The sequence below is a fragment of the Cyprinus carpio genome, chromosome B7 (genome assembly GCF_018340385.1).
Source record: "Cyprinus carpio isolate SPL01 chromosome B7, ASM1834038v1, whole genome shotgun sequence".
NCBI classification, from domain to species: Eukaryota; Metazoa; Chordata; class Actinopteri; order Cypriniformes; family Cyprinidae; genus Cyprinus; species Cyprinus carpio.
The window spans coordinates 31635693-31779871 of NC_056603.1; the positions used below are offsets into that span (position 1 = coordinate 31635693).

At 36.5% G+C, this 144179-nt stretch overlaps 5 protein-coding genes across 9 annotated transcripts in view; 2 read left to right on the forward strand and 3 right to left on the reverse strand.

The window, feature by feature from the left end:
• Positions 1 to 353: 353 nt before the first annotated feature.
• Positions 354 to 78001, reverse strand: adam19a (ADAM metallopeptidase domain 19a). Of its 3 annotated transcripts, none has more exons than XM_042728338.1 (23): positions 77574 to 78001; positions 68440 to 68513; positions 53387 to 53463; positions 36471 to 36546; positions 32475 to 32551; positions 28620 to 28803; positions 26008 to 26073; positions 25348 to 25419; positions 25023 to 25189; positions 24594 to 24678; positions 22847 to 22989; positions 21000 to 21177; positions 19440 to 19529; positions 17949 to 18144; positions 15703 to 15811; positions 13339 to 13543; positions 13101 to 13178; positions 11547 to 11655; positions 10292 to 10433; positions 6607 to 6702; positions 5760 to 6012; positions 5387 to 5568; positions 354 to 1262 (listed from the first exon to the last, which is right to left on the reverse strand). In XM_042728338.1, exons 1-23 carry the CDS (start codon positions 77695 to 77697, stop codon positions 1211 to 1213), a joined length of 2835 nt encoding a protein of 944 aa, XP_042584272.1. In that variant the 5' UTR covers positions 77698 to 78001; the 3' UTR covers positions 354 to 1210. The 3 variants fall into 3 exon arrangements, with proteins under 3 accessions (XP_042584272.1, XP_042584271.1, XP_042584270.1); XM_042728337.1 differs by having other exon boundaries at positions 68440 to 68518; positions 77574 to 77999; XM_042728336.1 differs by lacking the exons at positions 68440 to 68513; positions 77574 to 78001 and adding an exon at positions 62992 to 63569.
• Positions 78002 to 82101: 4100 nt separating this feature from the next.
• rwdd (RWD domain containing 4) lies at positions 82102 to 86063 on the forward strand. Of its 2 annotated transcripts, XM_042728341.1 has the most exons (8): positions 82103 to 82318; positions 82612 to 82692; positions 83214 to 83323; positions 83813 to 83963; positions 84205 to 84316; positions 84412 to 84461; positions 84619 to 84621; positions 85392 to 86063. In XM_042728341.1, the coding sequence occupies exons 1-8, from the start codon at positions 82295 to 82297 to the stop codon at positions 85422 to 85424; spliced, it is 564 nt and encodes a 187-aa protein (XP_042584275.1). In that variant the 5' UTR covers positions 82103 to 82294; the 3' UTR covers positions 85425 to 86063. The 2 variants fall into 2 exon arrangements, with proteins under 2 accessions (XP_042584276.1, XP_042584275.1); XM_042728342.1 differs by lacking the exon at positions 84619 to 84621 and having other exon boundaries at positions 82102 to 82318.
• A 2424-nt stretch (positions 86064 to 88487) lies between these two features.
• Positions 88488 to 110961, forward strand: rell1 (RELT like 1). 2 transcript variants are annotated; one of them, XM_042728339.1, is made up of 7 exons: positions 88488 to 88840; positions 95463 to 95651; positions 97910 to 97984; positions 102893 to 102944; positions 107843 to 108088; positions 109244 to 109379; positions 109479 to 110961. In XM_042728339.1, the coding sequence occupies exons 1-7, from the start codon at positions 88807 to 88809 to the stop codon at positions 109500 to 109502; spliced, it is 756 nt and encodes a 251-aa protein (XP_042584273.1). In that variant the 5' UTR covers positions 88488 to 88806; the 3' UTR covers positions 109503 to 110961. The 2 variants fall into 2 exon arrangements, with proteins under 2 accessions (XP_042584273.1, XP_042584274.1); XM_042728340.1 differs by having other exon boundaries at positions 88491 to 88840; positions 95463 to 95648.
• Positions 110962 to 112946: 1985 nt separating this feature from the next.
• zgc:194930 (uncharacterized protein LOC557813 homolog) lies at positions 112947 to 130973 on the reverse strand. Its single transcript, XM_019079163.2, has 3 exons — positions 130604 to 130973; positions 120292 to 120344; positions 112947 to 115136 (listed from the first exon to the last, which is right to left on the reverse strand). Exons 2-3 carry the CDS (start codon positions 120321 to 120323, stop codon positions 114419 to 114421), a joined length of 750 nt encoding a protein of 249 aa, XP_018934708.1. The 5' UTR covers positions 120324 to 120344; positions 130604 to 130973; the 3' UTR covers positions 112947 to 114418.
• A 3491-nt stretch (positions 130974 to 134464) lies between these two features.
• Positions 134465 to 144179, reverse strand: part of LOC109046288 (NACHT and WD repeat domain-containing protein 2-like) — a 60949-nt gene continuing 51234 nt past the window's right edge. The window contains 3 exon segments of the mRNA XM_042728343.1: positions 134465 to 138210; positions 138213 to 139962; positions 141527 to 142116. Coding sequence (XP_042584277.1) covers positions 136055 to 138210; positions 138213 to 139962; positions 141527 to 142116 — 4496 coding nt within the window. The 3' untranslated portion in view covers positions 134465 to 136054.

Consider the following 144179-nt stretch of genomic DNA (forward strand, 5'->3'; position numbering starts at 1 on the left):
ATTGGTGAGATACACAAGTAGGTCATTCGAGACATTATCACTTTTCAAATGCAATTTTAATTACTAATTTGTATGTTTTATGAGGCAGCTCCTACGAATTCACCACCTCCTAAAATATGTAAATGTTTTCACAAATCACACGAATTTGTACGTATTCATACAAATTTGTATGATTTGTGAAAAATCATACGAGATGGCAAATTCGTAGGAATTTGTACGACTGTCCACCCCTAAACCTACCACTCACAGAATTCGTACAAAATCGTAAAAGTGAGGTCGTCTGAATTAGCCACCTCGTAAAATATGTACAAATTGCCATGAGATTGGGCTAACTTATTTTTTTTATTTATTTCTTTTAATAAGCCAGTTTCAAAATTTGAACAAAAAGACACGTTTATGGTCTAAATCTAAATACTAAATTAGTCTTTAGTGACAGGTTTTCATAGTAGTCTAACGTAAGACTAAACCTAGTCCTAGTCTTTGTTCAGGAAACCAGTTTAAAATTATAAACAATTTTAAAATACCACAACTATTTAGATAACTTATTTGTCATTGTTTTTGCATCAATTTTGCACAGAAATTACACACTTAATCTTCCGTTTTTTTTTTTAATTACAACATTATTCCTTTTTACAACCATTATTCTCATATAGAATTCACTGTTCACTGCAAATCTCTGATTTTAACCTGATGTGAAGAATTAGACCTGATGTAAAGTCTGCCATAAAGTGAGGACAACCACAACAACATGGTGTCTTTACTAAAAAGGTATAACATATTTTATGTACCAAACGCAAAATCACATACAGCACAGTACAACAAATTCAACAATCGAGGCCTAAACGAAACAACATCTTTGGCACTTGACAAATAGATGATAGTCAAACAAAAAATGTAAACAAGACGGAGGCATAACACTAAAACGCAACAACGATTAAGTACAAAAAATTGCAAGGTGATAAAAAGTCAAGGTTTTGGCAATGTGATGGTCCATCCGAAACGTTCTCAGTCTGCATGTTTTCATGCGAAACCGCGTCATCTCTGCTGTGTCCGGCTGTATTTGGGCGCCGGTTTGCGAGGCCTCATCCAGGGCCCTAGCACCATGCTCTTCCATCCCTTGTGAGACAGCTCACTATAGTACCAGTCGCCAAGGGTCTTTATTTAGTGCAAATAGGCTGGCTGCAGTCTTTAAAAATGAATCCTGCAAGCGTCATTTTCGGAAAGCAGATGGAACTATGAGTGGTTTGGGTCCTGAAACAGGTCTGAAAGAAAAAAATAAAGTATTGGTTAGATATACACTAGAACTTTTAAGCAAGTTGTCTGCTGTACTGTTATAACAATCTCACTGATTTACAGAAATATCAGAAATTTGTCTTACTTTCTGCTGGTCATATAAAACATCAACCTTGAGTTCCTCCTAAAGTGTGTGAGTTCCATTTTCTTCCTATATTCATATTATATAAGATGTAAAAAAAAATAAAAATAAAAAGATTTCTGACTATTAGTTTATCCGTCAGGTTTTGCAGGGTTAAAACTGTTTTAAAAGCAGAAAGATCTCACAAGATCCTTCAATTTAAAGACTTTACTGTTAAATGAATGTTTTTCCAAGGTTGACCATCACTTCAAATGAACCGCTTATACCTTTCTTTTTGTGTGAAAAAGCACAATATAAACATGATATCCTGCTGAGCCTGTCAAAATGAAATGCAGTTTTCAGCATATACAGTCGATTCCTCTGAGTCTCACTGTTATGTGTTGAAAATGAATGTGTCTTTTTATCACAACATAATACTAAGCTGCTGCCGCCACTGGGAAGCTATGGACAGATTTATCTTCACAAGCTGTGATTCGGTTGTTCTTAGATTGGAGGAGCATGTAGTGCTGGAGACAAGCAGAAATGAGGCCTGGATGTACAGTATGTAGGTGCAGTTATTTCTTAAAGTAAGTGCTAGACGGCTGCATTTGAGAACTGATAGCGGACTAGCATTGGTGTGAAGATTGAAGAAAAATTCACTTCATACAAGATTCCACTGGGGCATGTGTAATTCCCCAGGAAACCTACTACTGTATAGACCTTTTTCCTGAGTTAACGATGAGTGCCACCATTACGAATTCTAACTTCTGATTGGATGCTCTTCTTTTCTGGTCTCCATAGGAACCCATTCAAAAAGTGCCCATCTGTTAACGTCAGCAGCTTCGTGTCATCTATACACGCATTAAACTTTGAGGAGTGAGGCACTGACAAATGACAGTCATTGCGACACTGTAAAGTGATGGCGCTATGGAGCCATGTGCTTTTTAAATAAATTTTAATAGGTTTAACATTGGATTATCAGCTCGGAATATACGCTCATTTGACTAGAAACACTGGAGACCTGAAATGCAAAGCATCCTTCCAGTTCAGAGTCAGGCGTGACTTCCGCGTTCAGGAAAAACATCTATATGAATGAGCAAAACCCAGTCCAAATGTTTGATGTGTTGTAAAAATTCAATCCTATATTTACTGCATTCAAGAATAGGTGGTGAGGTGAAAAGAATCCCAAAAAATATCCAAACCTCACGCTTCACCACCCACTGTTTGGCATGCTTATTTGTATCTAACATTGCCTCTGATCCGTTTGGTCTGGCAAAGAAAAACAAAGCATCAAATAATTAGAGCAGACAGACTCTCACTCATTAGGACTGGCTTTCTTATTGGGGAGTAACTGTTCAGTCAACTGCTACAGTTAGTATGCTAATCAGCTAATGATTTCACAATTTACATATTTTGGTGGGAGAATAAGCCACAAATAGTGAGTGGAAAAGACAATTCAGAAAATTCTAAAAAATATCAGTACATAATACATACTGTTGTCACCAACCTGGACAACTTTAACCCTGACATTCATTAGCTCCACCCAACAGGAAGTCAGCCATTTTGGATTTTGTGACAAGGGCATGCAGTGAACTTCTAAATACTCCTCCTTGGGGATTTGTGTGATTGTCATTAAACTTGGTAAACATGATGCCAAGACAATAGGTATGTTTACATTCACTAATTTTGTTAATCCAAATCAATCCAATCTGATTTTAGATTCTAAAATTCTGTTTACATTAACTGTAAACATTGCAATTAAATTAAAGTGCTCCTATTATAGGTAATGGAAATTTCATATTTTGGTTATGGGAGTCCCCAACAACAAGTTGACATGCATGCAAGGTCAAAGAACACTTTCATTGTCTTTTAATATGCATTTATTTTTACCTATTTGCTCAACTACTCCCAAACGAGTTGTTTAACGATTCATTTTTCCAAACTCCTCCTTTGCGTTATGCTGATCTGCTGTGATTGGACGGTTGTTCTCATTTTCATTTCATCATGAGCCTGTAATGCCTGATAAAGCAGCATTTGTGAGCGCAGTGCTGCTTTGTGTACCGCAATTTTATCGCTATTTGACCAACGCGAAAAGACCAACAAGTGGGCAGGCAGTATGCTAATGTTTCATGTTGACGTCAATATGAAACGGCTTGGGATTGTTTTAAAAACTACTCGTTTCAATGATTCAGAGTCGACTTTTTCTGTCGAGAGACAATAACTCTATACACCGTGCACTTTTAGATTTAAAACTTGCCAGGATGTTTTCATTCATTTAAAGCTGCCGTGTTACACACTAATTTTCAAAAATCCATAATAGGGGCACTTTAACATTTCAGTCTCTTCCACTGACCAGTTTGTAGGATGTAAATAGTCTTCAGACTTATGTGCCCTCTAGAAGCTTGCATTCTGCAAGTGAACGGTGCATTATTGTGTCATCCCAAATAGGCACAAAATCACTTTCACAGACGTTTAAATTAAATGTTCCCTCCTGGACCTGCCCAACTCAATCCGAGCAGCTGAGTCCTTAGCCATCTTCAAGAATCGGCTAAAAACACATCTCTTCCAATATTTATTTGACCCACTAACTCTAGCACTCTTTATTCTAATTCTATCCTTGGAAAAAAAAAACTTGCCAATTTTAGAATTGCACTTGTTTCATTTACTAACGGCTTGTTTTCTTAAAAAAGAACACCTGGTATTAAGATGAGATTTGGTCAATCTGATCACAAGTAGACAATGCTAAAATACAGGCATAAATGGAGTATGAAATGTTTTGAGCTTGTCCATTTTCAACCACTTCCAGAGGTAGTCGAAAACACATTACTCTCATAATGTGAACGCTCATGTGGTCAAAACAGCCACAAAAGACTACCTCCTGGACTGCAAAAAGCTCACTGGATCAGAAAACACCAGTGAAGAAGAAAAGACACATGGTAACTGCAGAAGAATTAAGAATTAAGGTGAAGAATTTGATGTGAAACCATCAGGAACAATTCAGTCTCCACTTCCACCATTTTCCAAAACTGCAACCTGAGTCTCCAGAAGTTAAAGGTGTCAGGTTCTAAGAGACTTTGCTTGGGTAAAAAATCCTAAAAATGACCCTCACTTAATAAGAATAACATGTTGAAGTTTTGTAAAATGATGTACATGAATACTGATTTTTATAGGCTTTATAGACAGATATCCTTAAAAGTCTGTAAAATCTGAGAATCTGACACCTTTAAGAGACTCCAGGTAGGCAGCAGTTTTGGAAAATGGTTGAACTGGAGACTAAACGGTTCCTGATGGTTTCACACCTAATTCTTCACCTTAATTCTTTTACAGTTGCCATGTGTCTTTTCTTCCCTGCTTGTTTTTTCTGACTGTGCTGACCCAATGAGCATTTCGCTGTCTGTTTGTTTTGTTTTAAATTTGTTTTTTTTTTTTTTTATTTAGTATTGCATCCTTCTCATGGGCATTAAAGAGTTTAATCTCTTTGTTGGCTCATTTTATCTGTACAAGAAAACCTTTTTTATAACTACGCACACCTGAACATGAGTTTTTTATTTTTTGTATTAACTTCCAGCCTTCATGGACAATTATATATCACTTATAAACAATTAAATACAAAATTAATAGTAGTTATTAAAACTGATGTGGTTTGGAATTGGTAAAATGTAGTTGGAACAAAAATATGATCAGAATATCAGTTTGGTCTGTAAATTGTGTAAGCTTATTTTGCAATATTATAACATAAAATCAGAAAAAGCCAATACATGCACTCACCCAAACACCCTCCCCTCAAAATCACGACAGTGATTTAAAGCGGACTAAAAGGGATGGATTAAAACAGCAGGTGTAAATGAGAATGTGTCTCCCTTGTCTACTTCTGATCCGATCGACCAAAACACATCGTAATACCAGGTGTAAACAGGGCCTAAGTGTTTTATCTGATTTAAATCAAATTAGTGTTGTATGTTTGATTATGGGGGCTCATCACATGGATGTGGATATCATCTCTTCTGTGGAACTCATTATATGTTTACTCACCGGAATGCCTTTAAAGGGGGAACAGCGGTCACTTTTCCAACAGGCTTGGGGCCAACGGAAGGGGGCGTCATCACCATGAGCCCTCCACCAGAGGGTTTGGGCTGTGCTCCACGAGCAGGGCTAAAAGGAAGAGGCCTCTGGGGGGGTGTGGACGGGGGTCTAGTCCGTTGTTCTGATACCATCTGTGTGAAGACAGGAAAAAGAAGAGAATAAGAATTTGTTCAGGCTTTCTGGCAGCATGTTCACAGATTCTTTCAATACAGATTAAAACAGGTAATTCAAGCAGCATTTCATTTGATGAGCTTGTGACCTACTTTGGCTCCCACAGTGATTTTGATTAAACCAAAAGAATATGAGTACACAGAATTCTCACCAGTGGTGAGCGTGATGGGTTGAGGGGGAGAGGCTTCTTGGGAGGACTGAGTTTCTGAGGTGATGCTACAGATTTGGGTGTGCTGGGTGAGTTGGGCGTTTTGCTGATAGGTGGAGGAGGTCGAGGTCCTTCGATGTTGCTCAGTGATGGCGATGGAGCTGGTCGGAGGGGACGGACGATATTGACAGGCTGAGTACCGTTGGAAGCTGGGTTTGGCCTCAGAGGAAGCACCTCTTTGCTGGTGTGAGGTAGCGAGAGGGAAAAAAAGGAAAGGGATGGGATATTGGTGATGCTACATGACTGGAAATTTCAAGTACACATTAAGTCAAACTAAACACATACTAAACAAACCCCAGTATAGATATCTAACTGAAAAAAAGCCCTTCAAAGGACTAATGTCTTGACAGAAGTGATGGGGATCATAAAACTAATGAATGCCAGTGAAAAATCTAAATATACAGAGACGTTTTTCACACCTGAGTCACACCTGAGGATGCTTTGCATTTCAGGTCTCCAGTGTTTCTAGTCAAATTAGTGTATATACCGAACTGATAATCTAATTTTAAACCTATTAAAATGTTTTTAAAAAGCACATGGCTCCGTAGCGGCATCACTTTACAGCGTCGCAATGACCGTCATTTTCAGTGCCTCACTCCTCAAAGTTTAATGAGTGTGTAGATGACACAAAGCTGCATTAAAAACAGATGGGCGCTATTTGAATGGGTTCCTATGGAGACCGGAACAGAACAGTGTCCAGTCGGAAGTTAGAATTCGTAATGGCTAGGTTTGTATGTTACTATGTTATTCGTAGTGTTCTCTCTGTATTTTGATATGACTAAAGCATACCTTGGGATTACCACTTCTGTTGGAGGGTCCCACCACCTTCAGATGGAAAGCATGGTTTAGGTGGCCATTCTTCCCCTTTTCAACAGAGCCCTCATTTCTGAAAACATATGAAAACACATAGACAATCATTGTGTTTTTTTATCAGTTTGTAAAAGCACAAGATTGACTTCAGTTTCACTATGTACCATAATAATACCATAATTTACTAAGCATGCTATTCAAAAGTAGACTGAATAATGAACATTTTAAAAGCATGTGTGTCTGTTTATACAGTGACATCAGAAAGCATTCAGACCGCTCGGAGAGTGATCATAGTTCAGTACAGACTGAAATATTTATTGTATTTGACAATATACCAAAAAGACAAAAGTGAACATGTGATTTAATATGTATGTATGAAAAAATCAGAAATCTATTATTTGCATTAGTATTCAGACCCTGTGTAGCTGTGCACGCTGTGTGGCAGTGATGACAGCAGGAGGTCTTCTTGGGTGTGATTTGCACACCTGGATTTTTCCCCCCTCTGTCCTTGCAGATCCCTTCAAACTTTGTCAGCTTGGTTGTGAATAGTTTGTCGACAGTATTTCTATGGGGTCATTTTAGCTGGAACACTCAAGGCCAATCCAGGATCATCTTGGCTTTGTGCTCCAGGTCATTCTGACACTGAATGAAGAATCTTTTCTCTTGATAGAGGTTGTGTGCAGGTTTTCTGCAAGGATCACTCTATATCTAAAGCCTGTTGCTGAGAATAACGCATCACTGAAGCTGTGCTTAGTAGTCAAATAAAATGAATACAAGCAGATCTTTATCAGGTGCAGATATTTTAATAAAAAAGATAGAATTTGTCTATTAATTTTTTTTGTCTAATATTGAGCGTGCACAAAGATTATTTTCTAAATTTAATTTAGTTGTTAGCCCATATAAGTTTTCCCAAATACATGGGAAATACTCTGAATTGCAACCATGCCTGTCATATGCCGTCATCGCTACTTGGTTTGGAAGTGGTTTTTTGGCTTTTTATTCTACACAGATTTTTCCTAACCGACACTGATGCAAAACAGATTTAAGCATGTCCATTTGAAGCTGCAGGAGATATTCTGGGATTTAAAGTCTTACATGAATTGCCTTAAGGGGATTGTTCTCCAATTTTTTTTATTATTTTTTTATATCATTTATTCACCCTCACCCTTCCAAGCCTGTAAGACTTTTTTCTTTCTTTTGTGGAACATAAAATACAATATTTTATAGAATGATGGGAAGCAAATGGTTTTGGTGACTATTGATTTCTATTGTATAAGCAAAAAACAAAGCCACTTCTTAAAACATCTTCTTTTATGTTACACAGAAGAAAAAGAAAGTCATGCATGTTTGGAGTGACAGAAGAGTTAGAAAATTACTACAGAATCTTCATTTTTGGGTAAATCAAGTGCAAGAGTTGTTAAGTGGAAACCTTGCTGTTAGCAGATGTATATCAGTAATTGTGGTGCATTAGGTTGCGTTTAATTAAGTGATTTTACTGGAACTAAAAGAGTTCAAATGTGACAGCCTACGTGCCGGGAATCGCTCTGTGCCAAAAGCGACCTGATTTGCCACTGACTAGAAGAAAGGATAATACTGTACCTAATCTGACTAACTTTTAATGTTTTAATGATTGGGGAGGATTCAGAGTGAAGTAACCTCAGTTATCTCACAGCAGCTGCTGTTTTCAGCAAATGTGAAGAGAGATCACATAATTAGATTTCAAAGGAAACTGACAGCTGAACTAATTGCATATTTTTAGAGGGCCTCAGATGAAAGACAGGGGGCTCTTGCACTCTGTAGAACAGCTACTATCATTTCTTATAAAAGTCCTTTATAAAGCAGGTCACAAAACAATTGTTTTAAACTATTTGACAAAGCAAAATGTGTCTCTGAAAAAAAATAAAAAATTAAAAACAACTCAGCTATAGAAAAAGGCGGGGGTGGGGGGGATGGGGGTCACTGAGTTAATATTATCTAAGGGGTTAGATAATATCCATAATTGTGTATTTGAAAAGAAGGGGTTCTTGTCTTTAAGAGATAAGAGTATGTCATATGGCGAAACACATAAGGAAAGAAATTCTCTTCAAAGTGTAGATTTGGTATCTTGGATTCAAATCAAGTAGAAAAGCATTATGGATCAAAGAAGGATTGACCAGTTTTTTGAAAATGTATAATCTAGCAAGTCAGTGGTATGAGCAGCTCCTTGAGCAGAGGAATTCACATATTAGATATAGGAACGATGAAGACATTATCTAAGAAACCAATATCTGCTGAAGAAATACGGCTTCTATTATAATGGCATTAATCAGCTGAAAATTGGCAAAGTCTCGGGAATGGATGGTTTTCCAACTGAATTTTGTACTGCAGTTCCATAAAAGTACTCCACTCACAAAAGCCATGACATCTATATTGCTTAAAAAGAAAATTCCCATAAGTATGACTTCTATCAGCCAGTTGTGATAGGACGGAACCCATTTCTCATCAACCTTGGCTTGAAAGAGCCCATTTATACTGACCCCAAAGTCAACAGCAAGTAAAATTCTTCTTTTTTTGTGGTTAAAATCAATGTGTTTATTATATAAATATTCTATCAACAGTCTTTTCCTGTCAAATGTAAGGTTGATGTCCTTTTATCAATGTAGAGTAATGTACTGTATGTTTTTTTTTTTACTTATAAGTTATAGGCATAACATAAATAGTCATTCTAAAGAAAGCAATTCAAGTCCTGCTTCAAACAAAGCCAAACAGGATTTAAATGTGTCCAAGGTGTGTGCTTCCTCACCTACTGTGAGTTAAAAGCCATCAAAAATGTTGATATTAGCTATAAAATCACAGGCTCCAGCGACAGAGACAGTTTGTTATCCTTGAGAAATATCCTTGAGTAAGACGGATGGGCTTGAGGACACAAAGAATATGCTGTTGTTACTTTTATTTCTAGAAATCTAAGAAATAAAAACTCTAGGAATCAGTCACACCACAAATTTGCATGAAGAAGATAATATTGTGCTGAATCACTCAGCATGCCACAGGTGGTACTTCTCAATGCGGTTGAAATTGCTCACTTCAGTTCAGTTATTCTCTCACTCACGGCATGAATTCAATGGGTCCCTCCTGGAACCAAACACCCAATTTCCCTAAACAGCCAGTTTTAGGATGAATGGCTCAAAATGTCTTCCATCTGACAACACCGAAGGCCACTTCACCTTTAGCAGCCTTGACTGGCCAGACATGTTTTTTTTTTTTTTTTTTTTTTAATGGATACAATCTCAATAATAAACTAATAAAGTCCTTTTATAACTTCAAAAACCTTTTTTTTTTTTAGGTTTTTGCTCTGCTCTGCAAATACATACAGGTGTTCCTTTCTAAAATCACGTCCAATCAAATGAATTTGCATAATTGGACTTAAATAAATTCTGGAGATGATCAAAAGAAACAGGACACATCTGCGCTCAATACATGGTCTGAGATTTTAGCTTTCTGCTATTAATCCATTCAGACTTCTATGAACCCATTTTCACATTGCAACTGTGGTGGTTTGTGTGTAAATGGATATGCATACAATTTTTAACAAAACAGTGAAAGGGTCTGAACACTTTGTAAAGGCACTGCGTAAGTGTGTGTGTGTGTGTGTGTGTGTGTGTGTGTGTGTGTTGCTACAGTAATACCTGCTGGCTTTGCTCTTCTCTCTCTGTGTTCTCCACTTGTGATAGTAGGAGCTTTTTATCTTGATGCAGTAGAAGGCAATAAGTACAGCAGGGAGAAGCACTAGAAAAGCAAAGAGCAGCCCAACAACCAATCCCACCTGACCTGAGGACAGATATAGAACATACAGCGACTGTTAGACAAGGGTCAACAGCAAACACAAAGAGAAGTGCTTGCCAAATATCTGCCACTCTGAATAATAGATCTTGTGTGCTCTGCATTTACTCTGTACTATAATAATGTCTATGGCTATGTTCAGAATAGCAAACTACCATGCTTTTTTTCTTTAGCATACCACTTTAAAGCAGCATCTAGCGAATGAATAGATCGCCTGAATGACCCACTACATGTCTAAAACGTGCAACACAAAACCAGCGGACACTCTCACTCGTAATCCAATACAACTTGAAATTCTATTTCCAGTGTGACTCGTGAATGGGAAGGGATATTAACTGTCTTTTAATTTTAAGTTCTTTTCATGAGTTTTTTTGTTTGTTTGTTTTGTTTTTTAAATCTGTATGCTCACCAAGGCTAATTTTAATTGAGCAAAAAATACAGTAAAATTACATAAATACTAGGCAGAATACTCAGTATGCATTAAGAAGTATTCTAGTATTCCATGTAGAACAAAAGGTTTTGCAGATACAGTCATACAAAAATGAAATGAGTGAATAATAAATGCAGGTAACACTTGAGATTAGGGAACACCTATTATTATTAACTACAAGTTTTCCCTAAATAAACTCCTAATATGCTGCTTATTGTTAGTAAGTAAGGTACAGAAGGGTTGAGAAAGGTTAAGAGATCAAAAATCTGGTCATGCAGAATAAAGCATTAATATGTGCTTTTAAAAGTAAATAAACAGGTAATATGTTAGTAATTCTCACACAAATAAGAAACTAGTTCATAGGGAATAGTGTTCCCTTATCTTAAGTGTTACCTAAAATCATAAATTCTTAGATTTGCTCTTGAAAAGTTTCAACAAGCATAGATATCGCTGGCTTTAGTCCTGGAAAGAAAAGCTGGACGGTAGAGATTAATGGTCAAGGTGACATCTGATAAAAGGTGTGAGGAAGAAAGGGAAAGCGAGGAAGAGGGAGAGAGAGCACACGAGTGATAAAATCTCAGATAAATCTATCTATAAGATGGATTAAAGAATAGGAGAGAAATAAGTGAGAGCAGAGGCACATGTGCACTGAAAGCTGAAGGTGAACTCACTGTCATACTGCACAGGTCCACTGTCCAGACTTCCCCCAAGTCCTGGTTTCTCACAGAAGGGGGGGGCCCACCCACGGTTACAGTGGCAGTTCCCATTACTGTTACACACCTGCATGCAAAACATCACCACACACAGGAATTAGTGCGGATGAGAATTTCCATCTGGAAGGTTGGGGTGTAACTTTAACACGCCTTTTGCACTGCAAGTGTTTGACCTTAAAATGATAGTTCATCCGACATGAACGGAAAACCTGTCAGCATTCACTTTTCCTCATGACTTTTCGGTTGAAGTACACCACAAACAACTGCTCACAATTGTTTGGTTTCAATCACATGTAGCCATTTACCTATCCTCACTTTCATTGCTACCATTGCAGGGAACGTTTTCCGTCACGTCTTTTAGAGTATAGGGCAAATACAGAATATACCGCCTTTCATCTTAATGGAATTTCTTTTAACAGAATATTTTACACGCTTCAGTCTAACCCAGAGGCAAGACAGGAACAGTGGAAAGGAGAGAAAATGTGCTGTGTGCAAATAGCACGATCACTCACTTTATTCTCCATCCACACTTGCCTTAACCATACAATCAATATGAATCAAATGATAATGCAAATGAATAATAAAAAGGCAGTTTCTGAATCTCTAATCTCCCCTCGAAGACCTGTCGTATTTGGCTGCCCTTTTGAAAAGCGACTGGGTAAATAAGCAAGAAATAAAGAAATAAAAGAAAAGCTGACAAAAGAGAGAGACAGAGGGAGGGCAAAGGGATTAGGAAAGACAGAATTTGAGTTTATACGGCTTGGAGGCTGTTTATGACTATTTGACCAGAAAATACACAAATCAAATGCTATAGCTCTGCTAATATAAGAAAAGTGTTGGTTTTTATTAGAGGCGGTATGTGTCGGGAAATGAGCGACCCAGAGGGTGGTTTTAAAGGATTTAGAGGTGTGAAATCCACAATGAGTCAGTCTGGGTTAAAGATGAACTCAAAGGGAGAAGGAATCCTAAAACATAGCCTTTATTTAGCGTTAATTTAGGAGAAGAGCTTGCATGAATCATTAAAAAGCAGTAGCTGCAGCACTGACAATGTTAAATAACAAATATCATCAGCACCAAATATTAAGCAAATTTTCATTTTCTTAATCAGTTTTTTTCCAGTACAATATCTAAATACCCTTAAAACAAACTAAGCAAATGAAGCTAAACTGCATAAATTTTAAGACATCTTTTTAAATATAAATATATCATTTGATTTATTTTTTATTTCAAGAGCAACACTTTTTTAAGAATAAACTTCACTACACTGAAAAGATGTACTGATAGTAAATTTCACAAATAATTACAAAGATATGGCAAGTGACACTGAATGAACAAAATTCGAAAAGTTCCACATTTTTGCAATATGTTTTCTTATCTATAGTTAAAGTTTAATTAATAATATAGTTAAAATTATAGTTATTAATATAATATAGTTAATTATATAATATAGTTAATATAATAAAAAATATAGTTAACGTTTATCAGTTGTTTTTTTTTTTAATGACTGCTTACCCCATGCCCATGGCAACGAGCGATGCAGGTGTGTAACTCAGTAAAAGATGCATTTTGACATCGTCGATCTTTGCACACCTGAAGGCAAGTAACAACAGAATAAATCACTCTTCAATGCAAAACATAAAATACATGCTTTTATTGAGATACTTATTTTTGAGACTCCGCTTGATTAGTACAGATACTGTTTAATAAATATCTCATCTTAAATAAAAAAAAAAAAAAAAAAAAAACTTGCCTTCCCCTCTCCACACTTGGTGCCTGTCATGACCAGTCCAGGGTCTGGAAGATCGCCCTGCCCATCTTGGGTGCTGTAAACATATGTGCCCCGGCACTTCACCTCAATGCCGTCTGTGCGGATAGTGGTGTCTATGGACACAGCATTGGTGCCCTTTGGTTTCTTGGCAGCACTGTGGCACTGTATCTTACCACATTTGGCATCACTGTTGGGATATTTGATATGAGAGATGGAAAGTCATGAGGGATCACTAGTCATCATTGCTCACAGCCATTTAGCATAAATACATCTATGAAGAAAGCAAATTAAATAAAAATATGATGAAAAAAAATATCATCTAAAAATCATATTTGTTTTGAGAATGATGAATAAGCAGAAAAAAATAATCTAACTTTGGAAAAGTTTGAAAAAGTACTGAGTCTGCAGTGCTGTCCTTATAAACTTCTTTGAACTAGTTTGTTCATTTTCTTATTTTTCAATATATTGGCTTGTTCTTTATATTGTATTAGTTTGTTCTTTTTAAAGGTGCCATAGAATGCAAAAATCACTTTTATAAGGTGTTTGAACACAGTTGTGTGGCCGCAGTGTGTGAAAACAACCAGCCTATAATGGTAAAAATTCAGTTGTGTGGCCGCTTATTGTAAAAATAAATCATTAATGGTATCTTCAAACAAGCGGTTCCAGATTTCCATACATGGGGAAAGTCCCGCCCGTTTGTGACGCTCTCTGTCCTATTAGCATAGACACTGCCCTGAGTGAGAAGCAGCAGTCCACCATTTCTGTTTTATTGCTATAGCTGGAGATACAATGTCAGTGCCAAAGAGGCATTACAAGTGTTGTGTTTCGGGATGCACCAACGAAGATAGTAGTCTCCATAGACCGCTGAGGACACAGTGGTTACATTTAATTTTCAAAGGTAATGTCCTGGGGAAAAATGAAAAAGCTCTATATGTTTATGCTAATCATTTTACACCAGACTGCCTCACAAACGAGGGTCAGGTCAGGGCTGGAGATGTGCAAAGGTTGTTTCTGAAAGAGGGATCGATACCAATGCTTTTTGCTCAAATGTCCAGACAAAGTAAGCATCACGTGTCATATTTTGTTTGTTTGTTTGTCTGTAAGGCTAATGTTGCTAAAGCTACCATTGTTTCTGCCTGTTTTCACTGATGCTGCCTTCACGTGCTACCAGAATGATCACAAATAAGAATGTGGTAGTTAAAAGTTGCATTTGGAAGTAATGTGTAATTGTCGGTAACAGTAGGGCCGTCGCTATAACTGCAATATCGCGCTATTGACGAACAAACCACAGAGGAATGCAACAACAACAGCAACCGCAATTTTTGCGTGTTTTCTTTTTTCATAGGGTTATCCCCTTCTCTTTTTACACTTAGTGCATGTGTACTGAACAAGTTAGTAATGATAACATAATGTGTATACCATTCTGATTTGTACAGAGGCTCCATAGATTTGCACTAAACAAGCCTTAACAGACAACGAATGAGATAGAGATCAACTGAGCGTGTGCGATTACTTGCGAGTCATATATATTTGTGAAAATAGGTTGTCATGTCCAAGGAAAGCCAAATCTCTTGTCTTAGCATCGACGCATTGCTGGTCAGCTGAGCCTTCTAACGTGGCGCTCAAAGTTAAAATGATTTCAACGGCGTGTTTCATCACGTCTCTCTTTGATTGAATCGCGTTTTTGAACGTGTAAGTTAACTGAATGAACGGTTTAAAGACTGACCGACAGCCCGTCTAGGACGCACAGGTGGAAATATCAATAGAAAGTCTCTTGTCCAGTCAGATTCGAGGATCAGAACGAACTGTTATACATATAGCCTAATAATCGCCTAACGATCTTATTGTCAGGTTTATGTTCTGTTATGTGGATTGTTATTTTGTCAATCTTTTCTATTTACTTCACTTCCTGATTCAACGCTATGTGGTTTCGGTTTCATTGGTTTCTGAATATGACCTTGCATACTGCGCTATTGAGCCACTCAAAATTACCGCAAGGGAAATTACTTCACCGCGACAGCCCTAGGTAACAGTCACCATCAGTTAAACCGTAACACTGGTATGCCGGAGCATGAGCTCTTGAAGCACCGCCTTCTTCTGAAAAGGGTGGCGGAAGCACCAGCTCATTTGCAAACACACAAAAAATACACACTCTGGGGACATCAGAGACTTATTGTACATCTTCTAAAAATGGACATAATAGGTGCTGTAACAGTTTTAAAGAAATCCAAGACCAAATTGCTAATTGCAGAAATTTCAGATTTCACTTCAGGTCAGCAAATTCTTTGACAGAGACCACATACTATTGCTTATATGGCTGGTTGAAATAACAAAATACCACCTTACATTTTCTCACACTTTACGTAGTTTCCATGACTGTCCTTGCCACAGTTTCCAAAGGCATTCCCTGCTGCGTTCACATCCTGAAAACAGGCGTCATGTGCCGGCTGCGCACCTGGACAAATTTAGTTATTCAGTTAAACCTACATTACCTCTGAGAAATGTCAATTACAGTTGGGGGCTCAAACAGACTCAAAGTGTGAACATGGATCTGCTGGCTTCACGCCACCAGCTAATATTTGGCTAGAGATAATTTTATTAAATTGAAGCTGTAGTGTTGGTTTTAAGTGACTAAATGTTTTTAAAATGTGTTTATAATACATTATACCTAAATTTTATTTTATTAGAACATGCCATGTTAGAAATAATCCATTGATTTAAAAAATCCAGTCCAGTGAAACATTAGATGCTCAATTAAAATTAGTGATTATGATAATATCTCTTACACATAGTGAACATCAAACATGTCAACACCCCCTCACCCCTCAAATGACAAAGTACATCTGCTGTGATCTGTGTCTGTTTGACAGCCAAAGAGCCTGACTGGACATGAGCCCAGAACACACTGGAGGTGTACAGCCAAATGCCATGAGCTCTCACTACATAATCCACATCAAGTATTTGATCATTAGTGCTGACTAAACACTGAAAGGGTCAAATAGCAAAGAAGTACCATAATATTACCATGTTTTTTAACATGGTACCATGATAGTACCATACACACATACAAAAAAAAAAAAACATATTCTTTAAATTAGCTTGGAATACAATGTAATTACAATGGTATATGATGAACTTAATATAGGTAATGCAGCATGTAATATAGTACATGCAGATATACAGTACTATTGTTCAAAATATTTTTTCATGTTATTGAAATAAGTCTCTTGTGCTGCATTTATTTGATCAAAAATACAGAAACACAATAATTGTAAAACTATTTTCTATTTTAATATATTTAAAATGTAATTTATTCATGTGATAACAAAGCTGAATTTTCAGCAGTCATTTCTCCAATCTTCAGTGTCACATGATCCTTCAGAAATAATTCTCAAATCATTCATATGTTGATTTGGTGCTTAAGAAACATTTGTTATTATTATCAATGTTAAAGGGGTCATATGATGCGATTTCAAGTTTTCCTTTCTCTTTGGAGTGTTACAAGCCCTTGGTGCATAAAGAAGATCTGTAAAGTTGCAAAGACTAAAGTCATCACAAAATATTCCGCAATGATTCCAGTTCGAGGCAAACGTATAAGTTCCATTTAAAGTGCATTGAAGTGTGTGAGACTTGAATTAAAATTGTATTTATTTACAGAGGTATATGATGTCACACTTGTCAGTGTGTCAAGACGTTGGTCAGACGCAAATCTGTGAATGAATGTTCCACAGTGAGGTAAACTTCAACAGATTTCCCCTGCTCAGGGAGTAGGGAGCAATGAACACTGTTTAGGGACCATGTCAATGGGAACACAGTTCATGCACGGAGCTCACTTCTAACGAGCTGATTATCTGAATCAGGTGTGTTAACAAAGAGACGTGCTAAATATGCAGAGCTGGGGGGTGAGAGGACTGGAACTGAGAACCGCTGGTGTAAAGCAGTGATTGTTGTTTGTCGTTTCTCCGATCACAAATGCAGACATGGTTTTATGTTTACGCAGCGCGATGCAACGCAACGCATAAAAAGACAGTATAAGTCATTATAATCCGTAATTATGTCCACATTGGATGCAACAAATGGCTCGTTTGTAATGGCTTTTATTGTTTTTGTCTTTTCTCACGGTGTTATATCCGGGACATGCATCACAGTATGACTAGGGGCGTAACATTTCCGTCACACGCTTGAGGCATTCGGCCAATCACAAGCTTTGTAAAATACAATGCGTTTCAGAAAGGCAGGGCATAGAGGAGAAAAAATTATGTACAGTATGTGGAAAATAATGTGTTTTTTTAACCTTACACCTTAAACAAAATAAATTATTTTTGGCAACATCATTTGACCCCTTTAAAACAGTTGTGTTGCTTTATATTTTTTCAGGATTCTGTGATAAATAGAAAGCTGTTCAAAAGACATTTATTTGAAATAGAAATCTTCCAAACATTTTAAATGTCTTCACTGTCACTTTTGATCAATTTAATGTATTCTTGCTAAATAAAATAACTTATCATAGTAACACAATAACCTCTGAACTGCATCCTACAAATGTAACTTCCCTGCAAACTAAAGACACAGCCAGACAGCACACATCTTACCATAACCCCACAGCTGCAGGCACTGCTGTTCATGGGTCAGACACATGCCATTATAGCAGTAGGCACGGCCATGCTGACACAATGACCCATCCAGGAGGTAAACATTAGAGGGGCAGTAGGGAGAACCTCCCGTGCAGTATTCCGGTAGATCACAAGCACCGGCTGCTCCTCGGCACATGGTGCCGGCCTGCTTCAGCTGTGGGCAGAGGGCACGGTAAGGAGACTGGAGGACTTTGATGAAAGAAAAAGAGAGCAGATGGTGGGCAAACTACAGAGAAACAGTGGATATGACAGTGGATATTGTGACACCTGGTACTTCTCTAAAATGTACAGTAGATACACAGACAAGGCCTTCACTATTTTGAGCAACACATAAAATAAATAAATTTATACTATGGGCCGTTGAATGCTTGAATCTGATTGGCTGACGAATGTTCTGAGGTGTGCAATTATTTTCAGGGAAACGCACGGCGAACGTAGTTCCAGGCAGCTCTCTTGACTGCATTACAATTCCATATCACTTCACATAGTTAACTGTAATAATGGAAATTAGCATACAGTACCTATACAGCACACCGAGCTAACAAAAACAACAACATGACAGAGGATTTTCCAAATAAATACACATGACATTTCTCACTAGCAAGGTAATAACAGCGCTATTTAGAGACGCTGCTGCAGAACACTGTTGAGGGATGCTGTTGGGTGGTGCACAGAGGTAGCCTAATTTGCTCTAGTTTTTTTTTTTTTTTTTTTTTTTGTGTCTCTGTCTCTCTCGCTCGCTTTCAAATAACTTCATTAATAACTGCATTAGAACGCTTAAGCCTCCATTACCATCTTTAAAATGACGTTTTGGAACTAGCAAAAAAGGCATTGGATGAGATGCGGAAGAAATAATCCTAATCCTACTAGCGATTCAAAACCCTTTAAATATATCATCTGATCGATGTCTTGAGGTGTGGTAACTGTAGTATAAGCAGAATAATTGATGACGGGTCGTTGAATTATTAGAAAAATAATGCACGCCTGATAGAAAAATAATTATTTTTCTAATAATTCAGCGGCCCGTCGTCAATTCTTTACATACACTTTACAATAAGGTCATGTTAGATAGCATTAGTTAATGCATTAACTAACACTAATTAACAATGAGTAATATATTTGTTACGGTATTTATTCATCTTTGTTCATGTAAGTGAATAATTAGTAAAATATCTACTGTAATAAAATGAAATATGTTCATTACAAAAATGCAATTTCTTCAGAATACACAGCTAATTTGCAATGGTTTCAATAGGGAAAGATGCTTTTTGCGGCCAGGTGGTGTTATGACTCCTACCAGCAGGGGTTAACAGGGACAGGCTAACTCTCTAAGCCTTGACCACTTGTATGAAACATTCTAAGTGAGAGTCAGAACAGAGTGAGAGAGGGAAGCAGTGGGAGAGATATAAATAAATAAATAGATAAATAGACAGATAAATAGTTAGGCACCTTGCAGTCCTCACAGCAGACCCCGTGGGCACACTGTGCATCCACCTTCAAAGTGCAATTGCTGGGGTGGCAGCAATCATTGGTGCACTCCTGCGGGAGACAGAAAACACACACACACACACACACACACACACACACACACACACACACACACACACACACACAAACACACAAATAAGGTACTTCAGATAAAGGCTACCAAAGCAAATCAACATATGGGCCTCAACTTACATTGCCAGCCACTTTTAGAGCAAGTTGTGAAAACACAATAAATACAGTATATATATATATATATATATATATATATATATATATATATATATATATATATATAATGTATGTACTGTATACACACACTCACAGTGTCTGTTTGCACACTATGATTATAATGTGGAAAATAATAAATCGAGAAGAGAAATTGCACAGGACGTTATATGCATATAAAAATGTTTGACATGTATGACACTGATATATACAGCGTGGAGGCGTCTGACGGCCAATAATTATACCGTACAGCTGAAAATGAATAAGGGAAGGGGAGGAAGTGTGTGTGTGGTGTTTTAGGGTGTTTAATGAGGAGGAAACAGCCACGACACACATATACGCTCTGTCATACACACACAGACACACACAGTCTCTCTCGGTCTCACATAAACACACATGGCAACCTCTATTCTGCTTGATATGGTTTCAGAGCATCAAGTGCTACTGACAGCTATGATTATTGCACTAGAAATAAATAAATGGTGTGATTCAGTGACTATAATGAAAAAAGACATGCGTACATGACAGGCTTACACTGTCAAATCTATTTTTGTGTATTCATGGAAGTAAAGAGGGCCGGCAGATAATGGTTTGGATTAAAGGTTAGAACAAAAGTGTATGATAACAGCTCAGTTCAGTGCCGCAACCTAGCTTTTTCTGTCAGGTGATAGTTGAGGTATTGTTTCATTGAATATGGTATTGGCTGCAGGTAAAATCCAGAACAGTTGTCCAGGTGTTTATGTATTGACTAGGAGTTACAGACACTACTTCAGTCTACCTGCACCAGATGGCAAATCACCCAGCCATTATATGCGCACTGACAGCCTGTCAAACACGGATTTGCAGCAAGGTGGGATGCTCCTCTTTCTCTCTCTCTCTACACACATACAGGCATGCAAGCAAACATAAAAATGTATACGCTTTCATCTGTCATGCCTTGTTACAGCACAATTTTTCTGCTGTAGTTCAACTATTTATGTTCTAACATTAGTGTTTGGACCTCCCATGTGACAAAAACAAAACTTTTTGCTGGTTAGGCAAAGCTCTTCACAGTAATAATAATAATAAAAAAATACATTGCATAAATATATCAAGTATTCCATGAATGAATAACAAACGCATAAAAATGAGGCATAATCAATGGCAATCCATATTAACTATCAAATTTTTATTTATTACATGTATTTCATACCCACCACTGTTCTCAGAAAAATGACTAATTCATGATTGGTCTGATTCAATATTCTCTAAATCAATAAATAATTCCATTCAATAATTAATTTAGGCACAAATCACCTCTGGTTCTCCACAGTCACACTCCTCCCCTTCCTCTACAAAGCCGTTTCCACACCTCTTGCCACCGACCAGATCCTTCATGTTGGGCATGTTGAACAGGCACATTCCTCCTCCCTTCTGGAAGTAGTTGTCCAAGTCTTTTTTGCTACAGCGGCTGAAAACTTTTGGAAAGGGGTGCCTGTAGACCATTTTAGAAAGGGATATATGTCATTTTTATGCATCAAAATGATTGAAAACAAAAGAGGCACTAGTAGAAATAAGATGGAAAACTTACAATTTGTTAAACAACAACAGCTAGCCATAGACACTGAGGCAGATGCAGCTGAACATCGGTTTATAATGAATCCAGTAACATGATTATCATGAAAATAAGGTCTTAATTTAAAATGAAAAGAGTAGTGAAGTTTCCCAAACTGTTTTTCACAAGTAAAAAACACTTTCCTCCTCTCTATACCAAGTGATCTCTTCTGAACTTCTTTATTACCTTTCCTCTACTGTACCAGAAGCAAGAGGTCACTTGACCCACTTTATTTCAATTAAGCTTCAAACCAATTCACTCTACTAAAACTACTATCCTTGCCATAAATGATGTGCTTATGTCAGCCACTTTTGATCTCATGCTAGCAGCTGTATTTTTATCCAGAAAAAGTTCTTTCTGGCTTTTTTTCTGGTTTATGTCTTACTTAGTTCTTACCCAGTTAGCTGAAAAACTGCTGCACCCTTAACACTGAGGTTCCACAGGGCTCAGTGTTGGGCACCCTGCTGTTCTCCATTTATACCAGATCTCTCAGAACCTTTTTACCAAACGGCAAGGCACTACTGGTGTGCTGACAACATCTGACACATCATGTTTCCCCTTCTGTCCGTAAATCAGTGTTCTCAGAATGGATCTGAGTGTGTCTCTGTGACATGCTTCTCTCTTCAAGAGAATTTTTATATATATACATGTGATATTTGCTCCTGAGACTACCATGCAATACCATCATGGCACCATATCAAAATTGATGCACAGGATATTCATGGTATCTTTTTTTACTTGCCACCTTCTCAGGTATCACACAAACAATTTTTTCCTAGAAGATTTTCTACAAGCTAGATTTCAACTGGTGATTTCAGCCAGCTTAAGGCAGTTTTGTGTGTAATATACAATAGTGTGCAATTATTTGATAAAAATACAGTACAAATATTTAGTTTTCTATTTCAGTATATATTTTTATATTTTATTGCAAAGCTGTCTTCAGTGTAACATGATCCTTCAGAAATAATTTTAATATGCTCATTTGGTTCTGAAGAAACTTATTATTATCAGTGTTGAAAACAGTTGTGATGCTTAATATTTTTGTGGAAACTGATATATTTGTTTCAGCATTAATTTAGGTCAAAAGAATTGCATTTAATTAAAAAATAAATATTTTGAAACATTTTAAATGTCTTTACTGTAACTTTTGATGAATTATAATGTGTCCTTGCTGAATAAAAGTACTAATTTCATTCAAGAAAAAATAAAACAATCTTACTGACCCCAAACATTTGAATGGTAGTGCACATCAGATGGTCAGTGAATGATCTGTAGGCGTACGATCTGAAGTGGAGACTAAAACGCTTGACTAATCCTTTGGGACGTATCATTAGCAACTAAGTATGTACTTGTACAGTAGCATCCTGTCTATATATTAGTTTAATAGTGACAAAATTAGAAGTTAAAATGATTTGCAAGTGCTCCAGGGTTCTTTGCGTAATTAGCATGCTTTTGTAATTTCCTTGATTTATGTTTTGCATTGTTGGTTATAAATAAAAGGAAGCCTCTGCTAAAGGCATCAATGCAATGCAAATGTAGAAGTCTTTACCCTGTAGCTGCCGCCATGACACATCCACCCTGATCTGCAGTGGCCTCCACACAACAGCCCTCATGGTCATGGCCCATGCCAAAGTTATGGCCAATCTCATGTGCCATGGTGGCAGCCGCCCCAATGGGCAATTCAGAGTGGTCCTGGAAGAGAAGATCATTTAATCTACCAGCCATAACAAACAACACAATAAATGAAACAGAAGCACTGCTTTTAGAGTCTGTCTAAAATGATGAATTCAATATACAGGATTAGAGTATTTGCCGCTCTCACTGCCATGCAATAAATTACTTACATTTTATGCTTTAAATTGGACATAAAGGCTATTTGTAGCCCACAGGCTTCTGTCGTTGGTTTGCCATATTGCCACGGTTCCAACACTATGGTAAGTAAATGGCAGTAGGAGCCCAGAGGACATCTCTGATCTCCAAAGGCATCTTTGTTATGTTACAATGAAGCCATAAATTGTAGAGGATGTTGTTTTTTTGACCTGCAGGTGGTAATTTAAGTACCTTGGCTGGGGCAAACAGAATGGCCTTTCTTTTATCTTCATACCATGACAAAAACATAAAAGCGCACACACTCACATATTTCCAGAGAAAGGAGCACAAACGGATATCTCTGCAAAGGGCATGCAGTGTTGATTTTTACAGGCGGCACTGATAATATCTCCACCATAACAAAAATGTTGAAATATGACATGAAGTTGTATTACAAATGATTTCTCTTTATGGATTTTCTATCTCCTAAATTTCTCCCTAGGAACCACATTGTCCTTGTCATACACTGGTTCTAAAGCATTTGAGGAATTTGAAGGAGCCTGTTTATGATAGGGAATGCTTTCTCAAACCATAGACCAGGACGAGACCACACTTCCAACAGTGAGTCTATATTCACCAACTGTAAAAATGTTTGTATTATGTCCAAAAAAAAAAAAAGAATACAATTAAAAATAAATAAATAAATGCTACAGTAAACTGTTATTGGTTAACTTTATTTAAAAAATACAAAATATGAATGTTAACATTATGTGTAATTTTATTGTAAATTTATGGTTACTGTGATTGGTTAACATACTCAAAAGGAAAATGGTAAAATTACATTACTTTTAGTCCCTGTGTAACACTCATTATATTTTATTTAAATATAATTTAAATAATATGTTATATAATTTTCATCATCTAAGATTGTCATAAATCTGAATAAAATTAAATTATAAAAATATATATATAAAATAAAAATTTTCCTTCTCACCAAAATCAATTTACAAGCACACAATATCGCTATTTTCAACCCTAGATGATTTATAACAAACAAACAACAACAACAAAACTTATAAATATCTCAATATCTTGATAAATAGCTGTCGACTGCAGTTCCAGTCACACAGCACATACTAAACAAATTCACACTCATAATAAGTTATGGTAGTACTTCTACCAATGTAATCATTGTTGACATGCATAAAAAACGTTTTCCCTGTACCACACTGATCTCAGTAGGGCTAAGCCAGTTAAATTGATGTAATGTAAAATGACCCCATCCATGTGTAATATCCAGAAGAAATGCTTCACCACTCATTAGTATGCTGCAAAGTGATCTTCCCCTGCCACAAAGTAATAGAACCAATAAAAGGCTAATCAGGTGTGTGGGAGCTATTGATCACTTTATCAAATCCCTGCATAGCTGTACACAAACACACACTGTTTACAGACTATTCCAGATACAAGTCTGTATGCTTTCTTACCACATTGATGCCGCCCGAGTTCTCGTGACTGCACATGCCCTCCAGCGGAGCCATGCCAATGGTGGTGCCCTTGAAAATCACACCACTGCAAGGAAAATAATATATACTTATAGCTATGATATCAATAAAAATGTATGAGCCATTCTTTATCCCTTTAAAGGGATAGTTCGGACAAAAATGAAATTTCTGCTATCATTATTCATCATTTATGTGTTTTGTTTTTTTCATACAATTTTGGATTAACTAGAAGGTGAGTAAACGATGTAAGATTTTCAGTTTTTGGGTGAAATATCCCTTTAAATAAAACAAAAAGTGTAACTAATCTTTTTTTTTTTAAACTTATGATGATCCAGCATCATTAAGAATACGTACAGTAACAGGACAGTCTTGTTCTATATGTGCAGAAGGTGGGTGTGTATTGTGACTAACGTGAGTAGTTGTGCATTGTCATGTTTCTTGCGGGATTTGAGTTTCTGTCTCCACTGTAGGAAGGACCAAAGAGTCGAATTTGGCTCCTCATTGATGATGCACTGATCATGTTCAGTCCAAACCTCTAGACCAATCAGAGGTACGCGGATGTTCAGTTCTCTGTAGAACTGATCAGACCAAAACAAACAATTAGGATCATTGCAAAGGGATTTATTGTATTAAATATAATTATAATACAGACATCCAGGAATTCTGCATTCAGAGAACAAATCTAAACAGTCAACAAAACCTTTGAACCAAAGAAATTCACCCAGGCTTGACATACCTTATCTACATAATTTGCAATTTCCATTATCCTCATTTTAGTTTTGTCAAGGTCCTTGTTTTGCTTTCTGTACTGTAGAGACATGAAGAAACGCCAAGAGGCAATTAGATCAAGACGAACATACAAATGCATAGACCCTACTTGAGAAAATGCAAAAATTCGATTAACTAAATCCACCCATAATGAAATCTTACATAACCTTCTGCCTATTTCGGCTTTTGGTGGATATTATACAGATTTGATGTAAATGTATGAAAGAACTCAATCAGAAAACTCAACAGAATGTAACACTGAAAGATCGTCTGCATGCCTCTCACGTAATGCATCCCTCAAACCCGAGGACTTAAAATTAAACTATTAAATTCACTGATAACTTCTCGATAACTCCTCATACATGTAAGATATCGGCAATGGGAGTGATAGAAAAGAGAGGGAGAGAGCAAAATGACTCTTCCGAAGCTCTATATTTAAGCAGCAACTGCTCAGTGGCCACATTTGAACGAGAAAGTAAGATTAGGCTTAAAGTACCGGTTCTAAAATACAGTTTATATAACTCGGCCTGTATTTGAAGCTTAACAGCCTTAATTCCTGTGGTGAACTTCACTGTGTGGAAGTGTCTAATTAGTGGAAGTGAGCATGACACAGGCATCATCAGCTTACCAGTGTGTTGTCAGCTACTATATACAGTTCCATGTACTTTGTAGTTCCCCAGGCATTTCGTCTAACCTAGGGGTGGGGATAAATACAGAAACAAACAAACGGCAAGCAAAATGAAACGTTAATTGCTGGAGGGCAGGATTTCTGTATTTGTCTCTTTTACATACGTACAATAAATGTCTGCAACTATTTAACAAGAAATTAAATGACAACTGTATTCAATCACACATTTTGAATTTACTATAAAATGAATTTAATGTAAATTCTAATTGTTGTTTATGTGCAAAAAAGGTTTTTCAAACTGACTACAAAATCTACAAAACTTTATTTTAGCAATGTGTTTAATTTTCACTGCTTGCCATCACTGCGGTTCTTCATGCTCAGTTTTATTTGCATTTTAATTGATGGGTCTAGTTCATTTGAAAGAACGCATTGACACAGTAATCACGAAAGTATTCAGTCGTCACAAAGTGACAGCAAGCACTTTACAGTAATCAAACAGTAAAAAAATGTGAGTGAAACAGTAAAATAAGTGGAAGAACAAAACATGCATATAAGTCACATTCCTTGGCAACCAGTGGAAAATAAAAGTGCAAGTTGATAAGTGTTCATAAGCAATAAAAATCGGAGCTCTGTATTCCAAAATGAGTCTCGTCAGGAACTCGTTTGTACTATAGGGTTGGAAATCTTTGGAAATTTAATCATTCTGTTGGAAATAAAATGCCATGGACTTGGTCTTTTATTTTGGAGGACACATGAGCTAATTAAAGGAGAAACAAGTTGAGTCATTCGACAAAGTGAAATTCCTAAAGTAGTGTCGATATGATTCTGTACACATGGGATCTCTGGTAATTAAAGACTTAAAGCTACACAGGGACACACAGTATACATGAACTTCAAGATTCAGGAACTTTGTAATCCAGTTGTATCAGGAATACATCATCACTGAGGAGCGAGCACATTAGTCCACACTGTTTATTAATTTATGGACCCTCTAATTCTCATTTGTAAACAGCAGGCCAGTTAGAAGTCTCTACTGCCTGGCTTTAATGAGAAAGCAAGTGCAAGCAGAACAATAGCAGTAGGAGGGCTCCCAACTCCTGCTAATGATCCTCAAGAGTTTTATAATAAGCCCACATTATGCACTTCATCAGTCTAAACACTTAACCTGGGCTTAAGATGGCTTTATTTCTGTACAGTAATGAGCCAAAACACACTTTTCTTTCTGCAGCGCATTATGGGAACAAATGAAATTACTGACGCACAATGCAACACAACAGCATTGCATCAGACTGCAATGTTCTCTTTCGTGAGTGGCCTATCTACAGTAGTTATTATAGATCGGAGGGAACAGAACATCCTTGCTATTGTAAGAGAGAAATCTTCTCTGACATCACACACAACCCACTTACAGTATGAGATCAGAAATAGAGACGTTACACCCTGAATAATGATGGTAATGACTGACTGTTGTTTCCCTAATGACTATTATGCTTACAATCTAGCGAGAGCTGCTTTACAAAATGAGACTTTTTGTCACCTGTGGAAAGGACAAATTAAATACACTTTTGCATGACATCTACTTCGGTGAAATATATTGTAAACATCAACATTTATTACCAAGTCTCTTCATTTTATCAGCTATTAAATGTGATCCTGGACCACAAAACCAGTCATAAGGGTCAATTTTTTTTAAATTGACATTTATACATCATTTGAAATCTAAATAAATAAGCTTTCCATTGATGATAGGACAATATTTGGCCGAGATACAACTATTTGAGAATCTGGAATTTGAGGCTGCAAAAAAATCTAATCTAAATACTTAGAAAATTGCCTTTAAAGCTGTCCAAATTAAAGGGATACGCCACCCCAAAATGGAAATTTTGTCATTAATCACTTACCCACTTGTCGTTTCAAACCCATAAAAGCTTCGTTTTCTTAGCAGAATTTAAGATATTTTGGATGAAAACCAGGAGGCCTGTGACTGTCCCATAGACTGCCAAGTAAAATACACTATCAAGGTCCATAAAAGGTATGAAAGTCATCATCAGAATACTCTATCTGTCGTCAGACGTGCAATCTGGGTTATATGAAGCGACGGGAACACTTTTTGTAAGCGAAGAAAACAAAAATAACGACTTTATACAACAATTCCTTTGTCAACAGTCTCCTCTGTGTCTGGCAGTCTATGGGACAGTCACAGGCCTCACGGTTTTCATCCAAAATATCTTAAATTGTGTTCCAAAGACGAACGGAGCTTTTACAGGTTTGGAACGACATGGGGGTAAGTGATTAATGACAAAATTTTCATTTTTGGGTGGAGTATCCCTTTAAGTTTTTAGCAATGCATATTACTTATCAAAAATGAAGTTTTAATATATTTATGGTAGGAATCAGGAAATCTACTAAATATCTTCATGGAACATGATCTTTACTTAATATCCTAATGATTTTTGGTATAAAAGAAAATTAAATAATTCTGACCAATACAATGTATTTTTAGCTATTTCTACAAATATACCCATGCTACTTATGACTGGTTTTGTGGTCCAGGGTCACAAATGATGACATGGGACACATCATAGATCAAACTGATTGAATTTCTGACTGACCCTTTGATGCAAAGGTTTAAGATGACCACTGAACAGGCTGATGTGTCCAGTCTGATGGCTGTGTCCACAGGTGCCGGTTTTGACCGGCAGGTCTTCAGTGCGATAGAAGGTGTGATGGAGAACTTCCTGGCCTCCGATTGGCTCCAGGTAGTATGTATCATTTGAGTTCAAGACAATCAAACCTCTGCAGAAGGAAATCAGAGTAATGTCAGCTCAAACGCTCTCTTGTTAAACTTCTGTCAACTGTCAAACATTTACTCACCTTCATGTGGTTCCAAAGCTGTTTGACTTTATTTCTTAATAAATAAAGATATTTTGGATCCCAAATAACCTTGGACCCCATTAACTTTTATTGTATGGACAAAAAACCCCAGAAAGTCATACGGGTTTTGAGCAACATGAGGGTGATTAAATGATGGCAGAATTTGTTTTAGTAAGGTTTTGCCCTTACTAGTGATATTAAAGAATGCCAGTTAAAGAGATATCTATGAGCATATCTATGAGTTCATTTTCAGTTGATCTTTCTTTTACAAACATATATGGACACACAGAGTGGAATTTTAATGCCTCTTCATCCTTCTTTTAGCCTCAGTACAGTTAACGGCATTATGCATTAACTAATGAGAGAGATCAGAAGGGCCGCAGAAACTGCTGGATTTGAGGTCTCCCAAAGCACCTCTACAGAACCACTCTAAATTTGACCTCTGTAAAAAGTTTTCAAATGGTACATTTGAAAAAGATGTTAAAAATAAAGTCCATGAGACTGCAGGGGGACCTATTTGTCATTTCAGATTGGTGTTCTTGAGTCTCCCCCTTTGTGCCTACGATGTGTCCTCAATATGCATTTTTGTCAAGTCTGCAATGATGTGGGTTCCACAGTGGACCACTATTCAACAGCTTGGGGCTGAATTTGGGACAAGGTCTTTAGAGTTTGATTTACTTATGTAGAACACAAATCAAAGGTAAGACTTTAAAAATATATTTACAGAATTCTTGACTTCACAGCAAACCGAACAATTTTGTCTTTACTGTTCCAGTACTTATGGAGGGCACTGTATATATTTATCAGATAATCCTGAAAAAAAGCCAATCTCTGCTTTTACAAAATATTAAGCATCACAACTGTTTTCAACAAAAAATGTTTCTTAAACACCAAATCAACATATTAGAATGATTTCTGTAGGATCAGGATGTAGGATAAAGACTAGAGTAATGGCTGATTTGCCATCACAGGAATACATTACATTTTAAAATATATTATAATACAAAACTTTTATTTTAAATTACAATTATATTATATATATATAGAATCTTACAACTCCAAAATTGAGTGGCAGTGTATTTATCAATTAAGAAGAAGAGCTTTTATCGTCAGCAATGCATCGCTGTCAGAAGTACTGTACTGTAAGCTAATATAAACAGAATGTTTCAAAAGTTTTACTAAATGTAAAGAGATTAAATAAACTACTGTTTCACAGTAATTCCACTGCTGAATTTGTTTTAATTTGTCTTATTATTAATTTGTTTTATTCTGGTTTACAAAAGTGATTTATGGTCATTGGAAATATGTTTTGTCTTCAAATTTTTCACAACTGTTCCAAATCCATTTAGTCACAAAACCATTTGTTTACGTCCCAGGGCATCTAACTATTATCTTCAAAATGAGGATTGTCATTTTCCGCAAGTTGACAACAGGCAAGCAGAAATGACTCAGGGTATGGCTTTATAATAGTTCCTGACACTAAAACTGGGGGCAAATTTGGATGTGATTTAATTTGCCTTGGCATAAATGTAATGATATTCATGAAATAATAAATAATACAATAAATATTTAAATCAATCAACTACATTACTGTCAATTTTTTAAATGGACTGATGCCTCTGCAGACAGTGGCACACATCAGCATATGACCTCCAATGAGCTGAGGGTAAAGAAACCCAGCCTTGAGAAAAGCCATATGAAAACATACAGTGCTAATTACGTTTGCTCTTACAAAATCTTGCAACAGCTGTTTAATGACTTGATCTGTCTTCATAAGAAAGTCAAGACCTTTGGCAATATCAAGAGACAGACTCTCCAGGGCTTTGCCCTTAAAAACTCTGTTATTTTCATACAACAAACTCTGGATGTCAAAAGAGTGACTGCTCTCAAAGTCTATGCACTGAATGATCAGGAATGAAAGCAAACACACTTTCGGGAATGCTGATTCATCCCAAAACTATCCTGACTGCGGTTCTCTGATTTCACGCAATTTTCCAAAGTAAACGGCAGTTGCATTTATCATCTAGCCACATTTAACCAATTATGTAGCCAACACATCTTTGGTATTTCAAATTATTTAAATGTTTTTTTTTCTCTCTCTCTCTCTCTCTCTTTAAAGCTTCTTTCCTGACATTACGTCATAATAACTTTCTTTATCAAGTCACTAAAAATATCTGTACTTCATTTATAATCAAAAACTGATATATGAAAGTGAAAGTATGAAAGTGAAGTGACATACAGCCAAGTATGGTGACCCATACTCAGAATTCGCGCTCTACATTTAACCCATCCAAAGTGCACACACACAGCAGTGAACACACACACACACTGTGAACACACACCCGGAGCAGTGGACAGCCATTTATGCTGCAGCGCCCGGGGAGCAGTTGGGGGTTCAGTGCCTTACTCAAGGGCACCTCAGTCGTGGTATTGCCCGCCCGAGACTCGAACCCACAACCTTAGGATTAGGAGTCAAACTCTCTAACCACTAGGCCACGACTTCCCCTTTCAGGGGTTTGGGGTCCGTAAGCACTGCATTTATTTCATCAAAAATATTGTAAAACAGTAATAATATCACTATCCATTGTTTTATATTTATTCCTGTGATGGCAAAACTCAGTTTTCTGCAGCCTCCAGTCTCCATTATTACTATAAATATTGAAAACATATGTGCTGCTTCATATTTTTGTGTAAATTGTTTGTTTCCTGATTCTTTGATGAAGAGAAAGTTCAAAAGAACACTATTATTTAAAAGAGAAATCTTTTAGAACATTTTATAACACTTTTTAAAATAACATTATAAATGTCTTCACTATGTACTTGCTGAGTAAAAGCATTCATTTCTTTAGGGAAAAAAATCTTATATTATATATATGAATATGAAGTGTATATTAAGTACATAAAATTCAAAAACGAAACTAATCATTACATGATGTAGAAATGACCTTTCATCAATAAAGTATATTAAATTAAACTTATGCTATCCGTGACCTTCATGTTCTCTTTGTCAAAGCCCACCAGTACAATAAATGTATAGTAAAATGAAAACAATCCTTTATTTATTATCATGACAAAACCTTTGGTTTGTGAAACTTTTAAACCAGTCATTTGTGTATGTTTCAAAGACACAGATGTTTGGCTTGTATCTCTAGGCATCAGATTTAGATTCAGCAGGAACAGACCGGGGCAGATGCAGTTTCAAGGCTGTTTGTGGATATTGTTTATATGTAGAGAGGAAGCATTCAGTGCTGAATGAGGACTGAGCACAACAAACTATTAACATTCTGGTAGAGACACAGCATTAGTCATCAGTGCTTATATTCAATAACCTGGCCAAAACATTTCCGCTCTTCACAAATTAAGCACACTGAATTGTGCTGCATTTTGTACTTACATGCTTCCATGCAAACCCTTAAACACTGCTCACAAAGTCTTATTCACACAACTAACTGAAAAAAAAGAGTCATAATGCTCACAGGATGTAGGTTTTTACATGCTTATCACACTAAGCCATGAGGCATTTTAGACTTGTGACCGAATGTATTGAGCGTATTGTGTCTGAAGAGAATCCAATTATGCAAGACATGACATACCTCATTCCGAAACATGTGCTCAGAGCGACCCACGAGTCGGCGTGACCTCTGACCCTCCCGTGATAGAAGCAATGATCCTGGAAAAGGAAGGAGAGAAAAAGAGATTACTGGAGGCAATGCAGAGAAAACGAGATAAGAGGGAGCAGTTTGCTCAAGAGACAGGCTGCGGAGTTAATGTTGTTCATAAAATGGGCAAAAGCGAGTTAATGGAACATCTATCTAATTAGTAGTAAAAAGACTACATCTGTAAATCACAATTACATTTGTTACATTTTTTGGCTTTCAGGTTTATTGGACTTAATTAGTCTTCCTCTTTTTGATTGCTGCACCAAAAAACTTCCCTCAGGAGTTTACCGCTAACATGTGGAAAAGAATCGCTCCATTTAACTCTACTGAAACAGATCCAAACTATGTACAAGTGATATTCTTTCAGCTATTAAAAAAGGCTTATATGAACGGTCAGACCATGAAATTAGTTCATTTATTTGAACAGACAGGAAGCAAAAGAGGCACCACAGACACAAAATCAACAGTCTCTGAAGACAACACTTGACAATCCCTGCTTCCAAATATATCTACTTCCCTAAAATATAGTAGGTGAGAAATAAAGGAGGCGAAAAAAAAGTGTGCATCTGATGTCCAGTGAGGCCACAAGAGAGGACTTGTAAATGGTTTCACACAGTTTTCATTCATATTACACACATTCATACTGTATATAATGTACTGTTTTAATGTTGCAAAGTTTGTTCCCCATGAAAAGAGGATGTAGTTTGATCACACTTTTATTATAAGATCTAATTTTCACTATCAACAAATCTTGTTTAACTATTAACTTTTGCCTCAATAAACTCATCTAATATGCTGCTTATTAATAATTAGAAAGGTAGTTGTTAGGATATGAGTAGGATTAGGGATGTAGAATATTGTCATACGGAATATGCGCTTTATAATTACTAATAAACAGCCAATAGGTTAATAGTAGGCATGCTAATAATCAACTATTTAATAGTGAGAATGGGTCCCTATACTAAAGTGTTAACTGCAGTTTAATTTTTTATTGATTTAGCTGTTTCTGTTGTTGTTTTTTTGTTTTCATTTTAGTTTTTTTTTAAGGTTTGGGTTTAATTTAGTTTTATCTAAAATTATTATTGTCATCATAGACTCTCCATTATTTTTCCACAATGCAGTCTGATGTGTTATTTTTTATACAGTATATATATATTTGATATTTAAATGTGTGTGTGTTTTGATTGAAATCAGCAGCAGTACTTCCTCTTCTTCCTGTCAGTGCTTCCTCTTGTTGTCAGTAGATCAAAACTGCGCACCATTTATTCACAGATCCATTCCACGCCATCATTTCAGGCCATCATAGGGAATATTTTCATTTCCAATAACTGGAACTAAGACATAAAACTGATTTGCTATAATGTGAAGCCTGCACACTGACAGTTTAATCTTCCCGCTGTAGGACTCATGAATATTTGATTTTCTTTGATTTGATAGGACTAAGGTTTGCTTAATGACTTTTTTTATGAAGTTATAAATACAACGCTAATTAAACCTCTTTGAGTGTGTGTGTGTGTGTGTGGTTACTAAAGGGGAAAAATTCCAACCTGATTATAATGTGCGGTTAACCAGCTGGATTAGGGATCAGTCATATTTTCCTTTTTGGATGCTGGTAGTCGAAAGAAAAAGACAGAAAGAAGGAGAAATCCTCTGCGATTTTCCCTAGATTGAATTACCCCGTCTATCACAACAGGGTGCGAGAGGGGTGCTGTGATCTCTGCGGTAACTAAAGCGAACTGCACATTCCCTTCAAAAGCTCTTTGTGTGTTAGTACCCAGTGGTGAGCTGTACACCCATCCTGTGCTGCTCACTCAAGGGGACAGCTGGAAGCTGTTAAAAGGGCTCAAAAATAATCAGGGGTGTGACTTCTCTCCCATCAACCCTTGTCAAGTGATGGAAACGCAATTACAAAGCTCAGAGCTTGTGCGGGGACTGCAAGTGGATTCGGGATCCTTCATAACAGTCAGTTTACGGCTGAAGAAATTCGCTTGTGGTTTTGTATCCTTTCCTGGCTGATCAATAAGTCGGATTTTGGGGATGCGTGGAGCAAAACAAGACTGTTTTGCAACGAACAGACAGCGTGAAAAATCGAGCAATTGTGTCTTATATTCCGAGTCACGCTTTTTGATATCGAGTCGCTCTCGTCCCTGATTGAACCCGGCACTTCACACCTCAACCACATTGAACGGAAGCACATAAGTGACAAGTTTTCACAACTTTCTGCAAGAGTTAGCAAGAAATTATCTGTATAAAATCTGCCTTCTGCAGCTAAAATATATCGTAATGGAACCTCCGGAGTCTTCTTTGCCCGTTAACTGAATGTTTTGCAGGAATTGAAAATAAGGAAAGAATTATTCATAACAAAAAATATCCCTACTGGGCTGGCAGCATTAGACTGTTTACTGGCTACATTGTATGAGGCTGTTTATTTGTGATTTGAGTGTTCAAGTACGTTTATAGGCCTGCTCATGTTCTCACATGTGCAAAAGTCAAAGATAGCACAACATTGACAGCTGAATGAACTAAAAACTGAACTACAAATTGCAGTTATGTTTCAGCATTTTATGCAATTAAATAAATATTACCATAAGTAGAATATAATAAAAAATCTGAGTACCAGGACTATTCATTTTTACATTACAAAAGTAAAATGCATTACACTAATGAAATTTTTGAGAGACAATGTGTTCAACTGTTATGACATCATTGATTTATATAGCATGGATGTAAAATATTTATTTTGGGATAAAATATGACTGAGATTTGTGATAACCACACAACAACGAACCACACAATTATAATACATAGGATGAAAAATGGATATTCATTTTAAATTGGCTAAATATTATATTTAACAGCATTTCAAATAAGTTGTGTTTACTGTAAGTGAGCATTAATAAACAAAAAGGTAATCTAAATGTAAAAATGCAAAATGTAATATTCAATATTAGGTATATGATACACTACCATTCAAAGTTCAGTAAGATTTTTACTGAAAAAATGAACTCTTCTATTCAAGCAAGGATGAATTAAATTACAGTACTTTGTAAGTTGTTACAAAAGTTTTCTTTCTTAAATCAATGCTGTTCTTTCTATTCATCAAAGAATCCTGAATAATGGTTTCAACAAAGAATCCTGAAACATGGTTTCAACAAAAACATGAAGCAGAAACTGAAATTTCGAGAATTTCGAGAACTTGAGAATCTTTTGTTGAACATCAAATCAGTATATTAGAATTTTACACACACACACACACACACACACACACACACACACACACACACACACACACACACACACATATAGACTGATACCAAAACATTTCTAGTCCACAGTAACCAATATGGTACTGATAAATCATTCAACTGTCATGACATTATTGATTTGTATAGTATGTAAAATATTTATTTTGGGATAAAATATGACTGATATTTGTTTTGTAAGAACAAATTATTTATAAATTATGGATATCAATCTTTTTTTTTTCATGGCTCATGACATGGTACATGGCTCATTACATGATATAATCCAAGTAATTGCAAATAATCACACACCAATACTTGAGAAAATGATCATTTTAAGACAATAAATTATTGCAGCAGATGAAAACATTGAATGGACATTATGATATAATATTATTTTGTATATTGATATCATTGTGTGCATTACTGGTTCACAGTCCACAGCGATCTATTTTGCATTTGTTTGCCTGAGGCAATTTTTTTTATAGAATTAATCACACTAAACAAATTTAATTAACATGCTAATAGAACATTTAGGTTTTTAACATTCTGCTTTTTAAAATATAAATCAAGCTTTACATGTCAAGTAAATAAAACACACTGAAACTAATACAAGAACTGAGAAAAGCAGAGACAGAGAGGAACAAAGACACAAACACACACAGACAGAGGTCTCAGTCCTGCTTACTGTGTGATTGCTGGTTTGGGTGACAGGGAGGCCATTCTCATAGTGAGTTTCAGTGAAGTCGTAACCCAGGAGCTCCCTAAGAGAGACAAAATGAAAAAACAAGCTGTCATTGTGATAGCGCTACACACATACACATTTGGCGGAGGTTTATGCCATTTCAACAGCAATACTTTATCTTTTCAAGCAATGCTTTGCACATTAAGATACAGAGAAAAGATAACCACACAACAACCAACCACACAATTATAATACAGAGGATATTATATTTTAACAGTGTTTCAAATAAGTTGTGTTTGCTGTAAGTGAGCATTAAAAGGCAAAAAGGTAATGTAAATGTAAAAGTGCAAAATACATTTCTAATCTACAGTAACCAGTATGGTACTGATAAATCATATGGCATTCACATATGTGTGTTCACATGGACATCATTTTAATCACAGACCCTCTGAGAATGATGTTCACATTCAGACGGCAGATGTCATTTTCCAGTAAAAGCCTCACACGCTTCAAAGCACTGGCTCAATGAGAAAAAATAAAAACATATGATCTCAACTAGCCATCAATCCTTCTATATCCCATCATTCCTTCAAAAAGTGAATCTTTCTTCATCACACTGTCCTCTATCGGGAAATACCAGGCTGATAAGAGGCCAGGCTTTAGCTGGAGTGTTATTGTGTGGCTTTGCAAAGGGCTGGTGGTCTTGTCAGAGAGGGAGGCTATGATTAGAGCGAGGGGTGTGCAGGATGTGAGGACCGACTCTGCAATCTAGTCTATCCATCAGGGCATGCACACACACAACACAAACACACATGCAGGGGCACTACAACATTTATAACCATAAAGTCAAGTTGTTACATTTTTTGTGCCACTGGCTCTCTGATTATAGAGCATGACTGCAGTCCACAGCACATGCAGCATTTCCTCAACCAAGCGATGAGATATGATACTTAAAGGTGAAGTGTGTAATTTCAGAGCCACTAGAGTCACTGAAACAGAATTGCAAAAATAATGACTTTTTAAAGCACACTTTCTATAACACACTCACTGTCCACATTTGGTCAGACCAACCTGATCTCATAAAATATATACATACATACAACTATGAATACTGGAAACACCAACTCAGTTATCTATGTTGATACTGATGGAACTTGTGAGTGTAGTTGGCTATACTGTTTCAAACACACCTCACTGAAACACAAGTAGACGAGTCAAACTGTACACTTGAATTTACAAATTTACACTTGAATGAGTTAATGGCATTAACAGCTTACAGTATTTTTTCTCTGCATAAACTGAGAAAGTGTCTGAATACTGAAATGAAAAATACACTTCAACACTGACACACAACTCACTTCAGAGACTACAATTACGATGCTTAATGCCCTCCTCTTTTCCCCTTGTGAATTATTGTTATAATTGAAGTAAGTGATACTTTTCAGACCACTTATGTGACAGGCAACCTATAGAAGCTAACCTTGAGGAACATCTGTGTAAAAAACATTCTTTTATTCTCAGCAGATCTGAATTCAATATCCTTTTGAGAATGATATTGCTTTTTGGGTTTTGTGCTTTTAAACTGGGTGAAGTTCTAACATGGCAATTCCGGCAAAACAGAAGAGGTGAGTCATAAGGACAACCATTTTGGAAAGAGCTTCTGAGGAGCGAGGAATAGGCTAGGAAATAAAAAAAAATCTCGGAACATGCAGCGAATCAGAGTGATGACCTTTCGCATCCGACAAGAATGAAATGATGGCACATTTTCAATCTAAAGTTGGTGTGGAGAGTCCGCTGCTGAGATGGAGGAGACTGTTGTGTGTGTTCGTGCATGTGTCCATAACATTTCAATGAGAGAACACAGCTGGCAGTTTGATTTGTGTATTATTACTGAGAGAGCACCATTATCTGCGCATTCATAAATTACCTCTATGATTTTCACACTTTATAAGACCCCAATTCCCCAAACTCCAGCCATAATAACTCTACAAGGATTGAAAAGTGCTTCATAAATGCCACAAACCCTCACTGTACTGAACTTCTCCTTTAGTCCATCACCCTCTACTTAGAATTACCACCATTTAAAAGGTAAACACTTTTCACAGCATAGTGAGAAATGCACTCTCTTTCTGTATTACAGTCAATAAACAAAACAAACCTGCCTATTAGCAATGCTCACATACACACATAAACACTAACCACTCCAGCAAATCACTACTCGGGGCTACACACTCATTACCTCTTCCGTGCTCAGCCACACTGACACAGTGGCAAACATTTGTGGGTTGTGGGGGAAAAAACACACAAAGTTAATGTGATCAACAAGGCATGAGTCATTGTTTTAGTTTATGCTGGGAACAACAATGTAAGTGTTGATCTAACACCTGTTTTAACTGGCCAAATGCTGATCTTAACTGCTAAAAGAACCTGCAGGCTAAAACCTTGTGACATTTATAGCTCACTTAGGCCTTGCACATCAATACATCAGTGTTTTTTTGTGCAATTGTGTCCAAATCACTTTCATGGACAGATTTATTTACTTTGATGTTTAAAATCCACAGAATAAAATTATGTGGCTCTTCTTAGACAGGTAAGCTTTGTTACTCTAAGCATTTTGGGCTATAAACACCAATATCTGTGTTTGCCAATCAGTTTATCATGAGTCCATAATGTTTAGCTAAAAGCAAGGAGTTAAAGGAATGTTTCATGTTCAGAACAACTTAAGCACTGGAGGTAATTAAATGTAAACTTGTTTAAATCATGATTTCTGAACTGGAAGTACTGGATGAACTTTTTGTTATGTATTTCCAACATAAATCCTGTCAGTGAAGTTTGCAGTATGTAAACTTTACAATTAGTCACAGTATGTCAAGTCATCATGGCAACAAAATTAAAAAATGAGATATAATTTTAATCAGTAGCCAAGTCTTTTTTAACATAACAACATAATGTTTCGTGGATTTTAACCCAGGGTGTATTTGAATAAATTTTGTAAATTTAGCTTTTTCTGTGATAATTTACTTTAAGCCACAGATGCTGTCTTTCACTGAACCCAAAACTTTCGTGAAGAGCAATGCAATCAATAGTTTTTGATAGCTCAAATAATATTTCAAGAGTTGGCAATTTCAAAGGAATTACTTTTAGACAAGAATAGCATAGATACAACAATGTGCATTACTATATTGCATGCTATATATAAGGTTAAAGTTCAACCATTGGAGTGTCATTAGACAATAAGCTTCAGCAGCTCTGTTTATCCCACCTCACGGATCCCATCAGAGTGTGAGGACTGATGTGCATAATAATGTATCAGCCTTATTTATTTTTTTGAAAAGTAGAGATAAACAATGAAATTTGTGTTGCTTTGAATTTTCTTTGAAAGTTGCAAGGGGCTAAAATGCTTGCAAGATTACACAGTCATGACATGCTTAAATGTCAGTGATGTTGGTCCATCTAAAAAAGCAATCATCATTTTGTACAAACAATGACTCCAGACTAATCTGATTGCAATGGTATTCAAGTCATCTGACCCATGTCTATTCACAATCAATGTATTTATTTGTGATAACTATGAGGCAACTGAAATACTGCACTTAGAATCCATATTTCTGTTACAAACACATCTAATTAGTGTGGCTGTAGGACTTAAAGTAGCTCTAATTCCTTAAGAAATTCAGACAACTTCCGTTTTGTACATTCCTGACATTACCAAGGAGCACTATGGGCAATATGGATCCACTGCTCTCAGAAACCTCAAGAAAATGTGCACTCTGCCTAAATGAGCAAAAACAAATCAAGCAGACACTGGAACGGCCAAACTGTGGCAAACATCTTTGTAATAGCTGAGAAAGTGACATAACCAGTGGGATTCAGTTAATTTATTCCTACAGTGAGAGGAAATTGTTAAAGGGTCATCTTTTCTGACCATTTAATTTCCCTCACCCCCGAAGGTCCACTTAAAATGATAGTGAAGTATTTTGCAGTAAAAAGTCATTATTTAGTTTTTCATGACCTTCTCTCCGACCCTTAGATTTAAACAAGTTGCTGAACAAATTTGGAAAAAGCTGTTTTGCAGCTTTGTTTCAATAAACAGTCTTTGTGGGCTGGGATAATGATTTGAGTTCTTAAAGTTACAGTAGATTTCATAGTAAGAGCTCTTTTAGCTCAGAAGATAAAGGAAAAATTGATTCCTCACACTTTATTTAAATATTAAATAAAAAATATAATAAAGAACCAGCTTTCTTTTGCTGTTTGATTTGTACGTATTAATACAGACATCGGCAAAATTATATGGGTGACTTATTAAGCAGTAAAATGGCCTCAGCAAATGGGCATAACACATTTGGAGGCAAATTTATTCTACCTGTTTAACCAAGGAATAGAATGTTTAAAAAGGGGGAAAGGAAATTGAATTAATTCATGCTGAAGAACCACCTTTACAATTGGGCACAATGATGTAAAAAAATTTTAGCTTTCTTTTAATTAATTTCACAAGGTCCCTGTGGTCACAGAACAACTGAACTATAAACACTTATTCGTTTTTTTTCTCAGAATTGAAGCTAAATCACCCGTTAGTAGTTTTGAGCAGGTAAACTCGGGCAGCAGCACAGTGGTCTGTGCAGTTCAATCAAGTGAAAGCTGAAAAGCGTTTCATTTCTAAGGTGGAGCCCAGTAGGCAAACGATAGGAGAGAGGACGGGAGCATGATTTGAGACAGACGGCCTCACGGCAGGAGCTATGAGAGGTGCGCAGGCTAGATATTCTGGAGTCTCCAGCATTGCAGAAAACAGCCATAAATTCTACATTTACACTAAAGACAGAAAAAAGAGCCAGTTTTAACCTTCCTCACAGTACACAATGCATACATCCGCTATAACTGACATGCTCAAAATTAATGAAAGTGTAAAAATGTGCTTCTGCATATTGATATTCTGCACATGCAATCTGAGTCCCAGCTTCTACATTACAAACTAATGTAGCACATCCATCCTTTTGCTCCCACTGATGTAACACCCTCCAACAGTTATCTGACTGAATGAATAGCTGGCATGAGAAAATGTGATACTGTTTAGGAATAAAGCGTCGCTAAGATTATGCAATTCCTTTTAAAGATAAAGTGTGTCATTTTTTTTAAATATTCAAATACTTTCTTCTATCCCGGCTTAACATGCAGAAACAACATAAGCTTGAAGTTGGGTGACTTCCGTAAGAGTGTAAACACTGTATCAAATTCTGGCTTCACCAATAGTGTTATTTGAGTGGCATTCCAAAAGTCCTAATATAAAGTCCAGCAGCATGAAACAAGTGGCTGTCCATATGATTAAATCACTGAATCAATCTCTCAGCCAGTTTGTTCAAAAACATTGATTTATTCTGGAACTAAAATTTACGAGCAAGTCACTGAATCATTCACTTAGCTGAAGTGTTCAGGAAACAGTGAATCATTCCAGTACAAAACAAGTGAGTGTCTGCATGAGGGAATCACTAAATCACTCACTCACCTATAATCAGTTTAAAAACACTGATTCAAACAGGGATTAATTAGCATACACTCTTAAAAATAATGGTTCCAAAAGTGGGGTTTCACAGAGATGTCACAGAATAACCAGTTTTTGTTCCCCAAAGAATCTTTCAGTGAACAGTTCTAAAAAGAACCATTTTTTCTTAGTGTGAAGAACATTTTTATTAATCTAAAGATCTTTTTTTCACTTTAATGAACCTTTTGTGGAATGAAAAGTTTCCATGGATGGTAAGGGTTCTTTGTGGAATCATTGATGCCAATAAAGAACCTTTATTTTTAAGTACTACTCTTACTATTCCAGCCAAAGAAAGATATGGTAAAAATAGTAAGAGTATTATGTGGTTCTTTATGTTTGAGTCATTGAATCATTCACTCAACTGATTTGTTTCAAAATCACATACTGTCTATTTCAGGGGTCAGCAATTAGCAGACTATGCACAAAGACAACAGTAACACCATTTTACCATTTCTACAGTTTAAGTTAGTGGTACATCAAAACAACAGAGCTGCACACACCACCAACACTCAGTGTTGACTCAGACCATTCAACTAAATGTTAGTGACAAATTAATGATGTGGTGCCTTTATACAATGAAGTTTTTTGAAAGTACAGAGACTGGACCCCTTGTAACTTTAATCAAACACCCCTGGTCTATATGGCCGTGTCTCATTTCAAAGGCTGCGCCCTCCGGAGGTGGCATTCATCAGCTGCATATGCCATTGAGGCCGTCACATTTTCGAAAGGAACTATTATAAAATTTACTAAAATTCCTTGTGTGTAAGCACTGTCATTTCTTTGGAATGTAATAGTTACTTTTCTGAAATAAGAAAGGCTTGATGAAGTGTGCACCAGACAATGCGATCTCTGGAGGCTGCAGCCCTCAAAATGTATGAATCATTGAATCAATCAGTCAATGCATTTTTTCAAAACACTGATTCATTCAGGAATGAAAAAGTGGCTGCCTAAATGAGTGAATCATTTACTCCAATTATTCATTCAAACACACTAAATTATTCAGAAACAATAGCTGCTACTGTTTGTTGCATGGGGGTGCAGAATGGTTGATTCTGCTGTGAAAATTTTCATTAGCAGGGTAAAAAATAGACAGATAGATTGGCAATATTGAGTCAAGTGTAAATGTAAGGCCACTGTATATAAAAGAGCATTGTTGATTTTCACTACAATCTAGGGCTTTTTTTGTCGCAGACTTCAAAGCATGATGAGTGTCAGTGTTCTAGTGCATGTGTTCTGTTGTCCTTTACCTGCTTTTAATGCTAATAATGTTTATGTTGATTGCTCAATCCCAGATAATAGGAGACAAATTAAAGAGAAAAAAGTCAAAGGAAGCAGTGCTGATCCAATTCTTCTTCTGCACATCAGACAGTACAGCTTATAAAGAAACAACAGTGAGGGTTTGCGCTGGAGGAGGCACTGAGCACAGGCGGAGATAAGTGAGTGTGAGTGTCTCATTACACTTCTATTTTCAACCACCAGAGTCTGGGTTAACTGTCCAGCGGACTTCGTCTTAGATTAATGTGCTTGTTTTATGCACAGCTGGGTTGGAGGAACAAAAAGAATTGGACTTGTCTCAGTGTGTGTACGTGTGTGTGTTTTTCTCTGAGGAAAAACAGGTGCAATTCAGCAATCAGCAGTAGAAAGAAATTACTCATAGTTCTTAGCTGAAAGGCTTACTTGAACAAGCTTGAAAAAATAAAAATGAGATAGACAGACGGTTAAAAGCAAACAGAAAGATGAAGAACCATGACCAGGTCAAGAAAGAAAGAAAGAAAGAAAGAAAGAAAGAAAGAAATTGCTTGGTTACAGTGGGTAGTAACAGGTGTGTGCAGGATGTTTGTTTGATGAATGTGTGTAGGTGTGAAACTCGGTTAGCAGAAAATGAAACCTTATCTGCCACTAAAGATTTACCACAACCCAGGATGTGTAACCGACTTTAAAGTGGGACTCTCATAGTCAGTAAGGTGTAAAATCTTCAAATAGCATCAGTATTATTCACTTAAATGTAGATTGTTTAGTATGCAACAAACCCCCAATTGTTGACTCATCCCATACAATTTGTCCTGCAGACATTGTGTTTTGTTGAATAGGTGTCTTTACTACTGTTATTATCAAAATGACAACTTTCACAGGGAGAAAAAAAGCCATACATTTACTGAAGGTGGGGTTTGAGTCAAAGCTAGAAATCAGAAGATAAAAAGACTAGAACACCCCACAAACCACCTGACACCGCCTAACATCGCAGAACACCCTAAAGCCACAAATCAACAATTAAAAAACAAAACAGTTAGAATACGATTGGAACCACAGAGCAACACTCTGGTAACCACTTAATAGTGACAGATAAAAAAAAAAATCAGTTTAGTTTCAGTAAAGTTCAGTTTTCAAGGTTACTCAGATTGTGAAACTGACAAAGCAGCTATCAATGAGCTTATTTTACAAACAAGTATAGACTGACTATGTTTTTACAGTAAGATTTTAAGATCCGAAACATGTGACAAGCTTCTGTTTAATATTTTAAACACTCAAAGAGCTGCTCATGAATAGCATTTTCTTTTCTTTCAGAGCGCAGAAGATTAACCATCAGCATCTCTCATAACAGCTGTTCTGCTGCATCACAAAAATCACATTTCCTTCTGGTTCTCAAGATCCAGAAGACTATAAATTGTCAAAGAGATTCACAACTACCATCTGATAGCGGCAGACTATCAAAGCATGCCATAATTGCGCTCAAGGTCAAGATGGTGCAGCATACCGGATTTTAGCTTCGTATATTCTGCAGTCTGCAACATCTTTTATTTTCTTCCTGTCTGAAAAACTGAAGGTGTTTACAGTTTTGAAAACGCTGGACTGAAAGCGCGGCAGTAAGAACAGCAGAGGTCACAATACAGGGGAGATGACTGCTTTGTGTTTTATTGTCCATCTGAGAGAAATGAGACTTTACAAACAATGTAAATGCAATCAGGTAGTGAACAGTCTAGAACAGGGGTCATAAAATTAGCAGACTGCGGTCCAAATCCTTCCTCATGAATTAGTATAATTAAAAATAAACATATACTGCAGACAGAAAACAAGAGACTTGCTGATTGTCATGACAACAGAGAGCCACCTCTGGCACAATGTCTATACTGGAAGTAAGCAGCGTGTTTCGACTCGACAAAACTAGATCAGTCTAATTATAATGAATAGAGCTGCCTGCTAGGCCGCTTCATTTACCTCCACCTGACTTGAATAAATTAGTTTTATTTGAATAAAAATATTACATTTTTGTATTTTAAAAATGTGTTTTGCTCCTCTAAAATGGTCCGTGAAGATTAAACTTTATTACTAGTGGATTTCCTCTGAAGTACACAATGACATATTAGAAAAAACAGAAACACTTTACAATAAAGTTCTATTTGTTAACATTAGTTCACTACATTGATTAACTGCAGACACATGACAAATAATGTGTTCTAAAATCACCTCAAAATATTTCATCTAGTTCCAACTAGATGCAATCACAGTCTGAAGCTAAAATATCAAATCATTTATTACACAATATTTTGTGAAATCTGTCAATAGGCAGACTTACTCTGACTTTCAACAACTAGCGTTAACTTTTCAAGGCTGTAATTTGAGGCAAAAGTTACATAATGTATTTTAGACTATAGTTTTTGAGGCAAAAGTCTTAGTTAATGGTTTGTTAAAGGGATACTTAAAATTAAATTAAAATTTTGTCATTAATCACTTACCCCCACGTCGTTCCAAACCTGTAAAAGCTCCGTTCATCTTAGGAACACAATTTAAGATATTTTGAATGAAAAACAGGAGGCCTGTGACTGTCCCATAGACTGGCAAGTAAATAACACTGTCAAGGTCCATAAAAGGTATGAAAGGTCCATAAAAGGTATGAAAGTCGTCGTCAGAATACTCCATCTGCCATCAGACGTGAAATCTGGGTTATATCACCGTATGCTGCATATGCTCTTCTGTATCATTCGTGCCACAAGGATGCGCTGTTTCTACGTGTATTTAGCTTTGATTTGAAAGAAAACAGCGTATCCTTGTGGCGCGAATGATACAGAAGAGCATACGGTGATATGGAGAGACACAGAGGAGACTGTTGACAAAGGAATTGTTGAATAAAGTCTTTATTTTTGTTTTCTTCACTTACAAGTGTTCCCTTCGCTTCATATAACCCAGATTGCACGTCTGATGGCAGATGGAGTATTCTGACGACGACTTTCATACCTTTTATGGACCTTGACAGTGTTATTTACTTGCCAGTCTATGGGACAGTCACAGGCCTCCTGTTTTTCATTCAAAATATCTTAAATTGTGTTCCGAAGACGAACGGAGCTTTTACGGGTTTGGAACGACATGGGGGTAAGTGATTAATGACAAAATTTACATTTTGAGGTGGAGTATCCCTTTAATGATGAGAATTGGACCTTAAAATAAAGTGTGACCAAAATTTGTATCTGTACATATTATTTAATGGGCCTGAGCTAACATGAACTGACAGTATTTTTTATTAGCTAAAATTATCAACAATTACTAAATACTGAAACAAACGTATTTTCATTGTTAGTTAATGTTAATTAATGCATTAACTAAACTAATAGGACCTTATTGTAAAGTGTTACCGAAATAACTTTAAGGTAACAATTGCAGTCTTTTACAGTCTGTTGACTTAGTATGTCTTCCAAAGTACTATTGTAGCCCAGCTTGAAAATGTATAAGTATGCAAATTGATACCTAGCCTGTGATGGTCCTTACATTTGATCCTCATGTTAAAACATTACTCTCGTTTGAAGGTTTTTAGGGACAGTGTACATAAAATCAGCTGTGTGTGTGTGTGGACGGGAGCCAGAGAGAGAGACTGTGGCCCAGTGACCTACCGAGGGCACAAAATTCCTTAAAGCAGCACCATCTGTTACCAATCACCTCATTCAAACCAGCAGTACTGTACTAGACTGAGAGGGAGAAAGAGAGAGAGAGAGAACGAAAGAGGGAAAACAAAGGCAACAGGGGGATGGGCACAAAGAGGAGGAGACAAAGATCATCTGAGAACGTGTAAGTGACAGAGAAAGAAGAAAAACAGAGTGAGGGAAGAGAAAGAAAGAACATATCCTTAATTGTATACATTTGTCTGGGGTTAAATGACTCGAGACGTGGCAAGATATTTGGGGGGAAGTTTGGGGGGCTATAAATATTTCAGTGCTAACAATAAACGACAGACGCTCAACTATGCCTGTTGGCTTCTTGCTAACACAAACACAGCCCAATAAGGACTGTACTTCAACACTGCACTGCTTACACTTCTCACAAAAAGATCTGCCAAAGATGAACCAAGTTTCAGGAAGTGAAACTTCAGTTGCACTGATGGCATTATGTCAGCAACACACTCATATAAACATATGGAAACTCTTATCCAGTACATAGCCCCATTGTACATATAGGTAAAGAGAAAGTTGACTCTAAAAATGAAAACTGAGTCATCAGTTAATCACCACAGCCTAAATTCTGGTCTTTTTTCATATAAAGCTATTGAATGGCTTCAGAGACTTATATATAACATGCTTTATTGCTATTTTGAAGCATGGCATCTTCAGCTCTCATTCACTTTTATTGTGTATGGAAAAGATTTACCACAATAAGACCTTTTCTGCCATGAGAGCAAGAGCAGTGCTTTTTATTTTTTATTTTTTTTTTGTTAACTAAAGTTTTTGTAATTTAAATAAAATTTAAATTAAATCAAACATGAATTATATATGAATAACTTAAAGACAAAAATCTTAAATGTACATTAAAATGGCCATATTTGCATCTAAATGAATTAAAGTTTAAGTTAATTAAATTGCTAAAACTAAAACTGAAATAAAAATAAAGCAAAATACAAATATTTATAGAAACTACAAAAACTAAAAATTTAAATAAAATCTGAAATTATAAAGATAAAAGGTCATCAAAATATTAGTAGATACTATAATAGTAGGCCTATATAAATAATACTTAAATAACACTACAAGACAGTAAACTGTTTACAGTATTGCCCACAATAATCATATTTGTGCTAGAATCAAATAAAATGTGTAGTTCACATGAGTATTTAGCATCTAAATATGCTTCAAAAACATTACAATGTAAAAGCACTAAATTGACTGGAAAGTTCAACAGTAAGACCTCCATTAGTTTGGAAACACTACATTCTTACACTATAACATGGGACTAAATATTGGCAGGAAAAAAACCTGTAATGCAACGCAGCTGTTTAGAGCTGACATCGCTCCATCTCATTCCATTTTAACATCTGAGTCAAACTGCTATCTCCTTCCAGCTTGTTCCTGCTACATGTCACAATCACATTAAATACGGCAATAACAGCAATATTTCCACTGTAATCAGTGAGCATTACGAGTGCTCATCTCTGAACTAAACACAAATATGGAATCATCACTCTCAATGATATTTTCAGAGCAGACTGAAGAGGGAAGGCTTACTTAATCTTGAGGATGCATGAGAGAGCAGATTACACAAACACTGGCTGCTTGTCAGGAAGAGAACAAAACAAGCCTTCTGCAGATGGGACCGCAGGGCAGAGAGTCCGAGAAATGCATCAGGGTGAATCAGAGTTGTGTTTAGTAGCATGTGACCGTTCTCATGGCTGCAGATGGCATTCATAAATGCATAATAACATCATGCACAATTTAGCTCTGTGTACAATTGCGAAAGAACGTTAGGCTCTTGCGAGGAGTTGTTTTTCTAAGAACTCTAAGCACCTATGCAAGCAGAAGCTGTGACATCCTTCTTTCAAAGAATAGCTTATCTGTTGAAAAGTTAGACTTATGTTTTTAAATATTAGAAACCTGTACCTCAATAGACTTGCTGAAAGTTATAAATAACCCTTGGGGGCTGTACTTAAAAAAAAAATCAATTTAAATCATTAATTATAATAGTACAGCCAATTCAAGAAACCTGGCAGATTGATAGCAGAGTATTTACATTACATTTGTACTTTGCTGCTATCACCTACCTGTTGATATAAACAATTAAAATACATCTCTACAAAATAATAAAATACATAAAGTAAGTATGTACAGTAGCTATCACTGTTTTAATGTTTTTACTTATTGTCCATTCAAATTCTGAGTGTATGAAGCAGGAATAAAATGAAATTACCTTTATTTAACCAGAAGAAAAGAAGCATTTTTAGAGTTTGTTGTAAACCCCAATTATTAAACTTCTGCGATTAATTCAGCACAAATTGCTAAAAACGAAACAAATAAAAAAATAAACACTCATTCCATACTAAATTGCAGGAAGCTTTTCTTTGTGATTAACACGTTTACACTGCAAAGAAAACTGTAACACTTATGGTGTGAGGCTGTGAAAACAGTGAAATGTTGAAAGACAAACATAAAAAAAAAGAAAACAGCACAGACTGAACGCAAGAAAGTGTCCTCTCTTAATGGACCATAATCTGCCTTTGACAGATTGACAAATTGAATATATTGCTGTGGACTGTAGGCGAGTAATGGGTTTATGTTCAATGATATGAAAATAAAACAAACAATTTATTGACTTGAAGTCCCCCTAAAGTCACTAATTTCATCTCTTATAACTCATCTTTGATAATCAAAATGACACTTTGAAACATTTCCCATGAAAATAATTTCTTCCTTAAAATGGAATGAATATATCTCAAACCCCTTCCTTGGTGTACACAGAACTATGAATATGCAAATTTCTCCCTGCCTTTACTCAATCCCACAACTCAGACTACCTCCACTTTCACTCAGTTAAGAAGTCTTAATGCTACACAATGGCAAATGGGAATGGTGGATTAATTCAGCTATATATGTTTGAACCAGAAACTGATTCCAAAGAAGAGGAAGGGCAAATTATGCAGGATCATCTACAAGTCAATGTATCAGAATGGTAATGTATTTTATGTATCGCTCTCTACAAAGTCAGGCGTGTAACAATAACTGATATCATTAGCCTTTGGCTTGCCTACATTATCAAACAGCTAATGATATGAAAAGCCCCACCAAAGTCAATGGTTACACGAGTCAACAGGATTGGTTACACTTTTGTGATGGCAAGAAACAAGGGCTGTTTCAAACCGCATTTTTGAGACCTGCAGTTTTAATGAGAAAATGCTTGGCGATTATTTAGAGGCTTACATGTGATTAATTTGATTAAAAATTTCATTTGATTGACCTCCCTAATTATTAGTGATACCATGACACCTCTGGCAAGCTTTTAAAAGTTCATGAGTTATGACTGTGTTGAATTATACAGACAGCTGTTGGCTTAATCCCGAACATGTGCTGCATTTCCAAATTTTTTTTTTTTTTATAATTTTTTTTTTAATATCATATCCTCTGGGATGAATACATTAAAACATTCATAACAAAATATGTAGGTCAATCACTTCGGCTCTTGGGAGTTCAACTACCACCGGATCTGAACCACGACCACCTGTTTGGACTCTTTTCATGTTCTTTTCAGCTCTCTATCCTCTGTCTCCTTATCACGGCTCTCCATGCCCTAAACCCCCCTCGTCCTCTATGCTTCTTTATCCTTTCTCCTTCACACCATCAGTTTATACTTCTCAAACACATTCCCGCTCACACTCTGTCCTTCCAGTTTCTCTCTCTCATATTAGGCAATACAAACTCTAATAATCTCTTTCACCCCTGATACACCATGATCTCCTTCAGTCTCTCTCTAAAATGCTCGTTAGATGACATAAATGCAACCTTTTCACAAAACACTTGACCTTAAAAGAAACCACAGACCACTCTGCAATGTCATTGCTTAAAACGAGATGACTGACATAATCACTGTAGTACCTTAAAATACCAAATGTTAAAGGACAAACTTCTGCATAATTCAGTTTAAAATTTAATTAAAATATGTGGTAAGATCCTCCCCAGTAGAGATTAAAACTCATTACTCCAGGTTATAAACACTGCCTAAAGCATGCCTGTCATCCGCCTGTATCTGCTCATTCACTCTCTTTAAACTGTCTCCCAGCCTTTCAATTAAATACCAGCTCAGATGCAAACACACACAAACATGCTCATTTACATCACAAATAGCTGGGCTACGAATAAAATGCCAAAACTTTGCACTTGTCAGGAATTGTGTGTTTGTGTGGGTATGCACACACAAAATTGTACCTATTTCTTATTGTCATTTGCAGAATGAGCGACTTTAACTTTGCTATTCTCATAGAGACAAAAAAATGTGGGATAGAGGAGCTGTATGCAATATACAATAGAGCTATTCAAGAACCATTCAAAATATCCCTACTAGAAAATGATTTCTAAAAAGCTTCCATATAAGGGAAAAGTATGCCTGGAGGTTTTTATGGTCACATTATGGATCACACGTAATGCAACACTACACAGCCATAAGACTGGTGACCTTTAACCCCAGCTGTCAGAGGTCAGAATTGCAGTCTAAAGTTGACCTTTACTGATGTTTTAAAATTAGTTCAGGGTTATACCACCAACATTGCCTATGCCAATTCTGTCGATCTGTTTACTTGTTATTGCAGTGGATAGTGTGTTAGAGCTGCACAACACATAATTGCGTCTATGATGAACAAGTGTTATAGCATTTCATTCAAATTTACTTCCATGCAATCATTTTGTATTTTGTAGCACAGTTTCGTTCTTTCTTTTCTAATGCTTTTATAAATGTATTTAAATAAGTCTACAGTATTATCAGTTCTCTTATATTAGTAATAACAACCAGTCCAAAGTGATGTTAAAACAGTCGCATCCATAGATGCATTGTTTTTTTTTTTGTTTTTTTTTCACACTTCCATTTGCTGTGTTGCTGGGTTTACCAACATAAAGCTGCTTGGTGTATAAAAGTAACTTAAGTTAGCTGCGCTTCATTCATTGCTACACTATTAGCAATGCAAATGTGACTTGAACACGTCAAGGTGTACACACAATGTAAACAGGAGATTCACTGCACTATTTACATTATACATTGATTATAATGGCAACCTTTGCAAGAATTCACAACTTGATGGGTCAGTGAGCTCGGCTTTGTATTTCATAAAAGGGCCAGTGAGAGGTCGTCTTGGTTACTGAAATATAAACAGCAATACAAATCATTCAGGGGGACACAGATCTCTGCTTGCTATGACATTCGGTTTCCAGATACAAAATGAGTGCTTTATAATATATAAAATCTATAATTATTCTGTCCTATGGTGCACAGAAAAACAGGTGTTCTTCTTTTAAAATGGCCCTTTTTACAAACCAGACACCTTCTGCCCTTCAGTTTCTGTATGCTCTGCTTCCTATTGTGTGTTGAAAGCACTTTACCGCAATGTAAAGAAGCAATTAGACAAATGGCATATACACTCAAGTAATGCGCCTTCTTTTATCTATTTCAAAAATAGCTCAAGTCTATTGATTGAGTGTATTCATTAAAAAGTCCTCAAGCTGTCCTCCCATTTCCTGGGCCCATTACAATGTGGCTGTGATCTAGATTCTATGCCAGTCCTCTATGCCCTGACTCTCCTCATTTCCTTCACTTCGACTTGCTTTGAGAGTACTTTGTCTTGTAAAAACTCCAAAAAAGACTGCCGGACTGCTTTGAGGGTTCCTTCGAGCCTCAACAATACTCAGGAAGCCAGGCTGCTCGGTGTTTATGCGTGTCAGCGTGTGTGTCCTTTCTTCTGACCTACATTTGGAAAACCAGACTGTCCAAGACTGCAAGGGAATGAAAGTTCATATGTGGTTAAAATAAACATTTACTCTGCCAAGTAACATTAATGTGGTCCTGCAATTTCTGAGGAGGAAAAGGCAATCGATCCCCAAAAGGCTTCCAGTACAGTCAGACTCAGATTGTGACTCCATTGCACTGGTTCATCTCAGCATTTGGCAGAACAATCAGAAGGTGATGGAGATACCTGTTCCCTTTTCTCAGAAGATCTGCAGCTCAAGTCATTATTCAACTGTCTAAACTCCAGCACACTTCCTGGACAGTTTTACCAGGGGCAGATAAATTCAGCACCACTCCCAAATCTCCACCTTGTTAGCTGGATCTGGATGCCTTTTTTTTTTTTTTTTGCTATTAAATTTCAGTGGACATGTATTCAACAACTAACTGCACAGCAATTTGAAAAACAGTTTGCAATAAAAATCTGTCAGCAGTATAAGATTTTGAATGTTTCTCTTGCATAGCATGCGCTTATGCTCTATTTTTAATGTTTAAAAAAGGCTTCCAGTTAGTCAGTAAGAAGTGTGAAAGAAACAAAATAAGAATAATTGTGTGAAGGTGTTTTGCAAATGCCAGTCAGTGCCTTGTAATCAGACACATTTTTCTTCAATTATGTGTATGAGATTCATTTAAAGAGGTTACTTACAGATTTCTTTCAACTTGTAGAACCAATTTCAAGTCCTGGGCTGAGACTAGAATCTCCCCTCTCTCTGGGAACAGGTCCTGATGAAAAAAGAAAATTGAAATATAACTCTGTTCAATTTAAAAACCAGAGCTCTCCATGTCATTTCTATCAAAAGAACTGGTGGCATAAGACAATTAGTTGAGTTGCCAGTAAGAGGATATTATTACTTTAAAAGCATTAAGAAATGACAACACAACCAATTTTACCTCTGTAAGATAAAATGCAAGCCAGGACTTAATATATATCTAATAGTGCAACAAGATGATGATCAACAGAAAAGTATTTTTATAGATTAAACAATTTGATAAAAATTAAACCATGTCACTGAGTCAGCTGCACACTTTGCACACTTGGGGGAAGTCGTGGCCTAGTGGTTAGAGAGTTTGACTCCTTAACCCTAAGGTTGTGGGTTTGTGTCTTGGGCTGACAATACCATGACTGAGGTGCTGAACTGCCCACTGCTCAGGGTGTGTTTGTGTGTGCGTGTGTTTGTGTGCGTGTGTGTGTGTGTGTGTGTGCGCGCATGCGCACTTTGGATGGGTTAAATGCAGAGCACAAATTCTGTGTATGGGTCACCATACTTGGCTGTATGTCATGTCACTTTCACTTTTTTTAAATGGATACTCCATCCCAAAATGAAAATTTTGTCATTATTCACTTACCCCCATGTCGTTCCATAAAAGCTTCGTTCATCTTCGGAACACAATTTAAGATATTTTGGATGAAAACCGGTAGACCTGATCGTGTTACATTTCTGGACGTTGATCATGTTGATCGTGTTACATTACTTACATTGCTGTCTATGGGAGGGTCCGAGAGCTCTCAGAATGCATCAAAAATATCTTAATTTGTGTTCCTGAAGATGAACGGAGGTCTTATGGTTTTGGAACGACATAAGGGTGAGTAATTAATGACAAAATTTTCATTTTGGGGTGGAGTAACCCTTTAAACCCTGCCATTAAGAGGAGAAACAGTGTTGAAGCCAGCAGGCCAGAGCTAGCATCTAGCATGTGTTTGCTCTGCATGCGCTGCTTGTGGTTAGCTGTGCTGGCAGATAATACGGGTAGGAGGCTAAGGACTTTGATCCTCCATGTAAACCCTTTCCAAGAAGTCAGACATCAGTAGACACAAACTCCTCCCTCCAGCCATCAAAAGTCCTGTGATACAAATGGAAAATCTCTTAGTCCAGCGGCAACTAAAGTCAGTAAGATGTTCTACAGACCTTGGGGAGAATGCTGTATAAACAGTACCCTATAGGGACCACACATGAAATGACTGGAGCAGCAGTGAAAAAGAATGATTGTAAATGTGAAACATCTTGCTGCTAGCACATTCTCAGAAAGTAATTCGAAGTTGGAAGCGTTTGTGAATTATTATTATCCTGCCTGCTATAGCTCATACTTAAGGTTTGAGGTTTATCCAAACAGTATTAGTGCTATGGACAAATATGATACCTAAAACTGAGACGCTTGATGGAAAGATATGTGCTTACTTAGGTAATCATACATTTTTCACTTGGCAGATAATAAAACCAAAAAAAAAAAGACTTGAAATTTATCAGGGACAGGAATATTAAAGGGGTCATATGATGCTGCTGAAAAGAACATTATTTTGTGTATTTGGTGTAATGAAATGTGTTTATGCGGTTTAAGGTTAAAAAACACATTATTTTCCACATACTGTACATTATTGTTTCTCCTCTATGCCCCGCCTTCTGAAACACCTCCATTTTCACAAGCTCATCGGTCTGAAAAGCGAGGTGTGCTGTGATTGGCCAGCTTTCCAGCGCGTTGTGATTGGCTGAATGCCTCATGTCTTATTGCGCTTAAATTGTCAAATGCAAACAAGTTTATATTAAAAACACACGAGTTTCAAAAAGAAAACCTTACCAAAATAATTTTCTTGGGTTGTTCTTTTTCACGTTTTCTGGGTTGGTAGATGCACCGAGAACCCGAAAATAACAGAATTTTTGTGATATGTCACCTTCAAATTAATATTATAAACATGCAGTTAGTGGAATTATGGCTTAAATGAATGACCAATGATTGACTAGAAAAATCTTTAGTCATGGACAGCCCTAGTACAATGACACCCCCCTATATTACTCTCTTGACTCTTGGATTGGCAAACACCACTTGTATATTTTTCAGAAAATGTAACAACCACCTGGCAACAACATAGCAACACCCTGCTAACCACCCACAACACCATTTGTACAAGCAAGTGCCAATCATATTTATCCCTCAAAATGTAAAAAAGACAATAACCACTCACATTTTCTTCACAAGTAAAAATCTAGGTTCTGATGCAACTATGGAGAAATTATTGGAACATAAAGACATATTTTCTATGTGAAGAAAGAAAATGCATTAGAAACCGCAGGACTACACATACAGACATCTGTCAGAATGTTCTAGGCTGAGGGGGAGTTTAGCTCCACGGAATAAAGCGAGAGGAGACGAGGTGGTTTGAGACAAGTTCACATCTCGCAAATCAAATGGGGAAAGGTTGAGAAGGAAGAAATGAGGAGTTGCGGAGGGGGTCACTTTTCCTGAACATGCAATCACTTACCAACCCCAAGAGTTTCATGCCGCTGTCAAAGAGACAGGTGAAGTGACTAGAGAAGATGTCAGAGGACTACGGGAGAAATGGATGGTGGAAAAAGGGAGATAGAAAGATGAAAGATGAAGACTCAAAGACAGACTGCTTGAAGTGATTGTACAGAAGTGGATGACACATGTTGTCATAATATTTTGTGTGAAGTCTAGTGAGTAATGCCGCTGGACTTCGGATTCTGAGACTTAGCAGTCAAAACATATCGGCACACCCTAAACCTGTTATCATTTAACATTTCATTCTTGTCAAACACTTGATTTGTGTTGGTTTCATTTGCACTCTGTCACAGGTACAGCCAATTTAGTTTAGGTCACTCTGGACAAAAAAAAGGACACCTTCCTCTAATGACAATAACTTTCCTTTAAAAAAAAGTTTAGATTAAGCAAACCCTTTCAGACACCTCTCCAGACTCTTCATCACCTCAGTTTAAATATTTATATGAGGGGAATCAGTCATTCCTCTGTTGACATGATTACATCTGAATGATAAATGAAAGAGCAACACAAAGCCAGGGAGGTGGGCACTCAGGCGCGTGGTATCTGCAATCCCAGAGCTCATGCTGGGCCGCAAGCTTGTAGTCTTGTGAAAGACTGCACCATACTGGGACTTTGCATTTGTGCCAAACCATGCATTTCAGTTGAACACTGTCATGCACAATAGAACGTACTGAATATATATATATCATAGCTTCTGAAGACTGAAAACAATAACATTTGGCATCACTGCCATAAAAATGTGGCATAATGTGTCATGTTTGAAAATACTGTACATCAATCTGAATGAAATTTGAGTGCTGCAACAGAGATTTCAGGAATTTCAGCTTGTTTGCCACCCGGTGATATCATATGGTTTCAGAAGACTTTGAAAATAGTTCATACTGATCACTTTTATTGTACATTTATTGCTGTATTTTGTCACTTGACATAATCCATTCTCATTCACTTTCGTTGTATGGAAAAGAGCAACTATGAACTTTTGCTAATTTTCTCCTTTTGTGTTCCCTAGAAGAAAGAAAGTCAAATGGGTGAACCGAGTGTGAAACACTGTATCCCTTTAAAAATTGAACAGTGTTGACTTTCAAACTCTCCTTATGTTTCCTATTACTCTTCCAAATGATGTAATGATCTGTATCAATGCATTTTAGGTTAGGCAATCCCACATTGAAATAATGGATTCTGGATGCAGCAACGAGAGCTGGAGGGGCTGAAAATAATGTAATGCTATGTGAGTTGGTTTGAAAGCATTGAAAGTATAGAGATGCATTGAAATTTGATGTACTTTCACACTCTCTTTTTCACAGAATGCCAACTTGTGCTTTGCTTTGGTAAATATTCTGATAGGTTTAGAAGCATGACATCCTTTCTCAGAGATGAGACCATGATAGCACATAATAGTAGACTGGGACCACAGAGGAACCTCATGAAAGTGTGCTTACATCAGCCAAAGGAATCAAAGGAAATGTGATTTCATATGAAAACTACTCACTTCTCAATGTGACGAATTGTCCTAGTTTCATATTCACTTGGTAAGGAAGCTAATTTTCGGTAACCGTATTTCTCTGTGCATACATTTTTTCTTTGAACTTATTAGACACATTTTGACTAATGGGGGTAAGAGATTATTGAGCTTCCAGGCACTGCACATATTAGACCTTTTATAGCGCAGTTATCAGCTTTTGTAGACAGACGGCTTTGAGAGATGTGGAATCAGCTATGAGGACAATCTTTTTAATATAACCTGTCTGCTATTAAGGGAGTTGTGTGCACCAGATCAAATTTACCACAGTATCCTCATGACATTCCATCCTGGAGGACTCATCATCGCTCATTCTTCGTGTGTGACTATGTCGAAGAGAAGTCACACAAGAGACAAAGCAAAGATGATTTGGGGGAAATTAACTGGGGCTAAAAGCAGCTAGCCACATCCCGCGGGTTCAAACCAACACCTCCTGGCCATTAAATATGGAATTTTGATAGAGGTTACTCTTCTATATTTATCTTAGACCTCAGACTCATACTTCTGAATATCTTGTTTAGTTTATTCTGGCCAAGAACTGTCTGCTTAGACAGGAAGACACTGTCTGACTGACATGTCAGCAATTTACAGTTTGTTTTGGTTTTAAATGCTGAGGCAGGTTTATCGGAAGGTCTGTTTATAAAAAAAAGTATAAATCTGTTTTGATTTTGTAATCATTTTGTAATACATATTGGTAATTGAACAGACATACAAGCAAACTGTGTACAACTCATGTATATCTAGTTAATTTGATGGCATGGCAAAAATTGTTTCCTCCTCAGCCTTGTATGTTGTAAACACCACTTGATTTTGAGACAGACTCAGGCATCCTGAAATTATGTAAAACTAGCCAATCAGATTAGAGTTTGCCAGAACAAGAAAGGTCTTTCTATATTTTGGATTTTTAAGATAACATTTAGGCTTATTAATTTAGCAGAATTCTGTTTTTTCCGAAATTCAAATGTGTAAAACTGCAGCAGGTTCAAACAATATTTTTCCAAAAAAATAAAAAAAAAGTTAAATTGTAAAAAGTTTGTAAGAATGTGCATTTTTTTTTTTTTAATTCTTCAAAAGTTCTCAAATATATGTAGAGTTGTGTAGAGTTGTTATGATTTTTGAACTCAGCAAAAAGTCATTTCAGGCATAATGACCGATCAATTATGATCTATTTTTATAGTTTTTATAAATAAGCATTGCTATATAGATGATTACTTTGCCTAGTGCTCTTATGAAAGTTTTTAGCATGTCTTTGTGAAAATGTTACTTCAATACTGAATGAATTAGCATAGACTTCTTCATGGCCAGTGTTTGCATATTTAATTTAATTCTGTAGCATTGATAACATTTCTTCTCACAGTGTGTTTGCATATTTAATTTAATTCTGTAGCATTGATAACATTTCTTCTCACAGTGACGCAAAATTATCCAACATTTTCACACCACGGACACTAAAAATTCTAGAAAATTGTTTTTTTGAATTCTTTTTTGATTACAATTTTTTTTTGTGGTTTGATTTAGATGGATTTTTTCATTATTTGTTTTTTTTTTTTTTAGCTTTGTGAATTGATTTTTGGAGGTTGTCCTAACCTTGAGAAGTGATTTTTAAGAAAATAGTTCAGTACATTCTTAACTTTATTATTGTCAGGGTTATGTATAGTTTTCATTGTGTTCTGTTAACCTGTTCTCCTGTGACCTAGTTTTATACTTACATCTCCTACTTGTCATTTTGTTCACCTGTGTTGATTAATTAACTCATCAGTTCCTTTGTTTGTTCCCCTACAAATGCCCACAGTTTTCCCTTAGTCGAGGTCCGTTCTCTTCTATGTTAAGTTGGTTCTCGTGCTTGTACTGTTTGTACATGGATTTACTTAATTAAAAGGACTTTTCTGTCATCTCCATCGTGATCGTTCCATCTGCATCACCAACCCGTTACAGAAGAACGGACCAAAAGACAAGAAGATGAACTGGGCTGAGGATTTTCTCCTGGCATTCCAGCAGGAGGGAGGGCCTTTGGAGCAGTGTGTGGAGTTTCTGAGTGAGATACATCTGGTGAGTTAGAGCGATTCCATGATTAATACATGTTTCGGGATGGGACTAAAAGATGATAATTTGTTTAGATTCTTGACTCCTGACGATTGCCGCAGACCCATAGCGGATTTGATAAATTACATACTAGAGATAAATGGTTCCAAGTTCCTTGTAGACTTGGAGGATCCTCATCCTTCTCCCATCCGGGAGCATGTGGGTGCTCCAGCTCACCACAAGCCAGCTCTCTCCACATACCGCTCCAATGAGCCCGCTCCCTCCTTTCCTCCCGCACTTTCCTGAGTCCTCCAAAGCTCCTCCCTAATCCTCAGCCAAAGATCGTTGTCCTCCGCTGACACAAACCCGGTGGCTGCTGGCCTCTCAGTGCTTTTGGACATGGAGCTCGGCTTCTATCCTCTCTCCAGAGTCTGCTCCAGAAAGCTCTCCTTTGTCTCCGCTGGTCCTGTCCAGCTCTCCATCGTTTCCTGAGTCTCCTTCACCTCCGCTGGTCCCGTCCAGCCCTCCTCCGTCTCCTGAGCCCCCTCTGTTAGTGAACTCTGCTCCTAGTAAGGGCCCCCCAGAGCCCGCTCCTCCAGAGTGCCCCCCAGTATTTCTAATTTTCCCCAAGAATGTTTTTTTGGGGGGGGGTGCATATGCCCATGACCATGGTGGCCAAGCCGGCTAAGGTCACGGAGGATCTGCCATGGCCTCCTGAGGCCCCTGATCTGCCATGGCCCCTTGAGCTACCAGCTCCGCCATGGCAACCTGAACTGCCTGCTCTGCCATGGCCTCCTGACCCACCCTGGAGGCTTTCCACTTCCCCTCCCTGGTGGAACGGTTATGGCGCAGGATGCGCCGTCCGGGAGGGGGGAGTAAATGCCAGGGTTATGTTTAGTTTTCATTGTGTTCTGTTAACCTGTTCCCCGTGACCTAGATTTACTTAGTCTCCTAATTGTCATTTTGTTCACCTGTTTGATTAACTCATCAGTTCCTTTGTTTGTTCCCCTACAAATACCCTCAGTTTTCCCTTAGTCGAGATCCGTTCTCATCGGTTAAGTTGGTTCTCATGCTTGTACTGTTTGTACATGGATTTACTTTTGTCATCTCCATCATGATCGTTCCAACAGCATCACCAACCAGTGACAATTTAGTTAATCTTCAATCTTCATTATATTTCTAGTGTTCAGTGGCCTTTATGCTGAACATAATAAAAGCATCTTCTCAAAAATACATGACACACAGATAATTCTTTACAGCTGTTTTACCTGTATTAACACACTATTTCAATGTCATTGAGAATAATGGCACTGAAGTATCTACCTGAAGACCTAATTAAAAATACATTCAAAGACCGACAATTCAGATGGAGATGTTTCACAGTAGAAGGAACGCACAAATAAACACACATTCATGCACATACACTCAATTAAATTGAACAAGGCATGCATACTATGGCCTAATTACACACATTTTTCACATTCACCTGCAAAATCTCTGAATGTCCACCTTTTTGAGCATATGTCCAGACCGTTTAGGAATTAAAATTTGACTCCCAGCATAATAACTGGCCTTTACTTGAATAAAAACTCAGATGTCCTTCAAAATAATCATCAAAATGAACATATTTTTGGCCAGTCGTCCTCACGCACATCCACCTCTCACCGAAAGTGACTCATCTGTCCAACAAAACAACACTGAATGAAGCAACATTATTAAATAATAAAAAAATGGCCATGTCTGAGCTAGTTTTTGTATGCAGCTTTGTGTGGCGATGTTTGAGTGTGTGTATGTCTGCGCATTCAGTGCTGCTTTTCTAAACTCCCTACATCATTTTATAAGACTTCCTGAACCGTACAAAAGGCGACTTTCAGTTGAAGCATGTGGACTGTGCCAGACTGTTTCATTATGTGGCTTATCAATTCTTTAACACACTGACCTACCTTCGGACTAGCAAACACCCACAAACAAACACACATAAAAATCCTATTAAACCAGTTAATAGAAGTTCGTAATCACACAGCCTTTATACGAGGAACATGCATTCACCTACTTGTGAGCATGACCCAAATGCCAGGCAGGTTCATCTTGGGGACCCACGTCCTAAGACAAATGAGCCTATTCAACTTTACAACTTCAACTACTTCACTTAAAGTGGGACTTCAGACTCCATTCAATTCAATTCAAATGTTGGTTTTACTTCTGAAGGTCAAAAAGTATAACACTTTCAGTGCAAAAAAAAAACCTGCCTCTGGAGGTAGAGAAAGGACAGGGGGATAGAATAAAAAAGAGAGAGCCATATGGAGAGTAACTGTGATGGAGCGGAGGAGAGAATGATTGAGAGTGAAAGCCAGAGAGAGATAGAGGAGAGAAGAAAGAGGAATGTAGGGTGGGGGAAAACAAATCTAATTCCTTGCAGGATTGCTGGTGTCAAACGTGCTTATTTTTGCTTATTACTTTCCACTCTCGCTCTTTTGGCTCTTGCTCTCTGACTGAACTCTGAAAGTATACTCTCTGTTAAATGTTAGATTTTTACTAATTTCTATTCTACATAGAATAAAAAACACCTAACATTTGGCATAACAATCATAACGTCCTTACCTCCAGTCTGGTATTCTGAGTATTGATTATTGCTTACTCTAAGGTGGAATTAAAATTAAATTAATTTAGGCATTATAAAAATACACAAAAGCACAATGCAGAAACAAAATATGCTCTGTATATAATTTGCAAAGTGCAATGATTCAGTGAAGCTAAGTCTGTTCATAGTCCTCCTTTATTCTTTCAGTCCTTCCACTGTTCATCCATCTTCCAGTTTTCAGGGGATAATGTTTTTTTTTTTTTTCAGAAAAGATATCTAGAAAGATCTGAGGAGTTCTAACATTATGAGCACATTGCGTTTTCAAGTTCTGGGCCATTTCTTCTAAGGGAGGGGGAAAAATAATATTGACTTGTGCATTTCTTATTGCGAAACTCACAGTTACGTACATATTAAATTATCATTGATTGTTATATTCTGTAAAAGTATGCTTGCTGGAAATTCTGGCCATTTCAAGAAATGTTGCCTTTTATTCAGAGCTTTATATTCAGGTATAAACAAGTCCCAAAATGAAACATTAAACGTTAGAAATGGCATAAAATTCAGTGGTTTCAGAAGGTATTCCAACCCACTTATTATTTCTCATTCTGCTGTGTTGCACAAGTTATATTTTAACTTATATATACTTATATATATGATTTTTTTTTTTTTTTCAGAAGTGATTTATTTGTTAAGAACCTAAATTGTAAGCTATTGAAAACCAACAGTCTTAATAACTCAGATCAGTCACACAATTTTGAAGAATGCTTCATATTTTTCTCTCTCTTTGGAACAGCCACTAGAACAGCTCAACACTCAGGAACATCATTCCTACCGTCATGCATGCTGGTGGCACCATCATGCTCTGGGTTGCTTTCAGCAGGAGGGACTGGAAAATGTGTTGCCATCCAGGGCAGTATGGCTGAAGTCTAACTAGAGATTGAGAATATTTTCTCACAAAGCAAAAAAAAAAAAAAGAACTATGAGGAATTTAATAAAATAGTTAGCATTCGGAAATTATTTGTATATGACTCAAGACCAAAACAGTTATATAAATTGCACTCATCATGAATGTGGTAAATGTTAAGTGTTAGCCAAAACAAACCTTGCAATTATCTCAGATATCAAACATAACTCATTAGCCTTGGCTCATATTTGTGTGCTCATTATAAATAGCTCAGCGTAGTGCTTGAAAAATATTTTAAACATCTTAGTAAAAAAGAAAAAAAAGAAAACTGATACGCCTTCTCCGAATCTAGAATAAAAGAAAAGTTTGGACACGGAACCCTTTTGGACTCTAAAGTCACACTTAAAATGTAAATGGCAATTACATATGATGCAAAATATGAAACCAAGTGCCATCTGCAAACAAATTTACTTAAAGGGATACTCTGCCCTAAAATTAAAATGTTGTCATTAAGCACTTCCCCCATGTCGTTCCAAACCTGTAAAAGCTCCGTTCGTCTTCGGAACACAATTTAAGATTGAATACTCCATCTGCCATCAGACGTGCAATCTGGGTTATATGAAGCGTCTAGAACACTTTTTGTAAGCGAAGAAAACAAATGCTGTGTATGCTCTTCTGTATCATCCACGCCACAAAGATGCACAGTTTTATTTAAAATCAAAGCTAAATACACGTAGAAACAGCGCATCCTTGTGGCATGGATGACACAGAAGAGCATACACATCATACGGTGATATGGAGAGACACAGAGGAGACTGTTGACAAAGGAATTATTGAAAAAAGTTGTTATTTTTGTTTTCTTTGCTTAAAAAAAGTGTTCCCGCCACTTCATATAACCCAGATTGCACGTCTGATGGCAGATGGAGTATTCTGACGATGACTTTCATACCTTTTATGGACCTTGACACTGCTATTTACTTGGCAGTCTATGGGACAGTCACAGGCCTCCAGGTTTTCATCCAAAATATCTTAAATTGTGTTCCGAAGATGAACGAAGCTTTAACAGGTTTGGAACGACATGGGGGTAAGTGATTAATGACAAAATTTTCATTTTGGGGTGGAGTATCCCTTTAAAACGGCATAAGCTTTTTTTTTCTTCTTCTTTTTTTTTTTTTTTTTTTTTTTGTAAACTAACTATCTTCACATTTCTGAGCCATTTTCTGCAATTACATTTAACCATCTGGTGTTGCAAATATTTTTGTGGGTGTATGAAGTCATTTCCACTCAAATTCACACAGGTGTCCTTACAGAATTACCATTGGCATAGTTCATCACATTAACTACAGTATAAACATTTTTGACAATCAGAAATTTTACAAGTATAACACATTTATTTCATAACATTTATGTTTAATATTGTACATAGTCCTTTTCCAAATAAAAAATAAAATAAATAAAAATAAAAGTATGTTTTATGCCATATTTCTTTCAAATAAATGTCACTTGGTTTTGATCCTTCACAAAGTCGTACAAGTACAATTTTTGTAAACTTTGTTATTCCAAGTGAAATGTTGAGATGAGTTCTATACACAATAACAAAGAAATTAAATTTGACAAATAAAACAATACATTTATATACTGTATCTTTTCCTGCTAGTGCTACATATAAAACTGCCACTGTGTGACAGCCATCTACTTATCAACACAAAGAAAACTTGTGACAGACACATATCTGTGTGGGGAATTTGAAAAAGAAAACACACACACACACACACACACACACACACACACACACACATACACACACACACACACACACACACTTGGTGGCACACAAAGAGCCAGAGAATGATTTTCTTTTGCTATAAGTAGCTATCATTTTTCCTTCATACACTCAGTGTTCTGGCAGGCGGCCTGTTCCCCTGCCCCCATCCTTAGGGAAGAGCTACGTCTGTGTGTGTGTCTTTGTTTCAGCGAATAAAATTACATCCGCCTGACATGCATTCAGCCAAGCTCCAAACAGCACAGTGACTCATTACCTCATCACCAGAAGAGCCAGAAGTTCAACCAAACGTCCAGATTCTCATGGCCTGTGAGTGAGCACACAAACATGTGTTTTCTGGCTATTTGTGAAGTCAACTATGAAGTGAACATGCGAGCCTGTGAGAGACACCAGCAGTCAGGGTGAAATGACAAAGCTGCGCTCACACCGACAGCTATTAAATCGCTTGAGATCGCAGAGCCTAGCTGTTGGTTTCTGTAGTAGGAACCTCACACTGGTAGTTGTTGCTTTGGTCCTCATCTGCATAAAGCCGAGCTCTGTTCTTGCTGCACTGGCAACAGTCGCTGCTGCCAGAAATCGCCAACTCTGAAAATGAATATCTGATCTCTTTGTTGCACCATATAAAGTAGGGGTGTAACGGTACACGTATTTGTACTGAAAATTTTCGGTATGGGCCTTTCAGTTCGGTATGCATGTGTACCGAACAGATTGTTCCATTTTTTTTTTCAGGAAATTCAGACAATAAATGCTGTTTTGACAGTCTTTGATGTGGCGCGACTGATCGCTGTATAGAAGCCATATGGCAGCATAAAGCGCGAGGGTTTTAAACCCTAAGAAAAATTTAATTATAAGCAATTTGTTCAGTAAACCATTGTTTAATAAAAAAAAAGCATTTTATGTTTCAATTAATATCCATTATGTACCCCATTTTAAAGAGACTGCAGGGATTGGGAAAGTTGAATTGGTATGTGATATCATGTTGTTACTCCCATTTGTATATTGTTGTTAATAAAAAAAAAAATAAGCTAAGTATGTATCGAACCGTCATGTTTGTGTACCATTACACCCCTAATATAAAGTAATTCATGTTCCAGTAAAATGACTAACCTTGCCATTTCTATAAAATGTGGCCATATGATTTGTTATCTCTCTCTACAGATGGTGACATATTCACAGGCTTGACCTAAATGTCAAGAAGTTGCCACCACATCAATAGTCAGCACCAGTGGCAAAACAACAGCTGACAGAATCTGTTTGGCTTCAGACACTCAAGAGTCAAAAACATCATGTTTATTCAAACCGAGCACATGCTTCACTCAAATTCTGTGGATTTCAGATAGTCAAATTTTAAATCTGTGGATTTTATATAGTGGATTACTAATGGTCCAGACTTCCATGACTTTTCCCTCATGGATCAAAGTGTCGAACAACATATAATATCCTGTCTTACATTTATAATGAACTAATAAATAGTTAAAATGTGTTTTTTTTTTTTTTTTTTTTATTATGTCTTATCTTGGTTAGGGCATCAAGTGAGCCAGAACTGGGCTTACAGTAGTGCCCCATCAAAAAATAGGGTCATGATGTCTTTACTGACTCATCCCACATGTACGGGCCATAAGACAGACACTACCTCCATACTGGACAAAAAGAAATACTGGTAAGACTGACTAACTTCCCATGGAGAACACAGGACCAGATGTCCATAGATTGAGCATTTAGGGCCAGATTTACTAACTTTTGCCATTAAAAAAGTACTGTCAGAATTTACTAAAGAAGCACAGTGAAGAATTTGCACTGAAAAGGCACATGGAGAGTTTCCCTTTCAGATGCAAAATTTATGGGAGGAGAGTATTAAAATGTATCACGCAATGTGATTTACTAACATTTACGATCAGCAAATTACTGGTATTTGCGCCATTATTTAAGTCAAAAAAGCATGTCTTAAAGCAAGCAGTAATTTGCACTGCTCTTGGTAGATTGTGCTGGTCATTATGGAAATGATCCTGGCTGCATCTGTGTACTTTAATGTGCACAATCTGCGCAGTGTCAGTAAATCACCCGCAGAATTTTCCCCTCACATCAGCGCTTTTATGGAGTTGTGCTTTAATGCTAATTTGCTCTGTTTAGCAAATCCGGCCCTTAGTATTGTTATAAGAAAAAAATAGAGGTAAATATGTTAATGTTTATTATTGTAGGTTCATCATTGTTCTCGTGTAGGTTCAACTGGACTTGTTTTAGGGCATTTAGCTTGACATTTTCAGGTTGTCTAAGGGTTTCACAATAAGCCAAGAAGGTTAGATCCATCCGAAGGGCACTGAGTTTGAGACGGAGCACAGATGTCAATATAACAGAGAAATCAGACTTAGTGGATGTTCCAGTGAAGTGCACAAGGATGTGAGTGGCCGTGTTGCACATGAAATGCAGCTACACTATTCAAGGACAGGAAATTTTCAGGGAGAGCTGGGACTTTAAATCAACCAGTGGGAATGGATTCTTCTGGTCAGGTCAAACTATTTCACTAGTGAACTTTATGAATTATTTATATGGTATGTAATATTTATATGAGGTTTTCAGTGGCTAATATAGACAACTGGAGAGTGGGTGGCTGATACACATGGTATGTAATATTCATATGGTTTTTAAAAAACACCCAGGGCTGCATTTCCCAAAAGCATCGTAAGCCTAAGTACATCTTAGACCCATTGCAAACAATGGATCTACAATCAACTTTGGCTTAACAATGCTTTTGGGAAATGCAGGCCAGATGGGTTACTCCAGGCAACACTCCAGAGCTGTCACTACTGAATGCTCATCATGCGACAACTGGACACAGAACCGGGAGCCATGATTAGAGCATCTGCTTGAAACTCCACTACATTGTTGTCATTGACTTGAATAAAGAGGGGCTCTTTTAGATGCTTCAGAAGGCAGGCGGTCTCCTAGACTGCATGGAATCATCAACCTCTTCCAAAAGAACATGAAGGAAATGCTTTTTAGTTGCTTGTTAGAAACTCTGAATGTTAGAACACCTGCAGCGACCAAACGCAAGGGTCTGTCTGGATTCCAGGCCTTCCTCATAATGGAAGAGTCTAAAATACACACCAACCGAGTTTCTCTACAAACTTTCATAACTCAGATAACAAGAACCAGAACCTTAGGGTGCTTATCAGGAGCTGCTTTCTGGCAGTGATGCTGCCACCGCCAGCTGCAAGAGGCAACAACTACGTACATCCTTCTAAGTACCCAATAGACTGGCTTGTAAGACATTGGCTTGACCATCTTCATGGAAAAAAAAAAAATCACTATGTTGTCCATTAGATTACATATCACGAAAAACTTTTGCCACATGGCTGAAATCCACAAACATCCATTATTGTACAACACACCATATTGTTTAGAAAACTTACTGCTGAGACCAAGACAACAGTGTACAATGTTGATTGCAAAATTGATGAATAATTAATGTTATACTGTATATATATATATATATATATATATATATATATATATATATATATATATATATATATATATATAAATATGTATGTGGTGATTATTATTATTTTTTTATTATGGTTACCTAGTCTTACCTTAAATGATGTTTCAGTCTCTTGCTGTGCTGTTCTGTGAGAGATCCAGTTTGCTGTCACTCTTTGTCCTCTGTCTCCACTGAAAAGAATGAGATACAGTGAGATGATGGGAATACATGTTTACTGACATTTAAGCCTTACTTTTAGGGTCATTGACATATAAGAGTGTCCATGATAAAGAAAAGGAAAAATGTTTGTAAAATCTAGTTTAAAATGCATGTGACAAGTTCTTAGAAATGTACTCTTTTTAATAATCTTGATTCCATCTTGATTTAAACAAATTTCAAGTTTAATTTTAATGACTCTAAAAAGTCAACCATCAAGAATAAAAGTATAAAGAAAAACATTTTTGTTACATCTTGAACACACGTGTTTATTACTGTCAAAATGTTTTTAATTTTACAATACTGTTTAAAAGTTTGGGGTAGGTAAGGTTTTATGTATTATTTAAGAAGTTAATGATGCATTAAATTGACTTTTATAATGATAGATGTCCATTTCATTGTATAGCAGTTTTAATCATTGTTTTTTATATTGATATTAATAAGAAATGTTTCTTGAGCACCAAATCAGCATATTATAATTATTTATAAGAGTTTATATTAGTGGTGCAATGGCTGCCTAAAAAACAGGAGGAATAATTTAGGATTTATTTGGGGAAAATATATTTAATATATAGTTGGGAAACATATATTTAATATATATTAAAATAGAAAACAGATGTTTTAAATTGTAATAAAAATTCACAATATTATGCAAAATAAATGCAGCCTTGGTAAGCATAAGAGGCTTCTTTTAAAAACAATAAAACATTATTACTGATCCCAATCATCTGAACAGTAGTGTATTTTTAATATATATTTTAACAAATATCTCCCTTTCAATGGAGTTTTGATTGGTGGTATCATATGACATTTTTCCTGACCTTGTGTAATGTCACAATAAAAAAGCCAAATGATCTGAGACTTATTGAATTAGGGGCATGGTCTGGTTTCAATGTGTACCCCGAGATGAAATCCTGCAGGCGCCCCCAGACTACTAACCATGTTTGTGCTTTTATCAAGCCTGAAACCTTATGAAAGTTGAACATGGACGTGTTACTTATGAGAGTACAACATAGTTTGGCAATCTAGGCTTGGTATTAAGTTAATCAACTCTAGAGAGGCAGCTAAAAGTGGGCAGCAGGTCACACTATTAATCTCCCTCAATCACTCATGATTAAGAGGAATAATCATCCTCATAAATCATTTTGTACGTCTCAGCTTTCATGCACTTGATTTAAAGCTCTTGAGGGATCCAAAATTAGACGCTAAAATTACAAGCTTTTACAAGTTGATTATCAGCACAGCAAAACTAGCTATGCATTCCCTCTGATAAAGAGAAGAACAAGAGGGGAGAGGTAATGAGAGGTGTGGATTTTTCTCTTACCTCCCTCTCTTTTCCTCAACGATAGCACTTTTCTTCGCAAAAAGAAACAAATAAGTGTCCCCTCTCAGCTTGATCCCAGACATCTGGGGTCTCACACAGAGCTGTCATGCACACAAATGTGGAAAAATAAGATCATTACTGACCTCGCCATATCCATTTATGGCCGAAGTTTATAAAATATGACACGTGGTTAAAGGAAGCAATAGAATTGATCGGGAGGGGAGTGTGACAGCATGCTCCTCACAAGACCATCCTTTTTCCAATTTGCTTTTCTATTTCCAAATTGTAATGCAAATGCTAAAATATCTGACTCGTCGAAAATCAGCGTCATCTAAATCGCTGTGGCTTGTCAATCAAAACGCAATGTTTCACAAAGTCTATTATGGTTGTAACCGTGGTTCTTTTCCACAATAAACATCATCAAAGGCCAAGTTTGAGTTCTGGGGATGCAAAATAATCAGCCTGTCGCCTGCACAACATAAATCCAGAGAATCCATCAACGCATACTATGGCCCTCTAGAGAAAACCATTTTCCAAAACTAATAGGTTTAGAGAAGGCATTAGCTGCAAGCCAGCCTAAGACATTGTTCCCAAAGAATGATCTAAGAAGGCCAGAGCTGACTTGAGGGCAGTTGCTCTTCAAACACAGTGAAATTGACCTTCCTCTGGTTGACAATTATCTGCCCGTCAAGTCACTCAACTGCCATGGGGGTCCCAAAGAGCCTTACTTTTTCACTTCCTCTCTTACCAGACTTTTTAGGAACAGACCTCAGGAGAAAAGTAGAAGTCTGAAGGAGAAGAGGATTAGTATTCTTCCTTTTTTTGCTATCTGTTCACTTTCCTCTCTTGCTTTCCTTGGAGTCTCATTATTACACAGAAAAAAAAAACACAAAAATAGCATTTTATATATTTATATACAGTATATTTATAATTACTTCAAATATTAACTTACATATTTTACTCAATTTATGTACACCTTAAAAAGGTAGGAATATTTAAAACACTGAGATTTCCTCATATTTTAACACCTCCACACAGGAGTGTGTAAAATCTTTGATTTCCTGATTCTCACGCCTCATTACAGAGATGAACAATACTGAGGTCAGACCTGAGGATGGGATAGGTTGAGTGTAACTGACAGATCCCATCGGATGTCAGCTTTAAAATGTCACAAATGAAATATTGCACCAGATGTTACAGAAGCAGGTTACACCCATACTGTGTTCTAAAGAGGCCTAATGAGTGTATCCAGATATCCAGCACAAATGTAAGAAAGCACATAAGATCCATAAAGCAACGTTGCTGTTAGGATTACATATCGATCACAAGGTGAGGACAGAATACAAATAGAGAGAAAAAGAGACGAGATGATTATGATTTCCTGTCACTACTGAGAGAGATAGAAGGGGAGAGAGAGATGAAAAGAGTATTTAAAATTTGCGACCAATATGGGTTATTCAAGAGAGTGGCCAAATGCTTGCATATAGCCAGCCTAATGCAATTTAATGAAACACGAAATTGCTTATATGAAATAAAATATGAAAATGCAATGGCAATGTATTGTGCATACTATTTGCTCAAAAACTTTTAAAAAGATTTTTAATAAAAGCTATTTTTTACTGTTTAATATTTTCCTATCCCAGTTTAATGTTTTAGAGATATATAATTTTTAGGTTGACTTCTCAGAAAAGGTTAAACACTGTGGTATTGTGGTGGAAAAAAACTAGCTTTACACAGAAACATTAGCACAACTAATGCCATGTGTTTGGGACCTTTGGGTTGGGCGATGTCTACAAAACTGGCATCTGATGATGTCTACAGTGAAACATCGCGATGGACGATGGCGGCGCGACAAATCCCCCACAGTAAACTGCTGCCGCATTCAATTTATGACAAAAATTTCAAATGATTTTCAACGGTCGCTTTGTCGCGTCCAGTGTCCAGTGGACAGACTTTAGCTGATGTGGCACGGCACGACACAACACGACACGACACGACACGACAACTGTCGCATCCGGTGTAGACACGGTGTAACGGTTACATTACAGTACATAAAATTTCACCTAAGGAGAGATTACTGAGGACGGTGGTGAATGACTTGCAGATCCTCAGTACCACTGACAAACATCTAATCTTGTAAAATGTGAGGTAAGTACAGCAGCTCCATAGTATAAACAGTGTAGGTGCGATCGCAAATCTCGAAAGTGAAAATGAAACTAAAAAGCGATCGTGCATTCAAAAGCGGCTCCCTGATGCCCGAAATACAGTATATATGTAGTATAAGTACCTAATGATATAACTGCAGGAAAAATATTGAAATATATATTTTCCTCCCATCTCGTATTTATTCCTTTTAGGGGTTACACCTACATATAATTTTCTTTCCAAACACGGTATTTGGACGCGGCGGATTGAAGGGGGTATGGGGGGGGGGGTCAGGGTATGGGGGTCAACATCGTGATGTCTATCAGACATTTCGGCCCAACCTTATGGGATGTAACTATCTGTTCTATATGGTTACTTCTGATATAACACTATTATAAATTATGCGCTTCAACTCTAATTGCAGTAAATTGTCAAAATTGTTTATTGGCAAGGATGCACACAAGGGAAGATCATTTCAACCCTTAAATGGGCAAGAGGACAGTGTAAAACTGAGTAAAATCTGGTATGAAACTCTGGCATCAACAAACAATCTTTCTACATTTTAGCAAATGAAAACTTGATGTTTGGCCTGGCCAATGTCTATCACTGCAGCCGTCTGACTGTGTGAGGAATTCCACACATCATCTGTGTGACTGACCAATCTATAGACCATTGCTGAGAGACGGAGACTAAAAAAACATGTCAATATCAGATTGACAGGAAGCATCTGCAATTTAGTAAGTCCAAAACACTCTAAAAGATACTGCATTGAGCAGATGACGGACTACGATTTGTGTGTGTGTGTGTGTGTGTGCAAGATAAGCTGGCACAAGACTGAATGTTGCTTCTGTGTGGGGGATCTCTTCTCTGAATTGTGCCTGGTGCGTGTGTGAGAGAGGAGACAGAAAGAAAGAGAGATAGAGTGGTTTGAATGGAACTGTTTCTATCACTGTTTCCAGGGTGCCGTTTTAAACCAAATGCAATCACAAAGCACTGCAGGGACCGAGCGTCTTCAGTGACAACTCTAAACAACACAGGCAAACTCCTCCCTTACCTTCCAACTAACAGCTCCGCCACGCTCTCCGGCTCTGTCTGCAGCTTTTTGTCTCTCTGATTCACTCTCTGATTACCTTTGTCTCTTTTTTTATCTCTCTCTCTCTAACATGCACTCTTTCTCTCTCGCTCATTACATAGCACCTAAGAATGTCAATTTATAATGCAATCTGACTCATACAGCCTTCAATATTTTTTTTGTTCAAATGCCACGAGCGTTGCTTGTGTAGGAGTGCACTAAAGTCCCCTCGCACTACAAACTGTTCTGAGATACACTGATTTATCAAAGAAGTTCATGTTGTTCTAGTTGATGAACAATGGAAACACAAAGCACAAGTACTATTTGAAATGCTAACAATGTGTGCAAGCTTGTAAAAGAAGTGCAAATTAGCATACTTTTAAAAAGGGTAGTTTTCATAAATAATATAATATTCAATGTTTTCAGACACTAAATGTGACATTGCATGCTGTTTACAATGAAATGAAAATATCTTATAAATTTATATTAAATGCAATAAGTTTGACCAACTTAAGCAGCACTTACAAACATATTTATATATGTTATTTCAGAATTAATTTACACCTTTTTTAACATAATTTCTATTGAAACTTAGTTAAAACTTTATTTTAAGTTGTTAAATTAATTAATTAAATTAATATTACTCAGTACTTAAATGTATAATTACACTGTAACAAAGACACCTTAAAATTAAGTGTAACCAAAACGTATGTCATGTATTTATTTATTACACAATTGTAATGATGAAGTTACATTTTAGTACATTTAACATATATTAATTTAAAAGCAAATTTAAATAAATGCACTACACTTATAATTATAATCTAGTAAATTTAGTATTTTAGTCAAGATATCAAGTTTAGGCTTTAAAGCATGATTTAAATAGAGATCTAAAATGTACTTTAAAGCTAAGTTACTTAAGTGTGTTAAGAAACAGCCATGAAACTGTACTGTAAGTACACTTAAGTAGCCTTTTATTTAATTAATATTAGATTATCTTCAAGTACATTTTTTTTTAAATATACTTTTAAAATTTGAAGTACACTACAAGCACGCACAATTTAATGCACTTCTTTTTCACAAGGGCTGCATGCAGTACAACATTCAGAATTTGAACTACATGCTGTATTTAAAAAGACAGGGAGGATTTATAATGATGTACAGTGGAGCTACAGCTTGAGAAAAAGATGGCGTTATAATAAGATTCCATGCCACAAAAGTCACTTTTACAAGGAAAAACAACCATTATCTATTGTGTGAGCCAATTTATGAAAGTCATTATCCTGATAGAAAAACTGTAGTCCAGGGACTAATGGAACATTCCAGGAACAAGGGGCTTTTCAGACATACTGATGAAACCCAAAGTCATCCATCTTTCTTCTCATCGCATAAACATAAGGCGTATAAATGAATAATGGTGATATAACTAACCCATGCAGCTGTGGCGAGCACAAAGAGCTGTGAGTAGACCACTGCAAAAAGCATACCTTATTTATATCTCCTGTGCTATTATGTGCATATTTCAAATAAGCCTACAATGCATGAACCCAGGCCTTCCTCGTAGAGAAGAATTCTTTCAACTTTTATACTGTAGCGGATTGTGTTTAATTGTGATGCAAGCATTATCTTCCACTATTTGTCTTATTTGCAGTTTTTCAAGCTTTCACATCATTCTGCAACAAATAGCACAGAGCATACTGTAGAAAACACGCAGGCTGTCCCCAGTCGAATGGGTCTGTTTACAGACTATTTACTATTGAATCACAACACTATTGATATTCCTCTTCATATTCTTTTTTCTCTGCAATTAATTCAGCATGAATAGCTTAAAGGACAGACCTATTTCAAACTACACTGTATTAGAGTACAAGAAAATAGTTTGACTTCAAAATTTCACATTTAATTATTTTTGTTACTTGCCAGTATTTCTAGTTATTTGTGAAAATTACTAGCAATTTGAGTAAAGTTTTACTTTTTTCAGTGTATGTTCTGGTACTCAACGTTTTATGAATTGAACAATGTCACACTGGCTCTGGTGATTTTTTTTTTTTTTTTAACAACTGTAAGTAATTATAAGTGAATTCATTCATTTAAGTGAAAGCTAGACTGGTCAGTGTTTATAATGCATATTTGACACGGTATAAGTATCTGAATGACAGGTGAGGAAAAGCACATTTTGTGAACAAACTGAATAAGCCAGAGATTGCACCCAAACACAGATGAATAAAGTTTTATGTTCAGCATAAAAGTAATCCTGAAGTCCTCCAAGGCCAGCTTTACTACGGTCGATATCTGTTTTGAGATGAAAGATGGCATCAATTAACAACCTGCATTGAGAGAGCAAAAGAGAGACTGCAGAGATACAATAGACACTATTATGTAGGAAATCAATTGTCTAGATGAGCGGTCAGTTATTCCAGGCAACAGAAATTCATTAAACAAAAATATTTGACTTGAAGTATTTTAGAAAGCTATGTATAATAATCAAAAATAATAATCCCCAAATATATTTTTTATTATTATGTCACAAGACTTTTTTTTCCAGTTTAAGTAGAAGTAACAATTTGTGCATCATTTAAAATCCACATACAAGCCATAAGTATATGTTAACATCAACTTCTCAGCTCAGCAGAATATTTGCTCTTGCTAATAGCTCTTGCCTGTCGTAGATAATATCGCAAGCCTTGTTATAAATGCATTAAACGTCTGTCACACAGTATGGAGACTGAAGCTCAGCGCAGGTCCCAGAGTCCCCGGTCAAATCTCAGAGAGATGTAGCAACTTCTCCAAACACGCAGAACAAGCAGAGAGCTTGTGTCGTTTCTGTTGGAACAGGACTGAACCTGATATCCTGAGACCAACAGCCTGTTTGAGTTTCTTTAAAACACACAGTGTTTAAATGACAGAGTAGTGATGCCTGTGATGAAATATTAATGGGGAAAAAATGGTCAACGCTCTTCTGTTTTCTCTTTCATCTGCCGATCAGTGAAAATCTGGGGTGTTAATGAAGTGATTTTCTTGAATGCTGGGTATCATGTTGTGGTTTATAATACTGATAGACAGTAGCTAATGGATTTGCAGCATTAATAACAGTTTGGTTTTAATGGAGTCCTGTCATTAAGGCTGACATTACACATCATGGTTTTACACAACTGAAAGACTGACTAATGTCTAAAGATCAAATCGATTTGTTTTGTGCCGTTCAGTGGTTTGACAGAAATGTGTCGCTTTTAAATAGGGATTCTGGTTGTGGTCCTCTAAATTTACTGATTATAGCCTACATTAACAATTAGTCTACTTCTGAACAAGAAATAGGTGGAAAAGAACATGTAGGATATATAAAAAAATACTTTTTTTAAAGCATAATAGCAGCCCAATAATTAAATAAATATATCAAACAACAAAAATATTTAATCACCAACTAAACAGCCTATGATTTCAATATCAACTTTGTTATGTTGTAGTTGCTATACAACAAAACACTTCTTAATTAAATAAGTAACCGCTCAAAATCTTTCATAAGTGTTTTAGATTCACTAGAAGAATCAGCTCCGAAGAGTTATTCGTTCGGGAATCGTCACGCAATTTTTGTCGTTTGAGATGCATTTATTTTATTCACTAAAAATTCGCTTTTGATTGGCGATGGATGTTTTCGATTAAATAAAAATAACCGACTTGTGTAAGTCAATTTGACTAGCTGTCGCGCTGTATGATTTATTACACTAAAAAGAACCGGCACATAAGACTCACTCATTTGGAAATCTGATTACACTGGTCTCGCTTGATTGTTTTTGATTCACCAAAAAGAATCGACTGATAAAGAGTCATTCGTTCGGGAATCTTTCTAAACTGGGCGGCGCAATGCGCTGTTGTTTCATGATGTGGATTTATAGTATCAGACCTGGCTGCACTGTTACGTACAGTAGAATAGTATTGCAATAAATACTGGCAGAACATTTTAGTTCAGAACTTCGGATGCTTGTTCCAGAATTTATGAATAATTCGGCTCCTGTGCTTTAAAAAAATGCAGCCGGTTATGAAAAACCGGTACTCGTCAATGTCTCAGTAACAGTCGTTCAGCTTTAAATGTTAGAGAATCACAGTCTGAGCTTATAGCTGCGTGTCACATTTTCTCCCTCGCCTTGCAGTTTCAGCTAATATCAATATAAAGCATGCAGTCACATCTGCTTATGTCCTGAAGCGTGCATCAGCAACATTAGTGTTAACAATCAGCAGAGACTAAAGTGGTCTTGCTTTAATCAACGTGTGCAACATCGTCATCCTTATATGGAAGAGAAAACACTGATGAATTATTGCTCTGAAAAATTTGTTCACACGATAACCTAAGCAAACAATGTATTTACACATCAAATCTTCACTTTTTAAAGTTATTTAAATGCGCAAGAAAACTTCTTCACGGTTGCGCGCAACTGGTTGATAAAGACAACAACTTTCCAAGTAGGTTCTGGGTAAGAAAGCGGTGTCTTACCTTCCTCCCGAGGATTTCCGCCTACAATTTCCAGTAAACCGTTAAAGAGTAAAACCCATAGCATTACAAGCACATATCGTGTCGATGAAATGTGTCCGTTTTTCTGTCTGTGTTTGGTATACATCCCTGTGGCGGTCCGTGCTGTTCTCCGTATTGCCTCGCGCTGTATTCTCTCGCCAGCGTGAGAGGAAACAAGAAGAAATAGATGTAATTGAGTCAGCTAAGCTCTGCCCTCTCGATTTGCGTGAGCCACACGAACCATTATATGTTCGTTAAACTGTCCTAGAGCAGGCAGAAAACACAACCGAGGAAGGAAGGGTAAGAGCTGTGAAGCCTTGGACATTGTGAATAGCCCATATGACTCAGTGATCACTGTATTCAGCAGACCCCTGCTGAGAAAAACAGCTTTAAACAACCTAAGCTGGTGTGCTGGTCCGAAATGGTCTCTCAGTCTAGTCAGGCTTGTTTTAGATTGTTGGTTTATGACTGATGGAGGAAAGCCAAAGCCCATTTCACCACATAAGGAATCTCCTTTAAAAAAAGAAGAAAAAGAAGAAGAAAAAACATTCGTGGCATAAATTACGAGATAGTCAAAATTGTGACATTAAAAAGTAAAAATTATGAGATAAAACTCTTAATTATAGTATGTCAAACGTACAAATGCTGTCATATTGGAGATAAAATCTCAAACTTATGACACAATTTTGACTTTTTAATTTCATAGTTATGAATTAGTAAGTCATAATGTTGACTTTTATGTCATAATTATGATTTACCCAGTTGTCTTTTTTTCTCTTTTTTTTCTTATGTGTTCCATAGGGAAATAGGCTATAATTATATAGGCTTTCAGACTAATGTGACTGTTCTTGAATAAATGCAGTTCTTTTTTAACCTTTTATTCATCAAATATATTAGACAGCAGAACTGTTTCCAACACTCATAATAAATCAGAATATTAGAATGATTTCTAAATGATCATGTGATAGACTGGATGTTACATGTGACACTGAAGGCTGGAGTAATGATGCTGAACATTCAGCTTTGCATCACAGGAATAAATATTTTTTTAAAGTATATTCAAATAGAAAACTATTATTTTAAGTTGTAATAATATTTCACAATATTAATGTTTTTTCTGTATTTTTGATCAAATAAATGCAGGCTTGATGAGCAGAAGAAACTTCTTTCAAAAACATTAAAAATAGTAATGTTTCCAAACTTTTGGTCTGTACTGTATATATACAGTATATATATAATTTTGACCCATACAATGTATTGTTGGCTATTAAATATACCCGTGATTCTTATAACTGGTTTTGTGGTCCAGGTCACATATAATATAATTTAATATAATATAATATAGGTTAATAGTGTCACCTGCACTTTTGAATTCTGTTATTTTGCAAAGTGTTTTACAGCACACACACAATAGGCCTCTTGCAGCTTTGTACATCCAAGCAATAAAAGAGATTGTGTAGAGCCAACCTGTCATGTAATTCAAACTGTGGGAGTTAAAGCTTTGGTCAGCTGCCTGCAGTTCTTTGCCTAAAGAAACATACATTAGTGTAATATATACTTTTGGCTCCACGGTGCCATATGCTCTGCCACGTAAGCTTTGGGAGTACAAAACAAGCCACAGAACTGAATCAAGCATTTAGAGTGCTCAAAAAAGTGTCCCATCATGGGTAATGGAAAGTTCATATTTTGGTTATGGGAGTCCCCAACAACAGGTATAACCCCCAATCCTTGTGGCGCAGATGACACAGAAGAGCATACACAGCATACAATGATATGGAGAGACAGAGGATAATGTTGACAAAGGACGTATTGAAAAAAGTCGTTATTTTTGTTTCTTCGCTTACAAAAAGTGTTCCTGTCACTTCATATAACCCAGATTGCACGTCTGACGACAGATAGAGTATTCTGACGACGACTTTCATACCGTTTATGGACCTTGACACTGTTATTTACTTGGCAGTCTATGGGACAGTCACAGGCCTCCAGGTTTTCATCCAAAATATCTTAAATTGTGTTCCTAGGACAAACGGAGCTTTTACGCGTTTGAAACGACAAGAGGGTAAGTGATTAATAACAAAATTTTCATTTTGGGATGGAGTATCGCTTTAATGTTTCATGTTGACGGTCAACATGAAACAGCTTGGGATTCATTCTAAAAACGACTCGTTTCAATGATTCAGAGTCAACTCTTTCTTTTGAGAGACAATAACTTTGTACATGGTGCACTTTCAGATTTAAAACTGGCAAGAATTTTCTAATTTACTTAGAGCTGTGTTATACACTGCATGAAAGGTAATTTTGTAATTGAAAGATGCTTTTCATCATAATGTACTTGTATACTATATTATATGCAGGTAAAACCATTATATTATATTATATTAATTTTTTTTTAAAAAACATGAAAAAAAATCTGTCAATGGGGCAAGAAAATTGTATATATATATATATATATATATATATATATATATATATATATATATATATATATATTACATTACATTATGTAAATATGATCTGACTTTCCACTGGACTCACTGAAAACTGAAAGCAATATCCCATCTTCTAGGGTCATGCCACTGTACACCAGATACCATAGTCCAATGAAGCTATGATAAATATTGCATTTGCAGACAGATGATAAATGATTTATTTTTGACCCTGAAGTTGTGTCTTTCATAAACTCATTTTTGGATGGCTTATTTAATGAAAGAGTTTGTAGAGGTCTGGTGAAATACTTCTGAAATTAGAACAGTAAATCTTCCCAACAGGTAATTTGGCTATCGGGCTGTCAGATGTGAGCTAGGATATAATCTTCTGCCCCCGACTCTCTGGTGCACCTCAGCTCAGTCTTAAAAGGCAGGTGGCTTTTGCTCAATAATCAGAGAGGGCTTTAATCATGACTCAATGAGGACATATTGTTGACCTGTAAACCAGAGGAGTTCCACATGTAAATGTGAGCAAATAATCAACATTCATGTCGCCAGGACAGTGCTTGCACAGAAAGTCTAAGTGAGTTGTGCTGTTTTGTGATTACTATGTAAATGTAAACTATTAAGTAAAAGGTGTTAAATTATTTTGTTTCGTTCTGATTAGATTATGTAAGTAGTGAAGCCACAATAATTAGAATGCAAATGGGAAATGATGAGCTTCAAATAATGCAGGGGTGTCAAACTCAATTCTGGAGGTTGGAGCTAAACTCTGCAGGGCTCCGGCCCTCCAGGAATTCAGTTTGTCACCCCTGAAATAATACATAATGTAAAATTGTGAATAAAACATGATCTGAGTTTTCGAAGTAAATAGCAGATTACTTCACTTTTAAGCTGTCACAATAATACCTGCTATTAAAGGAAAAAATAAAAAATCTGTCAATATTTATTCACCTTTGTGTTGTTCCAAACCTGTATGACATTGTGCAACACAAAATAAGGTATTTTGAAGAATGCTTGCAATCAAACAGTTTTGGTTACAGTTGACTTTCATTTTCACAAAACAACAACAACAACAAAAATAACTACTGAGACATTTATCATATTTTCAATTCTGTTCCACAGAAGAAGAAGAAAAATCATACAGGATTGGATGAAACAACGAAAATAATCACAAAATATTGACTGTTTTCCTTAAACAGCCTATTATATTTAATCTCTCTCTCTCTCTCTCTCTCACACACACACACACACACACACATACACACTCTCTCACACATACACACACACACACACACGTTTACTTAGCTATCTAAATGGGGACATTCCATAGGCATAATGGTTTTATACTGTACAAACTGTATATTTTATCGCCATACACCAACCCTACACCTAAACCCTACCCCTTACAGGAAACTTTCTGCATTTTTACAATAAAAATAAAATAAAAAATAAACTTTATTTACACACACACAAAATCATGAAAGACAGAATGTAGAAGATGTCAACATAAATAAAGGCATAACATTTTAAACATTTATGCCAATACTCCCAATTTGACATTCATGAAATATTCTCAAGCACACAGCCCAACCTTAGTTAAAATCTTAATATTCAGTTGACTGTTGTCTTTGTGTATGCCAGTGTGTTTTATTTTGCTCACACAAAACTGTTGAAAATTTTTTTTTTTTAGATAGGAGAATAAAATCTATGAGGATTAAATTCACAAAATTACTGATAGAAGAGGGTTTTGAATCAAAAAGGACTACTGGGGAAAACCAAAATATGCATTTGAACCCCCTAACTTAACAGTAATAGGCTGTGTGTATGCAAAGCTCATTAAAGCTTTGGCAATGTAACTGACCAGTGAAAGGTCTTAAAGAGTAGCCTATAGATGCATATTTTCTTAGAATTTACTTACTTTTCGTTATGTACACGGACTAATTAGCAATTATCCACAATCTTTTGAAATATACCATAATACTACAATTTAATGCAATAACATACAGTGTTTTGCCGCCCTCTAGAGTAAATGAAGAGTCGTTACCGAGCCAGTGTAGGTCTTTCTGTCCTCCAGTCCTGCAGGCGGCAGTGATGTGACTGTTTCCTGTGAGATGACATTCTTCTGTGCTGTGTAGACTGGAGACTGTAAAAGCATAGCAGAGTAACATTAAAGCATGTGGATATCTTTAAATGTCTAAACGTTATTTTGGTCACAGTCCGCTGGTACAGCAGCGCAGTTTATGACTGGTTTAAAGTGTTGGATAGGCGAAAAACATGACTGCCAATGAAGACCAGGAGGTGAGAGAGATACAGCTAAAGCTAACGCACATGAGCTGAAAGATGCTCATTTTAATGAAGGTTTAATGAAAGCTGTGTATTCACAAACTAAATGAACTTTATGTTTATATTTGTTTCTGAAATGTACATTTAACACTATACAAAATGACAGTGGTTGTATTATGGTAACTTACAGTGCTATTACTGTATGTATACCATTTTTATATACCACTGAATTTGTAGTATAGTGGTACATGTATAAATCATGGTAATACCATGGTAGTGTTGTGACGGTCTGAAGTGTTCATGTGCAGATGGAGTTGGAGGCTCTGCGCTCCATCTATGAAGGAGATGATTGTTTTAAAGAGCTCAGCCCTGTTTCCTTCCAGTTCAGGGTAAGAACTGCTTCACACACAAACACTTAAGTGGTGTGACAAATATAAGAAGTACACCCAACACTGTTTACTTTGGCTTACAGATGTGTTTTATTTATGGTGTACAGATAGCAGGATCATTTACATTTATTCAGTATTTTATTCAAAGTGATTTACAATTGAGGAACATTATTAGCGACTTGTTATTGAGCCCACTGGTAATATATTAAGACAACTGGTTTAGTAAACCAAGTTACAGCAGAAATGAAGATAATTTTTATGTAAATAAATAGTAGTGCCTCAGTTTATTTCTGTACTTTAGTGTAAGAACTTGTAAAAAGCAATGCCGATGATATAATGAGATACTATTATGGTCCTTTTTTTGCATAATGCGATTAAGTTATTATTACCATATACATATTTTGTACCATTGAGATGATATTGTATTAATACAGTTCCAAATACTGTTGCATCATCTCTGAAAGTTTGTGGTAATGCTTTGGTTTGTGTCTGAATTGTGCCTTTTTGTTTTTTATTTGTAGATAGGAGATCTTGATGACTCCAAATCCTTCCTGCTAGAAGTGTCCTGGCCAGAGAGCTATCCTGAAACTGCCCCGCACATATCACTAGATGCTTTTTTCAACAACAGAATGCAAGTTGTTCTCAGTGCCATTGTGTTTGCTTTTAACCAAAGTTTATAGATTGTTCTTGAGTTATTTAAAAAAAAAAATTTATCTAAATGTTGTTGATAGATGTCTCTTATGCTTTCCAAGGCTGCATTTATTTGATCAGTAATACAGTGAACTGTAATATTGTGAAATATTATTGCAATTTACAACCGTTTTCTATTAGAATGCATCCCAAAATGTAATTAATTTCTGTTATGGCGAAGCTGAATTTTCAGCAGCCATTACTCCAGTCTTCAGTGTCACATGATCCTTCAGAAATCATTCTGATATTTTGATTTCATCCTCATATCATGACAAATCTAAATTAAAATTCACTGTTACTTATCAATTTAATGCAGCCTTTGCTGAATAAAATGATTGATTTCTTTAAGGCGAAAAACAAAACAAAAAACAACTTACTAAATTAAAAAAAATTTAATAGTAGATTTATATAGAATAACATCTATTTTTAGATCCCCGGAGACAAAGCAGTACATTCTCTCGAAGTTAAGTGAACAGGTTGAGGCCAACCTGGGCACTGCCATGATGTACACGCTTTTTGAGTGGGCCAAAGAAAACCAGGAAACACTCATGGAAAACTACCAGCCTGTGACATCCGCTGTGGTTTGTATTCTTGAAGTGTTGGGCTCTCTGAATGTATTGTGCAATCTCTGGACTAGTGCTTTCTGATTTATTTGACTTTATATCTTTATACATTCACTTCACCTCAAAGAATACAGCAGCATATCACTGTAACAGCTGAAGGTCTCTTGTAGCTATGGAAACTGCCTTGCTGCATTCAGATAGTTCACAATGACTTTGTCACAGCTCCTGTAAATAATGTAATGACTCTATTGTTTCTCAGACCCTGATATCCAACAGCGATGTCATGAATAATTCCACCTCTGTCAGTAAGAAGAAGGAGAAGAAAGAGCAGCTAACCAAAGCACAGAAGAGGAAACTGATTGGAAGAACAGGTTAGTATTGTTGGCAACAAAAAAAAAAAAAGAAAGAAGTTTGGCTTTGTTGTTTGAATGCACACTGATGTGAAACTGTTTTTTGCAATGAACAGATAATAAGGGTGAACTGCCAAGAGGTTGGAACTGGGTAGATGTTATTAAGGTAAGTTAAGATGAGAAGATTTACTACAAATGCCATTTGACATGTCAAATAAAATTGCACATTCTTAAATGTTCATAAACTTGTTTTATAATCTGTTTTTTTTTTTTTGCTCCGGGATCTCATCCATACATTGCCACCTTCTCTGTCCAACAAACAGCATGTAAGCAGTTTATACGTATATACTATACATATAGAATATATAAGATATAATATACAGTGGCCCCAAGAAGCATTTGCACTCTAAATTGTTTGAATGTTGTGACGTTAGATAAAAAAAAATCTAACCAAATGCCATTTATTTGAAAGAAAACCAGCACAAGCATTTCACAGAAATTTGAAATGTGTGCTTTTTAGATAATAAAACAATAGACAGAAGTATTTGGGCATAGTTCGTATGGTTTTTCTGCTATAGGATACCTGTGTGAACTTAAGGTGAACATACATCCACTACAATTCACCTTTGTAGCATTTGGTTTCATGTAATTCAAAAAGTTTTGACAAAATATCTAGCATCATCTGTTTGTAGATGCTGCTTGATTTGAAATTCTGTTATAATGGCATACAAATTATGTATTCAAATGTTTGGGGTTTTTGAATTTTGAATAAAACACTCATGTAATCATATCAGTGACATACTATACACTGTTTATAGTTTTTTAAAAACGACAATGTCGCAATGAAACACTACTACTACTACAAAGGTTGTGGTCCAATACTTTTATTAAGCATGGATGCATTGAAGTGGAATAAATTACATTTAAAAAATAAATACTACAGTATGAACCAATGGTTTTAAATTGTAATTTTGAGTTAGCATAAGAGACTTTTTTTTTTCAAAAACAGAGAAATTCTTTAAAACCTCAAACCTTTGACCAGTAATGCATGCTTATAATATTTTTACAAATTTCTTGTTTTCTTTCTTTTATATAGCTGAGCAAAACTGGAGGAAAAGATGAAGATTAAAGCGATGCTTGAGAAGAAATGATGGATTGAAGTAGCGTCGGATGAATATATGGATGAAATGTGTCTCTGTGCACTTGTTTTTTTTAATGAAAGCTGAACATGAATTCTCTCCGGCCATGATTTTAATTCACCTGGAGCTGTCTCAGAGCTGATTTGACAGTGAGTGCAAGGAGCTCTGCCTTCACAAAGACACATGTCCCCAGAGCCTCACTAGCGTGTGCTAAATATTAGCTGAGACACACATGAACATCAAGAAAACTAACAACGGTTTAAATGCTTGTATTTTTGGATCTGCTAGAACATCATAAACCTAACATCAGTGTGATGTTTCATCTAGTGACATTTCCTTTTGAAAATTGTATCATGGATAGTTAAAAGGTGCAGTGCAGAGAACTGTTGTCAGGGGTTACTGAAATATAAAACAAGTGTGATTTAGCTGGTCATGTGATCTCAACATGGCAACCCTCATTAGGCCTCCCACTTAAATTAAAACAGCTAAATAAATAAAAACCATCTATTTGGGGGTTAAAAAGAGAACTTTCAAGTTTTACATTTTGATGTTATTTGTGAAAGATATTTTATGGGTGTGTGTTTTTAAAGAAATAAAGTGTTTTAAAGCACAGTCCTTTGCAGATAAAACAGTGCCGCTCTTGTTTAATGTGAAAACATTGTAAGGGCTTTAAGAAATATGTCAATGTGACATGGATCTGGATCAGGAAGGTTCTTACAGCTCCAAGTTTTGATAGATGGTGTGCTAAAATTCCAATCCTGTGTTTAAAGTTCCTGTCTTTATTATAAGTTTAAGGCAACAAAAAAAAAAGTTTGTAACCAGAAGTGAGACATAACTATAGTATATATCTATAATATAGTGTAAAATATCTTAAGTTTGAAGATTGAACAAATATCAAACATATATATGTATATATATATATATATATATATATATATACACACACACACACACACATAAAATCATAAGCCAATGTTGTTTATAAAAATACAACATCTAAAACCATGATCTCCTTAGTGAGTGTCAGACCTTTCACCTTTTTTTAACCCTATAAAAGTTGCAGCTTGAAACTGACGTTAATACTCGAGAAGTGCAGATTATTTTAAATACAGCATTAACAAATTAAATTCTAAGTTCGGAAAAGGATGAGACAAATATTGTCTTACTTTTTCCCAAAAACAAATTCAAGGTCCATAATATTTTGAGTTGTATAGTAGGGTCATTATATCGTTAAGAATTTTTTCATGGCTTTAGCATAAGGTTATATCTTTTTTGTTCAGTAGCATCAAGGATTCCTGCAGTGATTTCCATTTCTAGCAAAAATAAGTTACATTTTGAAATACGCTTTGGAAATGTTTGTTTGTGAATACAGTGTTTGCCACACAAAATCAAAGCATCTTGCTTCTGTGCGCTATTTTGCTGTGTGACTAGAAGGGTTAAGGCTAGATGGTACACAGATTTGTCAGTATAGTGTAATTTTTGTCACACTATACAACAAAAATGACAGTTTTTGCATTATTGTAAGGACTAGGACTAGAAGCTGATGTCTGTCTAGACTTTTTCTGGAACAAATGCAGTTTTCGTCTATCAGTGACTAAAACTCAACTAGTCTGTTTTACGAAGAGAAATCATATCCCTGAAATAAACATGAAGTTACATGGACAAGTACTTGAACAAGTTAAAGATATAAGATATCTAGGAATATGGATGGATTCCAGGTTGGCCTTTAAGATACATATTCAGAAGTTGGTAGATAAGTGCAAAAAAAGGAATAATATACTACGATGTCTGACAGGAATGGAATGAGGAGCTAGTAGGAAAACTTTACGAAGAATATATAGTGCACTGATTAGGTCAGCAACTGATTATGGATCCATAATTTATAGATCTGCATTGAAATCCTTGATTAAAAAAGTAGAAACCGTTCAGACACAATGATTAAGAATATGTAGGAGCTTTCAGATCTTCTCCTATATCAGCCATATAGAAGTGGAGGTGGGAGAAATGCCTATACGTTTACGAAAATTTAAATTAACTATGAATTATTGGATAAATGTAAAAGGACATTCAGAATTACATCCAGTAAAGGACATATTGAAGGGTTGCTGGGAATAAGGGAAAAATAAAATCAAAAGTTTTGGATTGGATGGCATCTAGATGCTATGATTCTGGGTAGGCCTATTACAGAAATCTTAGTTAGTCCCTCTGTTAATAGCAATTTTATTAGCTATTCAAATGGTGGAGGAAGTTAAGCCTACAAGGGTATCATTTGTTCAGATTCCTTGTCAGCTTTAAATAGTTTAATAAATGAACAATCAACATCAAGAAAGGATTTAATCTATGAAGTATTTACAAATCTGCTTAGGATTCAGGAAACTGGTATAGACCTGAGGTTTCTAAGGGTACCTGCACATGTAGGAGTACAAGGAAACAAAATAGTAAATGATAAACTGGCAAAACAAGCAATGAAACATGAACGAGTAAAGTAGAAATAAAAGGATGAAATTAAAGAAGACATGAATAAAAAGTGGCAGGAAATGTGGGACAAGGATTTAAAGGGCAGACACTTATACAATATCCAAAAACAAGTTGGCAAAGGCAGAATATGCTTTAACAATAGAAAAGAAGACATAATTATTACTCGACTTCGAATAGGACAATCATTCATTATTCACAACAGGGAAACACCAGTCAGGATTATGTACTACACGCAGTGAAGCATGTACTTTTACACTGTGCAGTATAAACCAAAGAAAGAGACGAGTTATTTAAGAAACTGAGAAACATAGTAGTATTTAATTTCACTATATCAAATCTTTTAGGTTGTCCCTCAGGACAGACAAGTATTATGAGAGAAATTCTTAGTTATCTGAAGATAACAGGATTAGAAAATAGAATTTAAATTTCATATTAACACTACCTTTTTTCCCCTCCTTTCCGTTAACGCTTCACATTCCAGTCCAGTTGGTGGCGGTAATACAGCATAACTTGACTTGTCAACCGCTATTAAATCGCACAAGAAGAAGAAGAAGACGTTTATTCTCTCTTCCTCTGTTTCTTGCACATAAGCGTGCCGCCCCTTGCAGGACTGGAGACACACTGTGCATGCAAACTGACACCATATGCACAAACAGTACAGTTTTGTATAGACACGTATCTTTACAAACGCCTTCTGTCCTGGGAATTTTTCTGCTTTTGAACCCGAGTCGTACTTGACCGTGCGGTGCAGCGCTGTAAGGTACGGGGTTACAACTTTAAGAGTGGGATGTTCCTCGTAGCAGTGATAAGAATGAGGAAACACCAGTAGCTGTGAATGTAAGCAAAGCTCAAAGCTCACTCGATCCAGTCCGTGTCCGTATTCATCCGTGGACGATGGGAAATCACTCACAGTTCAGCGACACGCCAAGTAAGTACATTCTCGAGTATTAAGACACGTGCAAGGGCAGACTAATTGATGAAGACCTTCTCCGGCAAAATGACAACCAGGCATCCATGCTCGCCTGTATCATATCAGTGTGTTTGTGGCGCACTTGGGTGAATGCAGGGGTGTGCAAGGTGCGGTTTGTCAATCATAAAGTTATTGGCAGATGACCTGGCTGGGACCCATGCATGCTTTGATGCTGCCGTATGTCGAGGAGCGATATTTGGGAATTTGTTAGAAACGTTACATGGTCGTTCGAACAGATGCGTTGACTCCTACATTAGCGTTTCCCCGGAGCTCTCTTCAGTTATAAAGCTCATCATTGCTAAGAAATTGCATTGCTCAGGTTGCTAATTCCTCCGGAGATTTGATTGAGTTCTGTTTCATTTAAGTTCGTTTGTAGGAATAAGAATTGACGTAGGTGAGACCATTATTTACGCATAGTATCACACAAGCAAGTCTAGATGTTGCTTTAGTACAATATTTATATAAAGTTGTTGTTAATATGGAGTGACTTGCATTTGGCCAGTTAGTACATATGTTTTTCCTTTGCCAGTAAAAATATTTCCAAAAGAAGCCAAAACATCTAACTTTTTGCGTCACCAAGCTACACGAACTGAAAAGCTGGACTGGATCAGAGTAACGTTAGGCTATTTGAGTGGAGCGGAGCGATACAGATTACTGACTCAAAACGTTCAGTATCACTATTTCCACTCCATTATTTTCTCCACTATAAAGCTCCCAATCATTGGTTCCAAAGGTATTTTTTATTTTTTAATGCCTTGAGAGGCTGCGTTCACACTACAGACTACTGTCGCTGCATGTTTCCAGTGGCTGGCAGCCAGTTCGTCTACACTCTAAAAATAAATAAAGTAAATAAGTAATAACGTGACAGTATGCATATTTTTTTTTTCTTTTTTCTGAAACCTTCTAATGAAAATATGTTTGACCAACAACTACATTGAGTTAGAAATAATTTGTAATACTCAAAATAACTAAATAAAGTTGCTCCAAGTAATGGTTTTGGGGTCAAATTTACATGATCGTTTTCAGTTCAAATCCACCGCTATAATAGCACATGAACAATGTAACTTATTTAGCATGTATATTTAATGAACAAGATGTTTCTTGCACTGGCATTAGCAAAACCTTTGCCTGTGGCATGTAGTGTTGACCTTAATGTGGTCTACTCTTCAGCACAATGGTAACCACAAAAACTTCAACATTACAGAAACTCTTTCAAATGTCAAACATAACAGCATTAAACGCAGGTCTTTCCCTTCACTAAAAAACACATTAAATAATGCTTAATTCCAACATTTACTCTTCTTCTCTAGTCCTTTGCAAGGCTTGCTGGGATCTAGAAATCCACTAGTACCCAGTATCCAAAGAGTTCCTGCAACTTAATTTGGAAGAAATTCAAGTGATGTAGAATTCTGAGTTTACATTATACACAATATTAAGTTGTAATGATCAATATTATTATGTCAAGATATTATTTAATGTTTTACTGAATATTAATTTGTAATGATCAATATTATTATGTCATACCAATCGATAACCACTTCGCTTCTCTGTCGCCCACAGTAGAGAATTTACCGTACAGGACAGACAATATTAAGTTGTAATGATCAATATTATTATGTCAAGAAAACTCAACATAGAATGTTGGCGACTTTAAAGGTTGAATTAAATGATTAAATTAGTGTTTGTTAATTGGTATTCATCATTTTTTTTGTGCATTTATGGATGTTACTCCTTGTTTTAGACTTCTTTTTAGTTTTCTTTTTTGTATGTTAATTTTTGGAAGAAAATAAAACAAAAAAGAAATGGAATGGAATCAAGAATGGTTGATGTTAAAGAGAAACGAGACACAGTGAGGGCTCTTTCTCATTGCAGCCATTTGCCGCAAAGGCGCAAAATGCTTCGGGCAGGTGCTAAATTTTTCTTTTTTTTTGGTATGATTTGCTTGTTTTGATTCTTTTATTGGTGGGTATTTCTTGGAGACGCACAACAGTTGACCTATCAGTAAGGTGCCCCCCCCCCATAGTTACCGTATTTTCCGGACTATAAGTCGCACTTTTTTTCATAGTTTGGCTGGTCCTGCGACTTATAGTCAGGTGCGACTTATTTATCAAAATATGTTTTTTAATTAGTCATGATGTATTTTTGGACTGATGTGACTTATACTTAGGTGCGACTTATAGTCCGAAAAATACGGTACTGTTGCTCACTCGGACAAACAAACAGAGTTGCTAACTCTCTTACAATGACAGCTGTCAGTGTGAACACCTTGTTCCAAGATGTTTTTGGACACAGAGAAGGACCATCATTCAAGTGGGACTTCAATGTGCCATGGAGGGATATAAAAGATTTAAAAAGTAAATGTAAAAAAATACAGATCACAATGCAAACGGGAGAATCACGCCTCTCATGTTGTAGTCGTCACGATCGCAAAAACAACATCCTGGATCAACACTGTTCACGTAAATGTAAATTAATTAGTGTAAGATTAAATTAATTTACATTTAACCAGTTTAATATGGAGAGGCACTGAAATGAAGACCTTCGTTTATGTGTTTTTGACCTACACTGTGCATGGCATGAGAACAGTTTGATATTTAGCTTTGGATGTTAGCATGGACTCACTAACTTTAACGTTAGCTAGTTTTAGCCTTGAGATTGCCTTGAGCAGATGAAAATGGAAACTTAAAGTTGCGCAAAGCCGACCTCCATACGTCATCTGCCTGGAACTGCTTCCGTGTACAACAGTGAACACAAGCTACATTAAAGTGATTATTACGTTTTGAATAAGAATATTTTTCTTTCAAAAATGCATCGATTCGCTACAGAATTCACCCCCCCGGAGCCATGTGAGACACTTTTTATTTAATGGATGGGTGATGGGTGATTTTTATTTAACTTCTTTTGGACTGATGCATGCAACTCCCGCTGAGTGGCATGAAACGGCTTGAAAGATCAAAGACCATTTTTAATATAACTCCGACTGGATTCGTCTGAAAGAAGAAAGTCATATACACCTAGGATGACTTGAGGGTGAGTAATATATGGGGTAATTTTCATTTTTGGGTGAACTAAACCTTTAATGAGTGTATGCCAACCAGAAATTGAACGGTTTCGTCTTCATTTGGGATTGGAGTTGAATGCTTGGAGATATTTTGCTCTGTTTTGGTTGGATTTAGAAAACGGAATAAAATAAATTCCATCGCCCATCCTCTCAGGATACCTGGAATCAGTGTTACAAGTATCCCAGGCACATTGTTTTTCTATTTTTGTAGCAAACATCAAACTGAGGAGAGCTTTGGATCTTCCAGTGATTCTCTATACTGCTGAAACCTAAAGATGTCTGAGTTCAAGGGGAGGGGCTTACCGATAAGTCAATTGCGATATTAAAGAGGTCTCTCAGATGATAAAACATGAGTCTCTGTTAATGCGCACACAGTATCCTAATGCAGGTGCTGTCAACATTGTTCTAACTTGCATTCTGATTGCTGATCTAAATTGCATAATACTAGAGCCAGGAGTGTGGTATGCAGTGTTTTTCCTTCAGTTTTTTTTTTTATTTTATTTTTTCATTAAGCTGTTTGAATCAAATACAATAGAAACCATATCAGATTTCTCAGCACGGCTATTTAAGACTGGAGCGTGACCAGCAGCAGCTGTTGTCTAAAAGGGTAGCATGCCTGGATTATGATGTTACAGATAAACAACACGGCTAGAAAGAAGCTCTTTGGTGTCTAATTGGAAACTACCAGTCTTTCATTTAAACTATATGTCATTTTGCGGTTTGCTCGGATGTCATCTTGTCTCAAGTACCCTTTTAGTGTTGAGTTCAGCAAGCGGAATGGAAAAGGAGAATTGTTTAGCTGGAATGGCTGCCCACACATTGCACAGATTACTCATGTTTAAACTGGACAACGTCCATTTAGTTAACGCTATCATCTAGGGCATTTTTATGACTGCACTTGTTGTAACCCAAGATAACTGAGATTCTCTTTCATTTGGTTGTTAGGCCTGGTTGCTGAAGTGGGCGGTAACTCTACTACGTAGCTAGAAGTGTTTATTGTTCATGCGTATGTGAGTCACATCAGATCCCTGTCTCGCTAGTTATCCTGTCTGTTCAGAGCTGCTCTGGCGTCGAGCCAGTTCAGCAAGATGATTGGGCATTTCCTACGCACCCAAACTCACTATAGTATCATCTGTGTAGACTTTGTAAAGAGATGGTCATCTCAAGTTATTTTGTTGTGTATAACAAAAAAAAAGGAATTTAAATGGAATTTTTTGTATGTTTTCAACATGTTTAAACAAAGTTCTCCATATGATGTACGATTTTACAGATAAGAGATTGTTGGGTGAAAGAGAGGTGAAGTGTGTGTATTGATTCTGTTTTTTTGCGTTTATGAATTTATAAAGGGAAAGACAGAGAAAACCTGTTCACGGATCCTCAGAAACTGAGGGAATTGTTTTGAGAAGGTAAATGAATTTTGAGTGGGACCAATGAAGACATTTTCAGCCTTTCACTGCTGGTATTCTACTCCAAAACTTCTGAGAGAGAAACAAACAATTTTCCCCAGACACTCCCTACATCTTTGCTAGTTTCAGAAGCTGATGTGATCTTTTGTGACAGGAATCCTGGGAAGAAATTGGATAATATGATGCTAATGTAATGTTGGTAGTAGCCAGAGTGTTTATATATGATTGCCACAGTGTTCTGTGTGTTTTTTTTCCACATGGTTTCATTGTAATTTTGTGGTATGTTATTTAAGAACCCTGGAGAAACATGTAAATTCCTTGGTACATAGAAATGATTTAGTATTGTGGAATATATCAAAGTACCATGCTATTACAGATGTAGTACATAAAGGGTTAAGAATGAAAGATATAGAGTGATGAAATTGATATAGAGTGTAACTGTACAGTGGAAATTTCCAGGCATTACTGCGTCCCCTGAGTCATTCACTGCAGGGTACCATGCTGGTGTCTGTTCTCCGAGGTCATTCTTTCCCTCCACAGCCCTCGCGTCGCTTTCACTCAGTCTTGCCCCTTCTGTCATTCTCTATGTATCTGACTGACCAAACACTTGGCCTGTCTCATTTTGAGCTGTGTAATGCGTTTCTCTATCTGTGCAGACATTAACCACTCTCAGCACTTATTGATTAAGCACTGCACACTCTGCTTTTAGCCCTCTTCTGTGGCTAAAGTTTCAAAGTATATTATAACTCAATGAAGTTATCTAAAGATGTATCAACTAAATTGTCGATTAGTGAGGTCAGCTTGTTCATCTAGGTTCTTTAGCAGTGGCGCATAACATTTACTTGAACATTCCAGTAACTTGACAAACTCAGTTGTCTTCCGTGTTCCTTGTTATCAAATGGATTTTCTATTTTGTAACAACTGTAAAAATGCTGTTCATTTTCTCTGTAGGAGAATTGATTTTTAACAATAAAGACAAACCTGCCGTGAATTACAAGGTTGTTAATTGGTGGTATTTGTTTTTAAGATATAAGCCTGTGTTATTTGAACACTTTTTTTTTTTTTTTATAATTGTTTAACAGTGGAATCCTTAAAGAAAAATGACATTACATACAACTCTGCAAAGAAATCTCCAACAAACAATCAAATCACACAATAAGAACACTTTAGTGCTAACAACTGCATTGTGTAGGCTATATAGTGTGTGTGTTTCTGAATGCATTATCAGCATCTAATTTTTTTATATTTTTTCATTGTTTTTTTTTTTGTGTGTATCATTTTTATTCTTAACCGTTTTAATTAATTTTAAATAAATCATTTAGAATTTTTTACATTCCTTGTTTTTATTTATTTGTGATTTATTTTAATTCTTTTTATTTGTAAAGCACTTTGAATTACCATTGTGTATAAAATGTGCTATATAAATAAACTTTGCCTTGATTAATCTGACAGCTTATTAGCTTAATTTAAAATGAAAAAAGAAACCTGTTGGAAAAGTTTTTTTTGCATACACATGCTTTCAGCTGTTCCTATATATATATATATATATATATATATATATATATATATATATATATATATATATATATATATATATATATATGTGTATGTATGTGTGTGTGTGTGTGTACAGAACGAATTTAGTACAAAAGTTTTAGTGAATCATGATTTATTCGTGAAAATGTTCATACGCAGGTTTCAAATTAGTGTGTATGCGTGTTTAGTGAGTGAGAAGCAATGTTTTTTCAATTACTACTATATATAGTAGGGAAGTATGCAGTTTCGAATGCAGCCAGAGGCGCATGCTACAGCGGGGATGGATTTTTTCATTCTTGCCAGTATTTCATTAGACGAAAATTTGTAATACACTCTCGAGTTCAAGATGAGTCATCAGTCAGTTTTTGGTCAATTTTTCCAGAGGAGAGGAAGTATGTATGTACATTTTATATGTGTATAGCTGATATAAAGTTCATTTGTAAGAAGTATACTGACATAAGTCTAACCGATATAAAAACAAAGCCCTAGAAGTGTTTTAGTCAGGTGTTAATCAGCTAATCAATCTATCAGTTTGTAGCGTATCCAATTTGTATTGATTAATGTCTTCTCTCTTTAGATGACAAGGGTGATGGGACCTCGGCTAATATTGCCTTTGTTCTGGTGCCTTTCTTCTTCCTGCTGGGGCTTCTGGGAGTCCTTATCTGCCACATCCTAAAGAGGAAGGGCTACCGCTGTACAACTGAGGCAGAGGAAGATGAGGAGCTGGAGAAAGAGGAGGAAGAAGAGAAAGATCCAGAAAAAGGTGGTGAGAGTGTTTTGATTGCATATTGTCCATGGTTCTTGAAACGGCTGAAGAATGTCAAACTTCCTCCCAGACGAATGGCTTTCATCATACAATTCCTGTGAATATTTTTTTTTTTTTTTTTTTTTTTTTTTTTTTTTATATAGACATTACCATTTTGGGAAGGAGATTGTGAAATCTTTTGATAAGGATCTTAAAATGACCACCGGAGCTATTTATTTATTTTTTATTAATTGGTTTTCCAGTGTTTGCTGAAGTTTAATGGTTTGTATATGGAAATGGTCTAAAAAATGTGTGGTGTATAAGCAGTGGATTTAAATGAAAATAAAGACTTAAACCACTTTCCTCTTAGCAATCAGTTGAAGGACCACCGAAGGTTAAAAGTGGATGCGTGACCTCATTCCATGGTTTTCAAGTGCTTGTGGGATAGCAGAGTTAAGCTGAGATTTATATCAGCCCACTTGAAAGCAGTTTTGTTTTTCTTGTTTACAGACATTCTTTAGGAAGAGAGGTGAAGAAATGTAGAAAAATCTCTTCTAACATGCTTGTCTTATTTTATCTCATTACAGTTGCTCATCTTCTTGTTATTTTGACACGTCTGTGATTTGTATTTTTGTTTTTACATGATCAGTTTTAGTGTCATCATTTTTAGATTGGAGAACAGACAGAACATTATACTCCTCTGATGAGTCATCATCCTTCCTAACAGCATCTTAGGGAGGTTTTGGGAGTTGGCTCTAGCATATATGACCCTGCCAAAGACGCATCACATATGCTATAGAATAAAGTTACAGTTTTATTACAGAGAAATTCAACTTGACACGCCTTGTGGTTAAGAACTGGGCTGGCCACAGCAGAACAAATTGTATTGTTCTCGGTGTTCGCCTTGTTTGTGCATTACTGTTTGTAACTATTTTTGTCTTTGCGTCGTTTAACACTCTATTTGTTTTTAGGTGTACTGTTGCTATGGTTGTGTCAGGAAACTCTCTCTCTCTTCTTAACATCTTATCGCCCTCATCTAAGCTAAAGAATCTACCATGTAATTTTTAAAAATTCTATTTTTTTGCAAGTCTATATGTTGGTTTGTATGCTTTTCTAGGATTGTTCACGTGGCATTGTCTGAATTCTAGGAAACTTAAGTATGTGTGTGGACTTGTTTAACCTGGCACAACCCTACCTCTCTTTCTGTCACTCTCCTCCTCTTTTCGTTTGTCTTCAAATCTTTGGATCCACCCATATCCCACTCCCTATACATTCCCCTCAATATTCAAATGCATTTATTCATACAAGGCCATTTGCTTGAGCAGTGTTATTTTAGCATCATTCTGTTTTCTTATAATATTTATTACTACTGTGATTAATTGTAGTTTTGGTAATTTAATCTGCTTTTGTCATTTTTCATTTTTAAAACCATTTCTGTATATCTTCATTTCAGTTTTAATTTAAGTAATCTAGTACTTTAGCTTCAGCTTATTTACAATAACAACACTAGGATGAGTCATTTCCTGTATATATAAGTAATCCCTGGTTTATTGTTGGTAAACCTAGACTGTAGGCATTTTGACATTGTGTATGGAAATGATTTATTTGTAGATTAATACATGCAATAAATAAACAAACTAACTAAAGAAAGAAAAAGAAATAAGCAGTCATAAATTGTATATGACTCCAGACCTACAGTTTGATGCCCAGCTGTGAGAGCAATTTCAACACAGGAAGTGTGTACTTTCCAGCAGGGGTCCATGGCTTCAGGAAGGACATGGGTGGTGTGTGTTTTCTGTTAGAGGAACCCTCTGAGCTGAAGATTTACAGAAATTCCTTTCCATCTCCAGATGCCTTTATGAGACCTTTCACTGATGCCAACAGACCAGAGTTATTGTTAGTATTGTAAATGTTAGTGTTTTCTGCTATCATAAGCAAGTCCTTTTAGTACAGCTGTGTCAGCAAATATAGCTTTCACACCACCACCTGTGTATTGAGTGTCATAAAATGACAGACACTAATAACACTGATGACAGTTTGAGACAAAGGCTGTTAAACCTGCACACTTTTCAGGATGTTTTGTGCTTCAGTTCTGCTTTTGTTCTGTTTGTATGACACAACACTAAACAGAGTGGGTTTTTTTGTTTGTTTTTCAAAACGGATGTCACTTTCAATTCCATTTTAACTTAATTATTTTGTTTTTAGAACAAAGGCAAGTTGAGCAATATCCAATAGCACTTCCATTTTTAATACAACTCATCTCTTTCTTTCTCTGTCAGATCTGAACGACACCTTCAGTGAAGGCAATGCTGACACGGTGGGCCAAATTGTTCACTACATCATGAAAAATGAAGGTAAGCTCAATGAATTTGTTGATTAAAGATGAGTTTAGACATCAGATTAAATGCTTATTACTAGGGATGTAACGATTCACATAACTCACGATTCGATTCACGATTTTAATTTCGTGATTTGATTTGATTAACAATTTTTTTTTTTTTTTTTTTACAAAATGAGAATTAAGACAAATGATAAATTAAATGTGCTCTATTATTTGCTTGGACAAAATGCTGCATGTTTCTTTGTGAAACCGAAATATAGCACTTGCATATTATTGCTCTTTTGTTGGTTTTGATTGCTTCTATTGTCATCATTTGTAAGTTGCTTTTTTTGATTGCTTCTGTTGTATTAATTTGTTTGTATTTTATTTGTGTGTAAGTAATAAAACTAAATTAAAATTTTAAATCAAGCCCCAAATCAAATAAATAACACAAATAAAAGAAATCTCTTCATTTAAACAAAATATATGAAAACATGAAACAAGCAGTTTTGAATCTAAATTAGATTGTATAATTTTGAAATTTGAAGCAAAAACAGAATGGTTTGACTTCAGTTTTGTGAAACTATACATAAAAATATCTGCATGAAACAGAAACAGCAGACGAGCTAAACAAGACACAGATTCACTCTCTGGCAGCAGTTGGCGCTTATGGGGCCGTTCACATATCGCGTCTTTTGTGTGCTCAAGTTCGTTATTTCAAATGTAGACGCGCTGCAGGTGCACTCATTTTGGAAGCAATGCAGCCGCAAAGCGCACACGGTGCGGCGTGCTCCTTTTTTCCAGGCTCATCCTCATCGCGCTGCATTGAGATAAAAATATTTTAAACTTTTCAGAATGCTTTGGAGGATTCAGGGGCCGTTCACATATCGCGTTAATTTTTCACGCTGAATTTGCTTAGCAACAACAGACGCCTCCTGAGTGCAAGCGCCCAAACGCTTAGGAAAAAAACAAAGCGGTGCGTCTAGTGTTTTCCGCACGTTTTTAGGCACGACATGTGAACGGCCCCTAAAGCATTTCCTTGGTTTCCGCTGTAAACAAAGCAGCACTGCGCTTATGAACTTAAATATGCATTATACTGAGGCAAGATGAAAAGAAAACGTATCATCTAAACTTTTCTAAAGACAGTAAGTTTCCCTCAGACATACATTCATATAAACTCGTACCCCTAATTGATTCAGATTTGTTTAGCATCACAACCGATTTGAATCTTCACATATTTGAATAGATTTTCAACCAGCTCGCGGTTTATCGTTACATCCCTACGTTATTACAATTAAAGGTCATATGAGCAGTTTGACAGACCCTCCAGGACGTAAGCCTCTCAGAACTGATGGCATGTCTTTGTTGGTTTTTAATTTACTGATGGAAATATGAGGTGAGGTAACCAGTCAGTCACATTGATTGTCATGCAGAATTGATTGTGATGGAGCTCAGCTGACCTCACAGCAGTTGAATCATCATGAGGTCACACCAGACAACATGTTCTCCTATAAGTTACAGACTGTCCCCATGCAGCTGCTTTGAGTGACCACAGAATCTACCTAAAGTGCATCAGTTTCTAGCCTCCTTTCAAAAAGTGTCCCATATTTTCATCTTTAATGCATATGCGGCTGCTTCATCGCTGTCATGTGCACGATAGACAACATTTGTGAGTTTTGGATTGTAAGTACTGTAAATATCACAGTGTGAGAAACTACTGCAAACAATTAAGTGTGTGAGTAAGCTGTCTGAATAACTTAAACTGAATCACAAAATATTTCAGACCTTTTTTGAACCTATTTGAGTGATTAGATCAGTACTAAGTCATCTAGTCACTAGTTCTGATTCTAAACTGCTGATAGATACACAAAACATGATTGCACAGCGGTGTTTCACTGGGGCTTGTGCCTTAGTAAAAAAGGGTCTAACCTACTCTTAGAAATAAACAGTATGTTTGATCAGTTTTGAAAAATTAAAAAACAGAGATGAGTACGAATTTAAGAAATAAATTCTTTAAAAAAAATTCTAGATATTAAGCAAAAATTATGAATTTTTTTGGCACCCATAGGTGCTGTAAAGTCCATCCGTGACATTGCATCTGAACAACTATAAAGTTTACAAGAAGTTCTACACAAAATGGGAAAACTGATCTGAAAATGAAAAATAGAGATCTAAAAAAGCAGAACTAGACTGCGACAATTTTTTGAGAATGTGCGAGTTAAAGTTGATGTGGTCGCATTTGTACGAGTTCATGGTCTGCGCTGCTTTAAAGTGTCTTCTCCATACAGCGCGCGTTGCTGAGCAGGAGTCAGATTTCGGGATCACGTGAAGAGAGAGAGGCGCTGTCGCGAGCGCTTCGGGTGTAGAGACTGGTTTGCAGCGTCGGCATGAGCGCTAAGTTACGCGCAGCGTGCGGCAAAAATGATGCGATTTATTGAGGAGATTATGGAAGAAGGAAAAATTGGTTTTCAAGCCATAGTAAAGTAAAAGACCACTTCTTAAACCAGAGAAGATGAACATGTTGGTATTCGTGTGAGAAGAACGAACAAACAAACTTTTCTTTTTGTTTTGGTTTTGAAAAGCTTGTTATCTTTGCTGTTTACCTCATGTCACGCTATGGAGGCTTTCTTTATTATTATTATTATTATTATTATTATTATTATTATCTGATTTCTCAGTGTTTGCTAAACATTCTGTAGTTTATTAGTTGCATCATCAATTTGTTTTTGATAATAAACGTTATGTAAGCTGTAGCCTACTGTTTTATTGTTGTTGTGCTTCAATGAATCCATCTTTTGTTTTAGTCTTAAAAAGTGAAAGGTGTATAGATATAAGCAAAACAGACTTTTCTACAGAGTTTAGCTCTAACCCTAATCAAACACACCTGACCATGTTAATCAGTGTCTTCAGGATCATTAGAAAGTCACAGGTCTGTGAGTTTGATCAGGGCTGGAGCTAAACTCTGCAGTGCACTGGCCCTCCAGAGCAAGATTTGAGGAACCCTGTTCTAAAATGTGACACCTAGTTCGTGAATTTGAAAGTGAAAGCGCACGATCGCTTATAACACAGCACAAGAGAAATTCCTGTAAAAAAAAAAATTTGAATAACAAATAGCCTAATGATGATGAAAAAGAATGGGTTGAAAGTTGAAAACTTTGGTTTGTCAGCATGCATTGATTAATCCCATGTTGTAGCAAAAAAAAAGTGCTCGTGCAAACAACTGAGAAAGTCGCAAAAGAGTGACCAGTGGGAAGAATGAGAGCCCAGTCCATAGTCAGTCGATGGTGACACCATCTGATCAACAGCATTTTAAACGGTTTCTTCCCCGTAAGTATGACACGAGCTGTAAACAGTAAGTGATACTACTCAGTGGCGTAACGCACACCTGCTGCAATTTTACTACTGTTTCCGTCTCTCCCATTTACATAACTGATTTATCAGTAATGAATGTGGTGAATTATCATTGCATTGATGCATTTCATGTAGGCTAATGGTCAGCACGTTTCAGTTCAAATATTGTCCTAAGACTCGAACTAGTAAAAAAAAAATTTTGACTTTTTTTGACAAAATTTATGACTTTCAGTAAGAAAATGAACAGTTAAAAAAATAGCAGAAAAACAAATTAAAAGATTAACTATATGCTACATTTTGGGAAAAACTTTTTTTCAACTTTTGCAATTAACTTATTTATTCTTTTTATTAATTGACAACCACAAACAAGCAAAAACTCTACCGAATCCTATGTGTTCTCAGAGTCTTTGACTGCAGCTTTAATGTCAATGCATTCTTAATACTTGGAGCTAAATGGGCAGTCTTCTTTTTTCAAACATTGTGCTCCAGAGAAATGTCTTCAATTTCGAGAACGAATAACGATTAATTTCGTCAGTGAACTTCTAAAGCGTTTGCCATTGAAACAGGTCATTTGTCAGAGAAGCGCAGCAGCGGACCAGGGCACAAAACACATAAATATATTTTTATTAGATTATTAGTAAGTGAGGGATTTTTTTAAATCATTAACAGATTGTTCACCTAAAAGAAAATCAGGTGGAAAGCCATTCTCTATTTTGCAAAAGCTTTACAGTTATCTTTTTCTCTTCTTTTTTTGGGGGGGGTTCTACTTTCTTTTTTTTTTTTTCTTTCTTTTTTTATTATTATTATTATTATTATTATTATTATTATTATTATTATTATTTTTGGCAAGGGTTTACAGTGATGAATGATGTCTTGCTTGTATGATCAACCAGCGTTGGTATATGACTAAATTACGATTTACAGTTGGAAAAACAATGTAGTGATCGCGCTGGCGCCTCACTCACACACACCATTTTTGCTACCTTGACATCGCAGCCTGTTAATTATCAAAATTTACATATAAAGAAACGTATTAAAGTAACAATGCTCAATTGAAATAGTCCATTGTTGCATTCAGCGTGACCAGCGCCTCACTGTGTTGTTACAGCCTTTGTGAAGCATGGTGAATGACGTCAGTAATCCACGGTGCATGACTACCAACACATTACTGTTTCAGAAACCGGTGTATTTCTGCATATCTATTGGATGCGTTTAATAAGTTATGTAGGAATCAACTTCTTAAAATGGATAAGATGTTCTTGTGTAAAGGGAAGGAACTGAAAGTTTTGTGAAGTGCTGCCAGTGGTTGCAGAATTCATGTGCCACTGTGTGAAAATATTAACATTTTAAAGTTTGAAACTACCCTGATGCCATTGCACAGTGAAACTAAATGGTGGCCTGAAACTGCCCTCTGTCCACTTCAGCTGTGAGTATGTGCTGCAGTAGCAGCTGCATCAGAAGGCAGTCAGCTGCTTTCATTAGTCAGAAGACTAAACCGTTTGCTAAATGGTTTTGCATCTAAGGCTGCAGACTCTTCTCTGTGCTAAATTAAGTCATTTAATCAACTCTCTTCTTTTTTTTTTTCCACCAGCCAACTCTGATGCCCTCAAGGCCATGGTTCAGGACACTATAGAATCGGAGGGGTAAGACCTCTTTTTTTTTTTTCTTTTGTTTATTTTGTTGTATCTGTGTTTTTTTTTTTTATTTTGGCAAAAAAACACACACACACACAAAACATATAAATTCATTATTCATTTAAATGCACTAATATGTTGGTAATCCAATATGAATTCAGAACAAAAATCTAAGTAGAAGTATTTTCACTAGTGGCCTATTGGGTCCTCACTTAAAAATAAATATATAAATAAATAAAATGAATTCAGAAAATATTATATATATATATATATATATATATATATATATATATATTATTTTTATATATATATATATTTTTTTTTTTTTTATTTTTGTGTGTATATGTGTATATGTGTATATATATATATATATGTATATATATGTATATATATGTATGTGTATATTAATAAGATATTTTCTCACTTTATATAAAGACATTTTTAAAAACACATTAGCATACTTATAAAACAAACATGAATGTTTCAATAGACATGAAAACTCAGTAGGTGTTTTGTGAATCAGTGCCCCATCCCTTACACAAGATGGCGCTGTCACTTCTCAAATAACAGCAGCACAAGAGGGCAGAGTAGCATTGAGGCATAAAGGTGCTTCTGTCTGTCTCATATGACACATCGTGGGGGAAATCACCATGAAGCACAAAAGCATCAATCACTGACACTGCTGCAAGCCAGAATTAGATCAGGAAGACTTTCAAAACCACATATATACAGAGAAGTCCTGGAATATGAGTCTGGGTTGAGCACTGGTCTCGCCTTAAGATATGTATAAATATTATTGTGCTATATGTTATCAGCATCATGACATCAGTTTATAGAAGGTGACAGATAATTATCTGGTACTAAAAATATATGCTGTGACATTAAGATTGAGATCCTTTTTAATCTTTTCAAGGGATCTTCACTTTTTTTGAACTCATTGCTCATAGACTATATATCAGCTATTCTTCACCTTATTCCTTTAACATTTCAAAATACTTGAGTGAATGCTTCATCCTGGTATATTATTCATCTTATGTAATTCACAGTCTTACACATCAGTCACTAGATTAAAAGAATTCTTCAGTCATTTGCTCACTCTTATGTCGTTCCAAACGTGTGTGTTTTTATTTCTGCAGTGGAACAAAAGGAGATAAATGTAATGGATGCTTTCAAGCTTCAACTAGAATTCAAAAGGACCATAAAACTATCTTAAAAGTGGTTTTAAATGTGTATTTTAAAACTGCTGAACTGTTACAGCTGTTAATATAATCTGATAATCTTCACCTCCAGTGAGCTTTTAACTAAAGAAAACTGTTGGGAGCAGATCAAGAGAGAACCTGAATGAATTGTTTTAATTCAACCAATTCACTAAATATTTATTTATTTAAAGGGGTCATGACATGGATTTTTTGTTTGTTTTTTTTTTTTTTATTTTGTTATTTTAGTTTTGGTTTAATTGGTAATGTAATAAAGGTTTTTTGCACAAAAAACAAACAAACAAGTAAATATGTGGAAAAATGATTATTTTCCACCCTAATTCTGACCCTCTCTCTGAAACAAACTGTTTTAAGAGACAGGTCCTTTAAGGCTTGTCAACAAATGTTTCTTTATGAACTCTCCGTGACACTGTGCCTCATTTACAAAACAAAACACTCCGGACTGTCCTCTGACATGATCCGGGATGCCTTTAAACATAAACTATCCACTTGTTCCTTATGCTAGAAACCTTCTGATATCAGTACAAAGACACGAAAGAGCTATTTAAACGCATCAATGCGTTCATTCACTCCATTTGTCCTATTGACGACAGACTCGTGTGTGTGGACTGAATCTGAAAGCGAACACTCATCTGTATACTGTATCCAGTGTAGACCAGATAGTGGGAGTGATTGTAATTTCCATTTGCTTTTGTCGCAGCAGTCTTATTCAGCGTAATCAGGTGTCAAGCTGTTAAACGGCTGAATGCCAGTGGGCGGGGTTTATGTCAATGTGTTGCTCTGCAGGCGGTGTTTATGCAAACGACTGCGCCTGGATGACATCACCTTGCACCTTGGATCCAAAACGAGCCATTTTCTGAGGGATATTAAAATAAGGTTTTTTTTTTTTTGATGATGAGAACATTGTAAGTTCTGAAACTGGCAGGATGTATTGTGCATACAAAGACCTCTTCTGTGTCAAAAGATCAAGGGAAATTTGGTTTCTCATGTCATGACCCCTTTAAACCTTCTTGAGGCTTGAATCATCCATTGTTATTACACGGAAAATCTCAACCAGCATATTCTACAAAATGTCTCACTGTTTTGTACCATGGAATAAAAAGGAAGTCATAGGGGTTTGGCACAACAGGAATGTGAGTTAAACAGTTACAGAATTTTTATTTTGGGGAATTCCTTTAATCCTTCCTTTTCCCCAGATGTCCTCCTCTGACGTTGTGTGTGTGTGGTGTATGTTTTTCAGTTGGTCTGAGCATTCATGTGAATAACAGATTTGGGTTGAACAATGAGGTCACTCTGCTTGACACACTGTATAAGCAGAGCAGAGTGAATTTGATTCCTACTGTCTTTAGCACAAGACTCGGACCAAAATAGAGAAACTGAAAGGAAGAGCAGATTGAAGGGTGATTGGGTATTTTGCATAGGAGATGTTGTGCTGTCCATTCTCTAGACACTGAGTGCACAGGGCATCCACGAAGCTCATGAATGGAGGGGTGGAGTTTGCAGTTTGTCAATGTACATGCTTGCAAAATTTATTTAGTCAGAGTAAGCTATTTATAAAAGATCAAAAGTGGAGAAAGATGCTTTTTGCAGCTAGCAGTGTTGAAAAAGCTACACACTCCAGACTAGCATTCTTTTTGTTCTCTGCCTTTTATCGCTGTATCTGCTTAACGTCAACTCATTCACTGAAAAGAACTGACTCAAAATAATGAATCTTTTGCCAGTTGAGATTTTCATTTCATATTCTAAGCATAGATGTGTAGCATTTTGTGTCACTACACTGTAACTTGGAAAAATAGCTTGCTACTGAAAAAGCTACACTATGTCAAAAGTAGCCTTGCTACTGTCAAGATACTGAAACATTTTGTTCCACTAGTGACGTGTAGTTAACTTAACACTGGCAGCTAGAAGGTGTAGTTATGACATCTACCTGCGGGGGCTAATGAGACCACAGCAAACCTGCAGTACCTTGCTTTGAAGTGACAATAACTTTTTAATTCAATGTTTATACTGTAAATTATCAAAATGACTGATTTCACATTTTGGATCCATTGCAGAACACACTGAATACATTTCTTGTTAAGTGTGTTTGTATGTGTTTCTCTTTCTCCTTTGTTCCTCATAGTCCTTTTGAAGTATCTCTGTCCTGCTCTTTCTCTGCTTCTTAAGTGAGGCACACGCGCATATGCACACAGAGCAGAACAACATCCCGCAGTGTAATGAAGACATAAGAGAAGGATCACTGCATTTCCCTATTTATTTACTTTTGTTGGCAGAGTGGAAGGACAAAATAAATAGAGGGAGAAGGAGAGAGGAGAGGACAGATAAAGCAACAGGGGAGAGAGTTGGTCTGTCTTTTAAAGTAACTGCTCCAATTGTGCTGTATTTTAGCTAAAATATAGTACATGTGAAAGGTGAAGCTTTTTTCAGATATGGAAGCTTTTTTCCCCGTTTTTTTTAGGTGTTCAAGTTCTGATATATTCACTTAAATAGACATATTCACAGAATTAATCAAACGTACTAATTGTGATGCTGCTTACTTAAGTTTTAAAAAAGATGTTCTAAAGATATTTCATGATATTAATACATTCTTCCTAAAGAGGCACAACACAAGGATTAGGTTAAAAGGTTAGTTCACCAAAAAATGAAAATTCTGTCATTAATTACTCACCCTCATCCCGTTCCAAACCCGTAAGACCTTTGTTCATCTTCAGAACACAAATTAAGGTTTTTGATGAAATCCAAGAGCTTTCTGACCCTCCATAGACAGCAATGCAACAACCACGTTCAAGGCCCTGACCATTTCTTGTCTTCCGTGTCAGCCTTCAACGTGTGTTCACGAGAGTACCACGACACGCGTGTGTGATGCTGCTGACGCAGGAGCCAATGTTCTGACGTTCAACCCAGATGCACTGCTCCTTATTTACAAGCAGAGGATGATGCACGCTGTACATAAAAGTCTTTCTAAAAGTGTAAAGATTTATTTTGTTTTTATTTATTTTTTTACCCAGCCTTACTTGTTCGAATCGGAATATTCAGATGATTAACTGAGAGATGGACGTTCTGTGTCAGAACACCAGCACCTGCGTCAGCAGCACAACACGCATGTGTCGTGGTACTCTTGTGAAAGCCTGACATGGAAGAGAAGAAATAGTTTGAATAAAGTCGTTTTTTTTTTTTTTTTTTTTCGCACAAAGTATTCTAGTAGCTTCATAAGATTAAGGTTGAACCACTGATGTCACATGGACTATTTTAATGATGTCCTTACTACTTTTCTGGCTCTTCAACATGGTAGTTGCGTAGCTGTCTATGGAGGGACAGAAAGCTCTTGGATTTCATCAAACATAACTTAATTTTTTTCTGAAGATAAACGAAGGTCTTATGGGTTTGGAACGACATGAGGGTGAGTAATTAATGACAGTATTTTTATTTTTGGGTGAACTAACCCTTTAAGCCTAGTCTATCTGTGTGTCTGAACAATAGCAAAAATACAGTTAATTTGTTTAAATAGTATGTGCAAGTGTGTATTATGCCAAATTAGTATGCTTGGAGTAGGTCAAGTCAAACACATTGTGGGCCACAGAACCCACCGCAGTGTTCTGTATTGTATAAACCAGATTTTGGCATATGTAACTAGGTCATCTGGGTATTTCATGCAGTTTGGCTGATATTTTTCTGTTCAATTACCTACAGTGGCCCTGTGACGCCCACATCTCCGAACACACCCACCAGCCCAGAGAGCCCTGCACTGCCAGGGTTGCCACCCAGCGCAGCCAAACACACCTGCAACCACCTGCACACCATCGGAGGGATCGGAGGACATAAGAACATCTGCAACCGCTGCAACCAGAAAAAATGGCCTCTGATGAGACGCTCATCCAGCAAGAAACTGGACCGACGCAGTCACATAGGAGAAGTCACAGTGTTGTCTGTAGGCAGGTGTGTGTAACTTACATAAACACTTAACATATGATGAATTACATGTGAGGTGTGAGTCAGGATCTAGACGAAAGAGACAAGCCTAGTGGGAAAGAAATGGACCAGATCTGGCTGGTTCAATGAGGTTAGGATGGGGCATTAAATATCAATATTGATATTTCTTGGAAAATAAATCCACAATATTAATGATAATCTTTTGAGTAATTTGAAATATTTCAGCTAGATGAATAGAGGTGTTGCTAAAAAGTCTGGATGTACTTCACTTGATCATGCGTGACCCTCGTGGTGTTTTCAGTGTCTGCTGTTTCACTAAAGGTCTTCAAGACAAACCACTAAAATAAAATAATGGCTTAACTTGAAATTATGACTGGGAAATACCATATAATATGCATATAATAAGGAATATAATACAACCAAGATTTTTCATCCACATTTTAAATGATGCAGTATGCAAGTTGGTGTGCAGCACCATGTGTACAAAAAAATACATTACTTAAAAGGTAACCCCTTATTTTGATAGTCTACATTCTACTAACTTTGTAACTTTGCAAATACTTATCAACTACCAGTCACTAGTGTATTAGCAGACTGTCTGCTTAATATCTGCTTTATTTTGATACACATGATTGTCCCCCAACAGACATTCTACTGACTTTGCAAGTATGTCATCTCATTCTACTAACCTAACCTAACAGTCTACTTATAATCTAATGAGAGTTTTTTAACATGTAGTTGCAAAGTTACTTATACTGTAGTTAGTCCAATGTTAAAAGTGGACAATTAAATAAACCAAATATAAAATGTTTTATTAAAAATGACAAATTAAATTAATTGCTGTTTTCATTTGATTACATTTTAGAAGATTGATGAAAGTATTAAATAAGTTGTATGAATTAATTTCATCAGGTGCTATTTTTGATGATACATATTTATTAAATCACAAAACACAATCAAGAGAAAATATCTCATTTCATGGGGCTATAAGTTAAAAGGTAGATACTATTTGGAGTTGTTTACATTCTTTTCTTGAGGTCTGAAAAAAATATAAAATCCATTTCCTTCCCAATCATTGATGAGAAATGAATGTTGTGATTTATATTAATACTGAATAATATGGATATGTTATGCTCTTGTTACATCTCTTTCTTTCTCTAGATTCCGGGTGACAAAGTGTGACCCCAAATCGGCCCGGGATAGGCGGACGTTATTGATCACTGAGCCCAATGGTAGTGTCCCCCCCTCACCTGCTAAAGCTGACCCCCCTGAACAAAACACAAGCCCAAAGTCACAGGTGAGTGGCTTTAGTGTAAAAAAAAAACACTCATTCCTAATGCAGGTTTAGCAATCAAGTGGTGTTTTTGACCTTGATTTGTATGTGGTTTGTCTTTAGGAGAAAGGAGACAGCGCAAAGTGACATCTGTAGAGTTCCAGCAGCTTCTCAGGTGACATTTTAAAAACTTTTAATCTGGAAGTCGGAATTCCAAATAGGACTTAAGAGAGGGAAGACGCATGACGAGAGATGTGATAATGGAGGAGGAAAAGCGGATGATGGATGCGAAGCCTCCTTTTTGTCATGTGACACGTCAGTTGTAGAAAGGCAGCAGAAGCCATTTTATAAACATTAACCTGTCACCATGCCAACACGTCTTAATCAAACACCCTTGTGTCTTTATCAGTGGTGGATGGCTTCATTTGTGCTTGTTAATGACTATGAACGCATCAATGTTTAATCCAACCTGGCGTCGTGGTCGGAGGTTTTTCGCCATGTGCCTCTTTGGGCTACTTCCAGGAAATGGGAAGTTTTGTTCCAGTTTTTTTCCTTTTTTCTTTTTATTGCAAGCTGTGATAAACACGGAAAACCAGAGCCATGAAATTTCTCACTGGTTACAATCTGGACCAAACGTTTTTCTTAACCTGTTGTCGTCTTAAATGGACTGGGTTTGATCTCTTCACTAAATGCAACTTTTCACCTTTGTGTTTTTAAAGACTTAAATTCTGTTTTGACAACATCTTTCTGTAAACCAGTGAAGTTGCAAGTTTAATCGATTAATTTATCAACCTAGTGCACCTTAACCAACTGGAAGTTTGCTTGGTGATGTTTGGAACAGAGCACTGCGATCAATTCACCAGTCTGTCGAACACTCAGCGTTTGAGAAATGATAAATATTCTCTAGTTTCATGATTCATTATATATTGCATGCATCCACATCAAATCTATAGCTCATATAATATTATAATGTCAGGCGTATATAATAGATAAGACTGTATCATTCACTATATTTAATATTTTTGTTATCTTTGGGAAAAACAATGTATGGTACCTCAAAAAAAAGTAAAAGTGTCCTTGCTTTAGTGCCAAGCATAGGCAAAGAGGACTAAAATATAGGACTTTTAATAATTCAGCGTATTTTAACAAAATAAATATACAGTTGACTTTTTTTTTTTTTTTTTTGATGTATTTTGCCTTTTATTGTCAATTTGCCACTGATTTTGTTTTGCCTTTTTTTTTTTTTTTTTTTTTTGCTCAAACACCATAAAGGTAGACCTCAAGATATCTAGAAGCTTTCTAGTTCATTGCACATGTGTTGGAAAGAATAGCTTAAATAAATGTTGCCCGTAGCCTTCCTGTTCAAATTTTAGTTAAAGGTATTCATACTGAAATATGAACCTTACATCTTAATGTGTACAGAAATGGTCACTTCAAAGTACTGTCATTTATGAAACTGACAAAATTAAAGAAATGTTAAAGATGCATACACAGAAGGATTGGAAGAATTATATAGAGTTGTTTAAAGAATATGAATGAGAATGTACTGTTATATTTTACTGTAAGTTTTGTACCCAGAATTTATACATTAAAAAGATTAAACACACTGGACTTGTTGTTCTGATTCTACTTTACCCACAAGCCACATCATTTCCATTCTGAAGCACAAGACTGATCCGGACACACGATGTACTTGCACATTTGCTACACTGAATGCTCTGAGGTCAGCTTAGCTTAAAGGTAATGGCTTTGAGAAACTTTAACTTCTGTATGTCCTTTCAAAATTCTCAGCATGATAAAATCACAGAGCCTTAATCCATAGTAAGGCATGAGAAGTCCTTGCATCTGTAGTATGTTATTCTAGAGCTGGACTGAGGTTAAAGCTCAGTAAGAGTCTGTTAATAGGTGACTGGTGCAGCACTAATGACCTTCAGGTCTGTAGCTTTTCCAAAACTCAAACGCTGAAGGCCTATCTTTCCCATCTCTCCGTGACTGCTGCCTACTTACCCATGACCTGCTGGAAAGTATGTGACCTTGTGCATTACATAGCCTATATTATTTTTGTGAGTTAAAGGCTATTTTTGTATTTTATGCATAAAGATATTTCTAGGAAGAAAGAATGATTAAGCAACACGAATGTGCTGGAGTCTGGAGCATGTAAATGGTTAACCAGCTGTTGAGTATTATTAGTCTGGATATGTTTTGGGATTTGTGAATCATTAACTCAAGCCCACACAGACTTTACAGAGATGTGAATGCTCAGCCACGCAGCAGTACATTTATTCAGGTAGATTCTGTACGCAGAAACAGCTGGTCATTTGGTGTTGATCAGCTGTGTATGGCTATAAAGGAAACTTTTAGGTTTTTAGTTAATGCACAAATTGTGCTTTTCTATATTGGTTATACTTTATATACACTACTGTTCATTTAGTGTTAGGGTTTTTTTTCCCTTCCAAATAAAAATTACACTAAATATATTACACAAGTTCAAATAAATACTGTTCTTTTAAACTTTCTGTTCATCACATAAGATTGTATCCGTTTCCACACAAACAGTTTGTTCAGCTGTTTCCAACATTGATAAGAAATGTTCCTTAAGAACCGAATCAGCGTTATTAGAGTGATTTCTGAAGGATTGTGTGACACTGAAGACTAATATAACGGCTTCTGAAAAAGCTTTGTCATCACAGGAATAAATGACATTTTAAAGCATTTTAAAATAGAAAATAATTTTAAATGAATAATTTCACAATATTACTGTATTTGATCAAATAATTGCAGCCTTCTTTCAAAAGAAATTCAAAAAATCTTAACAACCCTAATCTTTTGAACAGCAGTGTATAATTACATTTTTAAGACACTTGTAAAACCGTCTTGTAAAAAAGGAAAAAATCCTCATTATTTGGAATTTTAATAACCATATTTGCATTGGCATAAAAGCCTGAGCTCCTTTCTTTCATGTCTTTTATCTTTTTTGCTTCTATCATCTATTACTAAACAACACAAGTCAAGGCTCTTTAAACAACAGATACCCAAATGTTTTTGACTCATCAAACCAGATACGATTCTCTCTTTTATCCCAAACACTGGTGTCAGTATAGCCTCTTGTACTTTTAAAAGAAACCTTTCTTTTAAGCAATCAAAGATCAAAGCATCAATTTAACTAAGACTGAATACAAATTTGAAAAGCAAATCATTCTAAAACTGTTTTTGCTGTATCAAAACCAGACAATGAAAGAGATAAAAAGACTCTAAGTGACTAAAATCATTTTCAAAAGATTTGAGGTCATTTAATGGTTCTATATGATGTTATATCCAATCAAAGCTTGTTTATTTTCCTCCCCACACTCATTAAAAGTGTCATTGGAATATAATGTGTATCTTAATTGTGTTTTAGTATTTGCAGAATTGCACAAACCTCACCATTCCCAATATCTGATCTCTTTGGATTTCAGCACAATATAGCAGTCATACACACTTCAGGACACGTCTTACTGGCCAGTGAGGGCTGGAGGGTTATATAAGAGGCCCTACGGCATCATTATCCACCACAAGACAGAAATGTCAACAGATTACATCGCGAGTCTTATGATCAAGCACATTGTTTTTATTTTCCCCTGGTTCATGTGACAATTCTGTCCTCTGGTAAAAGCAGAAAGAATGCAATATAAACAGCGTATTCACTGTGAATGTGCACTTAATGTATTAGAAAATCAGTTCCTGTCAATAACATTTACTCATTAACAGGTTTAAAAGAAATGATTCTGACCAATACATAAAGTACGAACTGATGCATACTTGGTAAAACATTTGGAAATACTCAATGACCTTCATAAAGAAGAAGAAGAAAAAAAAAGAATAATTTCTTGTATAAGGAGGTTACATTCATTTTTCTGAAAATGTTTTCTTTACTAATGTATAGAAATGTCTGCATGAGATGAGTGTCATACGGTACAGCTAAATTAGCAGGGTTCTCTTCATCAGGCCTCTGATAGTTAACCAGGACTGGAGCATAGAGCATCAACTATCATCACTGGCCTGATTCTTCAACACGCTACTGCTTTCAAAATGTACAAAGTGCAATGACAACATAAATATATAAGGATAAATCTCATGAATGGATCGTATTTCAAAATCTAAAGAAAAAAGAAATCATGTTTTGCATACACGAAGCTACCATTGTACCATAAAGATGCTTTGCATTAAGCATTTCTCCTTCAAATTAACTTTACTGTAATGTAAAAATTTAATTATACATTTAAATATTTAATTTAAAAATTAACTACTATATCTACAATATAGAATAAACATGCATTCTATGCAAAACATAATTTCACTTTTTATTTTTGGTTGAAAGATGTTTTCATGAGATTCACCCACAATTATTGCTGTATATTTATGTGTAAAAATAAAGCGCATGTCATCCTAAAGCTCTGGGAGGGTATCGATGTATTCACAGTGTAACAACAACAAGCAAGAAATAGCATATTGATCTGTTGAGATTGAATGAACTTGATTTCACTGTATTAAGCAGTTCGATCATATAATCATACAACGTTTCTAAAAGTGCATTAAGCACAGAAGTAACCCCACACCAGGACACTGGCTTATTTGTTTTTCACCACCTCTTTGTATAGAAAATGTATGACGATAATTATGAATGATTTAGCCCCACGTCCAAACAGTTGCTACAGAAGACGAGTACTTTCGTTATGTTATGGAGCAGAAATAATATTTGACGATAAGAAATGGAGCTTATTTCATTACGATGCTGTGTACACAACAGCACTGAGGAAAATCACGCAACAGTCCTTCAGTTTAGGCTGAGAATTGAGTTTGTCCATGAGCTTCATTTGCTCAAGTAAGTCTCATTAGTGGTTCGTTTTTGTTGTATAAACAAGCAGCAGTTCCTGTTATCAAGGCTTCATTTGATTTTTTTCCATTCAAAATAAAAGCTACTACACACTGTCTGCAGGAAAGCTTCATGAGCGCTATTATTTGGCTGTATTCAAATATAGAGGGTGAGCAAGAGAGTGAGTATGGAAATCTCCCATGTAGTGACGTCACTCCGAATCCTCTCCCGCAGTCGCCGCATCCAGAGCTGCCAAGGCCTCTGCTACCATTGAGTCTGTGACGCTCACACAATCCATCTCTTTCTCTCTCTCTTGCTCTCCTCTCTCGATTGAGGGCTCTTCCTTTTCTCTGTCCTCTATCATGAGTTTTGTGTCTGCTGAGGAGAGACTAGTACTGCTGGTATGCATGTCTACAGACAGCACACTCTCCTCATCGGCCGTGTCTGGAGTACTGGCTAGCCTGCTCTTCCTGTCCTCGTCTTCATCTTCCTGTCCATAGGGGTATCCATCCGATCCCTCTGTCCCGTCTGTTATGCCTCCGCCGCCCAACCCAGAGTCTCGGAATCTGTCCTCTCGCTTGCCCGGATCCGTTCCCAACAATGACTCACTCTGTATGGGCAGATTGGCACGCAAGGTGGGCGTCCCCTCATCCTGGGGCTGGAGGATGTAAAGACTTGGGTCACCCTCCGCTGGGCTCGATTGGATCTGCTCACCTGGAATGTTAGCATGGAGCCGGTTGATGTGGTTGTTGTCGATGTCGAGTTTGGCCGGGCTGGGATGGGTGCTGTATGCTAGGTTGTGGAAGCCCTGCTTCTTGTGAATGTGGTCTGCCTCCTCTGGAAATCGGTGAGATTGATAAAGAGAGCTGCTGGTGGGGTCCCGCTTCCGACCAGGAACTTCTACAGGGACTGAGGGGTCATAGATGTAACTGTAACAGAGAGGCAGTTGAGAAGAGGATTTAATGAAATTAACTTTTGATGGCCTTTTTGGTGCAAATAATTATTATGACCCAGTTAAGATTCAAATAAAGGTCAAAAATCCCAAATAAAGTCAAATAACACTGAAGCAGTACTAGTGGTTCATCAATACATTTGCATTTTTTAATTAATACATCAACTGATAAGAACAGGACTTTTATTTTGACATCCTTAAGCACGTCAGTGTCTGTGCACAGAGGCACAGGAGCTCCCATTCTTCATTAGTAAGCTATAAATGAACAACACTATGATTGCATGACCTCAATGTCACCAAGCTAAGCTTCGGCCAACTTTAAACTTTAAAATCTATGAGTTGGAAACTTTGAGTTAGAGTAGTTTGCAAGAGTACAATTATAAACACCGCCGATGCAGTAATAGCAGAATATAGTGCTTGAGTAGATGAGTTTTCCTGCTCGGCACGATGGCAACCTCTGTAGTCCCGTTTAGCAATTTGTTAGCAACCACCTTTTTCAAGACCTTTTTTAAAAAGTAGGGTTTTACTGATGTATTTTATGATGTACACTTCTTTCCAGGTTTGTACGTTTTTCTCAGTCATTTTGACACATTTCTCCAAATTTAAGTGACTGCTCACAAAACAGTTAACACAGAGATCTGAACACTTTCTAATTGTCCTAAACCGACTGTTAAGTTTTCATTCATTTCATACAAATTACAAATCACATGCATCATTGTCAAAACACTGTGCACAAAATTCTCAAATGTTTTCACAAAAGTTCACACAGCCAACCAAAACTTTAATATATTTAGACAACTGTAACTTTGCGTATTAGATTTATACAAATCACAAAAATGTGCCATTTTTCCAAATGCAACAAAACTCTTTTATTGTTAAATTCTCAATTGCACTTGGTATGTTTTCATGATATATGTTTGGTATGCTAATTTCCTAATTGTTTACACATTTAGCTCAATTACAACAATTGTAAAAGGGGGGAAGGAAAAAGGCAAAACAAAAATGAGAAGGGGAAAAGAAAGAGGTGTAAATAAAGAGAGGTGGCGAAGTGGGTCTAGGGAGAGGAACAGAGGTAGAAGGAGATGAGAGGAGAAGAAGCAAGAACAGTTGAGGAAGAGGAGAAGAGGGAAGAGTAGAGGGAGACAATATGGGAAGACAGGATTGGAGGGGAATGATATAGTGGAAGAGAAGAAAATGTAAGAAGACATTAACAAAGGAAGAGGACTGCAGGGTGGAAAAGGAGGTAGAGGGCACAGATGTTTTTAATCGAAATCAGAGCCACCCTGACCACGTTACATATCATGGTCTCTCCTTGAAAGGAGGAGAGTGGCCAGAGTGTCCAGCCAAACACAAACTGATCAACAGAGGGAAGACCAACATGTAACAATAGCATTATGGTTCTATGAGTCTAGTCTAGAGTCTTGTCCATTTCCAGTCTAGTCTATTTCTTGTTCTTGTTCTTGCTTATCCAAAATTGAAGCTCAAGAACATGCACAAGACTATTTTCAGTTGAACAGAACATGTCATTGTTGACATGATGGTTCAGAAAAGAAATTCAGCAAAGAATAATACAGGAAAATCAACTATTTCATAATATTCACCAATGCAGCCTTCACAACTGATCAATTACAATTGATCATCTTCTAAGAAGAAATTCCATCCGGATGAAGCAAGTGAAGAACTCCTATGGATTGAATGAGTTCCAGTTTGTTCAGTTATGTGCATGCCACACAGTTACTACACTTTTACTGTAAATACAAAGATATGCATTTCATGGGCATTATATATTCATTTACTATTGCACTCTGGAATAACTCAGGTGTCTCTATACCTAGTGCTGTGTCAAAGTGGTAACTTAAAGTTCGACAAACAGTTACAGTGTCAAGTTTACAGTCAATACCACTACTGTCAAACCACGGCGATATTGCACCTTCTGTTCTTTTTACTCTAGAGGACTTTGGAGCTGGATAGCAGTGCAACTCATTATGAGCAGCTGTATGTTGATGAAGCTGGCTTCAATCTCAACAAAAAAAAAAAAAGAAGAAGAAGAAGAGAGCAGAATCAGATTGGCCATCATGCCACAGTCAATTTCCCTGGACAACGAGGCGGCAACATCACAATGTGTGTCACAATTTCCACCACTGGATGTCTTGAGCCCATACAACACTAAAAGCCTACTACATTTTTTTTTAACTCCCTCAATGAAATCCTCTTACCACAGGTTAATCAGGAGCAAATGAAGATTTTTTTGGGGACAATGTCCAATTTCACCATTCAACACTGGTGCAAGAGTTATTTAAATGTCATCCACATTTCAATATGGTGTTCCTTCCACCATATTCTCCTTCCATGAATCTAGCTGAGGAGTTCTTCTCCTCTTGAAAATGGAAAGTATGTAATCACAATCCTTACAACCAAGCAAGTCGTCTTCAAGCAATGAAAGAGCCCTAGGGAAATGTTGAGGCAGAACCTTGTCAAGAGTGGATTCAACATTCATGCTGTGTTTTTTCCCACAATGCATGACTTGTGAGCAATGACCAAAGTCAGTTAATTCAGTGATTTCAGTACATTTATTATTCATTTATTTTTACTTATTATATATAAATTCATTTTTTGTAGGAAACTCGTTGATATACAACTCATTAAAGAACGTCATGATAAACATTTTAATTAATGTCTGTATGTAGAGCAGATTATGTTATCAAATCAACAGAAAACACACATTTAGTTTTGATGTTAGTATCTATTTTTAATAAACACATTGCTAGAATTTCTAAAATGCAGAGCTTCGTTATGTAGTAAAACTGAAATGTTTGGCCAACATAAGAGAGTGTTTACTGTGCTGTGTTAATTGCTTTGAAAGCAGTTACAATCATTTGGAGAAATGTGTCAAATCCATTCAGAAAAACTGTAAGACTCTGTCCTGCAGCACTCCATTAAACACATCGGAAGCAGCTAATAAAGACCTTCAGGATCACTAGAAACTTTAAGACAGGTGTGCTGGAGCAGGTTGGAGCTAAACTCTACAGGAAGGTGGTCCTCCAGAATGGACACCCCTGTATTATGTACATATTGTAAATTCACTTTCTCAAACATTGTTTTCTGACTGTGAAATAATCAGTAATCCACATTTCTGCCAGTTTTCAGCCATTTGTGCAGACGGGCGGCATTATTTAAAAAAAAATTACATTATTTTGAATAATTTGAGTTTTTCCATGGCAGCCTATTTTTGGAGCGTGATTGACATTCAATCACCCCTAAATAACATGTTAAAACAAAATGTGGTTGGACTCTTTCTGTCAAAACTATTTTATAATTTGGAATAAAATAATAATATTCAAAAGCAGGTAGGCAAACAAACCTAACTGTTATCCAATTATCCAGCCTCCAATCTTACTCATCATTGCTAATCTTCATATACCATATATAAACTCCATCAGGTTGTCAATTTCGTCATAATATACAAAATGCTGTTCCTCTTTTGGGTTCTACTGCAACCTGATATGTGCAGGACATTTGAATGCACACAATTTGCATAGCCCAGGCAAAGTGCCTTACTGACGAAAGCACAACCAGTGTAGCGAAAAGACAAACAGGTGTATGAGTGATAACATCACATTGTGTCCTCCTTTCTCTTTTAGGGATTTGTTTTTTTTTTACTTATTACATAAAACAATATTTACACTTCTATATTTACACCAAATTACACAAGAAACATGTATTAAAAAGGGAAAGAGGAAAAAGTGTCAAACCAACATAAGAATAAGAGACACAAATCCCAACTTGTGTGTGTGTGCCAAGTGAGCCTGGTTTATTTGTGTCAGACATATCCTGCTGAGATCCTTCTGTTTTCCACTTCCCTTGTCCGCCTTTCCACGTGGAAAGAGAGGCATGTTACTGAGCCAATGTCAACCTTAGGAGTTCATGTATTTGTCTGTCTGTCCTTTGTGCGTCTCCTCTGTCATATTCCAAACATTTATTGTATTTCATTTTAGTGTTACATGAGACGATTTTCATTACAGCTTAATTATAAATTCTCCATGTTTAAGCACCTTGTTTCAAAATCCATTTCAGTTTAACAGTTTCAGTGTGGATAAAGTGGAATTTTCCACTCTACCTGGCAGGATGAGAAATTTTACCCTTAGTAAACATTACCCCCATTAAACAACACACAATGTCTAGCAATGCAAGGCATTTTTGCCTGGTAAAAGTTGCAACAGAGTAGAATAGTAATGTTTATCAGCAGCAGGATCTGACATAATCCAAGAAAAGCCTGGGAACTCACATTCTATTCACCCTAAACAGTTGCCCATATTATATACTGTTCCCAGGGGAGGTTTGAAAATGTGTATCTTTTCAGATAATACTGCCTACAGCCCTTTGCACAATGTAAAAAAAAAAGTTTGAACGTTACGTCAAGGGTTTCTATTTCTGCTCCTGAAGGTCCACCTTTCTATAGATATTTACCATGTTTCTTGTGATTGTGAAGACTTTGATTATCTGGTTCAGGTGTGTTTGATTAGGGTTACAGCTAAACTGCAGGATTTTTTGGCACTGAAGGAGTGCAAGATTGGATACACTTGAAATAAGTAAAAAGGGGCATATGTTACTAAACACTTAGATTTATATACTTTATCCTCATCTTCCGTGCATATAAATCAAGTTAAAATATGTGGGTGTTGTTCAACAGATTTGACTCAAAGCCAGTCAGACTACACACTACTAATGGTAAATGCCAAAAGAAAGCATGTATTTGTAGTTTGCGCATGAGGCAATTCTTGCAGCTCAAACTAAGCCCAGAAATGTGACATTCTGAGCAATTAAAGGGCGGTTTGAGAGTGTGTATATCTGTGTGTATTTACTGTGAAATAAACTCCCTGCATCAAAACAACCCACATAAATGTTAAAGTGAAAGATCCTAATAATATGTCTATTGACAGAGAACAGAGCAGTGCTGGCAGACTGAACCACAGTTTCAACCAAAAACTGATCCCAGGTCAGCTTTAGAGAGACTACAGTCTGACCGAGCTGTTAAACAACAGCAGTTATGTGAGAAATATCTAGGATCTTCAGGATAAAAAATACTTGAGAATAAAGAATCTCTACTATTTATACCTTACTTATAGTCTTACCTTTTTATCATCCTACAGCAACTGCAACCCATCTGGACAGTTGTGTAGAAAACCTGTGGAAAGGCAAAACAGGTTTAGTGTGTGGTTGTGTGTGTATATATGATTGAATAAAGTGAATTAGAGATAGCACGTAGACTATTGTGTGGACTGAAATACGCAAGTTGCATTTATTAAAAAGGTATTTGAAGAATCCAGAGCTGAATCAGTGCTTAGGAGAGGGAACATGCTTTCAACAAAGGGCTATTCAGTAACTGTGCTAATTCTTCACCTCAGCTGTTAGAACATGAGGACGTGATCACGGTTATATCTGTGTAAATAGACCTGCTGACACGGGAACTAAGAAACTCAAAGAACAGAATAAAACCAGTGTGCCAACAATTGTGAACCACTGCGGACCATCTTTACAAGCGGATCCAGGTACACTTCGCTTGTGCACATCAACCAAATGAACCAAAATTTGGTTCAGCTTCCAATCACCTTCAAGAATACATAATTTTTTTTTTTTTGTATTTAACTTTCAAAGACAGCACAATCAATGTCAGATTCTGTTGATATGTTTACACAGACACAGGTATGATCTTTCAGAAGAACTATATCAATATCTGCCCGGCCGTAGGGACATTTTATTTGGTTTCATATTGACGTGGCAAATGGAGTAACCTTGACATATGAAATTGTCAGGTATGTGGCTTCAGGACACAAGGACAGTCACACATGTGTTCGTGACATTCTGGATTACTCCTCACAGTGGCAGGTCAAATAAAATGTTATTAATACATGCTCATTTTGTGAAAAGCAACAAAGATGGATTGACCTTTCCACGGCTTGTCGTGCCTTTTCAGGCTTTGGCATTTCTTGCGCTCTTTTTATGAGCAAGTAGCCTTGTAAATAATTGATAGCTCAGTCTGGGAAAAGATCCGTCTAATAGGACAAAGACACTCCCAGACTCGCTCTCTTTCTCCTGAGACAGAGAGTAACACAGAAAACCTCAACTCACGTGTCCCAATGTGTTAGAGACCGATAATGCAGGAGAATCCAACACAATCACATTGTGAAAATCATTTACTTCAGTGCTGTTTTGATATTATTTCATTTAAGTTTTTGTAATTTTATGTGCTTTTTGTCATTTTATTAGTTTATGCTTTTTAATATCTCTATTTAGTTTGAATTTATTTTTATTTCCATTTTAGAAATAGAGTGGGGGAACTATGGCGTCAGAACCCAGAAGAGTAATTCGCCCCAGGTTTCTTCGAGATTTTCCTATGGGGTTTTATAATGGGTTTTTTCAATTTATGAGTAAAATAAAGCCTGTGGTAAACATAACTTGATGATACGTTTACGTTTTGTTCTACAATGTAAACTGCACACACTCACAGCCCAATTGTTCTTATCTAGTTACTTATTAAAAACATACAACATGGATGTGTGTAATTTACATTGTAGAACAAAATGTAAAAGTATCGTTAAGTTGTGTTTACCACAGGCTTTATTTTACTCGTAAATTGAAAAATCCCATTATAAAACCCCACAGGAAAATCTCGAAGGAACCCACAGCGAATTACTCTTCTGGGTTCTGATGTCATAGTTCCCACACTCTATTTCAGTACCTACTGTAAACTTGTTTTTGTTAACTGGCAAGGCAACATCTCGCATTTTCGTTTAGTTATTTTTTTTTTTATATATTTATGTTTTGTCTCAGTTAGCCGTGTTTTGTAATACTTTTAATTTTAGTTGACAGCCCTTATTTACACAACATTTCCATTTAATTATGTCACATTTAAGGCATGAGCAGTAATCTGTACCAGAATCTAATGCAAATAAATGTTATGCAGTTTAGTATTAAGGAAGCAAGGATCACCTGCGTCATTCACCCGTGGCATCACATGTGCTTGAAACTAAGACAAATAAAAGAAAATTTAACAGGTATATCAAGTTTGGCAATATTTGTTGTACAGGTTTACTGACGAGCCAGTCACTGTGACAGAAAGGCAAATGGTTTAACAAGTGGAAAAATTCAAAACACACTGCACGTAGACAAGACATTAACATGCAACACTCTTCACTGTGAACAGAGTTGTTTTTTTGTGTCTATATGATGTCTGTATGTGAAAGAAATCAAGATTTATTGTCTTATTTGAGTAAACAAAATAAAAATAAAAAATATGACTGAGAACAGAAGCCTTCTGTTGTTTTGATGTGACATTAATTCAATTTTAAATGCAATGTAATTCTATTTACTATATTACAAAGCTGCCCTATTTACAAAATTTGCAATATGTTTATACAAAAACTATTATAAAACTTCAAACTCAAAATTCACAGCTTTCAGGCCATTGCCATGGACACAAGAAACTGGATGGAGTTTTGCAAGGTGATTAGCAGCCAGATGTGGTACGCAGCAGACACCTGTTTGACAGCAGGACTATGACACGGGCACCTGGCAACCTCTTTGTCAGCTGCTAGAGATTATTGCATTTTACAGCAGTCAGCAAAGCACATAGTCTTCCTTTCCAATAATACAATGACAAATCAGTTTCTTGTGTAGTTAATCCATAATGTGACAACACAATTATTATCAGAATAAAAGAAATCATCTTTACTTCATATAGTAAGAAAAACTATTTGTTGTGTAGTATGTATTGATTACAGTGAAAATAGCATTTATTTGATCAAAATTTAGGAATCATCAGCCAGCTGAATTTTTTTAGCGTTGTGAATGTTTATGTGGTTACCAAATAATGAGACGCTAAATTTTATTCAAAACCTGTTGGATATTGACTAATTATCTTCCAATATATACCTTTTGGCTTTAATAAGATTTCCCCAAGAAACAGGCAATAATGAATAGGCTGTCCACCTTGATTTCTGTTCTTTCCGACAACAAAGCACTTAAACACGACAAACTCTTAATTACAACTTCAGAAGTGGAAAGTAGGAAGCTTCCGAAAGCAAATGAAGGCATCATTAGAGTCTCTACTAATGAACTGATGACCTAAATCAGGTGTGTTTAAATATGGAGACATGCAAAATGTGCAGGGGGCTACAGGAACATTGAGACTACATGACTGGGGAAGTGTGCCATATACTGTATCACTAGAGAAACCTGTGGTTTGATTTCAAAAAAGGGAAACTGTTTTTAGTTTTACATAAGAAAAAAATAATTTAAATCATTAAAGAAGTAATTCACTGCTGGCAACTTGGCTGAAAATCTATTTTGAAAATTCTAAACAACATTTTTTGAAATCATAGCTACGTGACGAGAAAATAGAGAAAGGGAAACTTCAACCCCCATATAATGCACTTCTGATTTGTCATTGCCCTTCTGTCAATCCAGCGGTCCATGGGTGGGAATACAGAAACTGGAACTGTAAAACGTTTGCAGGGTGGCACAACATGGTGTATTTTGCACAATCCCATAGACTTCTACTGACAAATAAACAGATGCATCTGGTTGCAGGCAAAATGGAGAAAGAGAATACATTGTTCATTTACATATACTGTACTACAGACATTTGTAACAAAGCTGGTTCATGCCAAACTTATTCTTTAAATCCATCAAGAATTCCATTCCTAGCCATGCTCTTTATGAAACACATTACAGTTTTTACTGAACAGTCTCAACGGAGATGACCAGAAGATCAACAGATTGCAAGAAAATTTGATACGAAGTTAAGATAAATGGCATATCCAGGAGGACTCTATATCCAAAGAATTGAAATGTTTCATTTGGAGAAAGGTGATTCCTGGAGAGATTACTGAAGATTGTGGGCTGAGACCGATGCAGATTGAAATCTGAGCTAGCCTATATGCCATTGGCGGACATTTCGCCATTGGAATAAATTGGAGAAGGGAATTTCTCATCACTGTAGAATTTGTTCCCTCCAGCTCTGCTTTCTGGCCTGCTCTTTGAAAGTGACAAAATCTCCTGCAACAAAATGAGGGGGCTTTTCCATTCCTCAGCCCTTAACCTACTCAAGACACACATCCACACACAAACAGGTAGGCATCCACACATACTGCGATAGCATTAAATCACAGACTTATGTATTTAAGCTTTAAGGCAGACACACAGTATTACTGATCGACACACACACACACACACTTTTTAGTAGGTGCTTTGCTCTGAGCAATTCTCAAATGTTTAATTCCCTTCAGCTGGTTCAGCTGCGGTGTGTGTGCCAACACAAACCTACACACATGCACTGGTCTTCCACAGCCAAGATAAACAAACGCACAAGCCACTAACGGTTCATTTCCTTTCAATTTGTTGAGAACAAAGTCAAGCAAACAGCCAGATAGACGAGTGTCAAGAGATAATTAGAGCTATCAATGGCCAGCTGATTTCACTTAGGCCTACACACTGCTCTGACACACTGAAATCTTCTCACAAACACCTGGAAGATGCTGCCGCTGGCGCTTTCCTGTTTTTATTTTTATTTTTTACTTTTTAGTTATTATTACTGCTTGATAGAAACCAGCATATAATCGGATGTTTAACCTTTTCACAATCTAATTTAATTTGTCTACTGAAAATGTCGCATCACTCAAGAACTTTCTCATTTTTTTCAATTTGTCTAAAAGTCATAAACATTTTCACCACATAGTATTATATTTTGTTTAATGGTATTCTGTGGTGGAAATCATTATTGGAATAAAATGACCAACTTCTTTGTCTTTCTAAGGCTAATTTCATTGCTAGCATTTTATAAGTTCTACATAAACACAATCAAATAATATTTCCATATTTGTTTGCATAATTTGACAGCTTGATTGGAAATTATGCATGACTGATTTTTTATTTTTAATCACGTTTTATATTTCACTGACACTGCAGACTCCTTGATAATCAAGTACAACAATTTTTAACAAAGCATTATTGGGGTAGAATGGTTGATCATGATGGAAATTACAGCCAGGAGACATAATGTATAAAAAATGGAAACACTTTATTTTAAGGAGCAATCTTACTATTAAATACATTTTACATATTACTAGCATATTGGCTGTTTAACAGTACTTATAAAGAACATATTAATGCTTTATTCTGCATGCCCATATTTTATTATTGTACTTTAGTGACCAATTCTCACTATTAACTAGTTGCTAATTAGCATTCCTATTATTAACATATTGGCTGTTTATTAAAGCACATTCTGCATGATCATATGCTACATCCCTACCCAATTCCTAAACTACCCAACTAACTATTAATAAGCAGCAAATTAAGAGTGTATGGAGGCAAAATTCATAGTTAATGGTTTGTTAATAGCGAGAATTGGACCTTAAAATGTGACCCATATTACCTAAACTTAACAACTACTAATAAGCAGCAAATTAGAAGTTTGAGGCAAATGTTGTAGTGTGAACAAAAATAATAGCCTATAAATCATTTTCATACAATAATTTCACTTATTTCACTTCATTTAGATCATCAGTTTTAAACATTATGTACACAATATGCAATAATTAATATTTTCAAAAAGTGTGTGTGTGTGTGTGTGTGTGTGTGTGTGTGTGTGTATATATATATATATATATTATTCTTTACATTATATACTTTAAATAATTCTTTACATTAAATGCACAAAGCAAATAGATAAAGTGTGGATATATTTAATGTACCGGGTTAAAGGAAGCTGATCTCTGTTGTGGCAGCAAGTCAGTTATGTTTAATAGTCTAAAATCCTGGTTTATGTTATGAGTCAAAACATTACACAGCCCTCTATATCCAAAAACAGGAAAGAGATGAACTTATACTTCCACAAATCAAAGGCACACACAGTTCTGGGTCATTTACAAGGACTTAAATTTAGATATACTCCTCTGGGGTAATGGCTTACTAGTAAACACTATTTTTTACATTAATGATAGTGTCAATGTTTCACAAAGTGCATAGAGTAATACAAAAATAGAAAGAAATAGAAAGATAGAGAGAGCAAGTGAAAGAGAGAGAGAGAGAGAGAGAGAGAGAGAGAGAGAGAGAGAGAGAGAGAGAGAGAGAGAGAGAGAGAGAGAGAGAGAGAGAGAGAGAGAGAGAGAGAGAGAGGGTAAAGGATGTTACGTTATCTACTAGTATACTGTGTGTGTGTGTGTGTGTGTGTGTGTGTGTGTGTGTGTGTGTGTGTGTGTGTGTGTGTGTGTAACTGAGTATTGGATGATGTGTTGGTCTTGTACAGGTGGAGGGTTACTACATAGAGGGATCAGATTCATGAAGGTGTGGTTTAAACAAGTGGGAAAACTGGTTTAGAATTTCTCTTGCTCTCAGCATGCGTTATGCTCCTCTTCATTTTTATTTATGCCATATGGAAACAGCCAGATGGCATGAAATTGACAAGAGTCATGAAGAAACATGAAAAATCCATCACAACACTGGAAACTTAAAAGTGCGATTTGAGTTCATATTTTCCTGTCTTTATCTTTATTTAGCTACTTGAAAAAAAAAGCTGAGTATCTAAATGACAAACTCCATTTCTCTATATTATACCAGGTAAACATCATATCTGTCTGTGTAAAAGATAAATGCATTCAAAGATCCTTTTAAATATGGCTTGAAATGTGGCCAAATATGGGCGTGTTGCCCTGGACACTGTTTCCATGGCCTCATTACAAGAAGACCAGTGCGTACAGAATCAGCCCTCTTGAGAATGCCATATCATCACTTAATGCAGCGCTAAATATACAAAACAAGGATCCACCTTACATCCTGTGTGAGGCACTTCCAAACACTCACTGCAGGTTATTATTCAGCTGTTTCAGTTTATGATGTTAGCTCTATGTGTCTGTTTATAAAAACTGAGAGTCACACTGACAAAAGAGAGTCATTAGTTGTTTGCAGGGTTAAAATTCTGAGATCTAGTCTTAAAATGCTGCTTGTACACAAATGGCTATTGTCTTATAAATAAATATCTGATAAAAAATATGTGACAATCACTATCATGTGCATCAATCTAGTTAACTACCAAGCACTATAAGAAAAGAAACTGTGTAGTCGTTACCTTAAGGAGTAATTTCTACCTTATCTGAACCCTGAAAATAACTTTTGTTGTTGGAGATAGGTTGATGCATAATAAATAATATTTCTGATTTGAATTAAACAAGTTAATTAATATGTTACCACATGAAGCAGTTTCTACAGAGAACAATATAGATAATTTTTTTTGACATAGTACCTTTTTGAGATTGTATTAAAGAAGAGGTTATGTTTAGACCGTAATAATACATTACATTCTGAGCATGTTTTTGATTGCTTGCACACTTCAAACCTGAAATTTAATATTCACCCATTAAACATGTGCTCTTAATGTGCACCAAAACATGAGAACAGACTGTAGTTCACAAAGTTTGAAATAGTAAATGAGCTACTACATAGCTAAACACACACACACACACACACACACACACACACACACACACACACACACAGGTGCACCTCAATAAATTAGAATGTTGTGAAAAAGTTCATTTATTTCAGTAATTCAACTCAAATTGTGAAACTCATGTATTAAATTCAATGCACACAGACTGAAGTAGTTTAAATATTTGGTTCTTTTAATTGTGATGATTTTAGCTCACATTTAACAAAAACCCACCAATTCACCTCAACAAATTAGAATACTTCATAAGACCAATAAAAATAAAAATAAACATTTTTAGTTAATTGTTGGCCTTCTAGAAAGTATGTTCATTTACTGTACATGTACTCAATGCTTGGTAGGGGCTCATTTTGCTCATTTGTATTTCTCGGTCTGTGTGCATTGAATTTATTAAATACACAAGTTTCACAATTTGAGTTGAATTACTGAAATAAATTTACTTTTCCACGACATTCTAATTCATTGAGATGCACCTGTATATGTGTATGTGTGTGTGTGTGTGTATACATACATACACATATGTATATATATATATACACATATGTATATATATATATATATATATATATATATATATATATATATATATATATATATATATATATATATATATTTATTTTGATACATACACATATGTATGTATATATATATATATATATATATATATATATATATATATATATATATATATATATATATATATATATATATATATATATATATATATATATATATATATATACACATACAAATATTAAGGTTACCAAGAATGTTTTTATATAGGAACATAATATAAAGTTACACTTGATTAAATTTACAGTGAGTATTAAAGCTACAAACAGTGTTATTGAAGTGACATTAATCTGTGAATGTTGCATCAATACGTAGACCACGAATGACGTTTATGTAACACTAGCGTTCACAATCAGAGATCCACAGTCATAAGATCACACAAGATGGAAGATTGCGTTAACACACAGGCCCTGGGATGCACAACATGTATTTTTAACTCTTATCACTGTTAAATGTGCTGCCCTTCAAACAGAGTCATGCTTACAAAGTGGGAAATGGCTAAAGGGAAAGAGATGGAGAGATTAAAACTCTAAATAGTAATGCATGGAAAAGGGTGCTGCTTTGTACTACATAACGTCACACTCAGATGTACAATATAGGCTAGTCTGTGTACAAACTAGTAGTGTAAATATCAAGGTAAAATGCCGGAGCCTGACAGAGCACGAGGCCCAGTGGCCTTTGTAGGGCACCTCAGACCACACCTTACTCAGCACAGCAGACCTTGCTCAAAAGTAAACAATGAGTCTGACTGTAAACAGCTAGACAAACTGCATAAACCTGCTCAGCCCCCCTCACAGGTACTGTAAACAGTAACACAAGCCTGCCGAGCCTTTAGAGACTGACTTTACAATGAGAAAAGTATATCAAAATAACAAAACTTGCTTAGGAGCTTTTAGTTCAATGTTAAAAGTGTCTAAAGTGATGCTGTTATTTATTATTTTTTATGTTTTTGAAAGTCTCATCAATGCTGCATTTATTTGATTGAAAATACAGTACAGTAATATTGTGAAGTTACAATCTGAAGAACTGTTTAATGTAGTTTAAAATGTAATTTATTGCTATGATGGCAAGGGTGAATTTTCAGCATCCATTACTGCAGATCCTTCGTAACTATCCTTGTCAAATATGCTGATTTGAACATTTTCTTGGTGCGCAATAAAAACCAGCTAATTTTCAGTAGATGTTATCAGATGAAGCACTTAAGTTACCTGACAAAACATTCCTAAAAAGATGATTTCTAAAATTGCTAAAAGCATCAAATTTTCAAATGTTTTAGGCTCCTTCTTACAGCTGTTTTTTTTTCCTTCCAGAAAACACAATGTGCAAAAAAGCATGCCTAGAGCTCATTCATTTTTAATTAGTTCAAACCAAACTGTCCAAGGGCAGAAAAACTACACCTTTTACAAACTACACACCTTCACCTACAAGCCTGTTTCTTCCGCCATCGGTTTACAGTAAAAAATAATGGCTTTAACCACATTTAAAATTATACAAATAATACCCAAACTTCAGCTCATCTGAATCACTTATGTTGTTCAACTTATTCCCAAAAACAAAGCATAGATTTTAAGCACTTCACCTCATGTTGTTTCAAACCCATCTTTCTTCCTTGAACCAAAAGAGAAAATCTGAAGAATGCCCTGGTTGTTTTTTTTTTGTTTTTTTTTTATCATCCAATGAAAATAAATGGTAACTCAAAAGAGAAGAGATAGGTCTATTTCTGATTTAATAATTCAGTCAAAATCATTAATAGCTCACTGAATAGGAATGTTTTCAGTAAATAACGACAGACATTTTAATCTGTTCTTCACACAAAGTATCACAGCTTCAGAAGACCTAAAATACAGCAGACAAAACCCACGGACAACTTTAATCACGCTTCTGTTTCCTTTTTTAAGCTTACATCTGTAGTCACCATGAACTGGAATTGCATGGAAAATATTAAGTAACCTAACTTTTTTCATTTGTGTTCCACAGAAGAAAAAAGTAATGTGGGTTTGACATGAGGGTGAGAATACTACAGAATTTTTATTTTGAGGTGAACTACACTTTTAACAATACAAGCAAGCAGAGTACAAGTACAGGCTTCAACTACCAGTAACCAACAATAACTATGCTCCAGGTAATCGATCTGACTTAATTATTACGTTGTTTATCTCCCTCATATTCCAGAAAAAAAAAATGGATGAGGATGATACTGCCAAAAGGATAGTTTTAGTGGCAATAAAGTCGCTAATACTTATTAACTGTTTATTAATCTTCGTATTGGACAAATGTTCAATCCTCCTATATCGAGCTTTGCGCAACAGGTGCGAGGGAAAACTTGAGCTCTTACATGATGAAACGCGTTAAGAGAAAACCATTACCTGTTACACTGATGACAAAGGTGTGGCAGTTGTTTGCCAGAGGGGCTACAATTTCATGGAGAACTCCGGCGTTCATTTATTTTCCCACTTCGTATGTCCTAATATACTAAAAGAGAAGCGATCCCAAGAAGCGAAGTGTCCCAAAAACTTCTTCCATGACCAACAGACGTCTCGCGCTCATAGCAGCCGCTTCCTCCTCCTTCCTTATGTTTATTTTCCCTCCTGTGTTACTGCTTCCGAGTAAAGGAAGGTCCCCCGTGACTCCGTTCTGCCGTGCCTCCTCCACACGTCCATTTGAATTTCAGATGGCAGCCCGAGGAATGGCCTGTGCTCGGCACGGTAATGACAAACCATGTGACGAGGGATCAGGGAAACTCAGCGGAAACACAGTTTAAACCATTGGCACGCAGGAAAATAATTACAGCAGCACAAATGACCGTCATGCAGTCTAAGCAGGTGTTCGACAGGCTGGGCAGGTGCATTCAAGTGCATAAGAACAAAATAAACCAACAAAAACAAAACTACTATGCTCATATTAGATTATTGCAACAAAATCTACAGTAAAAGTGAACTTATTTATTACTTTAAGTCATATAGTCATTAAGTCATTTCTGCTGTTTTTTTTTTTTTTCTTTTTTTTTTCTCTCAGGTAGTTGTGTTTGTATTGGTACCTACTTAACTGTATTTTTTTTACCTACTTAACTTTTTTGGACATCCTTGTTTGTAAAAACAGAAGTATATATATATATATATATATATATATATATATATATATATATATATATATATATATATATATATATATATATATTATATCAATGCAGAAAGTTTTATATTAGTTGTATGGTGTGGGTTATAGAATTAGTCAGATTAGTAAACGTGTTTGTAGGTGTACAGGTTTAGTTATACTTGTGAGGGCCAAAAATTAGTCAAAAAATGACTTGTGACAATATTTGAAATGATGCTCACTATTTAAGATGCTCATAAATTAGCTAAATAAAATGTTACATTATATCTAGTGATCTCAACAGGTTTGTCTGACTGAGGGTTTGTTCCAGGTTTAGTAGATAGAAACTATTACCTTCTCAGTATAACAACAGAAGTCAATTGAAAGTCCTCACTTAGAAGGACTTAGAATAAGAACAAATACATATACATTTGTACGTGTATTCTTGGTGATCCTTTTCCTTTTTTAATGTAATAATGTTCTCTGGCTTAGGCTAGTAATGTCTTTATTAGCTCAGAAGTTATTATTTGTTCATGCATTGACTGCGGCTACATGTTTCTGATTACATATCAAAAGGACCTGTTTTTCCATTTGTGGGAAATTTAAGTTATACGTCAGTATTTATTCAGCAGTTTTAATTTGAGTATACCTGACACTTCTGGGTGTATTGAACACAGGTTTGATTATCATTCAAAATAATGTCCATGTTACCATGGTCTAAATGCATAGTGAGGATCACAACAGGACACACATTTTTAATGTCTTGCATGGGTGTTGTTTATTGTTTTTTCTGCTGCCCATTGGTCTGTTAGTCTTTTCATTTATGTACTTACGAGATCGAGTTACATAATTTTTTTTTTTTTTTTTTTTATGAGATCATGATCTTTCACAAATGATCACAACTGCAAGATATCCTTTGAGTCAATGAACTGTACTGTACAATAACTTTTACAGTAATACAACATGAAAGCGTTTGGTGTACGCCGTAAGTAAATGCTCCACACCTTTTTCAAGCTTGCTGTTCAAATGTTCTTATCATGATAGATTTTGTAATGAGTTTTGAGTCATATTCCAATTTAGTCCACACTGACTACACTGACAAAGTTTGTGAACACTTTGGAATTATAAATAAAATTTAATTGTGAAATGTTAAAGTAAGTGCAACATAATGTTTGACATGATATGAAATGTGTATTTTAGAACTGCTAGGTTTGTGTCACATTCTGACCCCAATTCCGCTGAAAAGTTGTGATGTTATGTCAACTGAGGAATTCTAATTAGTAAAAGAGGTCATGGCAATGTTAGATAATAATAATTTTGATTGTGAAATAATGTTTTTTTATGGTCTTGATTTACATATTTTAGCAGTCATTCATGAAGAATTTTATAATAATAAATGTTTCTTGAGCACAAAGTCAGCATATGAGAATGATTTCTGATCATGTGACACTGAAGACAGGAGTAATTTAGCTTTGCCATTACAGGAATTAATAAAAAAAATAAAATTAATACATAAATAAAATGAATAAATAAAAAATAGATTTACATGCAGCCTTGGTGAGCCTAAGAGAGTTCTTTAGAAACCTGAAAAAAGAAAAAAAAAAATCTTACGGACCCTAAACTTTTGAAATTTAGCGTGTATATCAGATGTGTTTCTTTTTATTTACAACTATACAGACTTAATTGCTGTAAGTTTGCACTTGTACAAGGAAACTCCTCACACCAGGAAATGAAATCAAAAACTGGGGATGATCAGAATAAATGTGGTATATTTAGCAGTACAAATATTGACTATTTGATGACAATTGTTCAGTTAAAGCACAGTGACTTCCTAGGGAGAGATGACTAAGAGTGCCTATGCCGTGATGAGTTTATGTAAAAAAAAAAAAAAAAAAAAGCCAATGCATTTGTTTTTCCCTGATACACAATGTTGATATGCCAGTTTCATAGTCATCACAACAGGGGGGTGATTCCACTGAGGATTCAGTTTCCATAGAGACCACACACACCAGAATTCCTGCCCTGGGCTACTATTTGTTTACGGTGGTGTTTGTGTGTTGGTACCTGCGCTGCTGGAGACGTGTATGAAAGAATCCAGGTGTGTGCAAGCAGTAATTGAAATATTGATATGGTATAGCACCTGCCCACTGTTTGGAAAATATTTAACACCTTTGTTTGTACACTGCAACGGGGAGTAAAACTATTATCAGACAAATCATTCAACGTTTTAGTTTCTGATTGTGCCATGTACAGTAGGGAATACTTCTAGCAAAACGCTCATCATGTAAACACCATGCCTCTTGAGGATCATTGTAATAAACCAAGTTGAATGAAGATTAGTATTAGCTAGATTAAACGAGGTATACAGTAATTGTATCATGGCAGGTTTTTGAAAAATGATGTACTTTTATATATCTATAATAAACCACTAGATCCTCTCAAAGAACTGAATATGTTTTCTTTCCAAAAGAAGACCAATATATTCCGATGAAAAACAATGAGATTTAAGAGGCAGAAAGAAAACCATTTTATTACATTAAAATGTTCCATACAAACAATGCATACACACTAAGTCATATTGCTTTCAGACACATTTTTTTTCTGCTATTTTTTTTTCTAGAATACTTAAACAACTTTGTAACAAAATGTAAGTACAACATTTATGAAAATATATATCTCTAAACGGGGATCTTCAATCTTGACAATACAAATAATACAATAAACACATTCAATACCAGTATGTGAACTATGTTTTGCAAACATGTAGTTAAAAGTCATTCAAGTTACATAACATATAATATACTGTTCAACTGCTCTCATATGGACACATTCAAATATACTCTAAAACTGGCATTCCATTATAATAGAGATGGACTTCATTAATATCTTAGCAAAGATAATGCATGTTCTCATAGTTATGCTAGAAAACACAACAAAGCCAGAAAAGTAACAAGTAGGGTCACAAACAACACCATTTAACATTCTGAAAACAAATATTAATAAATAAATAAAAACTTTGGCAAATATTGTATAATATCTATATGTTTTTTTCATTTAAGTTTGAGTGGGTGATGATAATAACTGATTAATGCTGCTGGTTGTTGTTTGTTGTTGGTGGTATTTTTTGTTATTTCCAGAGGTAAACATACAATTCGACGGAATAGCCCTTGAGTTATGGAGAGAGGAGTTTGAATGGGGCATGGCTGATCATTTTTGTTGAAACTACTTTCTTTTGCGACATGCCAGAGTACACCCATAACTGAAGGCAAAAATCGTATAGTTAGCATTCATGACAAATTTGTTCAAAGTCAACCTCAGGGAACAACCCGTTTAAAATAAAGTGCAACCCCCAAACACTGCCTTGGCAAACACCATTCATAAATCAGCCTTGTTTATGATAACATATAGTCTATTCATAAATATCTCTAAGTTATCTATTACATGAAAGTACAAAGTATAACTTTTTTATTATTTCAAGCACACAATCAATCAACCTTTACCTCACAAAGAACAATTACAAATACACATTTGTATAAGATGACCCAACCGTTAAGGCGTAGAAACTCTTGGTGAGATGCTACACATGACTCCTCAATAGTGGTTTAGTCCTCAATCAGTACTCAACATTTGTAGCTCGATACAACTGTACCGTCCTTTGATACAATGAATTGCACATTCTTTAAAGATATGCCATTAACACTATTAATCTCTTGGATTTAGTCAAGTCAGACGATGACCTTCTCAGTATCAGTATCGTGACAGTAATTGATGAATTGGTATAGAATTAAATATGAGGATGGGTTTTATACTGTCTGTCATTTAGAGCAAATTACACATGTGACGTTGGTCAGAGAAAGTCTAGAATACATTCTGAATTTACTAAGAAGCTCATAATGACTTCAGACTATACTCTGAATACCTGAATACTGAAATATACTTTTCAATGATCCTCATTTAGATGCTGTAATTTCAAATTAAACAAATTTGTATTCATTGTATGCTAAATTTTTATTGTATGCTGAACCGTAATGATGAATATTTGTATCAATATATTTTTTTTTAGAAATTCCCTGCATTTTTTTTTTCTTAATCAGTTTCTGTAACAAAAATGTTAAAATCCAGGCACTCACTTTGATTGCATTTAGCACAACATAACATATATTTAAGTAGTTGCACAAACTGCAGCAGCCAAAGTACATATGTACACATATGTACATAAGTTTCCATTTAAGTACAGTACCAGAGGACGTAATAAACATACGCAAGTAATAAGTAATAGACAGACACAAATGAATATTTAAAAAAAAAAAAAAAAAAAAAATGCCACAACTTTTATATGGCTACAAATCTATTACATTTCTCTATGCTTCTGTATAAAGTGACGTTATGGCTTGATTTGACTAAACAAAATCTGAACTATATGGCCACACTGGCATACACATCAGAAGGAAGAACATATCGGCTTTTCCAATGAATGACACTTGTTATGAATTTGTTCCTATTAAATTCAGTGTACACATTTGACAGTAAGTTGATGATGAATAAAAGAAATCAATGTGACTGATTGCAGCTTAAGTGCAGCTTAACAGCAAATGGCCAGTGGCTGTGTGTTACCCAGAGAACTGATCTGTGCAGCTGAATCAAAGTTGCTGTAAACAATAATCACCTGTGTCCAAACCTGGCCTTGTTCCTTCATGCCTGCTAATGTCCTACAGAGGGCGCTCTCACTGCAGCAGTTCAGTTTTCTTTGTGGGTGTTGTTGTCTCTGGTTCTCCACTGTCAGACACATTGATAGGACTGTCCCGTGAGAAGACCTCGGTGGATTCTCTCCACACACAGTCAGCAATGGTCTTGAAGGCATTGGTGCTACACTTGGGTCGTACTTTCTGTGAGGCATTGTTAACTATTTGGCGACTGTTTGAGGTGGCAATCTTGATTTTCATAGCGGCATCCACACGGTCTACAACTGTGTAGGTACCAATGCTGCCATCCTCAAATCCCACAATGATGTTAAGTGCTCGCTGTGATAGGCACAGATAGGTTGGCGTTTTGTAGAGGGAGCAGGTCCCGATGCTCTTGCCATCTGCCAATCTCATGACAATCAGACTTGAAACCACACCTGCATCATCATCTTCATCGCAGTTGCGGAAACAGATGTACACTAAGTAGCGTCCATCTCGTGAGAGCTTTTGCCGCCATATTATGCCAGCAGCATGGACCAGACGCAGTTTACCACTGTGCAGGTCTAGTACATTAATGTTCTCATCACCTTTCGACACAATGCCCAATTTCCCATTGGGTGATATTTGAAAATCCTCCAGGTTCTTCAAAAAGTTGCTAGGCAGCTGCACCCGCCTGCACACAGACTCATCTGCAACACTCCAGATGAAAACTGTTTCTGTGGAGGTGATGAAGACAACATAATCTGGACTGTCAGGAATTAACTTGAAGTTAACAATTGTGATCCCATCATCACAGATGAACTTTTTGGACACACTGCCTGACCACAAGCTAACAGCCAACAGCTTATTCTTGTTGGTTCCCACAAGGAATGTGTTTGCTGTGGTAATGAGGGCATGCTGGAGTGTTACCAAAATGTTGCACACTTTGTGACCAGTTGCAAGCCTCCAAACGCGGGAGGCATTCTGCTCGCAAAGGGACACTACAAACTGGTCATTGTGTGTGATGAGAAGCTGTGAGATTCTCTGACCATTGATACGGAATATATTCTCACCTGTGGTTGTATGCCAGATGTACTGGCTACTTTTATCATCAGATGTCACCATTAGGTCACCCGATGTTGTCAAGACGCAGTTTTCGACAAGGCCTTCATGCTTGTACACCATCTCAATGAAACCTGTGCTGTAGTTCCACTTGTGGATGACCTCTGACCCATCCATGGTGTACACAAAATCCTCTCGGCCGGAGAGCTGAAGGCTTTGGATAGGTTTGCCAGTTTTATCAATATTTGACATGGCTGTTATAATGTCAATATCCCACACGGAAAGTACGCCACTGCTGGCCACAGACAGCAGCAAGTTATGGTGTGTTGATTTGATCAGTTTTACAATGGCTCCAGATATCTCTATCAAGCTGGCCATGCACTGTCCACTGTCTCTCCTCCACACAAATATGGAGGATGTGTTCTCCATGGAAGCTATTATACTTTGGCTATTCTTGGAGAGAACGGCTGCCACAAACTTCTCACTACGCTTGGCCTTGAACTTCTCCGCCATCTTCCAAATCTTGGTGTCCAGCACCTCGATGCTTCTCGCTTTGCAGATGAGGATGGATCGCTGATCCTCAGAAAGCTCTATGCCCACCACTTCACTATCATCTCCTCTGCAGTCATAATCTTCCATCAGCTTGGGATTTGTGATATCTTTGGTGTTCCACACAGAGAGGCTGCCCTCATTGTCGATCATCACCATTTGATGGATTGTGTCTAGAATCAGGATGGACTTAACAAAACCACCAGAGAACTCAGAAGTCATTGTAGCAAGCTTGTCCCCACTACCGAGGTGGAATATGGTGGTTGTGTTGAGATACTGTCCACAGAAAGCATACATACCATCTGGGGAACATTGGACACAGGTTACCTCATACCAGCAATGGAACTGATACAATGGCCAGCCATAGAGCAAATCAATCACATTGACGTCTTTGCTTGCCTCCAGCCAAGCTAAGGCATGGTGGCTGGACAAGGTGAATCCATTGATGAACGCTACTCCGCCAGTGATGCCACAGTGCTTGGACCCTTTCACCTCCACCTCCGACAACAAGCATGACTTGTGGTTGTCGTAAATGAGCAGTGTATTTTTTGTAGTGGCCACTACTAGATGATATTTCTTATGTGTTTTTAGTGTTGATGAGAAGAACAAGAGATCTCGGTGTGTATATGTGTTTTATGCTGTCTGCTCTCAACATCCCACGTGCTGACTGATCCGTCTTCGAGGGCCACAATGACTATGTTTGGAGCTAATGTAGGTAGAATCTCCACTATTTGCATGTAGCTAGAACATAGCGGTAATCTCTCAGGACTGTAGGTGACATCCATGGAAGAGTGCAGTGGCACAATGGAGCAGTATTTAGGACCATCCTTGTCACATTCAAGAAGGAGGTGTCTGAGCTTGGGAAGAGATGTGACAACTGGAAGGAGCCTTTGCTGAAGTTCAGCAGACAGTGATGCAGGATTCTTTGTCACTTTAAACTTTATACTGCGGAGTGTAGTTGCGAGAAACTTTAGCTCCTTTTCTTGCGTGTAGCTGTAAGCTAAGTCAATGTCTGACAGGGCCTTGTCAAACTGCCCTATCTTTATCATAGTGTAGAGCCAGCTGAAGTTCATTATGACACCATACATGAGATCATCTGTCCGGCCGCTCCTTGTCAGGTGGAATGTGAGCTCCGTCATCTTTCGGTGGTTGACAAAGAAGATGTCCGGCTCTAGCAAGTTACACTGGAACACCCAGGGTTGTTCGGGTGTCTGTCTGTCATAAGAGTGCTTGTCAGCAGAAGCTTTGTCATGGCCATGAAGGCTCTGCTGGTGATGAGGGTTTCGTTGGTGTGAGATATTCAGTGAGGCAAAGTGATTATTGTCGCAGTGGAATATCTTCTTTCTACCACCTGCCCATGCCCCTAAGAAGTACTCAGCCAAAAGGCTATGCATTTGATGCACATCTTCTTCATTACTGAGGTATAGCTTCTGTGCTATAAGATGCAGGTGGCGATTTGCCCACACCATTAGCGTTACATTACGGACTTGACGCTCCACTAAATAACCTTCAAGTTCTTCTTTTAGCCTGGCTATGAAATCATAAGAAATACGTAGTGGGCTTTTAAGATTAGAGCTCACCATGATGTCCCCAAGGACACTGTTGTCCAAAGATAAGATATCCTCTAGCTCCAGCTCTGTCAGGCCTGCCCGTGCCATTGTGATGTAGCCCAGTGCCCGAAAGACAAAGCGTGAGCCAAGCTTGTTTTCAATAGAGTAGAAAAGCTGCTCAATGCTTTCGTGCACCGTCGAACACAATGATTTGTCGTCCACATCCTTGTGCGACCGCCAGTGAACTACTTCTCGGTAGATGAGGTTGACGAACATGGGGAGTGTACATTTTGCCATTGCTTCATTCACATATATCTGTTGGCCAGAGGTCACCTTCCTTTTGACACTCAGAAGCTGCTGTTTAAGTGTCTGACTGCAAGCTTTGCGGTCTCTTTGCATTAATTCAACATAGGCATCCTCATCATGTATCAGGCTGCGTAATTTCTGGAGTATCCCATGCTTGTTGGGCAGGGTTGACACTACAATTCGGACTGTGTGTGGCAGGTGGACAGGTAGCCACCAGAGCTTCCGAGCCTCGTCAACATCTGACAACTGCTCCAAGGCATCCAGAATAATGACAAGAGGTCGGTGAAATGATGACTCCCCAAGCAAATTCACCAGCAGCTCCCTCATCTCCTGGATCTTGTTTGGTAAGAAGTGGATCAGGCACCGATAGTTGATGGCAATCTGCTCACAGATGCTCTGTAGCAGTGTGCGGAGGTCAGCAGAGAAGTCTGAGGAGCCGATGAATCTGACAATGACAACTGGGTCTGTTTCTGGTCCCATCTCTTTCTGTAGCCATGCATAAGCCTAAACAAATGAAAATGAAACAGAAGCTCATAAATACGGCATTCATATATAGTTTACTAAATGTTTTCCAGTATGTTATTTCATATGATATTTATATACAATTAGGAGGCTGATTTGAGTAGGCCATTTACAAATAGATGATCTATATAAAATTCAACTGATGTATGCATTGTTAATTAATGTTTAACAGGATATGTGTCCTGTTTATATTAAAACACACACAGTTAAAAATCCAGGAACTGCTGTGACCTGAAGCAACGTTATTATAAATATGACTCTAGCAAACAAAACTCGAGTGACTCCAGTCTATCCATTATTTAGTAGATCCAGTGTACACAAACTTTGACAACTCAAGGAAGGAAAGGAGTGTGAGGAAGGAAATCTAAGAGCAATGACTGTACAGCAAATAATCGAATGTAGTCAACAGCAATAGAGTCAGCACTGGATTTTTTTGTGCCAAAGATTTCTAAATCAGTTTGAAACATTCCCTCATCCTTAGCACAATTCTTTCTTGGATGTGGTTAAAGGGTGCCCCCAGCTGTGATTCAGGGAAACATGAAATTGTATTTCTCTGTTTGGAGATGCTGACAATTAATGATAAAACGCTTTTCCAAAGCCACCATTTGCAAGAGGACTGTGTGTCTGTGTGTTTGTATGATTAGCCAAAGGGTGTGTGTGTCCAGATTGCTACTTGAATGCATCACTGTGCTCATATTTGCTGCATGATTCTTAGTACCGTACTGCACTGACAAGGGCAATATAAAAACATGCCAGCTGTAGCAAACATGAGATCATGCTAAGAGACTAATTTGCGTCATACAGGCTCACACTCTTGAATATAAAAGTGCATGCAATGTCTGGGCATTTAAATTGCATTTCATATATAAATATTTTGGAGTATCTGCCTTTCCGTAGTGTGTATGTTACAAAGAAGGACAGTGTGAGCGAGAGAACATAAGCAAGGACGAGGGAGTTAGTCAAGGTCCCCAGGCTCATCATCTGTGAACTAACATTAGAGGCTGAGGTCTTTGACGGGTTGCCATGGGTGACGGGAAATGTCAACACTACCCTTCCTCCTTTGTTCCTCGCCCCCAAACTTATCAACACCGTCAATTCTGACCATCAACACATGACACAAGCACACCACTGATCTCCATAAGCCCTAAGTATTGGCCGAAGCTGACAGATATGAGTAATTATATTTAATTATTTTTATCAGTTAAATTAAATCAGCATTTTTTAAGCTTGTGAATGCAATAATCTGTATTTGGACTACCTTGTGCCTCCAGATACACTGGAATGCACAAAATCTGTTACGACAGACAAATTCATGTAAACAGCAGCCCAAAATACCTTAATGTTAATTTGAATCTCATGCCATAACATCAGATATCAAGTCAGAGGAAGCAAAGATCATCTTTAGGCTAAATACAGGCATCCCGCAGCATTAATCTAACATGTGCCAGCATCCAGATGGCCTTAAAAAGCAGGTCAGTATGTTCACACATGCTTTCTCTCTCACCTACACACACACACAAATGTGCATACTATACATGCTTTTCACCTGTTTTGCCACTTCAGCAAGTAACAATGTCTTTCCAGTACAGGGTCCTCCATACACCACTAGGGGAGTTATTCGACCACCTTTGGAGGGGTACAGGTACTCCTGGACTATGTCCAAGGCTTCACTCTTGTACACATAAAAAGATGAAAAAGTCTTGCACAGCGAAAGATGCTGTATAATTTCATCATAGAGTGGATCTGTCTCTGTGTCAAAGTTCTGTTGGACCGTGGCCTGGATGATATCCACCATGTCTTCATAAAACTGTTTACACAGACCTTCGACGTAGTGGCTCTCTACTTCCTGCGAGTAGCCAAGTTTCATGTCACAGTGAGTGACGGAGGAGTAGACTCGAAGATTGGACGCTGCCACCACCATTGGAATGAACTCGTCTCTGACTTTCAGAAGACGCTCATAGGCTTCTTGGTTTCTCATGACACGGTCGGCGCTCACCACGATGTCCATGTAGCGGGCCATCTCGGGGAGTTTAGCGAAACGGTCAAAGTTGGATATCTTCCGGATGTAACATACACATTTCTTGAGGAATGCTGGGGTCTGCTTGCCCAGTGCGAAATCCAGTTCATCCTCTAATGCTGAAAGACAGGAGAAAACAGAGAGAGCATGATAGTTACTCAGTTCTGCATGACAGAACGTTTCTTTCCATTCATGGTTTTCATCCCTTCCACTGTTTACTCACGAAACACTTCAGTGGCACTTTCAGAAAACATGCTTAATTTGATGTCATGAGGTGAGCGCTTCCCCCGCATTTGCCAGTCTTTAGCAAATGATCAGATGCGTCTCTCTGAGCTGCTTTGACGAAGAAAAAAGTGATATGATCTCTTAATCCAGCCTCGCCTGGTTATATCAAAGACCTCCAAAGGCAGTATTCCAGTGATAGCCTGCCAGCTTCGTCAGCTTAGTATCGCATACTTGCAGCTTGTTTTGTAAATGAGAGGAGAGGGGGATGCAAAGGCGGCAAGTAAATGGCTACAAATCCCCCAGGAAAGCGTTACCTCGATTAAATCTACTTTCCTCACTCTGGTATTAGTAATCAAAATAGAAACCACACTGAAAAACAAATAGGGTACCTGCTTTAAGATATTATACATTATACACTAAATACACTACCTCTGGGTTCAGTTGGATTTTTTTTTTTAGTTTGTTTGAAGAAAAAAGAAAAAACCCTTTATTCAGTATTCAGTTGATCAAAAGTGAGACATTTATTATGTAACAAAAGTTCTATTTCAAGTGAATGTTGTTCTTTAGATTTTTTTTTTCACCAAAAAGCAAAAAATACATTAAAATGTATTTTCCACAAAAATATTAAGAAGCACAGATGTTTTCAACACTGATAGTAATCAGAAATGTTTCTTGTGTGCCAAATAAGCAGACTCAAATTAGATTAAGTTAGAATCAAATAATACTAAAAACATAGCTTTGTCATCACAGGAATGAAATAACAGTTTAGATTAAAATAGAAAACAGTTATTTTATTTTATTATGATGGTAAAATGCCAAAAAATGCAAAATGCAAAATATTGTAAAATGCATATGTAGTTATAGATCCAAGGTCAATACTGAAGTTAATGCCATTATATTCATACATACACATAAAAGGTTTTGGGAAATACTTCTGATGTGAAAACATCCTACTACCATTCAAGTGCATATTTTTTACACTTTTATTACACTTATTCTAACACATTTAATACATACTATATTAAACTACCTCATACTCAATCTTTTGTGATGTGTGTGATGTCTAATGTTACAAAATAAACTGATCAAGAGGAGTCAGCAGGCAATCTGATCTCTGAACAACATTACTGTCTTTTATTTTAACTTGCAAACTTTCTTATGAAATGCAATACCAATATGATGCCTACATTCTATGATGCAGTGATGCTTTTTCAATAAAGACCCACAAGATGTCACATCCATCTGTTTCATATCTACTGCATGTCGAGATGAAGACTTAACTGTATCAGTGATTGAATTATAAGCACATGCACTGAGAATGACATGAAAGAGCAAGCAGTAAATCGGTGCCGACCCACAGTCTCTAATGTGGGGTATGGTGATGAGACTTAACTGTATCATTGAATATTGGATTAACCTGGATGAATTAAGTTAGCCTGATTAGATCTCCTCTTATGCTGGCTAATGCGGGCGAATTTTAATTTAGTCACAATGACTTTCAAGAGCGGGATAAAAATAACATTTACATTCATTATGAGCTTTGAATACAATCTCTCTTTGCAACCACAAATCTATAAACTATGGCTCTGTTGCATGATTCAGCCTTTTTTAATTATGCATGTAATTTTACAGACAAGCAACCTGAATGTTAGAAATCAAGCACCACTGAAACGTTTATAGAGTGAAAATGTGTCTAAGACCCTCAGATTTCCTTGATGTGGCTGGCTGGAAATTGCTTCACGCATTAAGTCACAAAAGGTGCTGGAAGGCCACTGTCCTGCAGTGTTTATTTCCATCCCATATGTGTATAAAGGCATTATGTGAACTACTTTAAACGCATTCTAGCATGTTGTGAATGTCTGCAATAGAATCATATAAATATGCAAAAATATTGCTAGTAACTCCCCTTCTGTTTTTATTGTTGTCATATGATGACAATGCCCATTCAGAGCGGTGT

Coding starts and splice junctions, on each gene's coding strand:
- rwdd (XM_042728341.1), top strand. CDS start 82,295: ATGACTGCCAATGAAGACCAGGAG. Junction 82,319..82,611: donor CTGCCAATGAAGACCAGGAG/GTGAGAGAGATA, acceptor GTTCATGTGCAG/ATGGAGTTGGAGGCTCTGCG. Junction 84,317..84,411: donor GAAACTGATTGGAAGAACAG/GTTAGTATTGTT, acceptor TGCAATGAACAG/ATAATAAGGGTGAACTGCCA.
- zgc:194930 (XM_019079163.2), bottom strand. CDS start 120,323: ATGGGTTGCAGTTGCTGTAGGATGATAAAAAG. Junction 115,137..120,291: donor TGCTGTAGGATGATAAAAAG/GTAAGACTATAA, acceptor TCTCTGTTACAG/TTACATCTATGACCCCTCAG.
- adam19a (XM_042728338.1), bottom strand. CDS start 77,697: ATGTATACCAAACACAGACAGAAAAACGGACACATTTCATCGACACGA. Junction 22,990..24,593: donor ACTCGGGCGGCATCAATGTG/GTAAGAAAGCAT, acceptor CTTCTCTTCCAG/GACCACTCTGAATTGCCCAT. Junction 5,569..5,759: donor ACCCATCACGCTCACCACTG/GTGAGAATTCTG, acceptor GTCTTCACACAG/ATGGTATCAGAACAACGGAC.
- rell1 (XM_042728339.1), top strand. CDS start 88,807: ATGGGAAATCACTCACAGTTCAGCGACACGCCAA. Junction 102,945..107,842: donor GACACTATAGAATCGGAGGG/GTAAGACCTCTT, acceptor AATTACCTACAG/TGGCCCTGTGACGCCCACAT. Junction 108,089..109,243: donor ACAGTGTTGTCTGTAGGCAG/GTGTGTGTAACT, acceptor TTCTTTCTCTAG/ATTCCGGGTGACAAAGTGTG.